Consider the following 128,620-nt stretch of genomic DNA (forward strand, 5'->3'; position numbering starts at 1 on the left):
CAGTTCAAAGGTTAGCATAAAATAGGCCCGTAGGCAGCTTTCATCTTTAAAATTGCTATATATATCCCGACCTTAACTCTTAATGCTCTGCAGTGTAAATAGTCCCTGAACGAGGCTTAATATTTGACAAATAAGCTGTGTAATAAGAAAATTATACATTTTTGATTCTTCATAGTTGATAGCTAATCTACTGTTATTGCTACTAAATTGTCCTAAAACTCGTACTAGAAATACAAAAAAAGCGAAGCATGCACCAGTTTAAAGAATTTGTTTTTTAAGTTTTTTTTTAGATTTTTTTTTAATTTCTTTGAATAGCTGGTTAAAACCTGCCCGATAGGGCTCCACAAAATATTGAAGTTGAAGGTTTAATTTTCATCAAGATTGATTTAGTTCCAGATCTCCCCTTAGTATGGACAAGACTGGCTCTTCACCTACTACCAGTTAAAAGAAAGAAATTTTGTGTTAATAGATCCGTATCCAGAATTTTTATTCGAGGGGAGGGGATGGTTTACAAAAAAATTTAAATAACGTACCAAAAATTTGTTTATATACATTTTTGTTAGGTTTTTACGAATCGGACAAATGTTTTGGGAAGGGGGGACTCAAACTTCCTTATCCCCCTCTGGGTAAGGCCTTGTGTGTGAGTTAGTCTTATCTTTGATAAAAGGGTTTTCATTCGAAAAACTGAATAAAACAACAAAATTGCCTCCTCCCCCTCCTACATTTTAAAATACGTCCCCCATTACAATTCCGCGAATTGACGCTACCGTGTAGTTGGATTAGTTTCAGTGTCATTGTTTAAATACTAACCTGATTTACTTGGTTTAGTGAGGTTTATTTTAGTTCCCGGTGATATTCAGGGAAGACACTGACTGTGTTTTTTAATACCAACTGTAAATTACAAAAAATGAAAATATATGCAAATCGTGGTTCATTTTATGCTGCTGTACCTTCTTTAAGACGTAAATAAAACTTTATTTGAAACTTCACATTCTGTCAAATTTAAGAGCAAACAAAACTATTAAAAAAAATTACTTAATTAATCCAATGTAATTTAGTTATTCATCAGTCTGAAATCACGAAAAGGCAGTGCTCCTTCCTAATAAGCAAATAAAACCATCTACAGAAACGTTTATAGCTTAAACTAACTCGAATCTTAAGGTCCCTTCACATTTCCAGCAGTATAAGAAACTGGTGCCATGTTGCAGTTGCACACGCCAGCTGGTCCAGGCTCTCCGGGAATACCTCTCACACCGGGCATTCCTCTTCTACCGGGCTCTCCTCGGAGGCCTTGTTTACCAGGCTGACCAATGCCTGGTGGACCTGGAGGACCTAAAAATTTAAACGAGTTTAATTTTAAAAGTTTTTTAACAGATACCAAAATTGTGACTGTATCACAAATAAAAGAAAAATCCTTTGGGTATCATTTCCACAGTCTCAAGTCACAATCACCTAGGATCATGTGATCTATGTTCTGCTTAAATCTGTATGTCTCAGCATGACCAGAGTAACCTATTAGACTCGTATCCCAAGTTCATCGTTTCGAAAGAAAGGAAGAACCACTAACCCACAAATAAATAGAAATAGGCATCATATTCTTTTTAAATAAGATTATTTTAATGACTTCCAGATTTATCAAGATACTTTTAATATTCAAATTAGCTTCAAAATATTTCTTGTACCCAATCCTTCTGGTAAAAATTTGAATTCCAAAATTTTATAACTTGCATAATTATATCATGTGTTTAGGTGCAGTTTGGTATGAACTTTTCGAGTTGCTTAAATGGTAGAGTTTTTCTACGTAGTAGGCTGGTCAAAGAGTTAGTAGTGCAGTAATAGCTGGAAGAATAGACAATTGTATAGCGATATTATATACGATAATAATATTATCTACTTGATGTCACTGGTATGTCCAAAATCTTGGTATGGGTATTAGCATCGTATGTTGGGTGTGTCAGTACCTTAAGCTGGGTGTGTAAAACAGAAGTCCTTACACCAGCCAGTCACTCAAGAATTTTCGGTTTGCGTGATTTGAGACCTAAAGTGGACCACCCATCGAACCTACTGCCAATTTTATAGCTGATAGATATGCTGATTGCACCTTGTTTTAACAGTAATCATGAGAAAGATGTTCAATCTGTTTGATTAGAGGACCAACTTAGTAGTATCCCCTTTTTGGATTCCACAACACACATCCATGCATTCCACAACACACATATCCATGGATTTCACAGCACACATATCCCGTCACTTACGACAGCCCTGCTTTTAAACAAATCCCTATCCCATCATTCAGACGACAGCTAGTAGGTGTTTGTTACATCATAGAGAATGTTTTTCTAAGAGATACAGGTGTCTTATTGGCAACAACACGGGAATAAGGTTTAATTTGATTTTTACCTAATAGTGAGGGTTTAATTTGGTTACTACGTAACAGGGTGTGGGGTGTTACGTAATAAGACGTGTTAGAGTCCACTAATCAAGCAGGGAAGTTTTTTTAAAGACTTTTTTTCTTCCAGACATTTCAAGATATCCCGAGGCGTTTTTAAAGATATTTCTCTTCAAGACGTTCTAGACGTTTTTCAATGCGTTTCAAGACATCCCAAGAGGTGTTCTAAGGCGTTTTTCTTCATGAATTCTTTAGTTCTTACGTAATAGGGAATGTTTACTATTGTTAATGATGACGCATTCACACGTGACTTGTTTCTTCATGCCCCTGTGGAGGATCCCCGCTTGTAACTGAGGAAGACATACATGTGGGTGTTACATAATGAGGGTACACACATCGTTGATACATAATACTTTAAGAGTTTTTTTTCTTCGGGATTTCTTTTTATTTCAAGACGTTTTATTTTCAGGGAACCTTTAAATTCTAATGATTTTTGTCCCTATTAGGATTCAAAAGGACCATTTCCATCCAATGGAAATGCGCCTTAGACAGCTGTACCAACAATCTATTTCTAATATTATGGTTCAGAAAATAGATTCTATGAAATGACCTATTCCACACGTGGAGAATTCCCATGTCCCGCTTACTAGAATGATTAAGCTATTGATTGTGTGTTTCCTATGACTGCAATAACTGAGATGCTGAGAGGGAAAATCGATTAGTAGAAATTTCTTATGCTTGGTATGCACCTGCTTTCTAAGTAATGCTTTAGAAGGGTATTATAAACCCAGACAAAGCGGTTCTTCGCTTCTTAGCAAAATGATCCTAGAATTATGGAGGGTCCTTCTTAGAGAATTTCTAGAGATATTTTCGTAGAGAATGATGTAAACTTGTTCAAAACCTAGAAAGTACTCCTTCTTAGAGAATTTTGAAAGATTTTTTCTTAGAGAATGATCTAAGTTTGCTTAAAATATAAGAAAAGGGGGGCAGCTCTCTGATTGTTATTTTAACCTGAGACACGGCTCCACACCTGTTCCTGAAACTCTTCTCGTACTCCAAATGGTGCAGATAACACCACTGTCGTATTTTTGTCAAAATCGTGGGGGAGGGGGCAATGACAGTGAAAACTGAAAAATGAAACTGGAAAACTGAATCAAATAACGCCCCGGGATAAAACACTTCAGGAAACGCTGCTTAAGAGTTTCAAGGTATTGTCTCATGAGAATAATGATTATTGATAATTAAATTTTAGTACAAGCCCTTTCTCTCTTGTACGAGAATCGTAATGCTAAACTTTGTTTCATTTACCTGGCTTTCCTTCTGCACCCATTGGACCTTCATAGCCTTCGCCTTGAGCACCACGATCACCCTTTAATCCCATTGGTCCTTGAGGTCCTGAAAAAGAGAAACGAAATTCTAAAACATACCGAAAAAAATAATATTTTTCATAATGATTAAAGTGGAAAAGCGAATAAAAAATATATAAGGGATTCGACCCCTTTTTAATATCAAAATTCAGTAGACTCAATGAAAATCCATTTAAAGAAATTGATTCTTAGAGTTTAAACTGGAACTAATAAGACCCGCAAAATGAGTAAGAATAAATTGGATATATAATAAGTAGTACAGTATTTTTTTTTAAGAATAACTGAAGTAAAAGAACAAATTTAGTATACAACGTTGTTAATGCACTCTTAGTGTCAGAGGATCAGATACAAGAATATAGCAGAGAAGCTCAAGGAATCTGATGAATAAGCCCTTAAGAATAGTCTATTCTTAAAGTCTTAACTTGGGCAATACACAAGACCCACAAATAAACAAAATAGAGCAGTGGTAACCCATCCTAGCAAGAAACGCAGTAGTATTTTTAGGAGTAATCAAAGCAGAAAAAGTAAGTAAAATCACAGAAACTCAATAGACCTGATTCATCTAGCAATAAACTCATTGAAAAATTAGTTCTCACTAAAACCCGGTCTTCAATAACCGGACAGGTGCTCTTTGAGCTCTAAAATGGAGGAAGCAGCCTACTAATCTAGTCCCAGTACCCTAGGAAATCCTATAAATTATATTGTCTTTTTTTGACATCTTTTTTAATTGGGCTCCGAGGGGTGAGGCTAAATTTCTCCTCTTTTAGAATAAACAAAGATACTTTGTTGAACATATAATTATTATGTTCTTATGGCTTTGGATTTTTGGGAGTAGGAGGAATGAGGTATTACAAAAACAGATATTTGTCCCCTATTTCATTTTTCCTACTGGAATCAGCAAGTTTCTGCTCTGACTTTAGACCCATTAGAAAGAGTCTACCCGGGTACTGAACAACCGAATTAGTTTATCGTGAATTTTTTTTTTGCTGCAACCGAACGCTTTAGTCCAGGAAACATGCCCCAACGCAAACGATGTTGAAGGATAGTACTGTTTAGCACATACTGAAGGCAATATAATCTTTCCAGAAGGATTGTTTCAAATTGTAAATTTTTTTGCAGAAACAAATAGTTTTTTTTTGCCAAATAGACAGTTCTATTCGAAGATGGAAGAGTGTGAGAACTACAGTTCATGCTTGAGCGTATGTCGGAGTTTCCGGTCTGTGTTCTTTGTGATAGTAGCTTACCTCTAAAACAATAAATCACGGGTCAGTGATTTGCCATTCTTCGGCAGAACAGAGGATACTTTGTATCTTCATTATGATGTCAGTTATTTCCTTTTTCCAAAGTGCAAACATTTGCTTCTTTTCGCCCATATAATTTAGGGTTTTCAAAACAATCGGCTTAGCTTTATTCACCTTCACCTGTCATTCGTGATAATGTTTGTTGGATAATTTGCTAAATGGCGAAAGTAGACAGCTTCTTCAACATCTTTGGAGTCATTTCACAGAGAAAAGGCTGCAAAAGTTCCAAAGCTGACACCGATTTAATTTAGGTCACAGCGTTATTCTCCTAGCTATACACCGATTTATGTTACTTTTTTTTAACAATTCGTAACTTCAACGTTTCGATAAATGTTCTCGTAACTGATGTACTCTTTAACAAATTTTTTTGTGGTGACCGAATTTTGATTTTTGTCGTGGGCCTTTGGGCCATACCTATGACACTGTTCTCTGTTTACGATGAATGACCACGCCGATGACATTGGTACGTAGAGGATCTCATACAGACAATAATAGCTACTGTAACTCGCTCACCGAGTGTCTATGCGTCACACTTTCACTGTTTTGAAGGGGCGGATCAGCGCTTTCTGTATCAGCGAGCTAAACAGTAAAAACGAACAGTTCACTGAATGCCCATGGAAAGCATTTGATATATTCTTTCGTACCTTTTCGTCCTTTGACAGCCAGAAGTTTCATCCTATGTATTTTCACTCTTTATAAAAAAAACATCCGACACGTGAAGCTGAAATCATGGACAGCCATAGTCTAGAAAACCTACCTATGCCTCCTTTTTGCCTCTATGCATACCCGAATCTTTCCAGCATTATTAAAAAGGAAGAATAATCCCGAGACAATATTAGCCAGGAGGAAACACTTCTTGATTTGCAGATACTCGTAACGTTTCAGAAGCTAAACTTTTGACTAACCTTGAATTTGATTCCGGGTACACCCCCCCCTCCTCAAACCTAAATTCAAGCTCCTGAAATTTTCTAATTTTTGGATATATGATAGTCCCATTCCTTACGTCATTACCTGTTATGGAAATAGGTTTCAGCACAGAAGTTTTTATATTAGAATATCTGCTACTTATTTAAACCACAAGAAACTCTGGTTCGGGAAAGATTTGAGGTCGTTCGATCAAACAGTTCGTGGTAACGAACTGTAGTAAGGAGCGACCCGGCTCAATAGTAACCAAAACTCTAAAAAACTGAATTTTGATATCAATAGCTACATCAAAAGAATCGCATTTTAATGCTGATTTTAAATATATAAGTTTAATCAAGTTTAGTCTTACCCATCACAAGTTACGAGCCTGAAAAAATTTGCCTTATTTAAGAAAATAGGGGGAAACACCCCCTAAAAGTCGTAGAATCTTAACGAAAATGACACCATCAGATTCAGCGTGTCAGAAAACCCTACTGTAGAAGTTTCAAGCTCCAATCTACAAAAATGTGGAATTTCGTATTTTTTGCCAGAAGACAAATCACGGGTGCGTGTTTATTTGTTTGTTGTTTTTTTTTCTTTTTTCTTTTTCCCAGGGGTCATCGTATCGACCAAGTGGTCCTAGAATGTCGCAAGAGGGCTCATTCTAACGGAAATGAAAAGTTCTATTGCCCTTTTAAGTGACCAAAAAAATTGGAGGGCATCTAGGCCCCCTCCCACGCTCATTTTTTTCCTAAAGTCAACAAATCAAAATTTTGAGATAGCCATTTTGTTCAGCATAGTCGAAAACCATAATAACTATGTCTTTGGAGATGACTTACTCCCCCACAATCCCTGTGGGAGGGGCTACAAGTTACAAACTTTGACCAGTGTTTACATATAGTAATGGTTATTGGGAAGTGTACAGACGTTTTCAGGGGGATTTTATTTTGTTTGGGGGTGGGGGCTATGTTGGAAGATATTTCCTTGGAGGAATCTGTCATGGGGGAAGAAAAATTCAATAAAAAGGGCACAGGATTTTCTAGCATTACTATAAGAAAACAATGAAAAATAAATATGAAAACGTTTTTTCAAATGAAAGGAAGGGGGTAGCATTGAAACTTAAAACGAACAGAGATTATTACGCAAATGAGGGGTTCTAAAAATACTTTAGCATAAAGGGCGAGGTATTTAGGAGGAGATAAATACCTCGCTCTTTATGCTAAAGTATTTTTAGTAATTTAAACTATTTATTCTACGGCCTTTCTGATTCAGGGGTCATTCTTAAAGAATTGGGACAAAACTTACGATTTAGTGTAAAGAGCGAGGTATTAACGAGGGTACAAACCCCCTCGTATACATAATAAAAATATAAGATTATGAAAGTTTGTTACGTAAGTTAATTCTTAAGTTACGTATATTTTTATGGCACTTGGTATTAACCAAGTGACATATAGCAGTCGCCAATTCTGTCGGTCTGTCGGTCTGTCTGTCGGTCCCGGTTTTGCTACTTTAGGCACTTCCAGGTAAGCTAGGACGATGAAATTTGGCAAGCGTATCAGGGACCGGACCAGATTAAATTAGAAATAGTCGTTTTCCCGTTTTGACCATCTGGGGGGGGGAGTGGGGGCCCGGTTAATTCGCAAAAAATAGAAAAAATGAAGTATTTTGAACTTATTAGCGGGTGATTGGATCTTAATGAAATTTGATGTTTGGAATGATATTGTGTCTCAGAGCTTTTATTTTAAATTCCGACCGGATCTGATGACACTGGGGGGGAGTTGGAGGGGGAAAACCTAAAGTCCCGGTTTTTCTACTTTAGGCACTTCCAGGTAAGCTAGGACGATGAAATTTTGCAAGCGTATCAGGGACCGGACCAGATTAAATTAGAAATAGTCGTTTTCCCGATTTGACCATCTGGGGGGGGGGGAGTGGGGGCCGGTTAATCCGGAAAAAATAGAAAAAAGTAAGTATTTTTAACTTATGAGCGGGTGATTGGATCTTAATGAAATTTGATGTTTGGAATGATATTTTGTCTCAGAGCTCTTATTTTAAATCCCGACTGGGTCTGATGACATTGGGGGGAGTTGGGGGGGGGAACCTAAAATCTTGGAAAACACTTATAGTGGAGGGATCGGGATGAAACTTGATGGGAAAAATAAGCGCAAGTCCCAGATACATGATTGACATAATCGGAACTGATTTGCTCTCTTTGGGGTAGTTGGGGGGGGGGAGTAATTCTTAAAAATTAGAAAAATTAGGTATTTTCAACTTACGAACGGGTTATCGGATCTCAATGAAATTTGATGTTTAGAAGGATATCGTGTCTTAGAGCTCTTATTTTAAAACCCAACCGGATCTGGTGATGGGGGCGGGGAGTTGATAGGGGGAAATCTAAAGCTTGGAAAACACTTAGAGTGGAGGGATCGGGATTAAACTTGGGCGGGGAGTTGATAGGGGGAAATCTAAAGCTTGGAAAACACTTAGAGTGGAGGGATCGGGATTAAACTTGGTGGGAAAAAAACACGAGTCCTAGATACATGATTGACATAACCAGAATGGATCCGCTCTCTTTGGGGTAGTTGGGGGGGGGGGGGGGGTTAATTCTGAAAAATTAGAAAAAATGAGGTATTTTTAACTTACGAACGGGTGATTGGATCTCCATGAAATTTGATTTTTAGAAGGATATCGTGTCTCAAAGCTCTTATTTTAAATCCTAACCGGATCTGGTGACATTGGGGGAAGTTTGGGGTGGGGAAACCTAAAATGATGGGAAACGCTTAGATTGGAGGGATTGGGATGAAACTTGGTTGGAAAAATAAGCAGAAGTCTTGCATACGTGATTTACATAATTGGAACGGATCCACTCAATTGCGGAGGGGGTAATTCTGAAAAATAAGAAAAATGACGTATTTTTAACTTACGAAGGAGTGATCGGATCTTCATGAAACTTCATATTTAGAAGGACCTCGTAACTCCAATATCTTATTTTAAATCTCAACCGGATCAGGCGTAATTGGGGGGGGGCAGTTGGGGGGACCGAAAATCTTAGAAAATACTTATAGCGGTGAGATCAGGATGAAACTGGATGGGAAGAGTAGAAACCTGTCTAAGATACGTGACTGACATAACTGGACCAGATCTGCTCTCTTTGGTGGAATTGGGGGGGGGGGGGGGTAATATTGAAAATTGAGGTATTTGTAACTTACGAAAGGGTGACCAGATCTTAATGAAATTTGATATTTAGAAGGATCTTGTGCTTTAAAGTTCTAATTTCAAATTCCGACCAGATCCTTTGACATTCGGGGGAGTTGGAGGGGGGAACCGGAATTCTTGGAAAACATGAAAATTGGAGTATAGACCATCTGGGGGGGGGAGTGGGGGCCCGGTTAATTCGCAAAAAATAGAAAAAATGAAGTATTTTTAACTTATCAGCGGGTGATTGGATCTTAATGAAATTTGATGTTTGGAATGATATTGTGTCTCAGAGCTTTTATTTTAAATTCCGACCGGATCTGATGACACTGGGGGGGAGTTGGAGGGGGAAAACCTAAAGTCCCGGTTTTTCTACTTTAGGCACTTCCAGGTAAGCTAGGACGATGAAATTTTGCAAGCGTATCAGGGACCGGACCAGATTAAATTAGAAATAGTCGTTTTCCCGATTTGACCATCTGGGGGGGGGGGGAGTGGGGGCCGGTTAATCCGGAAAAATAGAAAAAATGAAGTATTTTTAACTTATGAGCGGGTGATTGGATCTTAATGAAATTTGATGTTTGGAATGATATTGTGTCTCAGAGCTCTTATTTTAAATCCCGACTGGGTCTGATGACATTGGGGGGAGTTGGGGGGGGGAACCTAAAATCTTGGAAAACACTTATAGTGGAGGGATCGGGATGAAACTTGATGGGAAAAATAAGCGCAAGTCCCAGATACATGATTGACATAATCGGAACTGATTTGCTCTCTTTGGGGTAGTTGGGGGGGGGGAGTAATTCTTAAAAATTAGAAAAATTAGGTATTTTCAACTTACGAACGGGTTATCGGATCTCAATGAAATTTGATGTTTAGAAGGATATCGTGTCTTAGAGCTCTTATTTTAAAACCCAACCGGATCTGGTGATGGGGGCGGGGAGTTGATAGGGGGAAATCTAAAGCTTGGAAAACACTTAGAGTGGAGGGATCGGGATTAAACTTGGGCGGGGAGTTGATAGGGGGAAATCTAAAGCTTGGAAAACACTTAGAGTGGAGGGATCGGGATTAAACTTGGTGGGAAAAAAACACGAGTCCTAGATACATGATTGACATAACCAGAATGGATCCGCTCTCTTTGGAGTAGTTGGGGGGGGGGGGGGGTTAATTCTGAAAAATTAGAAAAAATGAGGTATTTTTAACTTACGAACGGGTGATTGGATCTCCATGAAATTTGATTTTTAGAAGGATATCGTGTCTCAAAGCTCTTATTTTAAATCCTAACCGGATCTGGTGACATTGGGGGAAGTTTGGGGTGGGGAAACCTAAAATGATGGGAAACGCTTAGATTGGAGGGATTGGGATGAAACTTGGTTGGAAAAATAAGCAGAAGTCTTGCATACGTGATTTACATAATTGGAACGGATCCACTCAATTGCGGAGGGGGGTAATTCTGAAAAATAAGAAAAATGACGTATTTTTAACTTACGAAGGAGTGATCGGATCTTCATGAAACTTCATATTTAGAAGGACCTCGTAACTCCAATATCTTATTTTAAATCTCAGCCGGATCAGGCGTAATTGGGGGGGGGGGCAGTTGGGGGGACCGAAAATCTTAGAAAATACTTATAGCGGTGAGATCAGGATGAAACTGGATGGGAAGAGTAGAAACCTGTCTAAGATACGTGACTGACATAACTGGACCAGATCTGCTCTCTTTGGTGGAATTGGGGGGGGGGGGGTAATATTGAAAATTGAGGTATTTGTAACTTACGAAAGGGTGACCAGATCTTAATGAAATTTGATATTTAGAAGGATCTTGTGCTTTAAAGTTCTAATTTCAAATTCCGACCAGATCCTTTGACATTCGGGGGAGTTGGAGGGGGGAACCGGAATTCTTGGAAAACATGAAAATTGGAGTATTTATATCTTACGAATAGATGATCGGATCGTAATGAAATTTGATTTTTAGAAGGAATTCATGTCTCAGAGCTCTTATTTCAAATCCCGACCAGATCTTTTGACATTGTGGGGATTTGGAGGGGGAAATCTTGGAAAAACACTTGGAGTGTAGGAATCGGGATGAAGCTTGGTGGATAGAATAAACAAATGTCCTTGATACGTGATTGACAGAATCGTACTGGATTCGCTCTCTTTGGGGGAGTTGGGGGGAGGGGTTCAGTGATTTGGCGAGTTCGGTGCTTCTGGACGTGATAGGGCGATGAAAATTGGTTGGCGTGTCAGGGAGCTGCACAATTTGACTTGATAAAGTCGTTTTCCCAGATTCGACCATCTGGGGGGCAAAGGGGAGAGGAAAAATTAGAAAAAATTAGGTATTTATAACTTACGAGTGGGTGATCGGATCTTAATGATTTTGATATTTAGAAGGACTTTGTGACTCAGAGCTCTTATTTTAAATGTTGACCGGCATTAAGCCTCTTATTTTCCTTTTTAAATCAATCTATTGATTCATAGAATTTTGCTAGAGCTCATACCATATGATCTCTTGGCTCTTAGCTCTTCTCGCCTTGTCACAAGTGCCATATGAGCTCTTAGCTCTTGTTTACTAATAAAAACATTCGTTAAAAATTAAAAGTTCTAGTTGCATTCTTAAGTAACCGAAAAATTGGAGGGCAACTAGACCTCCTTCTCCACCCTTTATTTCTCAAAATCGTCTGATCGAAACTAAGAGAAAGCCATTTAGCCAAAAAAAGAATTAATATACAAATTTCATTTTAATAATTTATGTGAGGAGAGCCAAAACCAAACATGCATTAATTCAAAAACGTTCAGAAATTAAATAAAAAAAAACTAATTTTTTTAGCTGAAAGTAAGGAGTGACATTAAAACTTAAAACGAACAGAAATTACTCCGTATATGAAATGGGTTGTCCCCTCCGCAATCCCTCGCTCTTTACGCTAAAGTTTGATTCTTTGCCACAATTCTATTTTTTAAAACAATTAAAAGCTTTAGCGTAAAGCGTATTGTTATGCAGCAGAGGAAAAACAAAATTCAGTTATTGCGTGAAACTCAGTCGTGCGGGTTCTGGATTCTGTTTTAATTATTTCCATTCTTGATGGTTTTTCTTGTCATATATACACATATAGTTATCGCTTTTCTTTATAATTTATTACAATTAATTTTAGATTTACTTCCAACTTTGAATATGCGTTAAGTGTTTAACTGGATTGTTAAAGCCTTAAAGCTTATAGTTCGATGCTTTCTTTAAAATAAATTTGTTTGCTTCATCTTCTTCCTTTTATTTGCTCTGCAGTTGGAATTTTTTAGCATAGAGGTAAGATTTAAGTATCTTAAAAGATACTAAATTGTAGTTACCATTCGTAAGCTTTTAATTTGTCAATTTTTGTTGGAGTAATAAATCTTGGAAGACTTACCTTCAGGGCCAGGAGGTCCTGGCTCACCCGGAACACCAGTTAGTCCTCTTTCACCAGGGAATCCTCTAGGACCAGCAGGGCCAACTGGTCCTGTCACACCTTGTGGTCCTGGATGACCTCGTAAACCTCGTCCCGGTCGTCCTGGAGGCCCTTGTAACTGAGCTGTCAATTCAACGATTTGCTCTATAAAAGAAGTTGATGATGGATATATGGCAGAAAAAAAAAGTTAGATCATCAATATATGTAGTGAAAGCAAAACTTTTCAAATGGGAAGCTCTTTGGCACCTATAGTCTACAGTAAAGCAAAGGCCAGTTAAGGACTCCAATGAGGCTTAAGTTTGGTGTTGGGCTTTTTTCAACGTGAGAAATTCATTTATGGAAGATTTCAAGCTAAAATACAGTATAAAGAATTAGCAGCGCTTCAAATGTCACTTTTTGTGAGTATAAACAGTATAAACAGTGGAGTTCTAAAAGGGAGGGATAGAAAAAGGACCTGCAAAGACGTGTTTTACTCCAGAGGGTTTTGTGCTGGGAGTTGAGTAGTCAGCAGAAAAAGGATTGCTTGCGAGGATGTGCAACTAAACACGAAAACCAGAATGATAACTGAAGAAATTTAAGAACTGGTGGGTGAAACCAGGCTCTGAGAAAAAAAAATAATATACTCAATACACAATTAATAGTGATCTATTTGCTGCGAATTTCGCAAAGAGTCATGTGGGGAGGCAGTGGGTTTGATTTCAGCTTAATAATACGGGACACAGAGTTGGGACCCATCTATAAATGGGTTCCAACAAGAAAGGATGATGAGCAGGACTCTGTGTCAGAGCGTTTGTCGCAGCTCACCTCCAGCGGGCCGAAGCAGTATCCGGAGCCAAAGAATGTGATCAGTTCAAAACAAACCGTCAAAAAGGACGCATCAAAAGTAAAAAAAAATGATGACACTAAGGATTTAAAATGTGCAAAAATGCCGAACAAAATTTAAGATAAGTTATGGCTAAGAGTGATGAAACTGTGAAGAAGCCAGTTGATGTAAATTTGAAAAGTAGGAAAGTGAAATCTAAAAAGGCAATAAAAAATACTACAAAGGTAGATTTGAAAGCGTTTGATGCAGAGAAGAAATCGAAATCGCCTCAAAGGGTGCCAAATGCTCCAATTCAGTCAAAACAGGGTATTAAGAAACTACTAGAATCTACGATCCGTTTCAAACTTTTAGCAACAACCGGATGGCTGGCACCAACCTCCATTACACTTCCTGGCTAAAAATGCATGAAACACAGATGAGGACCGCCGGTTTGGATTGTGGAGGCTAATGCCTCTTTTTTCTATTTCCTTTTTTTGCAGAAAAACATAATATATTAATATTTTTTACGCATCTATGAATTCTTTTTAGCCACCAAACAGGCACAAAATGTGTATTTCTAATGGTCTCTGTCGAGCGGGTTTCTAACCAGGATTCCAAAATCTTTTTCTAAAGCCTGTGACTACTATATTTCCAGAAAATTACCAGTCCCACAATGTGACAAGTCGATACTAAGATAATGAAACTCATTTTAAGCATTGGTGTATGACATAATCGAGCGGATAATATTTATTTGGGATTGGTTTATTTCATAACAGATTATTTCATTATTTCTAATATAAATGAACTTTTCATCTTGGATGTTAATACACGGTGTCGTTCTATTTCCAAGAAACTATTAGAATTCGCCTTTTCGTCCATGTCACAAAAAATGAATAGATTATTTTTAGGCTAGATATCATGAAAAGAGAAATCACCAATGCAACAGCACAAACACACACAAAAAAAAAGAAAAAAGAGAGAGACAGAAGGAGAAAAGGAAGTAAGGTTACCCATGAGCAAATCCATTCATTTCTAAAAGAATGAGAATCATACACATAGGTCTTTAGGTTTCTTCTATATGAACAGCAAAGCGTCCCTGGTGATAAAAAAAAAAAAACAAAAAAAAACAAAAAAAAAAAAAAAAAAAAAACAACGAAGACTTGAAATAAGTATAAAAGTTAGAATAAAAAGAAAAGCAGGTGAAAAACAAAGAAAAAAACGAAATGACTTAAGAATTAAATAAAAGTAGAACAAAAAAATCAAAACTCAAATATACACTTTAGCTAACTATCTCAAAATCAAAACGTGACTAAAATTTAACCATCCAGTTAGCAAAAGTAGAAAGCCCAAATAATTACTTTGTTGAAAAGTGTTTTTTTTCTCATTAGCATCAATAGTAGCTTTATTTCCCCCTTGCTTTTTAAGCTTTTGGACTTAGCATAAAGCCACGTTTATTCCTTGTTTTTCTGCTTACTTTATTCCTTATTTTTCGTCATTGTAGGGTTTTTAGCTTAAGGATTTTATCCATATATTTGTCATCCGGGGCGAGTTATTTTTAGCTTTACGTCGAATGGTGTTATGTTAGTTGAAATTTTAACCGTTTGATTTTTCGCTCTTTAATTTCTATGGTTTTCAGTACAACATTAGCCAAAAATGCCTTATTCTACAGGAATCTTTTAGAAGATGTATGGAATTCTAAAATATAAATGACATTCAAAGGTAATTTCAATTTTAAATCCAAGGAACATTTCTATGATAGGATATAGTACAGTTACAGATTTAGTAAGACTGCAGGTGTTGACTTTACCCTTAGGTTTTGGTTTATTCACTTCATGTGTACAAATATGCTCCTTATTTTACCTGTTTCCACCCTGGGTAAGAAATATTCTATACCATTTTTTTTAATTGTTCTGCTGCTATAACGATTAGTAAATTAACGATTCAGGGTGTAAATTAACAATTGAAAAAAAAATGTTTTAATTAAAAGACGATGTAACTAGATGCAATCCATTTAAAGCTGACTTAGCTATGGAATTTATTCCATCCTCCAATTATTAGCTAATAATTTTAGTAAACAATTATGTTGGGACTGTAGAAACAGAATTGTTAGTTACAGAAGCTGTTTGCTAGCATTTCGCAGAAACGTAAAAGTTGGACAGGAAATTTAGAACTACTAGCTCAGAAACAAACTTGAAAATTTCAAGGTTTTTTTTTGGGGGGGCAAGAGAACTTCAAGGCAGAGAAAAAAAAAATTTAATGCAAAAGCTCGCGGACCATAGCGAAACATGAAATACAACAACAAAAAAGCTAAAAAAAACACAACTTCAAATAACACAAAGAAAAAAAGATAGAAAAAAGCACAATAAGGTTAAAATAAAATTGAATGTCTACAAACCTTAACAAATTATCTGCTAAAGCATAATTTCCTATGTTTAACCCCTGTATGAACGACACAACAGTTTAATAGCACACGCGTTCCTCTCAGACATCTGCTCGATTAACCGACACTCGCTCCCGAAACTCTTCCGAAACATTCATTCCGCAACTCAGACAGCTTGTCACACTCGCAAACAAATGAAAGATATTCTCATTTACACATCCATACATTTGGCAAAAGTAGGGACCGGCCGCCAACCTAAACATTCCCATAATTTTTCTCTCCCTAAATCCAAAATATCCCTCTCACCAACAACAACTTTCTAAAATCCTTTCCATTCAACCCAAGTCTAAAATAAACCTCCTCCTCCAACACTCTATAACACATCCCTTTAATGTTATCCCTCTATTTTATCCCTTTAATCTCACGGCGTCAATAAAGTTGATAAAGCTGTCCACAAAGTTAATAAACCGTTTTCCTCGCATACATTTGTTGACTTTATTGCTTTCGGAAAAAAGATAGAGCTTTCAAGAAAGTCTGCGAATTTCAGTCAATAGCAGAAGTCTTGTGGAAAGTTTCAAATGAACCACACATCAAGAAGTGTCCACATATTTTGGGATTTTGGATTCGTGTGGAATGTTGGGTGAATAGAATATAGGGTATGGTAGGGGTAGGCAAGTAGTGGAGGTGTCTAAACGGGCATATTCTATTGTAGCTGACCAGGGAATTCAGAAGTGAGGGTGCCAGATCAGAACACCTGACTTTCTTGGTTTGTATTCTAGTGTAAGCTGGGCTATCTAGAGAGGATATTAAGTGAGTAGTATTTGTAGAAGTAATTTTAAGTCACTTGGGGGAATAAGTTGGTTTGATGGAAGAGATGATGGAGAATGGGACGGAAATTTTTTGCGTTTTCTGAGGAAGTGTGATGGGTAATTTTGGATTGGATGAGGGGGATGAGCCTTGGGTAGGATAATTGTTTGGCAAATGGGTGTTTTATTGTTACTAGAAATATGACGCGGTTTATTTGTGTGGGTATAGCCCATTGTGAGGGTATTATGTGATGACTTTCTTTGTTTGTTTGTATTAGTGTTTTTGAATGGGTTTCTGTGTTTTAATTGTTTTGATCAAAAGTTTAAATTGAAGCCTTTAATTGTATTGGTATATTTTTAATTTTTTTGTATGTTTTTTTGTGGCCTTGGCCCTGTGGTATTTTTTTTGTGTCAAGCATACTATACTATATAATGGCATATTGTGTATGCTTGTTTAAATATTTTAGTGAATTCCAGTTCTTTGCTATGAAAAATTCTTCTAAAGTTAAAAAGGTGAAACTCTTATGAGAGTAGGACAAACTTTTTGGTGCGCAATTTCACGATAAACTTTATTAGCTTTGATAACGCCGTGGGAGCCTAAACTCATTTTTCTTCATATCTCATAATTAATCTCGCCAAATTGTTTGAGTGTTAATGAAGAAGCAGTAGGAGGCGTTATTGAAATGTCCACTGTATATATTAGAATTTTTGAACCATAGTTGGTATTAGTAGTCTGTGTATGTGGGTTTTTTTGTGTGTGTGTCTCTTTGTCCAAAATTATATTTATTTTTTCTTATTTGTTCGGTTTGTTTTGGTAGTTTATAGCTAATTTATTTTGGCAAAATACTCGTTTTGTGAGTTTAATTACTCAAAGCTCATTCAAAATTGGCTTAAAGATTATGGAAAATGATTTCTATGAGGCTTTACTGAAAAAAATACAAACGAATGTGCATTGTCAATTTAATATACATATGCTCATATTTATTCTTTAAATATTAATTAATTTTAGATATATTAAAGTTGTAAAAGTGAAGACATTAGAAAGCATAGGGGTTTTGTAAAATGGTACTAGAATTTCTGATTACCAATCCGATGAGTCCCTCTGAACTATTTATGACCACCTTTTCAATAAAAACCTTATATTTCCCCAGGGCATAACTTACAACTTCTGCCCTGAGGGCTGTGGAGGAGGTCATTCTCAAAGACATGGCTTCCAAACCCTTTAACTCTGCCAAACAAAGCTGATATCTCAAAATTTGGATTGGAGGTGTTTGGGGAAGTGATGGGCGGTGAGGGGGCGGTTGCTCTCAAATCATTTTGACTCTTGATAGGGGTAGAATAACTTCCAAATCAAAAGAGTCCTATCTGAAGTTTATACGACCACGCACCCAATGAAAAACCTTTTATACCTCCATGGCATAACTTATAACCCTTGCCCCAGGGCTCTGGGGGTTGTGTCAACCCTGGAAACATTGTTATATGCTCTTTAGACTATTTTGAACAAAATAAATATCTCACAATTTCAAGCAGATGCTTTTCGTAAAAAGAGGGATAGTCGGGGTGTGGGAGCTAGTTGCACTCCATCACTTTTGACTCTTAAAAAGAACCAAAAATCTGAACAGGGGCACTATAACTTCCAATTTCAAATCAAATGAGTCCCATCTGAGGTTTGTATGACCACCCGTTCCATAAAAACCAAACATACCCCCAGAGCAAAAGAGAGGTCGTCGTGGGCGGGGGACTGGTTATCCTCCATCACTTTTGACCCTTAAAAGGGAACTGGAACTTCCAATTTTCAACCAAATGAGTCTTCTCTAAAGTTTATACAACCATCCCTTCCATAAAAACCTTAAATGCCCCCGGGACATAACTTACAGCCCTTGGTTTGGCTCTGGGGTTATTTTTCAACCCCAAAAGCCTTGTTATGTGATATTTGGACTATTTTGAATAAAATAGCTATTTAAAATTTCTATTGGATGTATTTCGAGAAAATACAGAATGCGTGTGGGGGGGGGGAGGCAGCTGCCCTCAGATTACTTTGACTATTAAAGAGGGACTAGAAATTCAAATTACCAATCCAATGAGCCCCCTCCGAAGTTTATATAACCACCTTTTTATAAAAACTTTATATACCCCCAGGGCATAAATTACAACCCTTACCCTGAGGGCCATGGGGGAGATTTCATCCTCAAAGACATAATTTTTGGACTTTCCCACCATGTTGAACATGGTGGGCTATCTAAAATTTTGATTGGATGTGTTTGGGTTAATGATGGGCGTTGGACGAGGAGGGGGGCTATTCACCGTCCAATCACTTTCGACTATTAAAAAGGGCGCTATCCCTCTTAATTTGCAATCGAACAAGCCTTTTTTAAGTTTCTACGACAACTCCTTCTATACGAAATACCATGGTTTAAAAAAAAAAATTGCATTGTTGATTGAGTGGGAACATTGTTCTTTACTTTGGCAGCGTTATTTTGCTGCCTATGATTTACAAATCTTATCTTAATAAAGGAGAACTTTTTGCGTACTTTTCTTTATTTTATTTTTTTTTTTACTTTATTTGCGTACTTTCTAAATTTTTGCGTACTAAACAATTAGAAACACATTTTCATGTACAATAAAATAAAGAGATTCTGTCTATTATGGGAAAATTTTTAGCTTGGATCGAAATATATTTAAACCGTTAATTGCGACTGAAAATTCAAATAAAATTAAATTGTGTTTACCTTTTTTTTCTCTTTTTTATTCTGCTGGATAGTAGTTTTTAGTATCAGTATTTAATTCCTAGTAAACCCACATTGAAGCATCAAAGTATTCTGTCTTATCGGTTTTCTAAACCCCTTGGCTTGGGTATGATCTGTGACATCATTTAGCATCGCGCACATTGCTAGCAGCCTCTTTTTTGGTAATTCTAAAAATTATTGGAATTCGAACTAATTCGGAGGAAAAAGAGAGACCCTCCTCCAGAGAATGGTTAGGTACCCCCATTCATCATATTTTGTTTTGTGACGTCATACCCCAAGTACAAAAGCTACCTTCAGTCATTAAAGATATATGAACCTATAACTTCGTAATCAAAACCCTGTAATATAAGATTTCAAGTTTTTAAACTGTAACTCACCTCTTGTTGACTTTAGCACCAAAAATCACTGTGTAGCAAGCAACTTTGGGAAATTACACCACTTTAGAAATTGACCGTAATGGTAAACCTGACCTTAAGTTCTTAAAGATTTAAAGGTCCTTGGGGTGCACCCAATTAACAAGTATGAATAAAAGATTTCCAATTTTTAAACTGTAACTCACCTCTTGTTAGCTGTAGCACCAAAAATCATTGTGTAGCACGCAACTTTGGGAAATTGCAGTACTTGAAATTGACCGTAATGGCAACCCTGACATTAAGTCCTTAAAGATATATCGAACCTATAACTTTGTAAGCACTCACCTCTGAGAACGGCTGCACATATATCTTTCAAGTCAGCCTCACTATAAGTTTTTCCAGGCATACCTGGAGATCCTGGTATTCCAGGGTTGCCTCTTGGACCAGGTACACCTTGAGTGCCTGGAGGTCCTGATGATCCAGATATTCCAGGAACTCCTGGCCGACCTGTCATCCCACGCATTCCTCTTGCTCCTCTCTCACCAGGCTGAAAAATAGTGTTTGCTAGACATAAGTTCATCAGGTGTCATCTAAAGAAACTTAAGTGATCTAAGTATTCCCTAGAATTCTTAATTACTTTAAACTTATTAACAGCATTCAAATTTGTTTAATGAACACTATTGTGGCATGGAATTATCTAACTGTTCAATTAGACGATAGTAATATGGAATTTAATTATTTAAATTTGATTCAAATTTAATTATTTAAAGTTGAAATTCAAATTTTTTATCTATTGGATTTCCACTTTGGGGTTTCAATAAATCCAAACGACATTTGTAAGCGTATTTTTCATCGGATTTATCATAGAAGGGTGCTTTTAAAAATAGTGTCAGTGAAATCTGATGTATACTATTCCAGAAACTTTTCTAATGTGTCTTTCGGATTTGAATCTATTGTCATCAACAGGTGCCGTTTAGGGAAGATTAGTTACCACTGTGAAACTATTTACCCTATTCCCCATCAAAATATCACTAACAGTTAGTAATTAAGTATATAGATTAAGTCAAAGATCGCTTCAATTGAAACAATCAATATTTCAGTCTATGTCACTTGCTTGTTTATGAGGAGCTCCCGAAGAACCTATTTTATTATACACCTGGTGCGTGATATCTGTTGAGAACATCCATATCCACAGTTGCGAGAGTAATATATGGACAAAATTTCAAATACAATATACAAGTTTCAAGTTCGTACCATGACCCATTTATTGCGCTTTAATGAGCTTATCTGCGTCACGATTGTTTACTCAGTCTCTATCCGATTGCAAAGTGAGGGCCAACACTAACAATAAAAACGATAATCTATTTGTTTTTGTTGTTAGGTGATGCGGAGATCGCTTGTCTTCGTGTGAGTACTACTTCTTATTTATTTTAGCCTAGACCTAGCTCAGTAATCTCTAAAGGATACACATATAGTGTTAATTTCTGTTTTCCCAGTTAACGGTCCTCTGGCCCTTTTGTAGAGTTGTAGAGTTTTTTTATATTTATTCAATAAAAAAACTTAAAAAGGTATTAAATTACGAAATCCTTTATTATTTGAACAATTTCTTTTCCAGCGTTTTTTTTTGTAGTGTAACGAGAGAGGGATAGAGGGGGCAGCTCTTACACACGGAATGACCTTTGTTCGTTTTTAGTTTCAACGCGACTCCATACTTTCAGTTGAAAACTTGTTTTTGTATTCCATAATTTCTTAATGCCCCCACCCGTGTAGAATTTTTATAGGAGAATTTCCCTCACATAAAAATTCCTCCCGTTAAAGATTATGCGGACAATGAAATGCACTCTGTTAGGCATTTAACTGCAACAGCAGTTAGATATCAGTTGGAGTTGAAGCAGACGCATCAGATATAATCACTTATTTTACTCAGGCAAGGATAATGTTCGAAGAAGTAAGTATATATCATCATGTAGTTTTTAGGGTCTTTAGCCTTAGAGATTTTATGTCTCTTAGCTAAGGACTAAGGGGCAAATTGTGCTAATGGCAGGAAAATCTGAAAGAAGGATTTTTTAACGTATATGCATACAAAAATGTAGTTTTTCCGATGTTTCTAAATATGTAAAAGTTTAAAGCTGCCCTTCAAAAGCAAAGAGCCTGAGAAAGTTGACCAGGGTCGTAATTTGCTATGGGACAGACCCCAGTTTGCCCCCCCCCCCCCCAGCTGGAATTTAGTTTCTCTAAAATTTGGTCAAAACTAAAATAAGCCTGCACAATCCAAGTATCCACAGAAGCAGGTCAGTTTTCTTTAGTATATCTTTACTTTTATGGTACTATATGGCTCATTTTTCAGTTTTCACTGTCATTTACACTTGATTTGGGAAAATTGGCTCCAACTTTGCCCCATCCGAACAGTTTATAAGTTATCTCTAGATATCAGACTATATCAGCTTTGAGCCAAAGCTGAGCCAAAAGATAAAAGTCCGAACTCTACAGAGGAATCTGTGTAAGAGAAATTCTGGTATAGGAAATGCGCCCAGCACCAACTTTTGTGTTCTAATGGCTCTATAGATAGCAGCTACTATATGGCTCATTTTTCAGTTTTCACTGTCATTTACACTTGATTTGGGAAAATTGGCTCCAACTTTGCCCCATCCGAACAGTTTATAAGTTATCTCTAGATACCAGACTATATCAGCTTTGAGCCAAAGCTGAGCCAAAAGATAAAAGTCCAAACTCTGCAGAGGAATCTGTGTAAGAGAAATTCTGGTATAGGAAATGCGCCCAGCCCCAACTTTTGTGTTCAGCAGAACTATTGCTGAATAATGAAGATCCTATAAGACCATTTCTGCAAGATTTACTTAAACGCCACTATGCAAGAAAGGCGCGAACACTGAGAAAATCAAAGACTTGTTTGATTCGGGTTCTGAAAATGAAGAACAAGATGATGATGCAGGCTCTAGCATTACAAACACCCTGATTTTTAATTGACGTTATTTTCGAAACCAAGTAGTGTCTCTGTTGGATATTTGCTAGAATTATTAAACAAGGATCTGAAGCAAAACACAAAACGCCTTACAGAACATGAACACTGAGAACACACACTCAAAAAAAAACTACCCTTCATTTCTCTAACAAAAGAAGCCTTATTAAGATGCTTAGGATTTACCTCAACAGCAAATCGGACTGCTCATACTCCTGACTACAAGAATATAAACAATTTTAGATATGTTATAAGGAAACATAATATACTTCTAAACAAAATATGGACATCCATCACTAGAATTAGTTTACTTCTTAAGTTGTCAACCCGCTGCTTCTTAAGGCGCAAGGAATAGGACAAAATTTTGTATAAACTATATGCTCCGAGGTTATTCTTCAAAATACACATGGAAGGATTTCCTTGTTGAAGAAAATGTTACTTCCAAAAAATCGTTTGGTTAATCGTGTTCAAGTTAATTGTGCTCAGGTTAATCGTCAAGCTTCGATATAATTTATTAAAATTTTAGAAAGTCACATACAAAAAGTCTAACTGGCCTTAGTAACAAGGAAAAGCGAGAGTCCAATAGAATGACTATAGAAAAAGGACTCAGTAGTAATGTATGCTACCCAAGCGATATCCCCCTTGCCTTTAAAAGTAAAAATATGAACCACTAATAAGGGAAAAGTATGTCTGTCGGGAAATTTTGACTTCCAAGTGGAAGTGTGATATCTATGGAATATAATCGAAAGTTTTAGTTTTTGATGCGTCTCAGATAATGTTCCGAGCATCACGACGATACCAGTCTCTTAAAAATAAACTGAAATCACTTTAGGGTTTTTTTTTCCAATCATATCAGGGCGTAAGATCCAGATCTATGGACAGCAATATGGAGCAATTATGGAGCATTAAAACAGTAATCAGTAGTACAATGAGTGATAAGTTACGTTAATTTCCAGATCACCTTGTAAAAAAAAATCTGAGAAACTTGCTAATATCTAGTTAGGACAAAACCTCAAAAAATGTTCAAACAATTCAAGAATACTCAGAGGATTTGTTGGAAGGTAGATTACACCTTTTGTTGTGGAGGGCATCAAAGAAATTTATTTCGTATATGATAAAAAAAATTTTGCCACTGGAGCAAAAAAACTTGTGCAAAGCATGGTACAGTCGCCTACAAATGTCTCATGTTCTGCAGACACCGGGTTATCTGGACACCGCAAGAGTATAAACTGGACACTAGATTTTACTTCCGAATAATTTTTGTTAAGGTTTCACAAACCCTTCTTGTAGGTGTGCAAATAGCAAGATTACGGAAACCCCCACCCTCCCTCACAAGCTATGAGTCACACCTGCACTTATGCCAGTCCTATTCTGGGCTGAATCTGTACCTGCTGCTACTACTTCTAACAACTACCTGTAGCACCAATCCGCCTAAGGTCAACACAGATGCGCACTTCTCCTCCATCCCAATCTATTCAAAGCCCTCCTCTTTCACCCTTCCAAGGAGTTCCCATTTCCCTTAAATCTGTCCCTACGAAATCCTCCCACCCTATTTGGGGGCTACCTGCTTTTCATTTGGCCCTGGATGGATGGCCGACAAGGACTATCTTCGGCAATCTGTTATCCTTAATCCGCAGAGCCTGTCGTTGGTGGGCAAAAAAGAAGTCGTTTGTTTGGATCTTCTCCGGTGACGTACGGTGGCCGGCCTTTACTTAGATGGTAGGTAGGTAGGTAGGTAAATTTTATTTTATCCACAATACAAACATAAATAAAAATGACAACACTAATAAATTATTGCAGCAAAAAGAAAGTCCTAAGGACTTGTGCTGCAATTTCATATTATGATTTACATCTTATAAATAAATATCTAAACATAACATCTCATGATTAACCACCTAGCCTATCTTATATATAAAAAACAACAACACATACACATGCACAAAATGCAACAAAATAATCCTATTAAATATTATTTACCGGTATTCAGCCCCTACCCCACACCAAGAAACTGCAAAAAAGACATCAAAAACCTCCTGCCCTTCAAAATCTATTACTTAAATAAAATGTTTTCAATTTATTTTTAAACTCATATAAAGTGACAGACTCCCTGATGCCAGCCGGCAGACTATTCCAAACAGAAGGCCCCAGATTACGAACCACATATGATGATCTAACTGTTTTTCTTTGTTCATGGCTTAAAAGTTGTGAATTTCTTGTATCATAATTATGGTACTCCTGATTCATGGGAAAATAATCATGAAAATACTCAGGGCATGTATGTTTCATGCTCTGGAACATAAAAATTGGTGCCTGGTAGTCACGAATCTGACCAACATTTAAAACATTACACCGGGAAAAGCTAGCAATAGTTTTGTATTCAACCTGCTCTTTTATGTCCCCAATCAATCGAATGCTTTTATTTTGTAAAATCTGGATCCTTTTATAATTAGAAAAGAAATTGCTAGCCAAATGAACACAACCATAATCTATATAAGGATGAACAAGGGAAAAATAAATGATTTTTGAAATCTTGAATGGAAAAGTTTTCTTTTTACACGTCTCAAAATTCCTAGACTCCTAGCCATTTTAGCACCAATGCTAAAAGCACCAATGCTTTTTTCCGACTAATATTATTATCTAAATAAAACCCCAAATACCTAATTTCAAAAACTTGTTTAATGGGTAAATGTCCAAAAAAATGTTATTATTATCATTAAGTAGTAACCTACCTGTTCTACTAAAGATAATGTAATTTGTTTTAGATGCGTTAACTGCTAGGGAACTACCTACTGTAAAACTGCGCAAACGTGCAAGTGCTAAATTAGCCTTATTTACAACCTGCACCAAACAACTACCAATTACTGTTATCGCAGTGTCCTCCGCGAAAGAGGTCAGCGCTTCAACTCCAACATGTGAAGCCAACGAATTAACATAAATAAGATAAAGTAAAGGTTCCAGCACGGAACCTTGAGGCACTCCAAACTTAACACCGAACTCTCTGCTTAATATATCTGATAAAGCAACTTTGATAGTCCGGCTATGCAAATACGACGAAAACCGCTTTACACAAGTACTACCTAACCCAAGCCCACTTAGTCTACTTAAAAGAGTATTAAAATCAACAGTGTCAAAAGCCTTACGGAAATCTACAAAAACAGTTAAAGGAACCATATTATTTTCAAACGCATTATCAACAAAACTTAAAAGATGGTGTACTGCATGACTAGTGGAATGTTTACTTCTGAAACCAAACTGTCCATTATACAAAATTTTCTTCGAATCCAAAAAATCATACAATCGTTTATAAATAACTTTTTCATAAATTTTACTAAATAAAGGTAAAATGGAAATTGGTCGCCAATTACAGGGATCTGAGGGGTCCCCACCTTTACATAAAGGTATGATTTTAGACCGTTTCAGTTCCGACGGGAAATGTCCTTTAACCATTGAGAGATTAATTAAATGCAGTGCACGTTGTGTCCTCAGTGAAAACAAGCAGTTCTTTCGTCTCTACAATTTATCTGAAGGTGATTCACTGGTGAGTAAGCTTACAGAGTGCAAAACAATCCTAACCGCTCATTTCTTTCTTTTTGCGTTCGAAGTCGTTGGCCCTATTTCAAGGTATCTCCGAACAGAAGCATTGGACTTTTTGACGGCCTGGAAAATGGTTTATAAAGCAAGAAAGAATCTAGAGAGCATTTCCTTCGAAAGCGTCAAAGAAAACGCCCTCAAGTTCGTGTCAGAGATTCAGGGCCTTCTAGAGACCACTTCATTGGACCTTAAAATCAGCTCAGAACTACCAGCTTGTCGTGCTGCCAAGAAAAAGTGCGTTCCGAGAGAAACGGCAAAAGATTCTCAACTTGGAGATCCGAAGCAGCGATTTCAAGTCGAAGCGTTCAGGTTAGTAATTGATCAAATAACAAACATTTTGAAAGAAAGATTTTCAGACAACAAACAGCCTTTTTCCAAGGTATATTTCTTGCAGCCCATTACGTTCAGCCTCGTGCGTCAAGGTGAAATGCCAGAGTCGGCCTTTCGAAACACTTCAGAGATGGCAAAGGTTTCTCATGACGAGCTGAGGTCAGAGCTGAAAAGCTCTGCCTCAGTTTACGACAAACTTGTTAGCACGGGTCATAAAAACAGCCGGGATAGGTCCCGGTCTGATGAACTTGGATCTGAATGTGGAGAGGCTGATGTGTGAGACTCAAATTCTTGCGGTTCGTGCAACAACCGCATAATTTGCATGTATCGGCTGTTATTAAGGCTCAATGTGTACCCAACAGCTTACACTTTGGTTTTTCTGGCCTACGAATATCTGCTGACACTTCCATTTTCTTAAGTCAGCTGAGAAACATCCTTTAGAAAACTGAAGCTCTTTAAGACGAGATTCAGAACCACAATATCAGATGATCTCTCGGAAGCATTTCTGTTGTTGTTACATGAGCTGGAGCAGCTTGATTCGGTACAGTTTGAAGATGATTTAGAAGACGTGAAAAGTAATTCGAAGACTCTAACAATCCTTTTGTCAGTGGAGTAGTTTTTTTCCTCTTTTAGTCCAGTTATTTTGTTCTTTATCTGATCAAAATATATATCTTGTGTTCTGATGGAAATTCGAAAAACTCTCAGCGGTGTTAAGCATCCTTCTGAAGATGACTAATAACATGAATGTTCTTTGGCCAAAATTTAAATGATGAAAGTGAAAATCTGAAAATTTTATACAACTGAAAATACGACGCCGCTCTCCCTTTGTGTGAAAACCTGAGCAACAACGAGTCCACCCGAACATCAGGGAGATCGTCAGGGGGTCAGGGATCGTCATCCCGATGTCAGGGAGAATGTCAGGGCACAAAAATGATTAGTGGTATCAGTCTTCTTCCTACTTTAAGCCTACTTCTTACTTAGAAGGCAGTACTAATTTGCTTGGCAGTGGAAATTTCGGCGGCAATGAAGTCGATCCCAATTTTCACTCATTATTCGAGGTCTTTTCTGATTTAAGGAGTTTTTCTACCGTCCAAAAAAAAACTATTAGCTAACAATTTTCCCAACAATAGTGTTTCCGCCGTCCAACTAAAACTGTTTGCTAACATTGTTAGAAAACATCTGTAACAAATCAAATACTTGTTGGATAATTTATTTCTGTTAGTTAACCATTGTGTTTCCGCCGTCCAAACAAAAACCAGTCAGCTAACATTTTTAGCAAAGAGTTTGACAGCACAAAAAACCCCTTAAACATGAAAAACAACAAAACGAATTCCTTTTATAAGGAGGGTTATAGGTAGGGCCACCTAACACAAATGCCCTCTTAACTATTCGCTCCCAGTCCACCTCTGATGTTATTTAACTTTATGCAAAATGCTATATTTCCCCAATAAAATCTGGTAATGCATGGCAGTTTTTTGAAAATATTTTGCAAATTTATGTGGTCACACAAAGATAACTTGCTAAGTAGAACAATTTTTCTATGTGAAATATGTGAATAGGAATCACTTTACTCTTAACCACTTGAATATTTCTTTGCATATTAACCCCCCTAAAAATTGTCTGCCCCCTAGAAATTGCCAACGGAGGCACCATTAGGATAGACTACTGCTTCAGTATGTCATTTTACCATGAAGCAGCTAAAAAATTTAAGTATTTTATACGATGAAATATCATTTATGAAAATAAATGCTTTTTGTATGAATAACAAGCCTTAAATATAATACTGTTTAAAAAATATATTATTATTCTATTCTTTTTAGGATTTAAGAGCTTTTTATAAAAAGGAAAAAAAACTCACAATTCCTGGTGGACCTGGTACTCCTTGAGCTCCTGTGGCACCAGTAGCACCATCACCTCCACCGCCTCCACCTCTGACAAAAATAGCTTCTCCAGGAGGTCCAGGTGGCCCAGCTGGGCCAGGAGCACCCTGTTTGCCAGGGAAACCCATGTTGCCTTGTGGCCCAGGTGGTCCAGCAATACCTGGACTTCCCTACAAAAAAAGAAAATGATCTTATAATTTATAAATTATAAGAAATATTTATCAGTTGTGAAAATACTTGAAATAACAGAATAGGTTATGAAAGACAATACGAACAGAGAAAGAAGTATAGAATACGATATCAATAAGAAAACACAACATTAAAGGTACTAGAGTACTAGAATTTTGTAAAAGGTCGTTGTGATAAGGAAACATACAAAGGAGGCAGAATGCCCCCATCTATAATTTAAAAGAAAATCACCACAAAAAGGAAATGAGAAAGATGAAAAGGAAAACAAAAACAGAAAATAATTATGAACTATAAAAAATATTGATCGGGTGGCAACATACGTGAAAAATTGGAATTAAAAGAAAGTCGACCATGGACCTCAATACGAACAGAGAAAAAAGCATAAAATATGCAATCAACGGGTTAAAAAAAAAATACTATATCTAAAAGATGAAAATTATTAATTTAGAATTTTACAAATACAGAAGAGAGAATAATTAGGACTTATTCCCATTATTACTTAGGACATCCTCATTAGTACTTATAATCTTCTGTATTTGTATTATGGAAAGGCAGTGTGATCTTCATCATAATTTAGAATTTCCTTAACAAATCATTTTTAGGGATTAAATGAAAATCATTGCGAAAGGAAATAAGAAATAAGAAAAAAAGATAAAAAAAGAAAATCACTTTAAACTATGAAAAATGCTAAAAATGCGTTTACATATGTGAAAAACTAGAATAAAAAGAAAGTCCAACATAGGAGAAAATAGAAAAGACCAAAAACCGAGACGAAAACAAGGAAAATGCAATCAACGGGTTACAACATATACGACATATAAAGGTAGAAAACTATCAATATAGAATTTTGTATAAAAAAAAATTGAGACCGGAAAATATATAGGGAGCGGAATCCCAACCCTTTTATAATTTAAAAGAAAAGCGTTACAAAAGCAAATAACGAAGAAAGAAAAATACAAAAAAGGAAAAACAAAAGTGAAAATCATTATAAAATATAACAAATTTTGATCAGTTGTCAATATAAGTGAAAAATTAGAATAATAAAAGAAAGTCAAACTTGAAAGTCAAAAAAAAAATCTTATTTTCAATTATTATTCTGCGTAAAGATAAACAATTGTAAGACTGATTTGCAAACAAAATAATACAACTGAGTCACTATTTGACAGTTGCCAAGAATCAGAATTAGAACTTTTTCTAAGACCAATTAAGGTCAGTTTTCTAAGTCGTCATATAGTTTGCAATTCAAAACACAAAAAGTGAATTTTTCGGACACCATTTTTAGTTCTGGGGTGAATTGTTTTTGATCAAAATCAGAAGGATTGATTTGAACATTTTTTAATCAATGAAATGTTTTCCACACGGTCTGTTATGGGCTAAACAACCAATTACATTTAAGTTAAATTGTAATTTTTTTCAATTTTTCGTTTTTAGTAATATGGATTTTGATTTTTTTTTTTGAAAAAAAATAACGTTTTATTCACATCCCAGGAACTGTAGAAAAAAGTAAGAATGATAAATTACCTCCCAGTAGACCTGCAATTTAAATCACCAATGAAAAGAATAAACTTAATTCTACCATTTCGAATATTATTTTCAAATAATGCATCACCATAGTTTATAGCACTTTGTATAGATTATACATTTGCCACTTTATTTATTACAAAAATCCACTCATTTCACAAAATATTTCATATTTTGATCTTACTCATTTTTTAAACCTATTCCTGCCATAGCAGGAATTAAAAGCTACCAGCCTTCCCCTCATAAAAGTCAAAACTAACCTGAGGACCAGGAAGTCCACGGACACCTTCTGATCCTGTTAATCCTTGGTCACCTCGATCTCCTTTAACACCAGGGTTTCCTGTTGCGCCTCTTGCACCTGGTCGACCATCTCTACCCTGAAAAAAGGTCAATGATGAATTACTAAAGAATAAACATAGAGAGCAGTAGCAAAATTAATTTTGGCATAAAATAATGACATATGGCATGAAATTACAACGTAGAATAGTGTTATAAGCTGTCGGAAATCCACTTTTGAACCAAATCTTTAGAAAACTGATGAACTCGACAGGGTTTGTGAAATAAATACGCCACCTCAATATTTAGAATAAATTAATTGTAGAACAACCCCTTTAAAGGCTGTAAACTACAAAAATATAAATTACACATTTTTAAAAAATATTAGATCACCACTTCTAATTCCAACATCACCACTTCTAATAATGATATACTTAATTCAATTATGATATTGATGAGTTCAATATCCCAAAAATACATAAGGGGAACATCCTCGATTTTAAACAACAACCCTCACGACTTCTGTTTAGTTTCTAACTGAAATACAATAAATGTTTTAATTCTTTTTCAAACAACCCCCTTAAGCAAAGAACTGACAGCTCTGAAAATAGGCGGAGTTTTGTCAGTGATTACGGCATAGTGTTTCAAACCGTTAATTCCTCTGAATGGAATCATTAATCTTGATACGGCATAAACAAAGTTTTCTTGTATTGCAGGTACAAAAATTTTAAATTCATTAATTTTAATGTTACCTATGAAATGCTATTAGAATAAACTTACCTAATTTCAGAAAAACGAGGGAAACATCCTCTAAAAAGGGGAGTGATTTCATTGAAAATTATACCATTGAATTCAGCACGTCCAAAAAGTTTAGACGGGAGGTTTCAAGCCCTATATACAAAAATACAAAATGTATTCACTTTTTATTTCAGGAGCGTGGACCACATCAAGCGGCTATAGAATTTTAGAGGGATCCTTCATGGAGATATTTAGATTTTTTTTAGCCATTTTTAAGCAGCAAAAGATATTGTTTTACAGTGTTTACTGAAATTTGGGATTTTGGGGACAACATCACACTTTCCCGTAATATTTAAAATAATCATGACTGTGATGCTAAACGCCCACAAAAACTAAGTAATGAAATTGAATGCAAACAATGAGAGACGTTTCACACTTAAAATGCATAGAAATAAATGAGGAGACTGTCTGCACCCCCGGCCGAAGGTAGAAAATCGGGAGATTGGTACTTGCACCAAATCAAAGAAATTATTAGTTATGATAATTTTTCAGTATTGATTGATGAATCCTGCGCTATCAGTAAAGATGAAGAGACACTCAAATCCGTATCTACTTAGTGTTATCCCATGAGATAAAATTATTGGACATTCAACTATGCTGAACAAAATTGGTACCTCAATTTTTACCGGATTATCTATAAATATTTAATATATTAGCTTTTACCAGATAATTAACGGAAACAAAACTTTGATTCCGCCAGAAGCTGTGTTTTTTTTAGCCTAGGTCCCAGGCTTTAGCCATGGAGACCAAAGGCCTATTGGTTCCATCTTTTCTAATACCAAAGGATCTCTATCTTTTCTAATTCCAAGGGATCTCCATCTTTTCTAATATCAAAGGATCATCATATTTTCTAATACAAAAGGTCCTTTATCTCTTCTAATACCAAATAATCTCCATCTTTTCTAACATAAAAGGAACTCCATCTTTCAAATACCAAAGGATCCTACAGAAAGTCACAAATTAAAAGTTAGTTTAGAGCTTTGATACTAGATCCTCGTATAAAAATTAGTCTCAATTGATTTGGCCTCAGAAAATTCATTTTGAAATGTTTTGTACTTACAGGCGGTCCTTCTTGTCCTTGAGGTCCAGATTCTCCTTTCATTCCAGGCTGGCCCTGGAAAGTAAAATAGTTTGATTATCACTCATAATTTTTTTTTCCGCCAAGTAAGAATACAAGCAAAATAAACTTGGATGTGCTATTTGGTCATCTACGAGTCTTTGCAGTTAAAAATTACTATTGATTTTAAATAGTTACCATCTTTAAAATTTGGTAGGCTAGTACTACTTAAAAGCTAGAATATTCAACAGGGAATTTATATCCAACAGGTAAAAAATATCTTACATATGTATCTGTTACTTTTTCTTCCATTATGACACCCTGGTCACCTTGACACCCGGTTCCAGGACTGGGGATATTTTATATGAGCAAATTAATAATTCATTCACAACAATGTCCTTATCTTATGATTATCTTACTGAGTTATCCTAATGATTTTTCATTATGATATTTATGTATCATTTAATATCACATTATTGATTACATTATATTTTTTTATTATATAACTAATGATTTATTTCTTTGATTTATCTTGTCTTGATGGTTTGCCACTAGTCTTAGAAATTCAATGATTACTCTTACTTCTCAATAAATGGTAAGTATAAATTTGGGTATATCAAAAATATAGACCATACGAGAGGGTACCAAACAGAATTTACTTACTGTACTCCAGCTTTGGGTAGGCGGTAAAGCTACATTAAACTGGGTTGATTTCCAATCAGGAATAGTGACATTAACAAGTTCCATCAGATATATTTTAATTCTTTCGAAAACAGTTTTTAGAGTTAATTTAATTTACGTGTTGATACGCCCGTGTTCAATTTATATGCTGATTTAATTACATATGTTTAGGTTATACGCATGTTTAATTTGAATGTTGCCTTAGATAAAAGCCTTAGAAATTTGAAATTTTAATACAGGAGATTCTTACCGGCTCACCATCGGGTCCAGGCTTTCCACGATCACCTTTTAGTCCAGGGAAGCCAGCTGGACCAGGAGGGCCAACAGGCCCAATTGGTCCCATCTCTCCTCTTGGCCCTGGCTCTCCCATCGGACCACGGTCACCAAGCGGTCCTGAAGGACCTTGTTCACCAGGTTTTCCTGGGGTACCTGCCGGACCAGTAGAGCCTATTGCTCCAGCATCTCCCTTTTCGCCTTTCTCGCCAGCTGGTCCTAGAGGACCCGGCTCTCCCTGGAAAAAGACATAAATAAAAAATTAGTTAAAAGTATGAGTTTTTCAGTATTTTATACTCTTCTAACCAGACAATATTTCTAACAGTGAAAGAATACATCATGTGGAACAACAGACTGGAGCTTAATTCCTTTATATCTATCCTAAAAAGTATCTTGGGGAGTAGATGGCGACCAATCTTTATATTAAATAAAACATTTATCAGAAATAGGATTTCACAACAAGCAGGAGTGCCATTCCATAAAAGTTTACCTGAGACCTTGGAATTTTAGTACTTAGCTCGGGAGTGTTGAGGAAGTATATATATATTAAACGTATATTTTCAGACACGAAGTATTTACATTATTGTTATTAAATGTTTTGATATTTTAGGCAATTGAAGATATTTTAAATTCTCTGTGGCAATGCTGACGACAAAAAATAAAATTAACTGCGAATTCTTATTGGGTTAAAATTTTTTGTTTAGACTATAAAAAGCCTGTGATAAATTGTCCCTGGTAAATTGAAGGCTTTATTGTTTTTATATTTGGATTTGTTATGCTTTTATTTTGTAGTCCTTTTCACCTGTTCATAGTTCAAATTGCTTTTGAATTTTCGCTATTATTGTTCTGTTTTGTGTTTTCCACGTTCGCTAACGACACCTTGTAGCTTAAACAAACATATTAATACTGAATTTTTCTTCTTTGAATTGCGCTTGCCTAAAGTCATACTTGTTATTTTCTGATTTATATTGGCAACTTCTTGGGGGGTGTAATCTCTTTTGCAATTTAAAATGGGCGTTTGATCTTTAAACGTTCTTTAAATGAATACTTTTTCAATAATCTACTGCTATGGACTATGAATGGTGATACAAGTTACCATTCTTCTCTGGAAGAAAAGTGAAAAATGTCATATTTGTTGATGCTAACTTTACGGTTCTCATGTAACTAAATTGTTGTTTTTTTTCGTATAGGTTACTATACTTACATGCTGTTAAAGTTTTTTTTATTAATATAAAAAACTATGCCTTTTTTCCTCATCGCTTCGAATTTTTTATGTTATTGGAGAAGTGTCTTCAAATATACAAATAGATAAATATTATCTTAACACAACCACTGAAATGTTTCTGCTCAAGCTTTTCAATTGCTTAAACAAAATTATCTTGAATAAAAATTAGAAGCTTACCTGCGGACCCATTGAGCCCTGTGCACCTGGCAACCCAGTTATGCCAGCAGGTCCGGTATCGCCTCTATCACCTTTTACGCCTGATACTCCTTGCAATCCCATTGGTCCTCGAGGACCATCAGCTCCCAAATCTCCTTTGGCTCCTCTGTCACCTATTATAAAATTCAATTATTTATTCATATCACTCAATACAACTGGGCCTATTTCTTTCAAATATTGAAAAAATAACCATAAAAATATGAAAAATGTTTTTTTCTCCACAACCCCCAGTCTTTTTTCATTAACTTAAAAATTAAACTGGGATTGAATTATTGCTGACTTACCTGCGTTAAGTTGGATTCTCGTATTAGCACAAAAAAAATAATAACCATTATGATAAGAAATTACCACACTGAGATAATAATAGTAACATTATGACCTAATAAGTTTAAAAACGAAACAGGATATAGAGTAAACCAAACAAGGAATATATAGTAAGCAGTTGGTGGTCTATCGTCAAATTATAAGGCCAGGTTACAGCTTTTAAGCTGATCTAAGCATAGTGCATTCCTTTATATATATATAGATAGATAAGTGTATTTCATATAAAATAATAAATAACATTTATAAATAATAGTTATTTATAAATAAATAACAAACAAGCAAGGAAATTAACAACAGTACGAATTACAAATTCACAGAAAAAACAAGGAACTTTTCCGGATTCATTTAAGAAAGCAAAGGTGATACCACTGTATAAAAGCTCTGACCGGAGTGATTGCACGAATTACAGACCAACATCTATTCTTTCAGGCTTTTCTAAATTAATGGAGCGATGTTTTTATAATCGAGTGTATAATTTTCTTATTTCGAATGATTATTTTTCAAAAAACCAGTATGGGCTTAGAAAGGGACATAGTACGCAGGACGCTATCCTGACAATGGTCCAATTTATTCAAGAATGTCTTAATAAAAAAAAAATGATTCCGGCAAGGATTTTTTTTGGATCTTGAGAAGGCATTTGATACGATTTGTCACGAAATATTGTTATTTAAATTGAGCCATGGCGGGATACGAGGACAAGCGCATGATTTTATCGCATCTTACCTAGCAGGTCGATCCCAAGTAACAATTATCAATAAAACAGTTTCGGATCCATGCTTATTGCCCAATATTGGTGTTCCTCAGGGTTCAATTCTGGGACCACTGCTCTTCCTAATATAAGTAAATGACCTTCCATCAGCAACAGAAACCGACAGCCTGAATGTCCTTTTCGCCAATGATACTGCATCAACACTTGCTGGGAAGTCGGAAGATGATGTCAAAGAGAAGCTGTAAATTATGTTTTCCCAGCTGATTGTATGGCTAAAAGCTAATTTTTTGTCATTGAATGCCACCAAAACGAAATTCATCATTATAGAAGACTTGGACACAAAGCAAAAGGAATTTCGATTATAAGTGATCAGGCTACAGATATTCGAATTCAAAGGGTAACTTCACTCCGGTATCTTGGTATAACTATTGATGAAAATCTATCTTATAAAGAACATTGTAATAGATCACACGTTAAAATCGCCCAAGGAGTTGGCGTAATGAGGAGGCCTCAGCATTTGTTCCCCTATGAAGTTCTACGACTCATTTACTTTGCCTTGGTGCATTCCCATCTTACGTATTGTCCCCTGATTTATTTAGCAACATTCAAATATCATATAGAACCGTTACAGACTCTTCAAAACCGGGCTCTTCGAATTTTTCAAAGATATTTACCGTCACCTTCTTCCTATCCAAATAAACCTAAAACTGAAACTATATATTTATTAACTAATATTTTGCCTGTTTCAGAATTATTCAGTCTTCATTCGTTTTTATTCAAGGTAAAATATGACCGCTCAGAACTCCCTTCGTACTTTCGTACGAGAAATTTTTTCCCTGAGCAGCCTGACCATGTTTATGAAACCCGTAATAAATAGAGAATGCAACACCTGAAATTAACCACTGAGAGATCACGGTTCTCGCCATATTCCTCGATCATAGGTTCATGGCATCTTTATCTACCATATATTGACTACAGTAAATCTCTCCCAAATATAAAAAAGCAAATTCATTCTATCCTTATTAATAAATTCAAGAATCAGTGATAAAAAAAATCTTAAAGTGAATACTTGTTTGTTTGATCTTGATAAGGTGGGCTCATTTTTTTTTTCCAAATTAGTTGCGTCATCGGTCACCCTCGGTCACCTCGCTTGCACACTGTTTTGTTTTGTTTTTCGGATTGATATTTGCCGAGTGTCAGTTGTTTTGTGGGTGGGTTCCCGTCTAGTGGTGAGTCGTGTATTTATTGATATTTATTTTATGCATTTGTTTTTGTTTCTTTTTTCTGTCAAATAGGTGTGCTATATTATTTTACCGGGTCTTTGTCAATCGACCTTGTGTCTCCGGCTTGACCCTTTTTTATAGTGTGTGTTTTTTACAGAAGTTTAAATAAAAATCTTGAATCTTCAAAAGGAAAACCGCCAAGCTGCGGTTCACAACGAAATAATAATGAAATAAGGAAATAAAGAAGGAAATAAATAATAAGAAGGAAATAAAAGGAAAGGAATAAAAAGGAAAAGGAAACAATATTTCAAAAGGAAAAGGATGGCTGGTCCCCAGCCCTCCATTGCACTTCCTGGATGAAGGGCCATGAAATGAAGATCATCATCGCTGATAGGGATTGTAGAGTCCAATGCTATATTCATTACCTGACATTTATTACTGTTCTTAGTAGTTCATAATATAGTCCATAATAAATAGTCCATAATGTCCATAATAGTTTTTTTTTTTACAGTAAAGCATTGTTGAGAACAAGAAGAAAAACAACTATATCACATATATTCACATCTGAAAAAGTTTAACAGATCTCAGCAAAATCCCAGTAAATCGTACCTTTTTCCCCTGGAGCTCCACGATCTCCTCTTTCTCCTCTCTCCCCAGGAACACCACGTGATCCAGGAGACCCTGGCATTCCAGGATCACCTGGTGGACCTTGTAAACCTTGTGGTCCTGGAGCAGTCATACCAGCACCAATGCTGACACCTGGTGGTCCTGGAGGGCCCTAAAATATTGAAAAATTAAATTTCAAAATATTTCAATTAAAATCCTGGTTTTTTATCTTTAACATATTGAGTACGAATACTAACGGCAATTGGGGGAGGGCAACTGGTGGGGTATACGAGTGTTTGAGCTATAAGTGCAGAAGGTGTTTTGGTTGTCGGTATGTTAATTAGAAATGTATTTGAAATATGCTTGTTTTTCTCAACACATAAGGCATTTTCTGCTCTCACAGCAGTTTTCACCCTTTTGTGGATTCAAAGAATCGTAACTTTTACTATTAAATACTTAAAATACTTGTTACCAACTATTTGTCAAAGCAGCTTAAAGAAAGTGAAATTAAAAAATATAGGTCTAAACTATAAACAGAAAACAGTAATTGAAAGAGTTAAACAGCATTTAAAGGTTAAAAAGGCATAATATAGGTATTATTTCTTAAGCTAAAAAATTAATAAAAACACATCTTTATTTTAATTGAAAATAAGGAGCGACATTAAAACTTAAAACGAACAGAAATTATTCCATATATGAAAGGGGCTGTCCGCTCCTCAATGCGTCCCTCTTTACGTTAAGTCTTTTATTGTTTTATAAAGTAGAATTGTGGCAAAGAGTCAAACTTTAGCGTGTGAAAAAAAGTCAAAATTTAGCGCAAAGAGTGGGGCGTTGAGGAGGGGACAGCCCTTTTCATATACGGAATAATTTATGTTCGTTTAAATTTTAAGTCGCTCCTTACTTTCAGTTTAAAAAATTTGTTTTTTTATATTTAATTTCTGAACGTTTTTTGAATCAATGCAGGTTTTGAAGATTGCTCACTGTACATAAATAATTAAAACGAAATTTGCATATTAGTTTTACTTTTTTCAACCCACTAATAACCTGACAATAACCTAAGCTTGATTTGGTTTTTTAAATAATGCTGGGAAATCTGGCGCCTCCTTCATGGAAAATTCCCTTCCCCCATAAAAATTCCTCCGTAAAAAGATCTTCCCACGTAACCTTCTCCCCCCAACCCCTCACCAGAAAAAAACCCTGAAAACGTCTGTATACAATGGGCAAAGTTCACAACTTTCACCCCATCCGCCGAGGACTGTAGGGGATTAAGTCATCCTCATAGACATAGTTGTTAGATTTTTCGACTATGCTGAACAAAATATCCATCTCAAATTTTGATCCTTGATTTTGGGAAAAGATTAGCGTGGGAGGGGGCCAAGTTACTCTCAAATTTTCTTAGTTACTTAAAAAGGGCACTAGAACTTTTAATTTCTCTTCGAGTGAGCCCTCTAGCAGTATTCTAGGACCCCTGGTTCGATACAACCAAACTTGGGAAGAAGAAGAAAAAAAACAATAAACACGCATCTGTGATCATTCTTCTAGCAAAAAAAAATACAAAATTCCACATTATTGCAGATAGGAGCTTGAAAACTCAAAAGTTCTATTCTCTGATGCGCTGAATCTGATGGTGTGATTTTCCTTAAGATTCTATGACTTGTAGGGGTCCCCCCTTTTTCCGAGGCAAATATTCTCAGGCTCGTAACTTTTGATAAGTAGGATTAAAAGTTACTATTTCATACTGATTTTAAATATACGAAACTTATCTATTTGAAATCAGCATAATAATCTGATTCTTTTGATGTATCTATTGGTATCTAATTCCGCTTCAGTTACTGCTAAGCCGGGTCGCTCCTTACTTACATTTACCACGTACGTTACCACAGTTATGTACGTTACCATGAACTGTTTGATAAAGGAGTTTAATCTCATACTCTGAATGTTTGTTAGATCTTGCGTAACAAATTTCATCAGCATTCATTTTCCGAAAGCTTTGCAACTGCTAAATTATATTCGCAAACAATTGTTGGTGGAAATGAATTTGTACAATTTTTGTAAAAAAAAAATTGCACAGGGATGACGGAGAACCACCTACAGAACACGGATTTCAGAAGGTGTTTTTTTTTTTTTTTTTTTTTTTTTTTTTTTTTTTTTTTTTTTTTTACAAATCTCAATTTTTATAACTAAGTTTTTTTCTTTTTCTTCGTTCATTTTTTTATTTTATCGTAATTTTGATTTTGCTTTACTCATTTTCAACTTACTTTTTTTGAGTAATCTCAGTTCTTATGGGGATTTTATTGATGTTCTGGCAAATAAAAACAACACTATTCAGAACAAAAACACTTCTCCATGACATTTAAGATACTATATTAGCAGTAAACTAATAAGTAGCCCCACTATATTAACTTGTTTCTCTTTTTTGTATTATTAAAATTAAAGTCAGTTTACCTGGGGACCTGGAGGTCCACGAGATCCAGTACTTCCCTTTTCACCAAGTTCTCCTTTGGGGCCAAACCCTCCAGTTGCACCATCTTTTCCTGGAGGGCCGGGTCTTCCTTCATCTCCAGGAGTTCCTCTTGGGCCCATTGGACCTTCAGGCCCTTGTACACCCTGTGTGAAAAGAAAGATAGTTTGTGGGCTTGTATTTACGATTCCATAAAATGAAAAATCAACTTATTGTCACAATAATTAGTAATTGCATGATACTGACTCTGTATTCCTATATTCTTTGGTAGATAATTAAATAGACACAAAACTGATTTTTCATCAGATAAAGTTGGGTTTTATAAATCTCTCATTATTCTCAAAAAGTAAACGTCTACTTACGATTGGTTTCGAAGCTTCGGATTTTTGCAAGTGAACCTTGAAATATTGATAAAATACCAAGGGCATTAAAATGAAAACACTTCATAAATGAATAACTTCTATTCATAAAAATACGGACATACAAGTAACAGATGGATAATGCTATGTTGCCATTATAAAGAAGCTATGTAACATTGGCCTGAATCATTTTCAAAACAGCTATCATGTCTGTGTCTGTATTTCCTATACAGTTTTTTTCTTTTCCTTCTTCATTTTCTTACTTCCAGCATTGTTCATCTTTTATTTTTTTTTGTATCTCTTAGTCGTTAGTCTAGTTTGCTCTTTTCATTTTTGCTGTTGATAAATATTTCCAAACTTACAAGCCAAAATACCCAAACATTTTTGAAGTTTACTTTGTACTGTCCTGTTTATACTTTGTACTGTTTAGAGTTTTAAGTGTCGCTTGCTCTTACATTCCCATAGACTCATTTTAATTACAACAATATTAAGCATATTAGACATTTAAGTATAATTCAAAGTGAAGAAAGTTTTACAAGAATAAGGGGCTTGTAGAATATCTTTCATTTGGGGTCAAATTTTCAAATCTGGTAACACAAGATGCGTAAGTACATAAAAACCCTGCGTTTCCAAGGACACTTGATTATCTTTTGCCAATAACAAGTTACCAATTACCAGTAATCAGTAGTTATTTAAATTTCCCCATAGCAAAATATAAACCTTTTCCAAATATACTTGTAGTTTTTATCTTTCTAAAAAGTCCCTAAGAGTTTCAGCTGTTGTTAATGATTCATATGTTCGGTAAATAAAGAATAAATAAATAAAAAGCCTCTTGAACTAAAAATTCAATAGTAACTGTAGTAAAAAATACTTTATTTACTTTAATAAAGCAATTTAATGGTATAATAAAATAAAAAAGGTTGAGAAATTAAAAAAAAACAGTGTATAAGTTTGAATGTTCTTTGTATAACACCATTTAAGATTGTTTTTTGCCAATAACCTGGAATCAGTTACCATTAGCGATTTAAATCTACCGAATGTTTGCCAGTTGATGATTTGTTTTTCCCACTGACTGGCAAGTAAAAAACGCCTTGTCGTCAATACTTTGTACAATTTTTACCCTGAATAGTAACAACTGCGACCGAGTTGTGACTAAAATGTTTTTTTTTTGAAAAATTAAGAAAACAGTATATAAGTTTGAATGCTATTTATATAGAACTATTTAAGATTGATTTTTTTGCCATTAACCTAGAATCAGTTACTATTAGTCATATAAATCTACCGAATGATTGCCAGTTGGTGATATGTTGTTCCTACTGACTGGCAAGTAAAAAAATCCTTATCGTCAATACTTTGTACAATTTTAACCCTGAATAGTAACAACTGTGATCGAGCTGTGACTAAATATTTTTTTTTTCAAAAATTAAAAAACAGTATATATGTTTGAATGTTCTTTATATAGCACTATTTAAGATTGTTTTTTTTTTGTCATTAACCTAGAATCAGTTACCATTCGTCATATAAATCTACCGAATGTTTGCCAATTGGTGATTTGTTGTTCCCACTGACTGGCAAGTAAAAAACGCCTTATCGTCAATACTTTGTACAATTTTAACCCTGAATAGTAACAACTGTGATCGAGCTGTGACTAAATATTTTTTTTTTCAAAAATTAAAAAACAGTATATATGTTTGAATGTTCTTTATATAGCACTATTTAAGATTGTTTTTTTTTGTCATTAACCTAGAATCAGTTACCATTCGTCATATAAATCTACCGAATGTTTGCCAATTGGTGATTTGTTGTTCCCACTGACTGACAAGTAAAAAAATCCTTATCGTCAATACTTTGTACAATTTTAACCCTGAATAGTAACAACTGTGATCGAGCTGTGACTAAATATTTTTTTTTTCAAAAATTAAAAAACAGTATATATGTTTGAATGTTCTTTATATAGCACTATTTAAGATTGTTTTTTTTGTCATTAACCTAGAATCAGTTACCATTCGTCATATAAATCTACCGAATGTTTGCCAATTGGTGATTTGTTGTTCCCACTGACTGGCAAGTAAAAAACGCCTTATCGTCAATACTTTGTACAATTTTAACCCTGAATAGTAACAACTGTGATCGAGCTGTGACTAAATATTTTTTTTTTTCAAAAATTAAAAAACAGTATATATGTTTGAATGTTCTTTATATAGCACTATTTAAGATTGTTTTTTTTTGTCATTAACCTAGAATCAGTTACCATTCGTCATATAAATCTACCGAATGTTTGCCAATTGGTGATTTGTTGTTCCCACTGACTGGCAAGTAAAAAAAATCCTTATCGTCAATACTTTGTACAATTTTAACCCTGAATAGTAACAACTGTGATCGAGCTGTGACTAAATATTTTTTTTTTCAAAAATTAAAAAACAGTATATATGTTAGAATGTTCTTTATATAGCACTATTTAAGATTGTTTTTTTTTTTTCATTAACCTAGAATCAGTTACCATTCGTCATATAAATCTACCGAATGTTTGCCAATTGGTGATGTGTTGTTCCCACTGACTGGCAAGTAAAAAAATCCTTATCGTCAATACTTTGTACAATTTTAACCCTGAATAGTAACAACTGTGATCGAGCTGTGACTAAATATTTTTTTTTTTCAAAAATTAAAAAACAGTATAACAGAACAGTAGTTCTTGTGATGGCTAAACTTTTTTTCATCTGGAGTGGAGCTGTGTGTGGAGATTTATGTGCGATCTATGTGATGTTAATTTGCATGTAGGCATCATTGTTAAGGCGAGGACCTTTAGTTTGATTTGATTGGAGCCGCTACCAAATCAGACATCTCTGTTAGCATTTTAGGTCTGGGTTCGTTATCTGAATTTTCTAGTAGAAAAAGGGAGAAAAAAACCTAAATCGTAATTTCTGTTCATATTTATAATTCAACGTATTTTAACTTACCGGCTCTCCTCTTTGTCCAGGAAGGCCTACAGGTCCAGGAGGACCTTGAACAGTTGCTACATTTCCTGGTGGTCCTTGTTGTCCTCTCGTCCCTGGTTGTCCAGGAATACCGGGACTGCCTCTTTCTCCTTTTAGACCTGGCTGTCCAGGCTCACCCTATAATTTAGACAAAATAGTATAACAGATATTTTATAAGTAGCCAAAAGAAAAAAAAAGATTAGAACCCATTAAATTAACCATTTCATATCCACTGCTATAGAAAAGTTCAGCTAAAACTTAGCAGGTGGTCTGCAAAGTATGCTTTAAAATTCAGCAGAATCTTGAAACTTGAACTATGAACAGAGAACTATGAACTTGAAACAGAACTATGAAGATAGTGAGGAACACTAATTTTGCTGACTTAGATCTGTGATTTGTTTTGACTAATTCTATGCCTCTGGGTACAAAAAACGTTAGTCTTTACCTATATTACGAAATTTTAAGCTACCAGATACCCGACGAATATCTATAAAAAAAACCTAAATGTATATTTAAACAAAAGTAAAGAGAAACTTACCAAACAAAGTGTTTACAAAAAATAGCTTTATTCGTATGAAAGGTTATATATATAGTCACTGCATACTAAATTTCAATTACACTAATAGTAAAGTTCTGTTTTGCCAAACGGTATGCAAACATATTAAGGTAAATATTTTGGCTTGTTTTATTCTATCAATCGTATGCAAACATACTAAACATATTAAGGTATTAAGATATAAACATATTAAGGTAAATATTTTGGCTTATATTCTTGAGTTTTTAATCTATAAAATTTTTGATTCATGCCCCAACAATAGTCCTTCGATTTCACCACAGCCGAGATTGACCATAAATATAAATTTCAGTTTTAACCAAAATATTAGTTTAAGAATTAAAATATTAACTAATATAAAAATATTAACTAGTATTTGAATTAATTAATGAGCTATAATTACTAAGCAAGTTATAAATTAGCCCCTATTTGTAGACAAGTTATCTTAGACCTTCAGTCTTTCAAAGACTTTGTAAGACCTTAGATTCGGTATTAGGGGCAGTTGCCCACAATAATTTGGAGAAAATAACTTAAATAGCCCATACCTCTAGACTATCCGGATATGGACCCCTCTTGCCCCCCCCCCTACCCAGTAAAAATGCTGGAGCAAGAATTCATTGAAAATTCTTGCTTCATGCTCAAACAATAGTCGGTTACACCTCGTCACCCATTACCTTTAACAAATTAAGTTCTATACGTACTAACCGTTTCTAGAATTCCTTTGTAACAAAATAACTTATTCAATAAAATTTCTTTTATGTGAATTTTCTCTTTGTTTCTTTCTTTCCTTTTAAAAAAATGAAGGATACGGTATTTTCAAACACTTTTTTTTCAGTTTCTGAGTAACAAAACAGATATTGCAAAAACTGTGTGTGGGTGGTTGTTTTAGCATTGCTTTCCTGTTGCGTCCTGTCACAACTTAGATACCAATACAGTTATGAAAACAGTCATGAAAACTATTTCTAAAACACAGTGCGCGGTAGCAATGCTAGCGGCTGGAGACAGGAAACAGGCAGCACAGCTGAGATAACCAATATTGGTATCTAAGCTGGGTAAGCAACAAAACGAAATTGTGCTTCCACCTATGGTTTTGTAGTATGATCTACGCGTCGGAGCGCGGGCATGGAGGAGGCACCAAGTTCAGAGCTCTCTACCAAAGCTTCTCATGGGCAAGATAGGGGTTTTCATAACTGTATGTTGGTATCTAAGCTGTGCATCCTATTACTCTTGATATTGTAACTCCATAACCTTCAAATCTTTTACTCACCTTTTTGTCACTGATTGCACCAAAAATTTCTGAAAGTTAACAGGATGGTTTTGTAAAAAAAAAAATGATGTTTGACATTTTTTCATATATTTTCCGCAATAAACCTTTTTTTTTTAATTTACCACCATCAAGTAAAAATTTCAGGATAACAGATTGGTAATCTGTGATAACTTTCCTAGAGAGGGGAGTTTAAGGTTCGGAAAGTTTGTTTTTGTCTGTGAGGAGCCATATTTTACCGAATGTTGCAAAACAGTCTCACTAATTGTCAATTTTGGGTCTTGCACCTAGTATGGATGGGGCGGGGGGATTGAGAACTCAGCCTCATAAACTCTCTGATAGGCTGTTTTACTGCTAGCTATACTTTTCATCGGGATATTTTTATGGATATATTGCAATGTATTTATATTCTTTTACAAACGAAATGAATTGAATATGGCAAATATTCTTTCTTTTTTCTTTCTTAATCGTTCGCAATTTCAAAAGTCCCCTTTAAGGTTAGAAAAAAATCAAACTGGATAGAAGGTCGCAAAAAATTCTTAAAGCCTTAAAGCTGAATATTTTACCTATAAAATAAGAAAACAAACCTATTTTTGTTTTGATTAATCAAGCATCAAAATATATTGAACTGGATGTTATTTATAAGAGTGTTCTATGAAGATTAAAAGGGGCATGGGACTTGGTACACACGCATGAGTTTCTGTCATAGACAAAGGTGAATTTCCAGAGGGAATTAAAATTAGATTAAAAAAAATAAGAAAACAGGTAAATTACTTGAAAATAATAGGCTAGATATCCTTGGAAGCAAGGCATCAATGAGCCTCCTCCTCCTGCGTGCGTTGAGAAACAGCACAAAGTTATAAGATACGTATTTTAGTCGTAATTAATATCAAATAGCAATTATATTTTCACCTTCTAGTATATAGTAAGTGATCCCACTTATAGCACTTAAGTACCGTATATGGTACTTCAAATGGGTCATAGCAAATGACAAAAGAAAAAAAAATGAAAGTTGAAAGAAAAAGAGCAAAAAGTAAAAGGAAAAAAAGAAAAACTTTCCGATTAATCTTCAGGATCAGCATGATCGTGGCACCATTTTGGGTAAAAATTCTAGATCACTCTATGCCAACAAATTACAATCATACTTACATTTTCTCCTGAATTTCCTTTCGATCCTGGTTCGCCTCTAACGCCTTGTGGGCCGGTGGCACCAACTGGTCCCCGGGCACCTTGCAGACCTGGAAGCCCTTGAAGGCCCTGTAAATATTTTTTTTTTAGAAACAGCTTTTAAAATATCATAAATGGTCGCTAAATCATGTTCGTAACAGAGTCATGACACCACTTTCAAACATACAAGGTCAAGTTCCATATGTGTCACAACAATCGAAACAAATGCTGATACACCCAAAGCACATATTTTAAGCCAAAAATTGGTCTCAATGACTATGTAAAATTTAAAAACATCTCCATTTTTAGTCCATCAAAAAGTTGCGCTGCGAAAACATCTCCATTTTTAGGTCATCAAAAAGTTGTGCTTTGAAAACATCTCATTTTTAGTCGATCGGAATATTGCGCTGTGAAAACATCTCCATTTTTAGTTCATCAAAAAGTTGTGCTTTGAAAACATCTCCATTTTTAGTCCATCAAAAAGTCGCGCTTTGAAAACATTTCCATTTTTAGTCCATCAAAAAGTTGCGCTGTGAAAACATCTCCATTTCCACTCCATTAAAATAGTTGGCTATAACAAATATTTCCATAATTCCCAAAAACTTAAGCAACGGAGGAAAACATATTCAAGAATTTTTAATTTCAAACGCATTTTGGCGGCGGTCCGGTTCCATCAGATTTTGACAGGGCCATAAAATGGTTTGTGGATATTGTCTATTTGCAAACTTTGCTGAGCAAAACGAGCATGTCGCTCTGCCACTTATTTTTATATTTAGTATGTTAGGCATGTATGATTGAAAAATAAATTGCTGTCGCTTTAAAAATGTTCAAGATTTGTATCAGCAAAATAAGCAAGGTTTTTTTAGCTGGAAGTTCAGAAGAAGCAACATTAAAACCAAAACAAAAATAAATTATTCCGCAAAGGAGGGAATCTTATCCCTCACTCTTTACGCTTCTCATTCAAATGGGACAGGCCTTGTGTTTCAGGAGTCTTTCTTAAGAAATTAGGACAAAAAAACAACTTTAACGAGCAAGGGACGAGAGAGGGGAAACACCCCTCATATACAGAATAATTCCTGTTCATTTTAAGTTCTAATATTGTTTTTTACTTTTGGTTGAAAAAAAAACTTATTTAATTTCTGACTGTTTTGAATCATCGAAATTAAACATACATTCATGATCTTTTGACAAAAAGAAAATACAAAACGTTCCATTTCAAACAGTTAGTGGAAACAAAATTTTTAAGGAAATGAAACTATCAAACAGTTCGTGGTAACGAACTGTAGTAAGGAGCGATCCGGCTCAATAGTAATCAAAACTCTAAAAAATTGAATTTTGATATCAATAGCTACATCAAAAGAATCGCATTTTAATGCTGATTTTAAATATATAAGTTTCATCAAGTTTAGTCTTACTCATCAAAAGTTACGAGCCTGGGAAAATTTTTCTTATTTAGGAAAATAGGGGGAAATACCCCCTAAAAGTCGCAGGATCTTAACGAAAATGACACCTTCAGATTCAGCGTATCAGAGAACCCTACTGTAGAAGTTTCAAGCTCCTATCTTCAAAAAATGTGGAATTTTGTATTTTTTGCCAGAAGACAAATCACGGGTGCGTGTTTATTTGTTTTTTTTTTGTTTTTGTTTTTTTTTTTTCCCAGGGGTCATCGTATCGACCAAGTGGTCCTAGAATGTCGCAAGAGGGCTCATTATAACGGAAATAAAAAGTTCTAGTGCTCTTTTTAAGTGACCAAAAAAATTGGAGGGCACCTAGGCCCCCTCCCACGCTCATTTTTTTCCCAAAGTCAACGGATCAAAATTTTGAGATAGCCATTTAGTTCAGCATAGTCGAAACCATAATAACTATGTCTTTGGGGATGACTTACTCCCCCACAGACTCTGGGGGAGGGGCTGCAAGTTACAAACTTCGACCAGTGTTTACATATAATAATGGTTATTGGGAAGTGTACAGACGTTTTCAGGGGGATTTTTTTGGTTTTGGGGGTAGGGTTGAGGGGAGGGGGCTATGTGGGAGGATCTTTCCTTGGAGAAATATGTCATGGTGGAAGAAAAATTCAATGAAAAGGGCGCAGGACGAATCTGGTCACGTTAGAAAAAAAAAACGTCAAATTCAGAGCTTAATATACAATGCTGGGTGTTTGGAGCCTCTCTATTATGGAGTATAATTTGAAAATAACACAACTATACGAGCGATAAAACATATATACCACAACCATAACTCGAAACTGCTAACACGAAAGAACTGCTAAGAGATAACACAACTATAAAGCGAAAACAGGTGAAAACTAACGGGAAAATAAACGAACTAAGAGGTGGAAGGGGCCCAGAGAAAAAATATAATCCTTTTCCAATTTTGAGCCTAACTTCCGCAAAGGAGTAATAATGTCAGAAGCCCCGAAATACCGAATTATTTTCTTTTTCCTATAAGACCGGGGTAAATGAAACAGAAACTTACAATAGCGGAAATATAATATACACAATTCAGCCAGATCTTGTCTTTTTTTCAGGATAGGTGAAATACCAGATAGGAAAAGTATTGAATGGTCGCAAAATCTGGTGTATAGCAATGCAAGCGCTTTTCGATAATAATGACCACGATTAGCTACTATTTTACCATAACCCGCTTTAAGTTTTCTTTAATATGCCGTACAATATTGATCCTAGAAGCTAGTAGATTCCAATAAATATGAATGCTTGACCGCCGCAAATCAGAGACACAATGGATGGAGAAGTTAGAACGCGGATTTCAAATGGGCATAGACTTTGCATTAAAGACTAGGTACTCACACTTATCAATATTCAATGACAGACCAACAGTTTTGAAATAGATGATACGGAATTCGAGAGGCTAGATCTAGAAGTATATCATCCGCATATGCAATACAAGAGACATTTACCAAATTACAAAAAAGAAAGGGCATAATTTTGTATAACACACTGCGGATACAAATACTGAAAAGATACGGTGAAAGAACACCACCTTGACGCACTTCCAAGCGGGTTGGAATATTCCCATAACAACTAGAGTGAAATTTAACCGAATATGGGAATCAAACAGTTTGTGGTAACGAACTGTAGTAAGGAGCGACCCGGCTCAATAATAAACGGAACTCTAAAAAACGGAATTTCGATGCTAAGAGATATATCAAAAGAACCAGATTTTTATTCTGATTTTAAATATATACGTTTCATCAAATTTAGTCTTTGTTATCAAAAGTTACGAGCCTGAGAAAATTTGCCTTATTTTGGAAAATAGGGGGTAACACCCCCCAAAAAGTCATAGGATCTTAACGAAAATCGCACCATCGCATTCAGCGTATCAGAGAACCCTATAGAAATAATTTCAAGGTCCAATCTACAAAAATATGGAATTTCGTATTTTTTGCCATAAGACAAATCACGGGTGCGTGTTTATTTGTTTTTGTTTTTTGTTTTTTTCCCCAGGGTCATCGTATCGACCAAGTGGTCCTAAAGTATTGTAAGAGGGCTCATTTTAACGGAAATAAAAAGTTCTAGTGCCCTTTTTAAGTGACAAACAAAATAGGAGGGCACTTAGGCCCCCTCCCACGCTCATTTTTTTTCCCAAAGTCAACGGATCAAAATTGAGATAGCCATTTTGTTCCGCATAGTCGAAAACCATAATAACTATGTCTTTGGGGATGACTTACCCCCCACAGTCCCTGGGGGAGGGGCTGCAAGTTACAAACTTTGACCAATGTTTACATACAGTAATAGTTACTGGGAATTGTACCGATGTTATCAAGGGGATTTTTTTGGTTTGGGGGTGGGGTTCAGGGGAGGGGGCTATATGGGAGGATCTTTCCTTGGAGGAATATTTCATGGGGGAAGAGGAAATCAATGAAAAGGGCGCAGGACTTTCTAGCATTACTATAAAAAAAACAATGAAAATATAAACATGAAAAAGTTTTTTCAATTGAAAGTAAGGAGAAGCATTAAAACTTAAAACAAACAGAGATTATTACGCATATGAGGGGTTCTAAAAATACTTTAGCATAAAGAGCGAGGTATTTAGGAGGAGATAAATACTTCGCTCTTTATGCTAAAAAATTTTTAAGTAATTTCAACTATATATTCTACGGCCTTTCTGATTCAGGGGTCATTCTTAAAGGATTGGGACAAAACAAAATTTAGTGTGAAGAGCAAGGTATTAACGAGGGGACCAACCCTCTCATATATATAATCAAAAATATAAGAATATAAAAGTTTGTTACGTAAGTTAATTCTTAAGTTACGTATTTTGTTTACTAATAAAAACGTTCGTTAAAAATTAAAAGGTCTAGTTGCCTTTTTAAGTAACCGAAAAATTGGAGGGCAACTAGGCCTCCTTCCCCACCCCTTTTTTATTAAAATCGTCTCATCAAAACTAAGAGAAAGCCATTTAGCCAAAAAAAGAATTAATATGCAAATTTCATTTTAATAATTTATGTACGGAGAGCCAAAATCAGACACGCATTAATTCAAAAACTTTCAGAAATTAAATAAAAAAAACAAGTTTTTTGAAATGAAAGTAAGGAGCGACCTTAAAACTTAAAACGAACAGAAATTACTCCGTATATGAAAGGGGCTTTTCCTCCTCGACACCCCGCTCCTTGCGCTAAAGTTTGATTCTTTCTCGCAACTCTACTTTTTAAAACAATAAAAAACTTTAGCATAAGGAGCGGGGTGTCGAGGAGGAAAAGCCCCTTTCGTATACGGAGTAGTTTCTGTTCGTTTTAAGTTTTAATGTCGCTCCTTACTTTCATTTCAAAAAACTTGTTTTTTTATTCAATTTTACAGGGACAGGTTTAAGGAACAGAAACAAACTACTATGGAGCAATTAGGCCCAATAGTAGTTCAAAACTCTAAAAAACATAATTCTGTTAACAATAATACATCAAAAGAATTGATTTTAAATGCTGATTAAATGAAAAAAAAATTAACTGAAAGTGCATGAAAGGTGCTATCCCCTCCTCAACGTCCCACTCTTTACACTAAAGCTTTTTATTATTTCAAAAAGTAGAATTGTGAGAAAAAGTCAAACTTCTTAAAGGCACGTTGAGGAGGGGACAGCCCCTTTCAAATACGAAATAATTTCAGTTCGTTTTAAGTTCTAAAGTCACTCCTCAGTTTAATTTTTTTTATCTCATTTCTGAACATTTTTAAATCAATGCAGGTTTTGATTTTGGCTCACTCTACGTGAATAATTAAAAGGAAATTTACATTTTAATTTCACATTTTTTTGGCTAAATGAGTTTCTCAAAATTTTGATCGGAAGATTTTCAAAAAAAAGGGGTGAGGGAGGGGGCCTATTTGCCCTCCAATTTTTTGACTACTTAAAAAGGCCCTAGAACCTTTAATTTTGTTTACGCAGGTTTTTATTAGTAATAAATATACGTAACTTACGAATTAATTTATGTTCTGAAACTACTAAAAATACTTTAGCGTAAGGAGCGAGGTATTGAGAAGGAAACAAACCATTTCATATACTTAGTAACTTCTGTTCGTTTTAAATTTTAATGTTTCTCCTTACTATCAGTTGAAAAAACTTGTTTTTTATTTAATTTCTCATTGTTTATTTAAATAATGCTGGAAAATCCAGCACCCTCTTCATGGAAATAATTTTCCACATGATAAACTCCTTCATGGAAAGATCCTCCCCCGTAAACTTTTCATGGGTAAGACTAAACTTGATGAAACTTATCCATATAAAATCGGCATTATAATCCGATTCTTTGATCTATCTATTGGTATCAAAATTCCGTAACCACAAGAACAGTTAGATTCCAAATATATATAACTCATCAAGTCTTACTCGTCAAAAGCTAGAGCCTGAAAAAATTTGCCTGTTTCCGAATAAGCGGGGAACATCCCCAGAAGGTCAAGCATTCTTAGTGAAAATCACATCGTTATAAGTGACTCTATTTTAAGGGTATTCACAAATTCCTGTGTTTTCCCTTTGCTTCAGTATTATCGGTGGAAGTTTTTCCATTCCCTCCAAAATTTCACAATGGTGCAGACTTGCCTTTCTTTGTTCACAAGTCTTTGTTTAACAAAAAGACTGACAAAAAAGCAAAAAATTTCAACACTTATCTAAAATAGATAACTCACCGTAAGTCCTTGGTCACCTTTCTGTCCCGGTGGGCCTGAAAGACCAGCTGACCCAGGAATTCCGGGATCTCCCTTTTGTCCTGGAAGTCCTCTTTCACCAGGATACCCCCTTGGACCATCGTTTCCAGGAGCTCCCTGAGGGCAAGCCACGGTACACGGAGGCTGAATTTGCTCCTGAGCAGGCTGAAATATTATTGAATAAGTAAAGTAAAGTATTATTGAATAAGTATAAGTGGTACTAATGAAACATGAAAAATGACTGCTGAAAAACTGGCGAAAAACTGACATTTGTTGGCTATTGAAAATTACAAAGTGGAAAATATAGCATGATCATATTGTGTGAGTTTGCCTATCGACTTCTCACAAATTTTGACACGTAATTAATTCCCTAGATTGTAATAATCTTGCTAAAACAGAATTGTTTTTCTTTGAATCCAGTACGATTCTAATTGTAAAATATTAAAAAGCAAAATATGGTCTTGGCTAGAATTATGCCAGGGGCATCAATTGAAGGGTGGGGGGGGTGACAGGGAAGTTATTTGCCCTTCTAATTTTTTTTGTACCTTCCCCATAAATTTTTGAAAAACACCTTTTTGGGAGTATTTTCATTGACGCCGCTTAATTATTATTGCTCATTTTGAAATCAATGACACTTTTCGAAACATGCTTATAAAGATCTAGAGCAGCATGGAATAGGAATTGTAACTTTCATTTTATCCCAGATTATGAAGAAAACCCTTTATTGCCTATTTCCTTCAACTTTCTAGGAAAAGACTTTTTGTTGGTAAAATATAGAATTACTATAGTTTCTTTTTCCTTTATCATGATTAAAAAGTTGGAATTAATTAATTTCATTGAAACTTAATTGGATTAATTAAATTAGTTTCGAAAGTAAAAAAGTTCAAAATAGGGATAATATCTTTTTATTGACAGTGAATAGATATAAAATTATTTAACTTGATATTTCGAACACATATACAGTGTTCATCATCAGCAGTAAAACTTTTACTGCTGATGATGAACACTGTATATGTGTTCGAAATATCCAGTTAAATAATTTTATATCTATTCATTGTCAATAAAAAGGTATCATCCCTATTTTGAACTGTTTTACTTTCGTCATGGAAAGGCAGTGTGGTCTTCGAAGTTATTTAAATTAGTTTCTTAATTTAATTTAAAAATAAGCGATATCTAAATTAGATATTAAATTAGACAAACAGTTAAATAATTAATTTCTCAGTTAATAGATTAAATTAGACTGTTTTCAAAGATCTTACCGGCAGCTCCTCACAGGTCTCACGTTCAGGTCTAGTGGGGTCACAACTCATCACCATCCATTGGAGTTCTATTGGTATTGTTCTTGGTTGTCCGGCCACTTTAGCAATTGATATTTCTCCATTGGTGTCAATAGGGCCTCTTATATCCAGCTGAACTTCGCTAGCAAATTCGCAGTCGGTAAATAAGACAACGCGCTCTCTGTGCACGCCAAAGTGTATTTTATGCCATCTATCATCAAATATCTATAAAATAATACATCTTAGTGCATATCCGTAACACTCAAACAATGACTAATTTGAAAAAAATTACTTAATGCTATACAACAGTTACCAGTTTCCTGTAGTACTTTAACAATTAGAGTCAGTAGGGTTTTAAATACTCACAAGAGAGCATATGTTTTTTACGCCAGTAAGCGAGTATTCCTAGTTATGGAGATTGCACACTGACAGTTTATTTTATAAAGAGGTGATTACTTTTAATGAATATTTCAGCAATGACTGGGGGATTTATTTGTCTTTCGGTTAGGGGATTGAAATGAGACTTTTAGGAAACGTTTTTCTTTGGGCGGGGGTGAAACTCCACATCCTATTTTAGGGGAAGGGTGTTAAGAAACTTAACAACCTATTGTTTTCAGTCCTCCCAAATGAGCAGACGCCATGGGCTTCTTATCTTTTCCTTATGTATGGGCAAACAGTCTCTTCTGCCAGATAGGAAATTATAATTGGGCAATAGCCGGCTCAAAAGTTGACTGACTTGAATCAAATGTTGCCATTAATCTTCCGTATCTCATCAGACGCTTTTCTCTTTTAAGATAAAATTAAATTAAAAAAAAAACAAGTTTTTAAACTGAAAGTAAGGAGCGACATTAAAACTTAAAACGAACAGAAATTATTCCGTATATCAAAGGGGCTGTCCCATCCTCAACGCTAAAGTTTGACTCTTTCTCACAATTCTACTTTATAGGACAACAAAAAACTTTAGCGTAAAGACCGGGGCGTTGAGAGGGGGACAGTCCCTTTCTAAAACGGAATAATTTCTGTTTTAATGTCGCTCCTTATTTTCAGTTAAAAAAAAATGCTTTTTCTCTTATTTAATTTCTGAACCTTTTTGAATTAATGCAGTTTTGAATTTGGCTCACCGTACATGAATAATCAAAACGAAATTTGCATATCAGTTTTACTTTTTGTAAACTAATAATAACCTTACAATAAACTAAGTTTGATTTTTGTTTGAGTTGTTGAAGAATGATTCCCGAATCACAAAGTCTATTTAATTAGAATAATAACCTCTTTTAAAAGTTAAAAAAAAGAATCTATAGCGTTAGAACGAGATACTGAGGAGAGGGAACCCATCTCATATACTTAATATTTTCTGGTCGTTTTAAGTTTTAATGTTGCTTTGTACTTTCAGTTGAAAAAAAACTTGTTTTTCATTTAATTACTTATGGTTTTTTAAATAATGCCGGGCAATCCAGCTCCTCCTCCATGGAAAATTCCCTTCCCCCACGAGAAATGTCTCAATGGAAAGATTCTCCCACGTCACTTAAATTAGTGATATTTGCGAAACTAATTTTGTAAGGCATAGTAACAAAACGGCCAAATAGGTCGAAACTATTTTTATGAAAATGAGAGTCACAAGCTGAGGAATTCTCAAATGTTTGAAATGAATGAAAGAAAAGATCTTTAAAAGATATACGTTATAATTTATTTTCGTCTTAAGTTTAAATGTTATTCCTTACTCTCAGTTGGCAAAAAAAAATTGTTTTTTTATTTAATTACAACCACAAATCGAAGACAGACAATATCTTTGGGTATCACATAAAAATCATAGTTATGCAGCTGCTTTAGATAAAATTAAATAAAAAAAAACTAATTTTTTTAGCTGAAAGTAAGGAGCGACATTAAAACTTAAAACGAACAGAAATTACTCCGTATGTAAAATGGGTTGTCCCCTCCGCAATCCCTCGCTCTTTACGCTAAAGCTTTTAATTGTTTTAAAAAGTAGAATTGTGGCAAAGAGTCAAACTTTAGCGTAAAGAGCGAGGGATTGCGGAGGGGACAACCCATTTTATATACGGAGTAATTTCTGTTCGTTTTAAGTTTTAATGTCGCTCCTTACTTTCAGCTAAAAAAAATAGTTTTTTTTATTTAATTTCTGAACATTTTTGAATTAATGCATGTTTGGTTTTGGCTCTCCGCACATAAATTATTAAAATAAAAAATTTGTATATTAATTCTTTTTTGGGCTAAATAGCTTTCTCTTAGTTTTAATCAGACGATTTTGAGAAATAAGGGGTGGAGAAGGAGGCCTAGTTGCCCTCCAATTTTTCGGTTGCTTAAAAAGGCAACTAGAACTTTTAATTTTTAACGAACGTTTTTATTAGTAAAAAATATACGTAACTTATAAATTAGCAAATTACGTAACAAACTTTCATAATCTTATATTTTTATTATGTATACAAGGGGGTTTGTATCCTCGTTAATACCTCGCTCTTTACACTAAATCTTAAGCTTTGTCCCAATTCTTTAAGAATGACCCCTGAATCAGAAAGGCCGTAGAATAAATAGTTGAAATTACTAAAAATACTTTAGCATAAAGAGCGAGGTATTTATCTCCTCCTAAATACCTCGCTCTTTATGCTAAAGTATTTTTAGAACCCCTCATATGCGTAATAATCTCTGTTCGTTTTAAGTTTCAATGCTACTCCTTCCTTTCGTTTGAAAAAACGTTTTCATGTTTATTTTTCATTGTTTTCTTATAATAATGCTAGAAAATCATGCGCCCTTTTCCTTGAATTTTTCTTCCCCCATGACAGATTCCTCCAAGGAAAGATCCTCAAACATAGCCCCCTCCCCTCAGCCCCACCCCCAAAGAAAATAAAATCCCCCTGAAAACGTCTGTACACTTCCCAATAACCATTACTATATGTAAACACTGGTCAAAGTTTGTAACTTGCAGCCCCTCCCCCAGGGATTGTGGGGGAGTAAATCATCCCCAAATACATAGTTATTATGGTTTTCGACTATGCTGAACAAAATGGCTATCTCAAAATTTTGATCCGTTGACTTTGGGAAAAAATGAGCGTGGGAGGGGGCCTAGATGCCCTCCAATTTTTTTGGTCACTTAAAAAGGGCACTAGAACTTTTCATTTCCGTTAGAATGAGCCCTCTTGCGACATTCTAGGACCACTTGGTCGATACGATGACCCCTGGGAAAAAGAAAAAAAAACAAAAAACAAACAAATAAACACGCACCCGTGATTTGTCTTCTGGCAAAAAATACAAAATTCCACATTTTTGTAGATAGAAGCTTGAAACTTCTACAGTAGGGTTCTCTGATACGCTGAATCTGATGGTGTGATTTTTAGGGGGTGTTTTCCCCTATTTTCATAAATAAGGCAAATTTTTTCAGGCTCGTAACTTTTGATGGGTAAGACTAAACTTGATGAAACTTGTATATTTAAAATCAGAATTAAAATGCGATTCTTTTGATGTAGCTATTGATATCAAAATTCAATTTTTTAGAGTTTTGGTTGCTATTGAGCCGGGTCGCTCCTTACTACAGTTCGTTACCACGAACTGTTTGATTAAATGCTAAGATTAGCCGGAAAATAACACAAACAAATTATTGCTTATATCGGCCATTATTTTACAAAATTCGAACTTTAGTGTAAAGAGCTAGGTACTGACGAGGGGGTGAACTTCCACATATCGTAATATGAGGGAGTTTGCCCCCTCGTCAATACCTCGCTCTTCACGCTAAAGTTCGAATTGTGTTCCATCTCTTTAAGAACGACCCCTGAATCACAAATGCCATTTAATTAGAATAAATAGCTCTTTTGAAATTGTTAAAATACTTTAGCGTAAACAGTGATATGTTGAAGAGGGGGCGAACCCCCTCATATACGTAACAATTTCTGTTTGTTTTAAGTTTTAATGTTACTCCTTACTATCAGTGTAAAAAACATGTTTTTTTAAATTTAATTTCTGATATCCCTTCATAGAAATTATCTTCTTTCATGAAACATTCCTCCATGGAGAGATCCTTTCATGTAACCCAATCCCCCCAACTTCCCCCACCAGAAAAAATCCCCCTGAAAACGTATGTATACTTATCAATAACCAATATTACATGTAAACAATGGGCAAAGTTCATAACTTGCAGTCCTTCCCCCTGGGATTGTGAGGATTAAGTCGTCCTCAAAGACATATTTATTAGATATTTCGACTATGCTGAACAAAAAGGCTATCTCAAAATTTTGATCCGGTGACTTCGGGAAAAAATTAGCGTGGGAGGGGGTCTAGTTGTCCTCCAGTCTTTTTGTCACTTAAAACTGGAACTAGAACTGTTAATTTTTATTTAATGAGTCCTCTCACGAAATTCCAGGACCACTGGGTTGAAGCGATCACCCCTGGGAGAAAAAAGGAAAAAACTAATAAACACGCATCCATGATGGTCTGGCAAAAAATACCAAATTCCACATTTGTGCAGATAGGAATTTAAAACCAGTACAGTAGGGTTCTCTGACACGCTGAATCCGATGGTGTGATTTTCATTAAGATTCTACTTTTAGGGGAGTATTTCTCCCTCTTTTTGAAAATAAGGCAAATTTTCTCAGGCTCGTAACTTTTGATGGGTATGACTAAACTTGATGAAACTTATATATTTAAAATTAGCATAACAATCCAATACTTTTGATGTATCTATTGGTATCAAAATTCCGTTTTTTTTAGAAAATCTGTTAGCATTGAGCCGGGTGGCTCCTTACTTACAGTTCGTTACCACAATCTGTTTGATTAATATTAACAATGCATAGCTTTATTCTTTCCTACGCTTTGTAATACAGTGTACTTAAACACCTTCGTCACTGTAGCCTTAAATAAACCTGATTTTTTTTCTTTGGTTTTAGGAATTCCAAACCAGGCTGGAAGATTTTAACTTCGGACTAATGAAAGCAGAACCAAAATTCCAGACATGCAAGAAACAACAAAGGGAGAAACTTCAACAATAAAGAAACAGACGGGACTACGGCCAGTAGACAGAAATGATAAAAACTAAAACGGCACGGATATTTCGCCTGTATGAAACCAGGTGTCTTCAACGCTGATAAAACAAAGATAAAAACTAAAGTAGCCTAAAACAAATAAAATCCAAAACCAAGAAATAAAAACAACCTATAATTGTCGCTACTATGACTGAGGGTTTTAGAAGCTAATAGAGCTGCTAAAATGAGAACACCATACATGGACATACAAGGAAATTTAATTTCTGGAGACGCAAACGAATGAGTATACTTAAAACCTGGTTACTTTTTAGTAATACCTTGCAAGTAAAAATATAGAAGAGCTTTCTATTCATGACCCTTTTAAGAGTAAACGCTATGTTTATTTATTCTTCTATTTCTTTATTCTTTATTTACTTTCTTTATTTTCTGTATTTCATTTATTTATTCTTCATTTTTTATTCTTATATTTTCATTATTAATTTAACCCAAGAAAGTGATGTGTTATTTCTCTTAATCTGGCTGACAATTGTACAAAATTTTAAATAATGTCCATAGCAGATATTCCCCTTGATTTTACGATTTCCCCCATAGCTTACAAATTTCTTGTGTAGTTATTATTTTATTAGTCTTTATTAAATATTGGCCAGCAGGTCAGATGGTTTAGCAAATAAATGTTTAAGTGCATGCGTGATGAGAATTATCGTAAATATATTTTTCTGTTATTTTTTTAAAGCTTGAGCACTGAAATTGCATAGCTAATACTACTACTGCTAACAATTCATCGCAGCGCCAAGCCCCTTGAGGGCTTGAGAACACAGCTACACCCACTCCTTCCCTATCTCAATATTTTCGAAGCCTCCCTCTTTGCACCCTCTAAGGAAGTTCCCAATTCCTTTAAATCTTTGCTTACGATATCATCCCACCCCAACCAAGGACAACCTACTATCCGTTTAGCCCTAGATGGTTGGCCGAAAAGGACAATCTTAGCATCTGTCATCCTTCATCCGCAGAACCTGCCCTAGCCATCTCAACTTTTATCTCATTGTAGCTACGGAAAGCGGGATTAAACCGCAAATTTCGTACCGTCAACTGTTTGAAACACGGTCTGTCAGTCGGACCAAACAATCCATTGGCGATTACTCTGGAAAACATCTAGCGAATCTTCCTCCATTTTTTAGAGCACCCATGCTTTAAAATCATACTTGACGGCTGTCATCATTGTAGCTTCAAATATTCTAATCTTGGTTCGCAGACTTATCTTCCTATTCTTCTAAACTGTTTTCAACTGTGGAAATACACCTTGGGACTTATTTGTTCTACTTTTGGCATCTTCACCACACCCACCGTCATAACTAATAGTATTACTTAGGTAAGTGAAGCTGTCCACTTGATCGATCTTTTCGTTATCCAAGGTCACCTCTTCATCTTCACTTATTTCTACCCATAGCGACTTAGTCTTATGAACATTAGTTTTTAAACTTATTTTAGCTCCTTGAACTCGCAAAACCTCTAAAACTTTAACCATTTTGCTCACACATTCATCTAAGATGCTCAAATTATCAGCATAATCTGTGTCAAGGAAAGATTACTTCCCCATTTCATTCCATGTTCTCCCATTGCCTTTCTTGTGTTCCCTAGGGCGTAATAAAATTAATCCCACATTAGAACTTTACAAGATAAAGGTTATTGAGTACATTCAAAGTACAAATCAAAAAAGAAACGATAGTTGTATTTTATTCTTCGAGCTAAAATCTAACGCTAGGGCCACATTATAGTCACACTTATCAACAAAATAAAAATTAGATGCGACTACAACGCCAAACATGCGTGCCGTTCCTAATTTCTCGAGTGGAACATTGTTCTGCTTTCAAGCATAAAATTTTAGCCTGACCAATCAGAGTCAAGAGTTAAGGTGTAATTTTTGAAACTTGAAAAGATGGAATCTTGAAATAGTTGCTTTTCTATATAATAATAATAATAATAATAATAATAATAATAATAATAATAATAATAATAATAATAATAATAATAATAATAATAATAATAATAGTAACAATAATAATAATAATAATAATAATAATAATAATAATAATAATAATAATAATAATAACAATGATAATAATAATAATAATAATAATAATAATAATAATAATAATAATAATAATAATAATAATAATAATAATAATAATAATAATAATAATAATAATAATAATAATAATAATAATAATAATAATAATAATAATAATAATAATAATAATAATAATAATAATAATAATAATAATAATAATAATAATAATAATAATAATAATAATAATAATAATAATAATAATAATAATAATAATAATAATAATAATAATAATAATAATAATAATAATAATAATAATAATAATAATAATAATAATAATAATAATAATAATAATAATAATGTTTTGCCCTTTTTCGATTCATTACAAAAATGCACTAGAGGAGTACAAACAAGGAAAATAAAACACACAAATAATTAACGATTATACATACTAAAGTGGGATACCATCTAAAGCACAAAATCCTTCTAAGTATCAAATTTCAGTAAGATCTGACCACTCGTTCGTAAGATTTCCGGTCCCCCCCCCCCCAACGACACTGGATCCAGTGGGGATTTAAAATGAGAGATATAAGTTACGAGGTCCTTCTAAATATGAAATTTCATTAAGATACAATCACTCCTTCAAAGTTAAAAATACTACTACTACTACTAATAATAACTCACTGCAGCACCAAGCCGCCTGAGGCCAACACAGCTACGCACGCTCCTCCTCCAACCTAATCTATTTAAAGCCTCCCTCTTTACACCCTCCCAGGAAGTTCCCATTTCCTTTAAATCTTTATTTATGACATCCTCCCAACCCAGACAAGGACGACCTGCTTTCCGTGTAGCCCCAGACGGTTGGCCAAAAAGGACAATCTTCGGTAATCTGTCATCCTTCATCCGTAGAACGTGGCCTAGCCATCTCAACCTTTCTTTCATTATAGCCCCAGAAAGCGGGATTGAACCACACTTTTCGTACAACCTACTGTTTGAAATACGGTCAGTCAGCCGGGTACCCCCCGGGTACCCGGGTACCCAAAAGTTAAAAATACTTCATTTTTTCTAATTTTTCAGAATTAATCCTCCCCCCAGCTCCCCCTAAGAGAGCGGATCCGTCCCAGCTATGTAAATCATGTATCTAAGACTTTTGATTATTTTTCAAACCAAGTTTCATACCAATCACTCCAGTCTAAACGTTTACCAACATTTTAGGTTCCCCCTCAACTCCTCCCAATGTCACCAGATCTGGTCGGGGTTTCATATAAGAGCTCTGACACACGGTATCCTTCCAAACATCAAATCTCATTAAGATCCGATCACTCCTTCGCAAATTAAAAATAACTCATTTTTTTGTATTTTTTCAGAATTAACCCTCCCCCTCCCCAACTCCCCAAAGAAAGTGAATCCGTTCCGGTTATGTCAATCACGTATCCAGGACTTGTGCTTATTTTTCCCTACAAGTTTCTTCCCGATCCCTCCACTCTAAGCGTTTTCCAAGATTTTTGGTCCCCCCCCCCAACTCCTCCCAATGTCAGTATATCCGGTCGGGATTTAAAATGATACTTCTGCGACAAGATATCCTTCCAAACATCAAATTTCATTAAGATCTGTTCGTAAGTTAAAAATACCTCATTTTTTCTAATTTTTCCGGTTTAACTGTCCCCCCACCCCCCTCAGATGGTTGAATCGAGGAAACGACAATTTTTTAATTTAATCTGGTCTCGTTCCTGATGCGCCTTCCAAATTTCACCGTCCTAACTTACTGGGAAGTGACCTAAAGTAGCAAAACCAGGCCAGACAGACAGACCGACAGAATTTGCAATCGCTATATGTCACTTGGTAGATACCAAGTTCCATAAAAAACACAAAACTTGACGTTTTCATCGACAGAAGCGACCTGGGCGTAAGATAGAAAAGATCTAAATAAAATCTAATTTGAACTACCTGTGGGGCTTCAAAAGGTAAAACTTGAAGATTGTTTGAATAATCCAAAATTCCAAATTCGACAACCTTCCTGGTTGGATCCAAATTTACCTATAATATAACACATGAATTAATTTAAAGCATATCGTTTGTATTATTATTTATTTATTTTTCACCCACACTATATACTAGTATAACAAATGGAGTAGCTGATGGAAAAAAAACACAAAAATACAAATGAAAATTAAAACAGATACACATAAAAAACACTTCTAGAGTAACACATAAAAATAAAAATAATAAAGATCAAAAAGGAGAAAAAAGAGAGAAAAGAAATATGAAAGGAAGGAGGAAAATAGAAGAAAAAACTCATAGCTGAAAGAGCTTACTCTTATATTCAATAGAATTTATATTTAATAAAAATATATAACTTGCATATAATAAAGCAAGTTTATCGTACCGAGAGTAAAGTTAAAAAAAAAGATAGGAAAATCCTGTAATTACGACTGTATTTTTAATATAACAAAATATTATGGTAAACACACATCTATAATTGTTTAGTTCATTCAGGTTTTTTGCAATGTGTTAATATATGTGATTTGGTAAAATTTATCATATTTAGTTTACCTATTGTTGCTAAAAAGAGGGATATATTAACAGGATAAGCTTGTTTTGGTGTTACTTGGTTGTTTTACATTTGCTTTTTTTTTCTTTCATAGGCATGTATTTTGGGGGTGATACCTGACACGGGGATGCCATGGATATTCTGTGGTAGCCACAACACTTGGCTGGGTAGAGAATTTAATGTGGCGAAACCCTATAGACAAGTGTATTCTCCTGATGAGCCCTTGTGTTGGGTTGTTGCCTCTGAATTATTTGTCTTTATTGTTTCTATTGTTTGGTAAATGACGACTTATACTTATTGACGACATGACTGCCTGGCCATGGATTATTCTTTATGGTTGATTGTGTATGGCTATGCTGTTTGACCTATGTGATTGTATGGATGAGTAGGGTTAAGGCCTCATTCAAGTGCTGGTCTATATTAATCACTAATTTAGGAAAACAGTCTTCCTTTTCTCCTTCTGTCTCTCTCTTTTTTTTTTTTTTTTTTTTTTTTTTTTTTTTTTTTTTTTTTTTTTTTTTTTTTTTTTTGTGCTGTTGCATTGGTGATTTCTCTTTTCATGATATATATATATATATATATATATATATATATATATATATATATATAATATATATGTGTATATATGTATATATATATATGTATATATATATATATATATATATATATATATATATATATATATATATATATATATATACATTTGTTGCTAAATTTGTTGCACTCATAAACGCTTTCAGCATTACAGCATGAAAAATTTCCGTTAATGAGGGGGCAGTCGTCCCATATACACAATAATATATGTTCGTTTTAAGTTTTAATATAGCTCCTTACTTTCAATTGGAAACTATTTCGTCTTATTTGATTAGAACAAAAAATTTGAAACCTAGATAAAAAACGAAATTGCAAGCTTCTCTGAAGTGCGTTGTTAAAGTCAACACATGTAAAGTGAATTTCAGTAAAAAGCAACTGCAACCACTTTATGTACACAGAAGATTTAGGAAGAAATTTTTTGGGGGACAGCTCGTTCTTATAAAGGCTCCCTTGTGTTTTCCATTGGACCATGGTTTCAAGGCTTTCAAGGTTCAATCGGGTTTAATTAAAAAAAGGAAATAACTAAACTTAAAGTATACTGCTCTGTGACAAAACTCACGTTGAAACCCATAAACATAAAAGATTCTTCACTAACACACAGTACGACTCCCACTTCACTCTTCGACACAACCACACGCCTCCTCATTCTATAATTTTTTTTAATCTTAACCATAGGGTTCCCCTCCCTCCTCGGACGTACAACCACCTCACCTGAATATACTAAAAAAACTAAACTTCATCTAATTTAATTTATCTTTCTTTTTTTATCTTTCACTTATTCACCTTTAACTAAATATTTATCTAAATTATTTTTGAAAGATCCGAGGGAGCTCCTACATCTCAGCTCTTTTGGAAGCATGTTCCACACTTTAGCACATGCTACATCCAGGGAAAAATCTGAACGTACTGTAGTAGTTCGTCTCACTTGAAGGTCAAAGGCAGAGCACGTGTTTCGATTATGTTGTTCAGACATTTCGATAATTTGTCAAGTCTATTTTCTTGATCAACTCATCGATCTTACAACTGCATATTTTAAATAAGGCAGAATACCAGATACCAGTAGACAAAAGTGCGGTTTTGACTTTAAGTACGGATAGTTGGAGTTATGGCCTACTAGCCATCAATTTATACTTGCTCTTGGAAAGTGAACGCGTTGAAGATTCTGGAAAATTTCCATTTTTATATAAAAAGTGTTGCCAATTAGTTCCTAATTGCCCCAAAGTAGAGGTTGCCAGTGTACCAACCTGCGGCCACTCAAGGAAATATTGAAAACTGCTACAAATTAATACCAAAGGGAGCCATTATTTTTAGTTTCCAAAGTAAATTTTAATATTGATACCTAGTATTTAAAGATTTTTATCTATGCTGTCAGAAAATACCGCCCACATTTCTTGAAAGAACTTAATTAAACTTTGAAAGTAAAGAAAAACCTTAAAAAAAGAAGTAGATAAAAAAGATACTAAAAAATGGCTCGCAAACTACCAACAAGATAATGGCTAGTGAAATAGTAGCCTGCGTGCAAAAGGTCCATCAATACTTACTCAATCCATTACTAAAAGGATATTGCTTAAAACCTAATTCTCCACTATTTCTGGGTGGAGATTCAGCTTACCTGAAACTGGGGTCTTTGAAGAATATCATTAATCCTGATGATACTCCATGGCACTGGGGGAACTTCCTGCGTTCTGAATGTACAAATAAATGAGAACTGCTGAGGCAAACCTTGTGGAAATATTGATCTATAAAAAAAGATAAAACATATGTACATATTACAGTTAGTGAATAATAAGCAAAGAGAATTAAGATACTTCTAAGAGTTGAATCAGCAGTAGAGGCGTAGAGAGGGTTTTCACAGTCCGGAGACTGTGCCGATTCCCCCCCTCCCATCACTTGCATAATATAAGTAGACCAGAGCATTGACACAATCAGTTTGACGCCACTTCAGAGGCAGCACCCGGGACACTCGTACCCACATTGCGGCCCCTAGCAGGGGCACTGATCTTCAGCGGTTTAACATGGAAAAAACGATTGAAAACTACAAGCCCATTTCATAATGTCGTGCCTTACGACTTCATTAAACAAGTCAAGAGTTGAAAATTTGGCATAACGAATGCGTAATACTATATATCTCTGTAGGTGATGGTTAAGCATGTTCGTCTTCAAGGATTATTTGATGTTGAAATTCAATTCAAACAAAGTAGACCTAGGCTAGCAAGGAAAATCTTGACAGCAGTTTAGTGACAAACAAAGTTGGCCAAACCCTAGATGGTGTTGGTGATTTGTTTTCGACACTAGTCTCAATTTCTACCCTTATAAGTCTCCCATGCTGTTTGGAGCCAACTACAAACGAGAATACACAATATTTATCCAACTATCTGTTACTGCCCACCTAAATCATCACACTCATAAGTTTGTCTGAATGGTAAACAGTGAGAAAATTGTTCAATTTGGATTACATTGATTTTCTTGGATTGACTGATAGAGTGTATCTGTGGATGCTTAAGTGGGCTAGGTTAAACCTACCTTACTAAGATTCATCCATAAATTTGCCTGAAGCTATCTATTGAAACAACTAGCTCATTTTCCTGGCATTGACATTATTAGATTCTTACTATTTTCAGCTATTATAGATGGCGCTCATTTAGTTGTATAGGTGCTGCTGTTTACTATTTAAAAACGTATGGTTTGCTTACAGTTTTTGGCATGTAAATAGCCAAGCGCGAATCTGTCTAACTTAAAGTTCGGAGGTATGACTGAACAGAAGATTATCTTGAACCTAGTTTTGAACTCAGTAAAGACAATTGTCGGAAAGGCAGTGAGTTTTTCGCCCAAGGTACTCTTTTAAAAGCTAAAGAGGTATTATAAGGTGAGCTTGCGATCAGTTCTAGATTAACCTAATGTCAAAAGGACGATGATAAGGTTTTAGATTTATGTAAATGGTTTGCTACAGTGGCTAAAGAGAAACGAGTCATGCCAATATTTGTAATATATTCGCCGAGTGACATACCTGTTATTGGTGATGCTGTTGCTGCTTCTAGGGTCTCGGAAGTTAATGAATTCAATCGAAAACTTGACAGGCTTATCTAGGAGAAGGCGAACAAACAGAAAAGTATCTGGCTTTACTAACCCCCACGCACTTCCCAATCAACTCCAGCGTAAAGCAAAATCACTTATTTATGCTGTAGTCTTGAAGAACTGTTCCAAGTTGTGTTCGCCAGAACAGAGGAAGCAATTTGTAGACCGTCTATGTCTTGTTGCTTCTAAAGATATTGAAACAAAGATATAATTGATAACGAATGAAAAATTGTCATGTGAAGCCAAAATGCTCCTAATTCTATCGCTGAAAGTATGAAAGTTCAAAGCAAAATATAACAGCGTCAGTGAAGTCTCCAGCTTTCATTGCAATTGTTAAGTGTTCCACCAGAAAATGACGTGCCCGAGGTCATAACACGTATTCTTAACTGCTTTAAAGTAGTTCAGTGTGGTAGATCTATGGCATTTAAATTTTACTTTGAACAGCAACTTCATTTGCAGACATTCTTGAGTGAATCTGTCAAAATAGGTTACGAAAGACTGCCTTCTCAACAGTTCAATTACATGCCAAAAAAGTGTTTTATTTGTCATCAAGTAGGTCACAAAGCAGCGGAGTGTAAAAATGTGACTCTGTGTTCAAGGTGCGGTTCTACCGAGCCCATCTCATCCCGTGAGAAATCGTGCTCTAGTCAATGTTTAGTATTACTTGTAAGGTTTCTGGTCGCACCAGATACAGCGTAAAGTGTCCGTCCAATCTAGTTAGAGAAAAAAAATTTGAAATGCACCCACCAGGGATCTCTACTATACAGAACCAGGATATGAGATTTGTTTCGTGGATCGTAAATGGTAATTTCTTGAATTAAATATTAGCAATGGAAGGTATATTGCTGAATAATGATTTATTTTTTATTCAGGAATATTCGTTACAAGTTATTGGACGAATATTAGTTTATTGGATATGAGACTTTTGTACTTTTTCTGTTCCCCCAAAGCATGTTCATTCCCGAGGTCGCCCGTCTAGTTACAAGTCCTAGTCTTAGTTTATTGGATATGAGACTTTTGTACTTTTTCTGTTCCCCCAAAGCATGTTCATTCTCGAGGTCGCCCGTCTAGAGGCCTATGCAATAAAATCCAGCATGATAGATAGTCTAACCTCACCCGATACTTAAATTTCGTTCACAAGTTCTTATGATTTTCGAATAAATTCTCTTAATTTCGTTCCTTTTACAAATTTGGAATACAAATAAAATCAGACAGCAATAACTAAACCCAGTACGAGAAAACAAATGCTGGATTTTGTCGCATCAATCCTCGGCATACAGTATTTAAATTTACCTAAAAATATGTGCAGTTGTTATCAAACTGGTAACGCCAGAGTGGCATGAATCTTGCTTTAAAAAAGAAAACTACGCTTGACTCAGACTTGAATTCAATTTGAATTTCAATCTCCGAACGGGTCACGCCATTATTCAAGTTTTAAATCAAATTTTACACTACAATTTTAAACTACAAGCCCATTTCATAATGTCGTGCCTTACGACTTCATTAAACAAGTCAAGAGTTGAAAATTTGGCATAACGAATGCGTAATACTATATATCTCTGTAGGTGATGGTTAAGCATGTTCGTCCTTAAGGATTATTTGATGTTGAAATTCAATTCAAACAAAGTAGACCTAGGCTAGCAAGGAAAATCTTGACAGCAATTTAGTGACAAACAAAGTTGGCCAAGCCCTAGATGGTGTTGGTGAGTTGTTTTCGACACTAGTCTCAATTTCTACCCTTATAAGTCTCCCATGCTGTTTGAAGCCAGTGAAAACAGTGAGAAAATTGTTCAATTTGGATTACATTGATTTTCTTTGATTGACTGATAGAGTGTATCTGTGGATGCTTGAGTGGGCTAGGTTAAACCTACCTTACTAAGATTCACCCATAAAGTTGACATTTGCCTGAAGTTATCTATTGAAACAACTAGCTCATTTTCCTGGCATTGACATAATTAGATTCTTACTATTTTCAGCTATTATAGATGGCGCTCATTTAGTTGTATAGGTGCTGCTGTTTACTATTTAAAAACGTATGGTTTGCTTACAGTTTTTGGCATGTAAATAGCCAAGCGCGAATCTGTCTAAATTAAAGTTCGGAGGTATGACTGAACAGAAGATTATCTTGAACCTAGTTTTGAACTCAGTAAAGACAATTGTCGGAAAGGCAGTGAGTTTTTCGCCCAAGGTACTCTTTTAAAAGCTAAAGAGGTATTATAAGGTGAGCTTGCGATCAGTTCTAGATTAACCTAATGTCAAAAGGACGATAATAATGTTTTAGATTTATGTAAATGGTTTGCTACAGTGGCTAAAGAGAAACGAGTCATGCCATTATTTGTAATATATTCGCCGAGTGACATACCTGTTATTGGTGATGCTGTTGCTGCTTCTAGGGTCTCGGAAGTTAATGAATTCAATCGAAAACTTGACAGGCTTATCTAGGAGAAGGCGAACAAACAGAAAAGTATCTAGCTTTACTAACCCCCACGCACTTCCCAATCAACTCCAGCGTAAAGCAAAATCACTTATTTATGCTGTAGTCTTGAAGAACTGTTCCAAGTTGTGTTCGCCAGAACAGAGGAAGCAATTTGTAGACCGTCTATGTCTTGTTGCTTCTAAAGATATTGAAACAAAGATATAATTGATAACGAATGAAAAATTGTCATGTGAAGCCAAAATGCTCCTAATTCTATCGCTGAAAGTATGAAAGTTCAAAGCAAAATATAACAGCGTCAGTGAAGTCTCCAGCTTTCATTGCAATTGTTAAGTGTTCCACCAGAAAAAGACGTGCCCGAGGTCATGACACGTATTCTTAACTGCTTTAAAGTAGTTCAGTGTGGTAAATCTATGGCATTTAAATTTTACTTTGAAAAGCAACTTCATTTGCAGACATTCTTGAGTGAATCTGTCAAAATAGGTTACGAAAGACTGCCTTCTCAACACTTCAATTTCATGCCAAAAAAGTGTTTTAATTGTCATCAAGTCGGTCACAAAGCAGTGAAGTGTAAAAATGTGACTCTGTGTTCAAGATGCGGTTCTACCGAGCCCATCTCATCCCGTGAGAAATCGTGCTCTAGTCAATGTTCAGTATTACTTGTAAGGTTTCTGGTCGCACCAGATACAGCGTAAAGTGTCCGTCCAATCTAGTTAGAGAAAAAAGAATTTGAAATGCACCCACCAGGGATCTCTACTATACAAAACCAGGATATGAGATTTGTTTCGTGGATCGTAAATGGTAATTTCTTGAATTAAATATTAGAAATGGAAGGTATATTGCTGAAAAATGATTTATTTTTTATTCAGGAATATTCGTTACAAGTCCTAGTCTTAGTTTATTGGATATGAGACTTTTGTACTTTTTCTGTTCCCCCAAAGCATGTTCATTCCCGAGGTCGCCCGTCTAGAGGCCTATGCAATAAAATCCAGCATGATAGATAGTCTAACCTCACCCGATACTTAAATTTCGTTCACAAGTTCTTATGATTTTCGTATAAATTCTCTTAATTTCGTTCCTTTTACAAATTTGGAATACAAATAAAATCAGACAGCAATAACTAAACCCAGTACGAGAAAACAAATGCTGGATTTTGTCGCATCAATCCTCGGCATACAGTATTTAAATTTACCTAAGAATATGTGCAGTTGTTATCAAACTGGTAACGCCAGAGTGGCATGAATCTTGCTTTAAAAAAAAAACTACGCTTGACTCAGACTTGAATTCAATTTGAATTTCAATCTCCGAACGGGTCACGCCATTATTCAAGTTTTAAATCAAATTTTACAAAGTAAAACATCATTTTTGCACTAATAAGGGAAATGTTGCATGACTTTCCTGTGGTACTATCCCTTTTGTTACTAAAAAGGGCACTAGACTTTTAATTGTTTGTTCGGATGAGCCCTCTTTCAACAATCTTGAAGTATTTGCTTTGGCTTGATACGATCATCCCTGGGGAGAAAAAAACACGCATGCGTGAGCAAACTTCTCTGGAAAATTGAGAAACGTCATGTTTCGGAGATTTCTTTTGGCTTCTCATATATGTTAAACTTAATGTCCTTCCAATATCTATCTTCCATAATAATGAATTTGTAGTCATATAACACCGTACGTAATTTTACCAAGCCTCAAATGAGTCAACTCCGATAGAAGAAGCTGTAAAATAATTTTTACTCTTAACCGTTTATTTTGTATAGACTACGTACATCCTTAAGAACGAATGCGCCACCGCATGGCACAACCTTTTCTGAAACTGGGAAAAGTTTAATATATTTTTTCAACAATTTTAGATTCTGTGGTCATCTCAGAGTTTTCGCTCAATAGCTTTTTGACCCTGTTTGGGGCAAAATTGATGTTGTGTGCCACAAAACTTTAGGAAATGCTGCTTTCTTGAGATGCAATCACTTTTGTTACTTAGAAAGGGGTATAAAACTTTCTTTTTTTTCAAATATGCGCTGTTCTAACTTAATAAGACCACTGGCTCCATATGATAATCTCTGGAAAAAAGAATAGACAAACAAATAAAAAAAATATTTATGATAACCCATCTCAGAAAAAAATTAGCATTTTTGTAGATAGAGGCTTGAAACCTTCGCAGTAGGGCTCTCTGATATGCTGAATTTTACATTGTGATTTGATCAATCTCAATGTTCAGGGTACTATTCAAACAATTTTATGTTCTCGGTTTTTCAAGCATAATTATAAACTTTATGGATTTTACACATCTAGAATTGCCATTAAAGTGGATTCTTTTGGTGTAAAAATTATTATCAAAACTTTTTTATAGTTCGAATAAATACAAACGCAAGTCACTTATTACTTATGGCTCTAAAAGAGATGCGGTTGGGGGATTGATCTCCAAGTATTTTCTAGGGTGGCATCGCCCTTCCATTTTGGATAAAAAAATCTTTGTGTTCAGTTTTGACGTCACTTTTGACTTTCATTTGAAAACCACTTCTTTTATATGTTTTTTTCTAGTTCAATTGGAACTGTTAGCATACCTGACTTACCTACTTTTCTTGGTTCATATTGAGAGGCAGGCCTGATGATGACAATGCATAGTTTACTGAAGAAGAAGAGAGGAGGCCGGCCTTTGAAATATAAAAAGACTAGCCATTCAGTTCTTGGAAGCCTGCATGAGTGGGTGGATGAAAACCGAGGACAACTCTACGTTAAAATCAGCCCATAGTTTAAAAACTATCAGGAAAAAAAAACCAAAATCAATGACAGAAAACAAAAAACTAACAAAAAATTACACTTTCTGCGAACATACGTCCTAGCCGATTGGTTGGCACACTGGACATACAATCCTATTTCCTTTGGCTATGTGATCAAGTCCCTGATGTAGCAGATTATTTGGCTTGGAACAGCGGTCAGCAATGTAACTCTGCAAGCACAAACAGAGTAGACCCAGTACCTAATAGGTGCCCTAGGAAATCAGGGGGCAAAATAGGGGAAAGCGTAGCGCAGCTTGCCCCCAACCACGCATAGCAATCTCATCTGAAGTCAGTGCGTCAGGGGATTGGTACTTGCACTATGCGGTACAATGATTTGGCTTGCAAAAAAACTAGAAAATAAAAAGGTTTCTAACATACTAGTCTAACAAATTTGTATACATGCACGCAAACAATTCAAACTATGACCACCCCAACTAAAGAGCTGGAAGGCAATTATAGGGGAAACACAGTGCAACCTTCCTTCGCTTTCTTTAAATGTCAGTTTTTAAATGACTCTTAATTTTTTTTTTTTTAATCTCGATCCCCATTCTATGAACAATTAAAAGACCTTATACACAGTTTTCTTGGGAGCTATAGAGGTTTTTTCTATTTATTGTCTCTTCAAAAATCATTTCATGTATGGACAAAAATATATGCCAACACGGTTTCTGATCAATTCCAAAATTTGATTCCGGTGATGAGATTGCGCGAAAGCGTCTCTATAACAATCCATACATCTCTATAGCAATCCATACAAGAAGAATAAAAATAAAAGGATGGCTGGCCCTAAACCCCCCATTGTACTTCCTGGCTGAAGGGCTAAGAAACGGAGATCAGCACCGCTGGTACAGACTGTAAAGTCTAATGTCATACCCTTTTTTTTACCATGAATATTTGGCCCAAATTATGGCAGAATACAGTTAAAAAAAAATTCAAAAACTTGTGAGACGAAGTTTAGATTTTTGCCAACCCAAAAAAGAGAAGAAAAAGTATAGCGTGTAACTTGTCATACCCCCGTTTTGTTTTCTAACTTTATGGGCTGGATTAATGGTACTAACCTGGTTGGTATAACTATATCAGCTGTGCGGTCTAATTTATAAGCCTTTTGGATAGCACTGGATCCTTCAACGCTTGTCACCCCAGGCATTCCTCCCTGAAGTAGTCCCATATCAAGCCTGAACTGACGAATAAAATCAAAAGCTTGTAGGTCATCTTCCCCTGGCCTGTAGTCTGCACAAGGACCATTGAAGTCATATACATTGGGGTCTGGTATTCTTGGAGGTACTGCTGAAAACCGTGGTCTTTCAGTTACAGGTGCTGGGGTGGGCCGAGAAGTTGTTGGTAGAGGAGGGGGCTCTAAAATAGAAGCAAGTCGTCAATGGAATCTAAAGCCGAAACGCATAAACACATTTAAAATACATTACAGTTGAAGTTTGATTAGGCTTCAACTAAGTTAGAATATAAAATAATTTTTATTATGATTTATGGGATTGTTTTCTTAGTGATATTGTGTTTTTCAGTTTTTCTGCTATGGAATTTATGCTGTATATTCAATTTATTAAACAGCTTTTCGAACCGTCTTAATATTAAACACCCTGTTGAACGAACTTTCGGTCTTTGATTCAATGCTATTTCAACTTTTTACGAAATATAAAGTACTATACTCACTACCTGTTATATTTCCTGCTCGAGCCCCACCACCACAAATCATCTTGTTATTTAGAAAATATAATCCTTTTTTTTACTTCCGTTAAATACTTCTCTATGTTCCTGAACCTACTATTTCTAGAAAGTAAGCCTTTTGTAATTACTATTTAAAACGAAAAACCGATAAGAGGCTAAGTTTCGTGTCTGAGAAAAGAAAATACAAAAAACACCATCTAACTTTACTCAACAACATTTATGAAGGTGAGCTTTAAAACGCTAACTGTATTTTCTCTCTCTCTCTCTCTGTCTCTCTGTCTCTCTCTCTAGATCTCTTTTTTTTAAAGTGTTTTACATCTAGCTAGAGATAAAAGAACAATTTTTGCTAAAAAGTGAAAATACGTGTATTTAGCTGCTAAATTAGCATAATCACTACAAAAGTGCTGTAAGCACTACACTTGAAATCATCCGAAAAACACTGAAACACAAAAGTGCTGTAAGCACTACACTTTAAATCATCCGAAAAACACTCAAACACAAAAGTGCTGTAAGCACTACACTTTAAATCATCCGAAAAACACTGAAACACAAAAGTGCTGTAAGCACTACACTTTAATTCATCCGAATAACACTGTACGCATTACACTTGAATTCATCCGAAAAACACTGAAACACAAAAGTGCTGTAAGCACTACACTTTAAATCATCCAAAAAACACTGAAACACAAAATTGCTGTAAGCACTACACTTGAATTCATCCGAAAAACACTGAAACACAAAAGTGCTGTAAGCACTACACTTTAAATCATCCAAAAAACACTGAAACACAAAATTGCTGTAAGAACTACACTTTAATTCATCCGAAAAACACTGAAACACAAAAGTGCTGTAAGCACTACACTTGAATTCATCCGAAAAACACTGAAACACAAAAGTGCTGTAAGCACTACACTTTAAATCATCCAAAAAACACTGAAACACAAAATTGCTGTAAGAACTACACTTTAATTCATCCGAAAAACACTGAAACACAAAAGTGCTGTAAGCACTACACTTTAATTCATCCGAAAAACACTGAAACACAAAATTGCTGTAAGAACTACCCTTTAATTCATCCGAAAAACACTGAAACACAAAAGTGCTGTAAGCACTACACTTGAATTCATCCGAAAAACACTGAAACACAAAAGTGCTATAAGCACTACACTTTAAATCATCCAAAAAACACTGAAACACAAAATTGCTGTAAGAACTACACTTTAATTCATCCGAAAAACACTGAAACACAAAAGTGCTGTAAGCACTACACTTTAAATCATCCGAAAAACACTGAAACACAAAAGTGCCGTAAGCACTACACTTTAATTCATCCGAAAAACACTGAAACACAAAAGTGCTGTAAGCACTACACTTTAAATCATCCGAAAAACACTGAAACACAAAATTGCTGTAAATACTACGCATTATATATCATCTTAAGCCTCCCCCCTGAAATGTTTATCCAACCTGTAAAAATGTAACAAAAACGAAAAAAATTGACGCGTTTTTAATTTTTTTTAATCCTTTTGTACCCCCCCCCCCCCCCCAAAAAAAAAAAAAAAATATGGATACAGTCGCGGATATGGACACCCCTGTTTATAGGTACTGTACCTTTAAATGTTTTGGGAACTGAAATTAGCAAGCTGCTTTTCTGATTTATATACACAGAGAAGGACGACCCGGGTACGAGAGAAACAACTTTAGTTTAACCCACTCTTGAGTTAGAGAAAAAAGAAAAGTACACTTTTTGATGTTTTGATAAGCAGTGCTATTGTGCTAATTAAATTAAAACGCAATATGTACTAACTGCATCAAGTTAAAATTTTCAGGGCATGTAGAGGGGAACGTTGAACTAAATCAAAAGAAACTATGCGCATCCATGTCGTCAATAGGGCGTATCTGCAATATCTATGAACGACTAAAGGTTTTAATTTGAAACTTTTAGGGCATATTGAGGGGATATTGAACTAAATCAAAAGGCATGATGTGTGTCCAGGTTTTCAAAAGAGCGTACTTGAAATATCTCGGGAATGGCTATGGGCATTGAGTTTATGCTTGCAGAGTATGTTGAAAACTAAATCAAAAGGTACTATGCAGTGACGTAATTTCGTCAAAATCCTGGAGGGGGGGCGTACTTGGAGCCGAATTTCCAAATCCAGTGAAAATGATAGTTAAAACTGAAAAATGAGCCATGTAGTACCGTAAAAGTAAAGGAATACTTAAAAAAACGACCAATTTCTGTGGATGCTTGAATTATGCAGACTTATCTTAGTTTTGAAAAGATTTTTGGAGAAACTAAACCATAGTAAATTACGCCCCTGACATTATGTGCATACAGGTTATGATAAGAGCTGCAATATCTTAAGAACAGCTAAAGATATTAAATTAAAACTTTCAGAGCATGTTGAGGAAGATGTTGAACCCAATCAAAAGACAACATCTTATGTTGTCAAAAAGGCATATCTTCATTTTCTTAAGAACGGCTATTGCCCTTATCAAAAGACACAACATGTATCCTGGTTGTAAAAACAGCGTTTATGCAATATTCGTCGAAGGGCTAAGGGTTTCAAGTAAAAAATTTCACGAAATGTTAGAACAAGTCAAAAAGAAACTTCGTGCATCTAGTTTTTCGAAAGGGAATGTCTAAAGTTCCTCAGGAGCAGCAACGGGCTTTATTTAAACTTTAAAGGAATACTGAGGAATTTTGAGCTAAACCGAGAGACAATATTTGCGTCCAAGTTGTCATAAAGGCGCTTCTTCAATGTCTCAGAAATGGCTAAGAGTATAATGTAGAAACTTTCATTTTATAAAAAGTTAGTTAAAAGGCACTACTTGCATTCAGGTTGTCAAAAAATGCGTCTGTAATACCTCAGGAGCGGCTTAAACTATTAAGTCTAAAATGTCAAAACATGTTGAAATAAATCAAAGATGTGACGCTATATGCATCCAGATTTTTAAAAGGACGTCTCTACAATGAAAAATATATAATTATCCGCAAGAATCATCATCGATATTCTCCAGACCTGCAACAAACATGGAATCCAGTTGGATACCAAGAGACTCAGAGATGTTGATTTCTAAAGTCGGAGACGCTGCCGAACCTTTTGACCTTTAGATAAATACCAGCAGAACAAAAACCGCATGGCGAACATTAGATCTCCACTAGACCTACGTTGCAATAACCACACAACAGAGCAATTCGTGGAGTTCAAGTACTTAGGAAGTACCATTGACAATTCGGGATCATGTCAGCAACAAGAATCAGCCAGGCTATTAAATCCTTAAAAAAATTTTCTCTAACTTGGCGCAGGCAGATGTACTCTCTCCGACCTAAGCTAAGGACTGTTCAACAGCAACATCTTCTCAACCGTTTGCTATGGTTTTTAAATTTGGCACCTAGATATAGAGCTTGAAAAGAAACTCCTCGCGTTCAAAAACATTTCTGTAAGGTGCATTTTAAATATCTGCTTGTCCCAAAGGTCAAAGAAAGCCACTGAACGACAGAACACATTTCAACCCCTGATAACTGAAGTAATCAAATATAGGAAGTGGAGATACCTCGGTCGTATGATCTGCATGCCCGAAACTCAACTATCGAAGGTCGTCCTTCTGTTGTATCCACGTGGTACCAGAAGAAGAGGATGCTCCATGAACACCCTACGACGCAGCTATAGGGCTGAACACACAAATCTCAATGTCTCTATCTAAACCGAATGGAAAGATGTCTGAGCGGTTGTAGCGATGAGAGATGACTGGTGACTCTTCTTGGATGCTCTAAGAGCCTCTGGATGCATAGGAGGATCTAAGGTCTAAATTAAGGTGTCTGCAATGTCTCAGACACGGCCAAGGGCACAAATTAATGGCTTACAGGACCAAGGGGGGAAATTTGAGGGAATACAGGACTGTAGGATGAAGTAGGCTTAAAATGTTTATTTAGTGACAAGAACAACTTACCAGCCTAGCTTACAAGGAACAATAAATATTAGAAGAATAATTCGAGATTGTGACAGGATGTGGGTCTGGATGGCTTCAGTCTTACAGAAGGACGAAAATTATGTAGATTTTCAATACACTCATTTAAATAACAGTTCCCCTACCAGTCCATCGAAAGCTCTATAGTAAAAACTATGATTAAAATCTATTTCAAATTTTTGTTCAATATAAAAATAGCAAGCTTAAGTAATATTTCTTAAAATTTAAGCAAAAAGTTGAGGTTGAGTTGCTTGGGGGTTGGATTAAATGTGGTTAAGTTATACGGGGTTGAGTTAAACCTGGGTTGATTTAAACGAAGGTTAAGTTGAAGCGAGTTTGAGCTGACCCAAGGTTGATTTAAATGGGGTGCAATTGCACAGGACCTTGAAAAACTATAATAATTGGGCTGTATCCTGAACTTATAGATAATGTTTTTTGCTATAGATGCATTTGAATGGCAATGGATGATAGTTCAGAAATGAATGTATTTTCTTAGTGCAGTAGCTCGAGAACTTTACTCCCACCTTGATGAAAACGATGACAGAGAAAATTCATAGCTAGTGTATCTGAGAGAAGCAGTTGAGAGCTTTTTGAGAAAAAAAAAACTTTACGTTCAGTCAACAGAGGGAGAAAGGGGCATGGAGTGATTCATACTTTATTGAAAAAGCTACTGTTTACGTCATTGAGCCAGCTCCAATTCAAGGTCGATGCATAGTCTGCCAGAACAATGCTTGTCTGTAATGTCGGAACTGCGATGTGAGACTCTTTCTCCAAACTTGTTTTTAATTATTTTTGATAAAGTTGGAATTCTTCAAAGTTTCTGATGCTTGTTGTTACTTATTTTGTATTAAATTTGAAGTGGGTTGATGGATATCAAAGTCAGGCTTGTTCATTATTCTCAAATAGGAACATGCGTAGAGCCAATGGCAGAGGCGCAGAATCTCTTCTTTTTTTTTAAATAAGAAATGCTAAATCCGAACCGAGTAATTTGAAAATGTCTCTATTTTAAGCGAGAATTCTCATCTAGATCTGGTGTTGGAAATTAATCGGCCAAGCTAATGGTCCAATGTCTCGTACTTTTTGTTTTTCTTTCTGTGTACTGAAGCTATCTTGTTTAATACAGGGATTGGTCAATTTGGCAACCGTACAGAGTGGCCGAGTCCCTGTATACCATTACCTCTTTAAGGGAGTAAATCAAATTTTATAATTCTTACCTGTAATTTCTTCTTCAATATCTTCTTCGATCACTCCTGAAGGACTTAAGTCCCCCCTTCTTGGACCTCCATCTACAAAGTACAATTAGTCAATCAGGATTAAAAAAGTCAAAGGATCTTAGTTTCAAATGCATTTCGAGGAATCTCACTGGATATAGAAACTTGTTTAGTGTGACTCTCAAAGATACCATATCATTTTCATTGGATGGGGGGATATCAAGGCTTTAGTCAACTTTTGTTTTTCTCAACCTTTGATTATTATTTCGGTCTCTGGCTGGTATTTCGTGAACTTCTTAATCCTAGATGATCACTCTTATAACTATCCTACAGGTCGCGCCATGAAGATTCTTTGTTTGAATTATTCTTAATTGAGCCGTTTAAGCTTTTTTCTGTTCCTATAAAGATTTCCCCATGTAAATCAATTTTAAAATTCAGTCTATACTTAATTAAAGTCAACATCATCTTTTAATCAGGCAGTAACTTTGGCCAAAGAGCTATTAAGGGGAATAGTATAGTGTATTATCGGATGTGTATTACATCATGAATTAATCTCATCTTAACTGCTACATTAACTTGTATTTTCTTTATTCTTCCACGCATTGTATTTTATAACAAAGAAACATTGTATTTCAACTTTTTTAACTTTTCTTATGTGCAAGAAAAGTATTTTAGCTTTTGTTATTTTAACTTTTTTAATTAAAAATAATTAATTTTTTATTTTAATTTAACTAAATGTCGTATTTTGACTTTTCTTTTCAATTTTTAGGCTTCTAGAAACATAAAGAAAAAGTCAGAAAATGCCTTGTATGAAACATTGCAAAGGATGGCAAAACAAAAGACAAAATCGTGTGAGTAGCATCCGCTCAATGAATTCCGTGACGTCCCTATCCCTGGACTCCGTGATATCCCTATCCCTGCTTTTAATGGGGACTCTATTCCTTCATTCCATGAGAGCCAGCAGGTGTCTGTTACGTCATAGTGAATGTTTTCTAAGAGATACAGGTGTTAATTACATAATTGCAGTTGAGGGTCATGCAATCTTGCGTGACTTGATAGATTTATTGAGGGTGACACAATCTAGCGTAACATGCTAGACTTCAGGAGTCTGTGCGGAGCCTTGTAACTGAGCACGGTATAAACGCGGGTGTTACGTAATGACTGGGTGGCACACAGGGTGTTACGTAATGACAGCACAAACTTGGGTGTTGCGTAATGACGGTGCACACACGGATGTTACGTAATGGCAACGCGCACGTGATATGGCACGAAATGGCAACACACACATGGGATGTGACGCAATCTTGCACCTGAATGTTACATAATGACGGGGGTGGACGAGGGCACTACTTAATGATAGTGCAAAGATGATTGTTAAATAACGACAGCGCACACGTGGGATATTATGTAATGACGCGGGTACACGTGGGTGCTATGTAATGACGAAGGGACATAGGTGGGTGTTACGTAATGTCAGCACATACATGGGATCTTATGTAACGAAAGCGCACACGTGGTAAGTTACGTAATGACGGACCACACATCAATTTTAAATAGTACTTTAAGAGATTTTTCTTCATGATTTCTTTTCTTTTTCAAGGTGTTTTTTCTTCTTTCTAAGCATTTTTTCTTTCTAGGCGTTTTTTCTTCATGATTTCTTTTTCTTTCAAGGTTTTTTTTAGATTTTATTTTCTTTCGATACGTTTTTCTCAAGATTTCTTTATATTCTAAAAAAATTTGCCCATATTAGGATTTGAAAAGACATTTCCCTCCAATGGAACTGTGCCTTGGACATCTGGACCGACAAGTCTTTCCAATATTTTGATTCAGCAAATACATTCTACATGATAACCTATTGCACGCAAGGAGAATCTTTTGTTCGTGCTTACTAGAATGATTAAATTGATAGCATGTTTCCAACCCTTTCCACATGAGAGCACAAACATCCCAGTCCTTTTGAATTTTGCTTCATTAGATACACCTGCCCATTACCATGCTATTAATTTTCTAACTTGAGTTAGACAGCTTGAGTTATATAGCAGATGTTACACAGCATGGGTTTTCGATATTTCATTATGTAAATGATTACATATTGAAGATTCGTCCTGGAACAAGTAATACATAGAATTATGGTTATTATTTTACGTACAAATTTTATTAATAAGAACAAATTCACAAGCATAAATAAAACACAGAAAAGGCAATTAAAACGCAACAAACGAAAAAACGTAAACATAGCTTATAAAGGATAAAATATAAGAAAAAAGAACCATGAATTAAAGAAAGGTAGGAACCCTAGCAACCAATTCGAAGTAGGGGGACCATAGTATTCAATCGCATTGAGGAGCCCCTAACATTCAATTCCACCGGGACCCTAGCAACCAATTCATCAAGGTGGCGGGAAATTTTAGCACCAGTGCATATCTAGAATTATTCGTTTCCCTTTTTGAGGCACCTGGAAAGGATGATATAAAGGGATATTTATTCTATCCAGAATTGAATCTACCGACGCGGTAGAAGGCGCTTAATCGACTCTAGACCGATCATAATGGTGTAGAGGTGCTGAAGGACCAAGAGATATACCTTGATGACCAAAAAATGGTAAAGTGATTGAACATGCTATGGGACTATGATCCGATAATTGATAATCAAACACGAACTTTACTGTATTGGCTTACAAATCACTCAATTCTACAGCATGAAACAAGTTGGAACCACTCGAAAAACACCGCTTTGCTGGGGGACAGACTTTTTGGTTAAAATAAATGTCTATGTTAACTGTTATTTTATAGGATTACTGGCACCTTCAGAAACCAATGCGCCGTCGTATAGCATTAATGCCTCTGAAGCTAGAGGCTCAATATGCGTATAGATTTTCGATAATTCTAAATCAATTCACTATATCTGAATTTTCACACATTTTTGGCCTTCTTTTGGCTAGCATCGTGGATTTGCACCACGAAATAACTAAAAACACCGCTTTGCTGTGGGACAGTCTTTTTAGCTAAAATAAATGTCTATATTAACCATCATTTTGTAGGACTACCTGCACCCTTAGAAACCGATGCGTCACTGTGCAGCATTAATACGTTTGAAACTGAAGATTCAATATGTGTTTGTATGTTCGATAATTCTAAATCAATTGACTATTTCAGGATTTTGACAGGATAGCTTTTTGATCTTCTTTTGGCTAGAATTGTTATTTTGCACCACGAAATGACTGAAAACGACACTTTGCTCTGGCTTTTTGGTTAAAATAAATACCCATGTTAACCGTTTTTTGTAGGACTACCTGCATCTATAGGAGCGAATGCGCCTCCGTACGTCATTACTGCCACTCTGGCAGCTCTCATCAGTCCTAAGACATTTTTAGATTTTACTAATAAAGTGATATCCAATTTTGCTTGCCCCGCTTCTAAATCTCTGTTACAACAGTTCCACTTTCGATCCTGCTGAGACCCAAAGTTCTGAATATCAAATTAAAAATATCAAATTAGGCATTTTTTGTTGTTTTCATATATATGAAAGTCAAATATACAACCAATATAATTCAAAATAAACAAAATTTATTTTGAAAATCAGTTCGAGTTAGGTTTGGTGTATTGGAGGGGAGCTGAGACCCAAGGTTCTGAATTTAAGCCCCTTAACCATATAAACTGAAAGCCTATGTACCACTAAAATTCGAACATTTTTTCCGCTCTGTGATAAGAAAAATAAAAAAATTAGCAAATATTCGAGTAATATTTGCCAGAGAAGGGGAAGATTGTTTTACTTATTAAACATGCTGAATAAATTGTTTTAATAAAACATGTAATCAAGTCAAACTTAAGACGCAGATAATATTCAAGAAATAAGAATTGGCCTGTCACACACTCAGTCACCTACAATGGAAGGGGGATCTTTCTAAGGGGGATATTGGGCCTCAGCTCCCTCCAATACACCAAACCTAACTCGAGCTGATTTTCAAAATAAATTTTGCTGATTTTGAGTTATAATGGTTTTATATTTGACTTTGATATACATGAAATTATGAATTAGTATAGGAAACCTTAAACAACGGTAATTTAACTAAACTCAAAGTAAAAAATAACACGTATGTCCCTGCATAAATAAATGACTCGGAAACAAACGAAAGCTAAAATTAATAATCAAGTCAAAAATAAAACAAACAATAGTTACTAGATATTTGATCAATATTTGATAGGTTTTGATTGTACGTGTTATCATTTGTTTTTTGTTTTTTTTCTTTATCTTATATTTTAGTGTACTCCTCATTTTGTGAGGGAAATAAAGAAAATAAATAAAAAATATAGGAATGGGACACTCAAGAGAATCTTACGGTTTTACAAGACAAAAAATGGAAAAAAAAAACAGTAGCATAGGAATATAATGCAAATTAATAACTACAAAAATGGTTTTGTAATCTTCTAGATATTTTACTTTGACAAAAAATAATGAAAGGTTTATATTAATCTTTACAAATAGCTAATTTTGAATGCCATGGTTTATTCTGATTCTTTTCCATTTGTTGGCCAGTGTGTCTCCTGACTTTAATATTTTAATTGGCTAGAAATTAACATTTATTCTTCAGAACTCACCTATTTCAAAATACTGAACCTAAGTTCAGTATTTAACAAAATTATTTAACAAAAGTATTTAAATAGTAACAAAATCATGAAAGCATGTTCCGCACTTAAACTTACTCAAAACTATTTTCGTCTACTTACGATATGCAATGGTCTGCCTAGCGCAGATACTGATCTCCTGATTCTCTGCCTTTGGCCGGGAGTGCAATGCCTGGTTGTGAGCAAATCATCCGACGCGTCCCGTGTCTCCCCCCCCCCATGTCATCAGGTACCAAATTGAAGCCGGGTTGATTCTTGGCTGAGCTTACAGAGTCGCGCCACTGACCCTCCTTCCAAGCCAAATAGCCTGAGCCACCAGGACTCGAACCTTCGTCCTCTCAAAGAAAGGACTTCAAGTCTAGCGCGCAGCTAACCATTCGGCTAGGATTTGCCGAACTGGGACGGTCAATATTCCGCAGGCTTTAACCATACCATATTCATACCCTATTCATGCGGCTTTGCTGTTCCGTTTGATTCAGTAGGTCAATCATCCTCTTTTGTCAACAAAGGATTTGCTGCTGTTCCATTGTGTTGTTGCTGAAAATTCTCTCTCGATTTGCCTCGAAGTTATAGAGCGTGTCCGAACGCTTATTTCACGGAAAATGCTGCATCCGGATGTAGGGTTAATTCTGAATACTCAGTCCGAAAGCTGTTTTCGTCATTTGTTCTTTGAACCTCAAAAACAGTCGTAATTTCGTTTGTCGCAACTCAACAGCAACTCAACAGTAGCGGGGGAAGAAACAGAAATTGACCTGGAGATGGAAAACAGCTTCCATGTAGCTCCTGATCACTTTACTACTACTGCAAATTTAATGGAGGTACTGGACATTCTTTTGCTCTGTCTGATGGAGGAGAAGATGGGAAAAAAAGATATAAGAACTTTCTGTGGATCCAGTATAATGTGTCTTCAGGTCTCTCTTTTACCTTTATTGTGAAAAAGCCATTGATTTTTGTAGCTTAAAATTTATTGCTATTGTATTAAAAATATCCTTTTTTTTTCTTTTCGAATGAACTCTCTTTGGTCAGAAGCCAGTCAGGTTTCTGGTAACAATAGGAACTAAAGAACAAAATTAGGCTGGGTCAATCTTATTCACCTGCTATATACAGGTTAAATACAATTTGATTATCCAAACTAACTTGAGAAAAGGTAAATTGTAAGCTGATCGTAAGCTTTTCAGATCTTGGGTTAAATACATTTAAACTAGTTTGATTTTTTTTTTTGCTAATAGAAAACTAGTGCTCTTGTAGGATATTGGCTAGTGCTGCCAACTCAGAAGTGGTAGTTCTAGGGGTTAATGCATCTTGATGCCACCAATGCAAGGAACTGTGTTGTCAGAGGATTTGTTAATTTCAACTAACCAACCACGAAAGGATAATAAATCATCAATTTCTTTCTTTCTTTTTGTTCTTGCGTATGATACACAGTATCAATCTACTTAACTACACTAAATTCCCATGGCTTGATGGCCCATTCACTATGCTTTGGATATGGATCGCCAATGTCTTCCTGAGTTTCTTCTGAGAAACCTCTGAGATAAATGCTGCAATTCGTAGAATCCTTTCGTAGGGTTTTCTGACGTCATAACCCTGCGATAATCACAAATGAAATTCTAGTCTGAACTGAGAATTCTTCGAAAAAATTCTAGACGGATGCGAAGTTAATTCTGCATACTTGAGTTTTCGGACACGCTCATAATAGCTGGAACAGCTGATACTGCTTTCATTTGAGATGCCCTCGGATAAGCTGTCAAATAATGCTTACTCTCAAATAGTTCGTGATAACGAACTGTAGTAAGGAGCGACCCGGCTCAATAGTAAACGAAACTCTAGAAAACGAAATTTTGATGCTAAAAGATACATCAAAAGAATCGAATTTTCATGGTGATTCTAAATACATAAGTTCATCAAATTTAGTCTTTGTCATCAAAAGTTACGAGCCTGAGAAAATTTGCCTTATTTTGGAAAATAGGGGAAGATACCTCTTAAAAGTCATAGAATCACACCATCGCATTCAGCGTATCTGAGAACAATATAGCAAAAATTTCAAGCTCCTATCTACAAAAATGTGGAATTTCGTATTTTTTGCCAGAAGACAAATCACGGGTGCGTGTTTATTTGTTTGTTGTTTTTTTTTTCCCAGGGGTCATCGTATCGACCAAGCAGTCCTAGAATTTCGGAAGAGGGCTCATTCTAACGGAAATGAAAAGTTCTAGTGTCCATTTTAAGTGACAAAAAAATTGGAGGGCACCTAGGCCCCCTCCCACGCTCATTTTTTCCCAAAGTCAACGGATCAAAATTTTGAGATATCCATTTTGTTCGGCATAGTCGAAAACCATAATAACTGTGTCTTTGGGAATGACTTAATCCCCCAAAATCCCTGGGGGAGGGGCTGCAAGTTACAAACTTTCACCAGTGTTTACATATAGTAATGGTTATTGTATCTAATTACTTCGTATACGAAAGGGGCTGCTTCCTCATCAACGCCCCGCTCTTTACGCTAAAGTTTTTTACTGTTTTAAAAAGAAGAGTTGAGAGAAAGAGTCAAACTTTAGCGTAAAAAGCGGGGCGATGACGAGGAAGCAGCCCTTTTCATATGCGAAGTAATTTCCGTTCGTTTTAAGTTTTAATGTCGCTCCTTACTTTCAGTTGAAAAAAACTTTTTTTTTTTATTTAATCCATCTAAAGAATCAAATTTTTATGCTGAAGCTGTTATAATTACCTGAAGTATCATATAACTTATAATATATATAATATAATATATATATATATATATAATAATAATAATAATATAATAATATAACATAACATATAATATAATATAATATATATAATATAATAATGTAATATATAATATAATATAATATATATGTAACTTATCTGAAGCTGTTATAATTTTGAAGTTTAAAGCTGTTTATCAAAAGTTGTATTTTTTTTAAGAAAATTTCAATAGCCATAAAAAATAGGAGAAACCTCTTCAAAAAGACATGAGAAAAACCATCAAAAAGACATGAGATACTAATGAAATTACATAGTCAAATGTGACAGGTCTGAGGATCCTTGAGCTTTTTATCTAGGAAAAAAAAGAAGGTCATGTATTTCTGGTGACAGTCACAGTGTTAAGAAATTTTGAACTGTTCAGTGGTAAGCGTCATCCCCCCGGAAAGTTCCCTGTGCCAATTTTCCTCAGAAAAATCCCCCCTCCAAGAAAACTTCCCTCCCATGCAAAATTGAGCAGCAAATGAGAAAAATGGTAAGTATATTTTTACATTATATATTATTTAAATTAATTTTACATTTCTTTTTTCGTGCTTTTGGGCTATAATTTATGAAAGCAGGAAAGGGTAGAGGTTAAAGAAAATAATCTGAAAAAATGTAACCACTGGCAACTGTAGAAGAATTGCCCTACGATGAAAGTTCACAGAGATAAGAGGCTGGCACTAAGAAGTACGAGTAAATACTTCCCATAGACTTGGCCTGGTGCCAACCAGAGTCGTCACTAGCCAAAATGTTTAGGAAGATGCAACGGATTAAAAAATTTTACAGACTGATTTGAGTGATATTGCTATTAGAATTTACCTCATAAAAGAAACAAATAAACACGCATGTATGATCATTTTTCAGGGAGAAATATAAAATTCCACATTTTTGCAAATAGGAGCTTTAAACCTCCACAGTAGGGTTCTCTAATATACTCAATTTAACGGTGTGATTGTCATTACTATCACTTGTCTTTTGGAGGTATTTTACCCAATTCTTAGAAATCAGGCCAATTTTCTCAGGCTCGCGGTGTTTGACGTGTAACATTAAACTTAATGAACATTATGTATTTAAAGCAGTAAAAGAACGAATTCTTTTGCTATATTAATTTTTACCAAGTTCCTTTTTTGATACAGTGGTTACTACCAGTCCTAGTCGTTCTCTACATTTCGTTACCATAAACTGTTTGATTCTAAACCATATATTTTATATTTATTTTGGAATTCAGATAGAATTTGCACAATACTTTCTTTTCTTCATTCTTTTTATTTGTCTGAATATCCCTTTCGCTGCTCGATTTTACATCTGGGGAGAATTTTCCAGGGGAGGATTTTCCAGGAGAGGGGGTGAATTTTCCAGGGGAGATGGTGGAGGGGGGTATTAACCGTGGGGGAATTTTTCAGGAAAATTTTCAGCGGTTGGTGATTTTCCACGAAAGGGAGGGGGAGTTTTCCACGGGGGGAAACTTTCAGGAAGTATTGTCTGGGGAAATTTTCTGCATTGGGGGATATTCCAAGGAATTTTTTGGGTGGACTACACCGGACCACAAACTGTTCATGGTAACGAATATTAAGACAGAAACTAAGCAAAGGTCGGTTATCAGTAGTAACTGAAACTCTAAAAAAAAAGGTTTAAAAGTAATATAACAATCTAGAGATTCACATTTTTAAACAAATTCCAAAATTTAAAAATACTGAAATTTGAAGCGTTGAAGTTTTAAAATTTTAAAAATTGTGAAGTTGGCTAAATGTCAAAAGTTATTTTTATTGCGAGAAATTGTAGAATTTTAAAAATAAGAAATAATTAAAAAGAAATTTCCTTATTATTATTTTTTTTTTTTTTTTTTTGATTAAGTGGCTTTTGGTTAAGTGACACGAACAGTCTTACAAATGATACATGATTTCATGCCATAGGTGGCAAACCTGATGCTGAGCGACCAATGTATCTCGTCTAGACTAACGAAGAAATTCAGTTTCTCGGGAAACAGATCACTCTGCCTTCGTTTTGCTTCTGAGTCTGGCAAAATTATGTTTAAACAAACAATAGCTTGTTGTTTAAGTCTATACTTACTTCGGGAAAGTATTTTTGTCCCAGGAGTATCACTTTACTTACAAACAAATATACAAAAAGTAAAAACGTGAGAACCTTTCAAATTTAGTTATTAGTAATAAAATTTGAATTCGATTTTAAAGCTTGAAATTCAAATATTGTTTCTGAAACAAACATTAATACATCTAGGCGAAACTTAATTTTTCAAAAAGAAAATATACCTAGTTTTCGGTATTAAAATGCTTTCTGTTAAAGTTTCCTCTTTTTTCATTCATAAAGAGGCGATTTTGGGAAAAAGGGCGGGGGAGGGGGCCTAGTTGCTCTCCAATTTTTTTGGTTACTTAACATGGTCACTAGAAATTTAATTTTATTTACGAACGTTTTTATTAGTAATAGATATATGTAACTTACAATTTGCTGGAAAAGATGACGTAGTCTTTAAAATAAAATAAGCAAAAGGTTCAAGACAATAAAAAAAAATTGACAAGCCTTTCTCAGATGACTCTAAGGCGGTCAAGATAAAAGAAAAATGATGCAAGACAGTAAAGAGTTCTTCGTAATTGGGTACGGTCTAAGCAGGGGCGTAAAGTGTTATTTTTGAGACATTATTTTAAGATTACTCTAATAACGTCCGTTTAAATCTAGGGGTCCAATTCCGTCAAAATCCAGGGGGGATAAAGTTAGAGTCGAGTTGGAGCAGATTTTCCAAGTTATGTGAAAATGACCAATTGATTTCATATTTCTATACTTTTGAATGCCTTTCTTATCCTAGTTTTGAATGAATAAATTATGATCTTACCCTATAAATATTATTCATAAGGTTTCCTCTTTTTTTATGTCAAAAGCTAGTAAGAGTTAAGACAGTTTTTAAAGTGTCATTTTTGAGACATTATTTTAAGATTTCTCTAATAACGACCATTTAAATCCAGGGGTCCGATTCCATCAAAATTCAGGGGGGGGACAAAGTTAGAGCGGATTTTCCAAGTCATGTGAAAATGACCAAATGAAAGACGCGAAATGTGCCATACACTACCATAAAGGCAAAGACTACGAAAGAAAGCTAATCTGTTGCTGTGGATGCTTGGATTACGTATGCCCATCTTAGTTTCAACAAGGTCTTCTAAAGACACTAAATTTCATCTGAGGAGGGGGGGGCAAACTGGGGTCTGGGGGACAGCTGCCCCCTTTCCCATAGCAAATTACGCCCCTGGTTAGACCGTATCCAATTACAAAGAACTTCTTTATCGCCTTGAATCATTTTTCTTTTATCTTCACTGCCTTAAGGTCATTTGAGAAAGCCTTGTCAATTTTTTTTATTGCCTTGAAGCTTTTGCTTATTTTGATTTAAAGACAACATCATCTTTTCCAGAGCGAGACATGAAATTAGTATGACTCGCAGACTAATGACTTTAGCACATGCTTTGAATGTTTCTTGGCAAAAGACCTGTTAAAACCGCCCCTCAAAAACTTGTCGTTCTAAGGTATATACACTCTTGTTGAAACTCTCAAGATCAATTTTCAGCCTTTTCATCCTTTTTGAAAAATAAGTTGGCAGTTTCGGTGCCACTGGAATTAGGTTTCATTGCCGAGGAAGGATGCCTCAGGAAAGGAGAGTCCTAAGTTTTACGTGGTTGTGGTGTGGTAGAATAATGTTAATCAAGTTATTCTGGCTAAATTGGTTTTGTCATCAAAGTGAATTTCGGACTAAATTGAATTGGTAATGAATTAGACTGAGTCTCAGAATGGCTATTTCATATTTCTATACTTTGAATGCCTTTTTTATCCTAGTTTTAAAAGAATAAATTATGATCTTACACTAAAATGTTATTATAATTATAAATTTATGTAATGTATTCAATGAGTACCATCAATTTGACAGATCCAAAATGAAAACCCAAAAACAAGCAGAACGAAATAGTAAAAAAAAAACTATAAAATTATATTAAAATCGATTCGGGAGTCGGGTAGACATTGGATCATAATAATTGTATAATTGTTCGGGATAGGGCTGCTACCAACAAAAATTGTAATATCTCGAAATTCTAAAAATCCCGAGTTCAAAACCAATCTAAGATACTATTTAATAGTCTGAAATGTAATTAAAAAAAACTTTTGAAATAGAAACAAACTTACTTAAGATCCTTAGAGCAATGCTTAATACAATTTCCCTAGAACCCAACAGTATAGCTAATATTCGAAAATCTTGGGAGAATTCCAAAGGAATTGTATCTTTGGTTCAGAATTTGACACTCGCTACCCTAAATTGGTATATTGGATGCTGATTTTAAAACAAAATAAAAAGTGCGATCTGCCCACAACTTATGTGTCTATCCAATTCCCAACCCCTTCTCGATGTTATCCTGCCAGAAAGGGTTACACACATAATAAGCGCTTAAGACTAAGCAAGATTTATTGCAACAACCCTCCACCCTTATCCTTGATCTTTTTCCATTATAGAGGGTTACATGTGCCAAGGTTCACCCCAATTGGTCCACGTGTTTGGGAATGCGTAGCAAACACACACACAAGTATCGTAAGCACAGTAGTCAATAGACAAGCAGTGAAGCCCGTCGGACAGGTATCAAACAGTCCGTGGTAACGAACTGTAGTAAGGAGCGACCCGGCTCAATAGTAACCAAAAGTCTAAAAAATGAAATTTTGGTACCAATAGCTACATCAAAAGAATCGCATTTTAATGCTGATTTTAAATATATAAGTTTCATCAAGTTTAGTCTTACCCATCTAAAGTTAAGAGCCTGAGAAAATTTGCGTTATTTTAGATAATAGGGGGAAACACACACTAAAAGTCATAGAATCTTAACGAAAATCACACCATCAGATTCAGCGTATTAGAGAACCTTACTGTAGAAGTTTCAAGCTTCTATCTACAAAAATGTGGAATTTTATATTTTTTGCCAGAAGGCAGATCACGGATGCGTGTTTATTTGTTTGTTTGTTTGTTTGTTTTTTTCCCCAGGGGTCATCGTATCGACCCAGTTGTCCTAGAATGTTGCAATAGGGCTCATTCTATTGGAAATAAAAAGTTCTAGTGCCCTTTTTAAGTGACCAAAAAACTTGGGGGGCACCTAGGCCCCCTCCCACGCTAATTATTTTCCCAAAGTCAACGGATCAAAATTCTGAGATAGCCATTTTATTCAGCGTAGTCGAAAAACCTTATAACTATGTCTTTGGGGACGACTTAATCCCCCACAGTCCCCGTGGGAGGGGTTACAAGTTCAAAACTTTGACCAGTGCTTACATATAGTAATGGTTATTGGGAAGTGTACAGGCGTTTTCAGGAGGATTTTTTGGTTGGAGGCAGGGGTTGAGAAGAGGGGTATATGCTGGGGGAACTTTCCATCGAGGAATTTGTCATGGGGGAAGAAATTTTCCGTAAAGGGAGCGCAGGATTTACTAGCATTACTTAAAAAAAACAATGAAAAAGTTTTTTTTCAGCTGGAAGTAAGCAGCGGCATTAAAACTTAAAACGAACAGAAATTATTACCCATATGAGGGGCTCACCTCCTCCTATTACCTCGCTCTTTACGCTAAAGTATTTTTAGTAATTTCAACTATTTATTCTGCGGCTTTTGTGATTCAGGGGTCATTCTTAATGAATTGGGACAAAATTTAAGGTTTAGTGTAAAGAGCGAGGTACTGACGAGGGGGCGAACCCCCGCATATATGTAATAAAAACATAAGAATACAAAAGTTCTTTACGTAAGCCAATTTATAAGTTACTTATATCTTTTACTTATAAAAAGGCTCGTAAAAAATTAAAAGTTCTAGTTGCCTTTTTAATTAACCGAAAATCGGAGGGCAGCTAGGCTTCCTCCCCCGCTCTTTTTTTCTCAAAATCACTCGATCAAAATTATGAGAAAGCTATTTAGCCAAAAGAAATAAATATACAAATTTCGTTTTAATTATTCCTCTGCGGAGAGCCAAAATAAAAAAATGCATTGATTCAAAAACGTTCAGAAATTAAATAAATAAAACAAGTTTTTTAAATTAAAGTAAGGAGCGACATTAGAACTTAAAACGAACAGAAATTACTCCGTATATGAAAGGGGCTTTTCCTTCTCAACGCCCCGCTCTTTACGCTAAAGTTTTTTTACTGTTTTAAAATGTAGAGTTAAGAGAAAGAATCAAACTTTAGCGTAAAGAGCGGGGCGTTGAGAAGGAATCCCCCCTTTCATATACGGAGTAATTTCTGTTCGTTTTAAGTTTTAATGTCGTTCCTTACTTTCATTTAAAAAACTTGTTTTTTTATTTAATATAAAAGAAGAGGTGATAGTATCTAGTCTTTGTGAGGATCGGACAAAAACCAGAGACAAACCTAATTACCTATCATCTCAGCTAGTCGTGCTGTACAGTTGGTTTCACACTTTTGGTTACTAATATATTATTATTTATACTAATATTATATTATATTATTTATTACAAATATTATATTATTATTATTAATATACATGTTACCGTCCGAAATTGGTGCAAGTTCGCATTCATCGGTGAATGTCCGAAATACCTATTATTCTCCTTGGATTCAGTCAGCGTTGTCAGTCAACTTTTTTATTTGATTGTAAGGTTTGATGATGATACCAGTGGCATAATTTTCTATGGGGCAGGGGGAGAACTACCCCTCCCATAGTTTATTTTCTCCTCCAAGCACCCCAGTTTCCCTCCACCCTAGCTGAAATTTAGTTTCTTCAAAAATCCTATTGAAACTAAGATAAGCTCGCATAATTCAAGCATCAATAGAAACGAATCAGTTTTCTTGGGTTTATTGCACCTTTATAGTACCTTTATGGTACCAAATGGCTCATTTTTCAGTTTTTACAGTTATTTTCCCGTGATTTGGGAAAACTACGTAAGTTAATTTGTAAGTTACGAACATCTATTACAAATAAAAACGTTCCTAAAAAATGAAAATTTTTAGTGACCTTTTTAGGTAACCAAAAAAATTGGAGCCCAATTTAGGACCGCCCATCTTCCACAATCGTCCGATCAAAAGTTTGAGAAAGCAATTTAGCGAAAAAAATTAAAATTTATATGCAAATTTCGTTTTAATTATTCATGTAAGGTGAGCCAAAATCAAAACCTACATTAATTCAAAAACGTTCAGCAATTAAATAAAAAAAAACTTTTCAACTGAAAGTAAGGAGCAACATTAAAAGATAAAGCGAACAGAATATATTACGTACATGAGGAGGTTCGTCCCCTCTTCAATACCTCGCTCTTTACGCTAAATTATTTTTAGTAATTTCAAAAGAGTTATTAATTCTAATTAAACGGACTTTGTGATTCAGGGGTCATTCTTAAAGAATAGGAACAAATTTCGAACTTCTAATTTGAGGGGGCCGAACCCCCTTACATACGCAATAAAAATATACGAATACAGAAGTTCGCTAAGTAATTTAATTTGTAAGTTACGTATAATTATTACTAATAAAAATATTCGTAAATAAATTTAGAATTTCTAGTAGCCTTTTAAAGCAATAACAAAATTTGAGGGCAACTAGGCCCCTCCCCCAAACCTTTTTCTCAAAATTGTCCATTCAAAACTTTGAGAAAGCCATTTAGCCAAAAAAAGTAGAATTAATATGCAAATTTTATTTTAATTATTCAGGTACGGTGAGCCAAAATCATAACTTGCATTAATTCAAAAACGTTCAGAAACTAAGTAAAAAATAAGTTTATTTTAACTGAAAGTAAGGAGCAACAATAAAGCTTAAAACGAACAGAAATTATTCCGTATATGAAAGGGACTGTCCTCTCCTCAACGCCCCGCTCTTTACGCTAAAGTTTGACTCTCTCTCACAACTCTACTTCTTAAAACAATAAAAACTTTTGCGTAAAGAGCGAAGCGTTGAGAAGGAAACATCCCCTTTCAAATACGGAATAATTTTTGTATGTTTTAAGTTTTAATATCGCTCCTTACTTTCAGCTAAAAAAGAACTTGTTTTTTTTTTATTTAATTTACATGGAAAGCTCAAAGATTAAAACAAAGTCTTACGCTTACTTTTTTCTTCATAGTCACCGTTATATATTACTATTCTCCCTTTTTGTAGAGGGATATATTACAAGTTCTCCCTCTTTACACCCTCCTAGGGAGTTCTCATCTCCCTTAAATCTTTCCTAACGGCATCTTCCCATCCCAACCGAGGACGACCTACTTTTCATTTAGCCACTTTTCTTTCATCTCTCTCATCGTCATCATCAATTGTTTGCTGAGCTATGTTCAAAGGAAGAGCCATCAGGGCAATATATATGTTATATCACACTTCGATCCTATAAATCAAACAAATGTAAATGCAGAAAATAGGGTATAATATTTTTCTAGGCACTTTATAATATCTGGGGATATTATAAGATTATAAGGGATATTATAAGACTAAACAAGATAAAACAAAATAAGAAAACAAAATAAACAAGATAAGATAAAACAAGACTAAACAAGACTAAAACACTCAAACACTAAAAAAAAGTCTTTCACTTACTTTCTTCTTCATAGTCACCATTATATATATCATCATAGTCATCTTCTCCTTCTAGGTAGTAATCATCATCTGAGAATAAAAATGAGAATATATATATATGTATATCATGAAAAGAGAAATCACCAATGCAACAGCACAAACATACACACAAAAAAAAAGAGACAGAAGGAGAAAAGGAAGACTGTTTTCCTAAATTAGTGATTAAAATAGACCAGCACTTGAATGAGGCCTTAACCCTACTCATCCATACAATCACATAGGTCAAACAGCTTAGCCATACACAATCAACCATAAAGAATAATCCATGGACTGGCAGTCATGTCGTCAATAAGTATAAGTCGTCATTTACCAAACAATATAAAAAATTCAACACAAGAACCCAACACAAGGGCTCATCAGGAGAATACACTGGCCTATAGGGTTTCGCCACTTTAAATTCTCTACCCAGCCAAGTGTTGTGGCTTCCACAGAATATCCATGGCATCCCCGTGTCAGGTATCACCCCCAAAATACATACCTATGAAAGAAAAAAAACAACAGCAAATGTAAAACAACCAAGTAACACCAAAACAAACTTATCCTGTTAATATATCCCTCTTTTTAGCAACAATAGGTAAACTAAATATAATAAATTTTACCAAATCACAAATATTAACACATTGCAAAAAACTTGAATGAACTAAACAATTATAGAATTCATCTTTACCATGTGGCTAATTTTTAAAAAAATCCGCTAAATTAGAAACACAATTCAAAATAAATGGCGCTGCAACATCATTTCTCGAACCTCCGAAATTAGTTGAAAATTTCTTTAAGTATTTCTAGATAATTCTTTTGATATTTATTTAAAAGTTCGTTATAATGAAAACTAAATTTTTTAAATTGCCAAGTTAATTTATTTGCAGAAAAACCTCTTGATATCAATATTTGGCTTAAGATTTTACATCTATTTTTAAAATCAATAAAATTACTACAAATCCTTGCATAACGAAGTAACTGTGAGAAAAACGCTGAATATGTGATATTTGAGTGTATATTACTTTCAGGGAATAGGAAACTAATCACTTCAAAATCAAAATCATCCGTTTTATTATACATTTTAAAACTTAATTTATTATTATCACAAATATTAATATTTAAATCTAAGAAATTATCTTCATGACCAGCGCCATGACTAGGTTCCAGAATAAGCTCTGATGGATATATATTTTTAGAAATATCAATGAAATCCTTACAATTTAAGACCAAAATATCATCTAAATATCTTTTATTATTTGACAAAACATGTTTTAAATTATTTGGATTATTCTTATCCATCATATATTTATATTCTAGTTGACTTAAAAACAAGTCAGCTATAAATGGGCTGGCATTCCCCCCCCCCATGGGAATTCCCACAATTTGCTTGTAATATATATATATATATATATATATATATCTATATATATATAATTTTGAGTATATATAAAATTTGAAATTTATAAATTATGAAATTATTACAAATTTGAAATATTATTTGAAAATTTGAAATTAATATAAAATTTGAGTATAGGCCTATAGCATGAATTTAAATGAAATATGAGAATATATATATATATATATATATATATATATATATATATATATATATATATATATATAATTTTATATATATATATATATATATTTTGAATATATATAAAATGTATAAATTATGAAATTAATACAAATTTGAAATATTCTTTGAAAATTTGAAATTAATATAAAATTTGAGTATACAGTATGAATTTAAATAGAATATATAAAATATGAGAATATATATCATTATAGTCATCTTCTCCTTCTAGGTAGTAATCATCATCTGAGAATAAAAATGAGAATATAAATATATATATATATATATATATATATATATATATATATATATATATATATATATATATATATATATATATATATATATATATATATATATATATATATATATATAAACATGAATATATAGTATGAATTTAAATAAAATTTATAAAATATGAGAATATATATAATCATAGTAATGTTCTCCTTTTAGGTAGTAATCATCATCTGAGAATAAAAATGAAATAAAGGAGTCTTTTTTACCGAAATAAAGAGGTGTGAAACGGCAATTGGTGTGGAATGGACATTTTGAATTTTAGAAACTCCTATCACAGTTAGCATGTTAAATAACATTATTAAGAGACAATAGTTCTCTTCGATATTTTTATTTGATTTTGATATATTATATTTATTAACATTTGCAAATAAATGGTTCCTTATAAATAGATTGTGTTTCAACACCCTGATTCTCCCAACGCCATTATATATATCACTATAGTCATCTTCTCCTTCTAGGTAGTAATCATCATCTGAGAATAAAAATGAAATAAAGGAGTGTCATAAGAAAATCGTAGGTTTCAGTTTTTTACGGAAGTAAAGAGCAAAACGGAAACTTAAAATGAACAAACATTATTACTTCACAGATTGTGTAATATATAGGGTGCATATTGCGTCAGGATCCTAAATAATTTTGATTGATTTTTTGGATGAAATTTGTTCCAAGTTCGCAAATTTAAAATATTAGGTCTCCAAATCAGTAATCTGTGTTCCACGTTTTTAAAATAAAAAGATATTTTTAATTCTAATTGGGAGTTGGATTAAAAATGGGCGGGAGATGATATATCTCAACCTAACTGAAAGTTGACAGTATTATGTGCATTTCAAACAATTAAGAATCTTGAGACTATTAAGAAAGAATATATTTTGTCATAGACTTTTTTTCATCTTTCTTACTTTTTTTATATTTTTATACTTTTATTTATTTTTTATTTTTACTTTTTATTTTTATTTTTCTGATAGATAATCAGAAATTTATACTTTTATAGGGATATCTGCAGTGCAAACCATACTAATTGACTAAAATATATTTTAAGCGTACCTTAACCAAAATTTTTTGACTTCTGATATTAGCTAACTTTTGACAATTTTGAATGAACTAAAAGTATCTTTTAATTTTTTTAGGATGCTCATTTATAATATTTTGGACAAGGGGCTCTTTACTAGGTTTAGGCATGTGCTGGAAAGAAGAATTTGAGTAAGGGACTATGGCTATACGTTAAGCCTAATATGGTAAATTTTGAGCTTTTGCATTACTTGACATGTCTCTGCTATACTATTAGTCAGCGCACGATTTATGTAACTTACGAAGAGAATAGGAGGGAAAATGTACAAGAAGGGGGTTATAAGCCTCAAATTTAGATTTTTCGAAAAAAGGGGATAAGGATAAACGCTCTAGCGTTGTCTATAGTAAAGAGCCATAAGGATTCAATGTTTTCTTATTTTTATTTATTGTTTTATCCACAGATCCAGTTAATATGGAAGGGGTGGTCGTATAAACTTCAAAAGTGGCTATTTCGATCGAAAATTTAAAGTTCTAGCAGTATTTTTAGAGCCAAAAGTGATGAGAGAATGACAAGCCCCACTCTCACTCCCTTTTTACTTTAAATACATCCGATCAAAATTTTGAGACAGCTATTATGTTCGAAAAAGTACAAAGGTCAAATAACTATGCATCCGGCGTTGACATGACCTCCCTCTCCCCACAATCCACGGGTAACAGCTGTAAGTTATGCAAGTTTCCCATCGTAAACATATAAGATTTTTGTATTGGGAAAAGGGAGCATGTTTGATCCTGAATCTTCAAAAAGGCTTAAAACATTAATGTGAAAATGTTAATTAAGTTAATTAATTAATGTTAAAATTAAGAGAAAATTTTGAGAGGGATGCCAAGTACAATCAAAAAGCACTAATTGAAGGCTGGTTTTCAAAATAGCCATTTTGTTCAAAACAGTCAAAAGATCTAATAACTATTTCTCTGGGGATGCCATGTCCCGCAACAATGGGGAATTCCAATGGGGGTTTTCCCGTTTTTCTAAGCCCTATCCCACCCGAAATGCTAGTGAAACATGTTAAACTCCTTGGTGTCACAATTTCAAATTAAGTGAGGAATGCATGTTTCAAATATTGTTAAACAAGCAACTGTTTCAGTATCCATATTAAAACATTTAAATAAATTTCGCAACTTTCAAGTGAACTTAGCGACAAAATCCAGTCGGTTCGAAAGCCTTTGCTCAGGATCATCTACAAAGAAAGCAAAATTCCATACTCCTTTCTACTTAAATCCGCACGCATTACTACATTAAAAGAAAGGAGGGAACAAATTTGTTTACGTTTTGCTAAATCCGCAATTTCTAATCCCCGTACTGAGGACATCTTCCTGGATTTTCACGACCCCATTTGATCCTGACTCCCATACTTAACCTCCTTGGCAATCCCAAAGTATTCTCGGATCCATGCCGTTACTGAGAGGTTGGAAAAGTTTTACCCCTTTATTCTAGAGCGCCTTATTAATCCCTTATCTGTGTCCTGAACCAAAATTAACTCCGTCCCTTATTTTAGTTAATGACGTATGGTTGCACTAATCATGCGCACTTTTTTGGTATCTTTGGTCACTTTTATTTTGCCCATATGTGATATTTATATATTCTCTATTGCCTTTTTAACGTAGTCTTCGGCACAATCCTTTCTTTAATATTAAATATTTCATTTTGACAGTTAATTTGACATTAGTTTAAGTTTTTTTTTTAATTTACAGTATTAGACTTAGAATACGAATCCGGCAATTTTTTCTTTTCGCATTTGATGTCATTTTATCGCCCACAATTTCTGTTCTTGTCATCAATTGTATAAAGTTAATTTTAGTTCTTGGACTTAATTTTTTTGCATAAGATTTTTATTGACCATTTGTATGCCAGATTAATGTTTCTTTTACTTTTGTCTTGCTGTATTGTTTGTTTCTTAATTTTGATTTCTCTTTTTGGACATATGAAGCGAATTCGGCTCTATTAGAGCTTGTGATAGCCTTTTGAAAACATACAAAATCTTATTTTATACTAAAATAAATGCCTCAAAAAAGAGAAACAAGCAAGGTAAGTTAGCTAAAACCCTACTTACCTCCTTGAGGTTTTCCTCTTGCAGGAGTGACTAGGAAGGAGGCAAGCAGTCCAACTAGGAGCAAGCCGTGTACTGTTGTCCACCTCCTATGGAAAATAGTACGTATAAGTCCACAAACTCAAGCTACGAACCAAGCTAATTACAACCAGGGATACCTCACCCACCCACCCCCACCCCCAAAAAAGGGGAAGGAAGATTTGCATACTATGGTTTAACAATACTAGCATCAACTGTTTCTTTAAAACTAGAAATGTTTGACAGCCCCTTGGGTGGTACGTTATTGACTTGTACCATAAGCACCAACAGAGAGGAGAGCATAAGTGGTTAGAGCCAGTCCTTAAAATAGACTTTGGCTGTTCAACCCTCCACCCCTTCTAAAAAAAAGAAACACTAACAATCACCAGCGTCGTTTGAGGAGGGGGCAAGGGGGGAAGTTGTCCACCCTGAATAATTATAGAAAAAATTATTACATACCCCTTCCCCTTTGACTCTCCGGATGCCGACCCCTCTTTCCCCTTCCCCCATAAAAATACTGGAGCTACGCCCCTGATAAAATATTTTAGAAGTATTCAAGAGAAGTAATAAAACGATGCTGTTAAATATAGGCAGTTGAGTGATTTGAAAAAAAGAATGAAAAGTTATCTGCTTAGGCCCATTAGTAAGTTCAGAATCATTAGCTCCCCTCCACCCCTGGATTTGTCCCGTTTCTTGATAATAAACCCTTTGCCAAGCATTTCTGCTTAAAGAGGCGGAAATAGTTTCGGCTTGCTTCCAGCTCAAAAGAGGTTGCTACTTATAACATATATAAGAGGCTGGTGAAATCAATCGAGCCAGCGCTGAGGAGTTCTTTTGGTCTATTGCATGCATTTTAAATTTCTAGGTCATAGGCCTAATGCTTTAAAGGGAACTCTCAAAACCGTAGGGATACTCATACACACCTTAGTATGCTGTTATTTTACTTATGAAATCTGGCAAACTCGTTCAAATATTCGATTATACTTCATTCATGAACAAACTGGGTGAAGCATATTTTTGAAACCTATTCAGATCTATGTTAATTTCAGATCTATATTTCAGATCTACGTTAATTTCTATTTGTTGATAAATCCAAGGAGAAACGGAATTAAGACTGGAAATTTAAACTTCCCAGAAACTTCGATCTATCAAATTATTTCTCTGAACCTTCATTAAGATTGTATCTCATTCTGCCCTGTAACTCCTGAGGCTTCCATTAGAAAACAAACAGCGATTGCCCTATTCATAATCAGATACCACCCTTTTAATCCCACCTGATTAAGAACCTCCCTTCTTGACTCGAGTGTTTTTTTTTGTTTTTGTCTTTTTTCGCAGTTTTCCCTTACAATTACACAAATTTATCAAAGGAAAAGTAACAGAAATTATATTTAACCTAGAGAAAGGTCATTGAAATTCTGGCCTATAAGCAAGTAGAGTAAAAAAAATGAAAAAATAAAATGGTTATCAAAATTCTACCCAGCTATCGAAACACTATTACCCAAAATGCCTTCAGTGATCCTTTAAAACGTTTAATAAAAACAGTTTCTTCTCAAAGAAAACTAAAGAGCGGCATTGAACTTAAAACGACCAGAAATTATTCCATATTTTAGGGGGGGGCTGTCCGCTCCTCAAACTCTCACTCGTTGCGCTAATGTCTGACTTGTTGCACCAATTTTTTATGAACGACTGCTTAAACACAAGGGCTGTTGAATTGGAATAAGAAATATTTTTAAAGTGCTACAAATATTTAGTGAAAACTTTAGGTGAGAGAGGGACAAGTTTCAAAGACGAATTCTTCGAACAAACATGCTTTATAGATATGTTTCTTATGGACGTCAGTGAGGGAGCGACACCCCCGGGGAACAAAATGACATTACTCGTTTTATATAAACAGGAAGTGAGTAATATTACCATTAAAACTTACTGGAAACAAAGCTCCTGGTAGCAATAACCACCTCCCAAGCCCTACCTTCGCTTTTACACCATTGTGCCGATAGACATGTCAATGACACTACGACGAGAGTTTGAGGAGCGGACAGCCCCCCCTCCCCTAATATACGGAATAATTTCTGGTCGTTTTAAGTTCAATGCCGCTCTTTAGTTTTCTTTGAGAAGAAACTGTTTTTTTAAATGTTTTAAAGGATCACTGAAGGCATTTTGGGTAATAGTGTTTCGATAGCTGGGTAGAATTTTGATAACCATTTTATTTTTTATTTTTGTTTTACTCTACTTGCTTATAGGCCAGAATTTCAATGACCTTTTTCTAGGTTAAATATAATTTATGTTACTTTTCCTTCGATAAATTCGTGTAATTGTAAGGGAAAACTGCGAATAAAAAAATAAACACTCGAGTCAAGAAGGGAGGTTCTTAATCAGGTGGATTAAAAGGGCTGTATCCGATTATGAATAGGGCAATCGCTGTTTGTTTTCTAATAGAAGCCTCAGGAGTTACAGGGCAGAATGAGATATATCTCCTCGTTCTGAGTTTGACATTTTTGGCTCGTTTTGGCAGTATCAAGTTTATTTTTATTTTCTATGTTCAGGGACAGATTCCCCACTGGGCGGCAGTATGTCATTTAAAACTGAATGGCTAGTCAAAAGCTGTTTGACAATCCCCCACCCATTGGCTGTCTGGTGATTTTTGCTCGATTGTATTTTAGCCCTAGTCAGGTCAAAATTATTTTCTTGGCAAATAAATGGGCAGAAAATGGTCATTTGCTGCGATTGGATCCTTCTTGCTTAAAAGGGATTTCAAATCTAAATTCCAGCACGATTCTAAATTATCACCATAAAATTGCGATGACAGACACTACTCCGTCAGGAGTTTTTTTTTTTTTTATATTTTACAGAGTGGAATGCAAGTCCCTGATCTAGGGTTCAAATGTTTGAGGGGGCAATGTTTATGAAAATTGTTACATTTTTTTGGGACATTTCCCCCTTTCTCTGAGTGAGTAAAATTTTATTATATTATTAACTTTTGATCGATAGCTTTATTACGTATTTCTGATCAATGGCTACAGATAGTTTTATCGACAGTTTTATAAAATATATAAGATTTAACAAAACGTTGTTCGATATTGAAAGTTTTTTTGAAAAAAATCGATAATACGATTTGAAAATCGAAAAACCGATATTTGAAAAGTGAAAGTTCGATTGAAAAATCGTATGATCTCGATATATTGAAAGTTTCAATATATAAATAGCTTTATCGACTGCTCTGAATCGACATAATCCTATATACGCTTCGCCTAGTTTGGCTTCCGTCTAAAGCTTTTGAGTAAAAAAAAATTCCGTGAGAAGAAAAAAATAAATTTAAAGCTTAAAGGTTCACAAAAAAATATTCTGGGTCTCTTATAACTAGAAACCATAAGCACTAAAAGCTATATTCCTACTGAAATGTTTTTCTCTGTGATTCCTTAGAAATTACCACTAAAACTACACGACCAGGAAATGTATAGCCGTCTAGCAGCATGGCCTTTGAAACTAGGAGGCTGTGCAAATAGCTTTTTGATAGTTCTAAAGCGTTAGCCATATGACAACCTTTACATGGTAGCATCTTAAGCCTGGTTGAGCGGGCCAAAATTAGCATTGTATAGAACCACAAACACAAACCACAAAACTGTAACAAATTTGTGTAGCACAACACAAAATGTAGGAATAGACACTTTGCTGTAACGCGATACACTGTCATTCAAAATGAGATTAAATAGTTTATTTCCAGTTCGACCGAGTCCTCTTCGGATAATTCACAACCTGATTTTATGCAATCATCCTTTGAGGATAAAACAAGTGATTATAATCACTCCCCTAAGAGCATCCTTTTCAGGAAAAAGAATTATTTTTTTATTTACAATTATTCACATTTTCTTACACTAGTAACATTGCATTAATAGTCTTGCAATTTAGGATTTTACATATTTGGAAACACCAATTAGGTTTTCATTTGTCTCTTTACTTTATTTGAAAAATCTTTTCGGGGAACGTTTTATAAATTAATTTCTTTTTGTTTTTTACTCGACATAGTCTTATTATCGGTTAATTGTCGGAACATTTACAAATATTAGTCAGCTTTTTCTTTCTTAAGAACTGAAATGTAGGAAAGCCATTGGATGTTTGGGCAAAATCTGGATATTCAGTCGAAATATTTGATCATCCGCAGTTGTTTGCAGTGAAAACATTTCAGCAAGAAATTTGGAATGTATATATGCTACTCTCACAATACAATGTCCTCTGATTTATACCTGCCCCTCTACAAAACCCAAATTGATGATCCATTTGGCCCTGAACAATCCAAGAAAGCTTCAAATCGATCGCCCATATTGGGTAGCAAAACACATTCTTTTGATGCATCATCATTACCTCTTATGTTTACCCTATAGTCTATCAATATTACCCTAATTTGGTTGCTATTGACATTACTCGTTCTTTACTTATAGTTAGCTTCCATGAGCTGCTTGATAGATTTCCCTTGCTAAGATTATTCAAAACTATAAAAAAAAGGTTTGTTTTTCCTTTTTAAATAACATCTCATGGCCATGAAATTATCCTAATTAATTTTGTTTCAATTGTAGTATGACACAAGTTAAATATGAAGTGAAACTGAGGTCCTAAATTAAATCTAAAACAAATTTATGAACAAATTACTTATAAGCAGAAGCCTTGCATACAGTGGCGTCAATTCACGAAAATGAAGGAGAGGGACAGAATGTATTTTTTTAATTTAGGGAGGGGGTAACTTTTTTCTCCTTTTTTCAATGAAGATGCAGACAAAGGCGCTTTTCAATGAAAATAAAAAAAGGATATTTTCACAATTTAGAGAGGGTAAAGCCCCAGCCCCCCCTCTACTGGCACCGTTATTTGTATAAGAAAAACGCCATGCTTCAGAGTAATGATAGATGGTAATAAGCTTACCTAAGCTATGGATGTCAGGTGATTGATTTTTTATAACGATAATTTTGACAAAACCTGTGCCTGTCATCATCAGGTTTAATTCAAATTTCTTCATTATCATTACTATGATAATCTATCATTACTATACCATCTATCATTACTATAAACTGTGAATACCCTCTATCATTACTATGTATAAGAGTCAGGATGGCCTCAGAGACCATGATATGCCATGCTTCAGAACCCTAAGAGACTGACTGCTACTTTATCAGTAAGGAAAAGAATCATTAGGCTATATTTCTCACTTGATTCTTTAGGTTTTTTACAGCCAGAATCATTGATCATTACAGCCATTACAGCCATTTCTACAGCCAGAATCATTGATGCCTCACATTTTTACAGAATTTTCGTTCCTCCTACCGACGGCCTCACCCAGATTAACATAGCTATGCATTTTAGTATCATGGCTTTTTTCCACAATTGTTACTGGATCTCCGAAATCTAACATTGTCATTTATCTATTCTATCTGCATTATCCAGCAACATATATTAAAATACAAATTGTACCAAAAATATTAAATGCAAAAACATTAAATACATTAAAATACAGAATGTCTATTCATGTAAATACAAGATTCCCAAGTAACATATGAATACCAAATGCCAGGTGAGGGTGAAAGCACCTGGTTTAGCTGCAAGATTAAGACGAAGAATAGAAGATTCTTTATCTTATTACCTCCCGAAGTTCATCCTGATGTATGTAATATCCTCTACTAATGAAACATGAACAAAATATTCCGAGGCTTTTTATTATTCCTTTATATCATATCCTAATCAATCACTGTATATAAATCTTCAGGAAATAATAAGTGTCTCTTAATTCCAGCTGGAAATGCTGAAGGTGACACAGAAACTGAAGAGACCAGAATGTCCCTGATTCAAACCCATCACTTCTGTCTCCAAGATCTTCTAATTATTCGGGGCTTGGCATTCTGGGTTTGGCACGATTCCCGTGTCACCAAAAAAAAAGATAATAATGGCAAAGGTGACAGATCCGTTCACTCAGGGGCCTTCAGTTTGAAAATAGCTCGGATGAGACGAATGTATTTTGATTCACTTTTGCCAAACAGTACGTGATAATGAATTGTAAGTAAGGAGCGACTCGTAATAACAGCAACCGAAACTCTAAAAAAGGAGTTTTGGTAATAATATATACACCTAAATAGATAAATACCAAGCTTAAAGATATCCAACAAAAGTTACGAGCTTGACAAACATTTGTCTGGTTTTCGAAAAAAGGACAAAAGATTCTGAAAAGAGGAGTGATCACAAATACCACCACCAAGTATGAAAATTACACCACGAAATAGCATATTGGAAAATACTACTGTAGATGTTTGTAACCTCTAAGGGGCATAATTTCATCGAAGTTCTGGAGGCGGGGGAGGAGTCAAAGTTGAAGCTTATTTTATCAAGTCAAGTGAAAAATGAAAAATGAGTCATGTAGTACCATAAAGGCAAAGGCATACTGAAGAAAACGTATCTGTTTCTGTGGATGCTCAATTACGTAGGCCTATCTTAGTTTTGACAAAATTTTCAAGACGCTAAATTTCAGCTGGGGCCGCGCAAATTGGGATCTGGTGGAACAGTTGGCTCTCCTGCCCCATAGCAAATTACGCCCCTGGCCTCTATCTACGAAAAGGCGGAATTTGACGCTTTTTTGGAGAAGAATGATCGCGAATATATATATATATATATATATATATATATATATATATATATATATATATATATATATATATATATATCCTCAACGCAGTCCCCTCCTCAACGCCTCGCTCTTTACGCTAAAGCTTGACTCTTTGTCACTACTCTACTTTTAAAACAATAAAAAACTTTAGCGTAAAGAGCGAGGCGTTGAGGAGGGGACAACCCCTTTCATATACGGAATAATTTCTGTTAATTTTGAGTTTCAATGTCGCCCCTTACTTGCAGTTAAATTGCAGTAAAAGAATTGTTTTTTATTTAATTTCCGAACGTTTTTGAATTAATTCATGTTTTGATTTTGGCTCACCGCACATGAACAATTAAAACGGAAGTTTGCATATTAATTTATTATTTTGTCTGAATGGCTTTCTCGTAGTTTTTGAAAAAAAGGGTGGGAGAGGAGGCTTAGTTGCCCTCCAATTTTTGGTTACTTAAAAATACAACTAGAACTTAATTTTTACGAACTTTTTTATGAGTAATATATATAAGAAACTTACAAATTAACTTACCTAACGAGCTTCTGTATTTGTATATTTTTATTACGTATATGAGGGGGTTTTCCCCCTCGTCAATACCTAGCTCTTTACACTAAAACTTGAATTTTGTCCCAATTCTGCAAGAATGACCCCTGAATCACAAAGGCAGTAGAATAAATAGTTGAAATTACTAAAAATACTTTAGCGCAAAGAGCAAGGTACTATGGAGGAGACGAACCCCCTTGCATATGTATTATTGTGTGTTCGTTTTAAGTTTCAATGCTGCTCCTTACTTTCAGTTGAAAAACTTTTCTTTATTTATTTTCTCAGTGTTTTTTGTTTAAATAATGTTAGAAAATCCTGCGCCCCCTTCTTGTAAGTTCTCTTCCCTCATGATAAATTCCTCCATCGAAAGATCTTCCCGCGTAGCCCCCTCCCCCCGACGCGAAAAAGTCCCCCTGAAAATGTCAGTACACTTCTAAATAACCATCACTATATATAAACAATGGTCAAAGTTTATAACTTGCAGCCCCTCCCCCGGGGACTGTGGGGGATCAAGTCATCCCTAAAGACTTAGTTATTAGGTTTTTTCGACTATTCTGAACAAAATGGCTAACTCAAAATTTTGATCCGGTGACTTAGGGAAAAATGAGCGTGGGAGGGGGCCTAGGTGCCCTCAAATTTTTTGGTCACTTAAAAAGGGCACTAAAACTTCTAATTTCCGTTAAAATGAGCCCTCTAGCGGCATTCTAGGACCGCTGGGTCGATACAATCACCCCTGGAAAAAAAAATAAAAAAATAAACACGCACCCGTGATCGGTCTTCTGGCAAAAAAATACATAATTCCACATTTTTCTAGAAAGGAGCTTGGAACTTCTACAGTAGGGTTCTCTGATACGCTAAATGTGGTGGTGATTTTTGTTAGTGTTCTACGACTTTTAGCGGGTGTTACCCCCTATTTTCTAAAATAAGGCAAATATTCTCAGGCTCGTAACTTTTGATGGCTAATACTACACTTGATAGAACTTATATATTTAAAATCAGCATTAAAATGCAATTCTTTTGATGTAGCTATTGGTATCAAAATTCCGTTTTCTAGAGTTTTGGTTATTATTGAGCTGGGTTGCTCCTTACTACAGTTCATTACCACGAACTGTTTGAAAAAATACATGGACCTTACAAATTAACTTACATAACGAACTTCTATATTTGGATATTTTTATTATGTGTATGAGGGGGTTTGTCCGCTTGTTAATACCTCACTCTTTACACTAAAGCTTAAGTTTTGTCCCAATTCTTTAAGGTTACTCCAGAATCACAAAGGCCGTAGAATAAATAGTCGGCGAAACTTTAGCGTAAAGAGCGAGGTAGTTAGGAGGATATGGCCCCTCATATGCGTAATAATTTCTGTTTGTTTTAAGTTTTAATGCTGCTCCTTACTTTCAGTTGAAAAAAACTTTTTCATATTTATTTTTTCTTTTTTAAGATAATGCTAGAAAATCCTGCACCCCTTTCACGGAATTTCTCTTCTCCCATGACAAATTCCTCCAAAGAAAGATCCTCCCATGTCGCTCCCTCCCCTCAAACCAACTAAAAAAGATCTTCCTGAAAACGTATGTACACTTCCCAATAACCAATACTGTATGCAAACACTAGTCAAAATTTGTAACATGCAGCCCTTCACTCGGGGACTGTGAGGCAGTAAGTCGTCCCCAAAGAGATAGTTATTATGTTTTTCGACTATGCTAAGCAAAATGGCTATCTCAAAATTTTGATTCGTTGACTTTGAGAAAAATGAGCGTGGGAGGGGGCCTAGGTGCCCTCCAATTTTTGGGTCACTTAAAAAGGGCACTAGAACTATTAATTTCCGTTAGAATGTGCCCTCTCGCAGCATTCTACGACCACTGGGTCAATACAATCACCCCTGAAAAAAAAAAAAACACTCACCCGTGATCGGTCTTCTGGCAAAAAATACGACAGTTTCACATTTCTTTAGATAGGAGCATATATATATATATATATATATATATATATATATATATATATATATATATATATATATATATATATATATATATATATGGGTTCATAAATATGAACTCATATGCGACCTGTCTAGATCGTTCTTTCAGGCCAAAAATTCCAAGATAATAATTTTCCCAAAAAACATATGGAGCTGCTTTCATAAAACAATTTAAACATACATACATGCATAAATAAAGAACAATTTATTGAATATAAATTTACATAACCAAATTTGAATACATGAAGTTACATATTTCTAAATTTTGTTCTGTAAATTCTTCTAAAACTGTCAGAAAATCTAATTCTCCTGTGTCTTCACTTTCAATCGGTAGAACTGCTGAACTATTTAATCTATTACTGATTCATTATTGATATTAGATAGTTTTTATTAGTTTTAGCCTGAAAAAATATTCCCTCTCCAGGAGAAACACTTACAGGAATTATTGATAATATTTCACAATTTCGAGGAATGGTGTCCATTTTGATGGCAGCGCGGGGCCCTTTCAAATTGTGGGCTCGATTGGATCGAATCACTCCAATCACTCTTTATCTGGTCCTGCATTTAATATGGACCCTTTTTTAGGGTATGGGGGATTGATAGCACTCCTCTTGCTGCACGAACATTTGTTAAGTGTAGCGTAAAAGATTACATTCATATGCTTACTGGCACAAAAGGCGGAGAAGTAGGGAAGCATAGTTCTTACAAAAATTTCAATGGGAACACTCTCATTTCCCAGTTACATGATCCTAGTTTGTATTTTTTTGTCTTTTTTTGGAAGTAAATAAAACGACAAACACCTTTTATATAGCCCTGAACCGAGTCATGAAGCAAGTACTATGGTAGATGGCTCCAGTGATTAGATAAGCTAAAGAATGGCAGAATGGAATAGAAACTACCAACTGGGGGGGGGGGGATTGTAGAATACTGGTTTAAAATTAAACTGTTTGAGACTCATTTTCAAAGGCGCCATTTCTAGGGTGATAGGAAATGGTGAATCGACCAAAAATAATTAAAATATTTAGTTAATATAGGTCAATTTTCACAACTGTTTTAGGTAAGATTTAATAAAAACACAAGTATTTTCAACTGAAAGTAAGGAGCAGCATTAAGACTTAAAACGAACTGAAATTATTACGTATATGAGGGGTTTCCCCCTTGTCAATGCCTCACTCTTTACACTAAAGTTTGAATTTTGTTTCAAATCCTTAAGAATGACCGCTGAATCACAAAGGCCGTTTAATTAGAATAAATAGCTCTTTTGGAAGTACTAAATAAAAATTTTAGCGTAAAGAGTGAGCTATTGACCAAATGTCGTAGGGGATAACCCCCCCCCCATATAAGTAATAATTTTCGTTCGTTTTAAGTTTTAATGCAGCTCCTTACTTTCAGTTGAAAAGATTTGTTTTTATTTAATTTTTGATTTTTTTTTAAATAATGGTGGGAAATCCGATACTCCCTTCATGGAAAACTCCCTTCTCCCATGAAAAATGCCTCCATGGAAAGATCCTTCCACGTACCCCGTGCCCGAGTACCCCTCCTACCAAAAAATTCCCCTAAATACGTCTGTATACTTCCCAATAACCACTACTATGTGTAAACAATGTGCAAAGTTAGTATTTTTTTTTTTTATTAAACTTAAGACCAACTAGAGCCACTTACAAAAAAAAACAAAGAAAAGAAAAAAAGAACAAAAACAGATAAATCAATAACACACAAAAAACAATCAGCAACAAAAAAAAATTCATTCAAGTAACAATGGTACATTTAAACATGTCAAAATTGTTGTGTGTAAATCACACTTGACCAAGTCAGACAAAGTAGCAGAGAGAGGCGAAAAAGCGGCTCAGAAAGCACCAAAATGAGGGGAATATCCGAAGCAAGTATCCTTGTCTGGATAGAAAGAGAAGGTTTTCTACGCAGCTCCGGAAAAGATGGGAGGCCACCACCGATAAACATTCCAGACGCACTACAATTCAAAGGAAAATTTAGAAGCCACCTTAAAGAATTGTTATAAAGATTCCGAAGAGAATTCTCACACTTAGGAGACAGAGATTGTACAAAAGCTAGACACTGTACTAATGCACAATGGAGTGCATTGAGCTCTGAAAATAAAGCATCTTACAGAAGGGTCGCAACTCCCAAACTTACGAATGAGTAAGTTAGCCCTGCAGCACAGCGAACGTGAAAGTGCCTTAACTTGAAGCTCATCACTCAGAATTGAAGCCACCTTGAATCCAAAATATTTGTAGGATCCAAGAAAAGATAATAACACTCAAGAAAGCCAAGCCGTAGGGATATGTTTCAAAGGAGTTCCCCGGGGAATAGACACCATACTCATGGTCTTAGCCGTGTTGAATACGATATCATTGGCTGACGTAAACTCATCACATATTGAAGGTAAATGGTTAAGTGCAGCCACTGTAGGAGCTAAAATAACCAGGTCATCAGTATGACTCAGGTTATTGAAGCAAACACCGCCAATGAAACAGCCAACCCCGGTTTGTGCCAAACACAGGTTAAGACGAACCAAATAAAGGTTATACAGCAATGGCGAGAGGACCCCACCTTGCCGCACACCATTCAAAACAGGGAAAGACTCACTGAAATAACCACTCCATTTGATTTAGAAACGCTGCAATTCAAACCAGTATTGAAGAGTTCCAATGATACGACGGTCAACTCCTTTAGTGTCTATTTTGTCAAGGAGCTTCTCAAGGTTCACTTGGTTGAAAGCCACCTTTGCATCAACGAAGCATGCAAACACTAGACTAGAAAAAAGCCAAAAGTACTGCACTACAGATTTAAGGATAAACACACAGAACTCCGTCTAATATCCTTCTTTGAACCCAAATTGATAATGTGATGAATGAATCTGGGGTGATATCAAAGAGTATAGACATTTTTCCAAAAGTTTTGAGATAGCGGCCGCTTGAGCAGTCGGTCAGTAATTGCTTAACAGTGCCATATCACCGGCATTCGACTTTGGAATAGGAACCAGGCAAACATCAGTAAGGGAATCCGGGACATAGCAGTGGTTAAGGAAACCATTGAAGAGCAGTGTCAACAAACAAATCAGGGATGGGCCACCATGCTTAATATGATTTGCCGTGACTCCATCAAGTCCGCCAGACTTGCTGCCCGAAAGCCCATACAACGATCGCTCCACAGACTCTGCCGTTATAAACTGCTTAACAGGATCAGTCCAAGGTTTGGAGAAGGACCTTGTCCTTGCTGCTTTGGGATCCGAAGCCACTGACGAGGGGGTGTTAACTAATGTCTGGGGGCCAAACTTGGGTCTGGAGGGGGCATTTGAAGGGAACAAAAAATGACAAAAATAAAGAAAAAACTTATCACAAGGATGAAGAAAATCAAGAAGAACAAGTAAAAAATGAACAAGAAACACAATCAAAAATCAAGAAGAACAAGTAAAAATGAACAAGAAACACAATTATCCAGGCCAGGGCTGGAACAGGAAGAAGCAAATATTGGAATAAAAACAGAATCACAAAATATAACTGATGATCCCGCATATTTGCCCGAGACTATTAATCAACAAATAAAAAATTATCTAGATACTCAATTATGCAAAACTAACCTTAAATGAATTTCAGCGCAAAGAGGATGGCATGCATTCTTCAAAAGTGCATCTGCATAGAAATCTTAGGAATGGTAAATTGCACGAGCCACTGAAGCAGAATTTTGTTGAAGCAAGAAGAAATTCGTTTGAACAAGATATTTGAAAGATTATTTTCTGTAGTTCAGTTTCTAGCAGAACGTAATGTTGCGTTTAGAGAAACCATCGAAAACCTAGGCTATGCATGAAATGAGAATATTTAGGTATACTTGAATTACTAAAAAAATTTGATCCAGTAATGTAGAAACATTTGCAAAGAATTGCCACAAAACAAATACACCAAATTATTAAAGCAAAACAATACAAAATGGAATCAAACTCAATAGGCAACAAAGCAAAAACCAAAATTATTAATGTAGAATAATTCTAGTTTTACTGCTGATAACTGATGAATTATTGATGATAATCCATCATCAGCAGTTTTACAGCTGATGATGACCGCTCTGAAGCTATATATACATTTTGAAAATATTCTCTGTAGTTAATGTTTGAAAGGCATAAAATTACCGTTATGTAATAGGTGTCAACACTGCATTCATAGATTTAGTGAGCTTTGAGGCATGACTGGAGGGGAAGATCAAGGTATTAAACTACTTGTTATAGACGAGGGGGTTTCAAAGCTCATGTGATTATATATTTCATTGCTTTAGGCATTTTTATCTTAAATACTTAACGGTTGCCACTTTTACAGCCCCCCTCCCACGCTTAAAAAACTTACAACTACGCATAAGTTCATATTCAATTACCATTGAGTAAGTCCATGGACACATATACAGTATCCACCAACAGCAGTAAAACTCATCAGCAGTTTTACTGCTGATGGTGTACACTGTATATGTGTTCGAAATATCCAGTTAAAAAATTTTATACTTGTTTCACTGTCAATTAAAAGGTTTTATCCCTATTTTGAGCTGTTATATTTTCAAAATTATTGATAGAATAAAATATGAAAAATATTTTGCCGTAATTCTTGATTGTACTCCAGATGTCAGTCATCAGGAACAAATGTTCCTTAGGACCAGATATGTTTCGGATGGGACATTATCTGGCTCGAATATTGCTATATATGAGCAGTTCATCAATTTTATACATGTAGAGAGCAGCACAAGAAAAAATCTATTTTACGTATTAAAAAAGGAAACACAAAATTTAGGACTTGACACCAAGAGCATAAAAGGGCAAAGCTAATGGTTCGAATATGAAGGAAAAGTCTCCGGGGTGCAAGCTAGACTCTTAAAAGAAAATCCTGGAGCAACTTTTACTGCTTACGTTTGTCACAATTATAACCTAGCATGAGATGTGGCAAAAATTTGCCCAAAGCTTTGACCTTCTTTGGTATTCTCCGACGCCTATATGTTTTGTTTTTGGCATCTTCAAAAATATGATTAGTACTTAAAGATGGTTAGTTTCAAAAAGATAGTTAGTACAAAAAGATTTCTGAGCATTTTTGAATTAATACATGTTTTGATTTTGACCCACCATACAGGAATAATTAAAAGGAAATTTGTATATTAGTTTTACTCTTTTTGGCTAAATAGCTTTCTCAAAGCTTTAATCAGATGATTTTGGGAAAAAAAAAGAGGTGGGGGAGGGAGCCTAGTTGCCCTTCAATTTTTTGGGTTACTTAAAAAGGCCACTAGAACTTTAAATTTTATTTACAAAAGTTATTTTAGTAATAAGCATACGTAACTTACAAATTAATTTGCGTAACGAACTTCTGTATTCGTATATTTTTATTATGTATATTTGGGGGTTCGCTTCCTCGCCAATATCTCGCTCTTTACACTAAAGTTCGAAATTTATTCCAATTCTCTAAGAATGACCCTTGAATCACAAAGGCCGTTTAATTAGAATAAATAACGTTTTTGAAATTGCTAAAAATAACTTGGCGTAAAGAGCGAGGTATTGAGGAGTGGACATGCCACCTCATATACATAATAAAATCTTTTCGTTTTCCTCTTTACTTACAGTTAAAAAAAACTTATTTTTTTATTTAATTTCTCACTTTTTTTTAAATAATGCTAGAAAATCTATCGGCCATTTTATGGAAATTATCTCCCCCATGATACATTCCTCCATGGAAAGATCTTCTCACATAATCTTATTTATTAAACCTAGAGGAAACAAAGGATGGCAAATTTTCTCAGGCTCGTAACAATCAGAAAATGTCAGACTACGACATTTTATTTCTTCAAAAGCATCATCACCTTACTGTCAGAGTCAATTCGCTGCAACGGAGCAGTGTACATGTTATGTTCACTATCAACACTCGCCACACCAGAGGGAGGCCCTCTGCTGGTCTAGCTTGCATCGTCAAGCAAAGTTTGTCAGATCTTCCAGCTTCTCTCTATAAACCTAGTGATAATTTCATTATATTAAAAATTGCTGAATATGTGCTTATCAATGTTAACCTGCCACATAACCTAAAATGCATTGCTTCCTTCACTCAGTTTTCCAGTGCGTGTTCCTCTGTTAGGGATCTTGTCACAGACATATGAAAGCGTGGCTACAGATGGCTTTTTATCGGTCATTTCTACTGCGATTTGCTTAACCAGTCTATGTGTACTGATCTAGTCTTAGATTCACTCCCAAATAATTATCAAGTCGTAAAAAGAGACCTTAATTAGATTTACATTCATAATAATGGGGGTTTATCTAATACTGATCATTGCATCTCCTATACTGCTATATCTTGTTTGACAGTGCACGTAGATGAACGTGATTATGACCACTTACCCTAGCTATTTCCCATTTTGTGAATCAGACGAGCCATAATTTGGTAAGCACAAGTGCAAAGAAGTGGTTTTACAAAAGGGATTGATCGAATGCTAATAATGTTTTATATATTACTACTCTAGCTGGACTCCTCGCTAATGTCTGAGTCCTATTCTACCTGGTAAGTACTGGTGCTTTCTTATCTCTAGCTCGTCTGGATTTGAATGTCTATTATTACCGCATCATTGAATGCTTAAAACTTGCTGAAGAAGTTGCTGTTCTTCACTCAGTAGAAAATTTCTAATAAATAAATGATGCTCATGCTGTATGACGGAGTTCCTGCATAATATCTCCAGAACCTTCTTTTTTCATAACTGTGAATATGATTATTTATTGAACAAAAAATTACAAATGAAGAAGGCAATATGTTTTTTTTAGTTTATAGACAAAAATGCTTATTTGGTAATCTCATGTTTAACAACACCAAAGAGTTTATTTGGAAAAATAGATTCCGATACTGACGATTTTTAACATCCTTATGAAAAATAAGTTTTTGCTACTTTGTTCTGAAGGATTTGAATACTTCTAGCGGGGTATAAAGTCCCTTGCAAACAGTGAGCAACTGTAATTTTAAGCCTAGTGAATGTTGAAACCTTGCTAAATTGTGGCTGAGGATCACCGGCGGCTGACCAAGAAGATGGCAGTTAATTGATTTGATTAAAACGGTCTAAGCTGAATTTTTAAGAATTTACAGTGCACGTAGATGAATTTGATTATGACCACTTACCCTAGCCATTACCCATTTCGTGAATCAGACTAGCCATAAGCCTAGCAAACCATGCTGTTCATTAATGTCTGAGTCCTATTCTACCTGGTAAGTACTGGTACTTTCTTATCTCTAGCTCGTCTGGATTTAAATGTCTATTATTGCCGCATCACTGAATACTTAAAACTTGCTGTGCCTCTAATCCGAGTGCGTTCTAATACCCGACGTTTTATCTGAAACGAAGATCCAGAATTAAAACCGTGCTAAATTGTGGCTGAGGATCACTTGCGGCCGACCAAAGAGAGGACAAGTATTTGATTTGACTTAAAACTGTCTAAGCTGAATTTTTAACGGTATTTACGCAATGTTGACTATAACGACTCTAAGTTTCCTAAGATCGCAGCTCATTGGTTGATTATTGGTTGATTGGTTGATTATTATTGGTTGATTATCATTGGTTGATTATCAATTCAACCAAGCTGAATTAATCTGCTGACAGTGGTGTTTGTATTTCTAGTGACACTTGGCTGAATCCTTATAAAGGGATTTTTGACATAATAATTATAATGTGCATAATTTTTTCCACAAGTGACCAACAGAATCGTATTATTCCTGTTTTCCTTGTGACTGTTCTAAATGATGTAAAGAAAATTAAATCAAAAAGCGTCGATTCTGATGGTATTTACGTGAGTAACTTGGATTTAAAATCAGTTGCGTTGATTTCCCATTTGCAATTATTTTTCCATCTTGGAAAAATGTGTTTTTCATCTTCTCTTGTTCCTTCTTGATGTGTTTTTCATCTTCTCTTGTTCTAGATTTATTTTTATGCAGAACTCCCTTCTATTTTGAAACGCGGAAAAGACCCCTTGAATTGCAATTCTTACGGACCAGTTACAGTTGCCTGCAATCTAAGTAAGGTATTTAAATATTCTTCAGTGACCTATCAATACAAACTGTGAACTTGATGTGAATCAGTTCGGATTTCAAATCACGTGTTGGTTGTTAATATGCTCATCGCGCACTAGCTGCTCTATTACAGGATGCCCAGACCAACAATCATGAACTTCACATTTGTACACTTGACTTAGCTAATGCATTTGATTAGGTTTGCCATGCCCAGTTCTGGCATTCTCTCGATGTACCAGGAGTTAATTTGTCAATTATTTTGTTGTTACGATTCTGGTATGGTGATTCTTGTTAGATTGAAGATACAGCCACGTGTTTCTGGAAATATCCGTTAGATCAGGCGTTCGCCAAGGTGGAGTTTTATCCCAAATTTATTCAAAACGTGCATTAATAATGTATTCACCACGTAGTTTTTGGACCACCATGTGGATCTTCTTCAACTCGAAGTACGAATGTTATTAAGCGGCTTAGTATCCATATTTGCAGTACGCTCTCTGAACTCCGTGCAAAAGCTTTAGTCGACATTAAAAAAAACTTCAGATAGAATAAAAGATCGTTGATAATCGTGGTCATTACTTACGTCGAGCACTCGCCTGTCTTTATAGCACGTTTTCTGACCACTCCGTTGTATTTATATCTGGTATGTATCTTCTGCTCAAGAGGAAGCAACTAAAATCAATTCAAGTGATGTGCTTTCGGTATCTGAAGTACCTACTTTATTTGCCTCGTTCTTACCGCAATCATACCATTGTTAGTAAATATTGTGCTACGGATATTTCTGAGTCATCCGAAAGATCTGTTGTAGCTGATAATGTTGTCTTTTCTCTGGGTTATTTCCATCCGTTAATTAGATTGTTTTGCCGTTAGTGATTGTGCATTACATTTATGTATATTGAAGTTTCTTTACGTTTTTTTTTTCCTATTACTCCGCTTGAGTTTTCTAATGGGGTAAAAATAAATTACTATTATTATATGCCCTAATATCTTGAATTGGTCTGGCCAGTCTTCGGTTTAGAATAGCATAATCAAAAGATTAGTTGTTTCATCATCGTTTAAATACATTTTTAACTTATGGGTCACTTTATGACCAAATATTATATTGGTCATAACTAGATAGACACGCTTAGAAAATTACAGCAGTCTGTAGCTACTACTATTTTCTTTTCTTATACCAAATTTCCCTAGGCTAGGATACCATCTATCCCAATTTCTACTGATCTGGGCGTTAAAATCTCCTAATAAAATAGCTTATTTCTACCTGGGATACTGTCTTTTTTTTCCTATAACTGTAAGTGAAATTTATCTGAGTCACTACTATCTCCGTCCGTCGGTTCTACAGGGGCATATACTACTACAACTGACACCCTTCACTTTTTAATGATAAAATGAGCAATCAGTATTCTATTATTAATACCTTCCCAGTCTAAACAAGACTGAGCAGCTTCCATATTCGTAAGGAGTTGATTCCCTGCATTTGTACCACCCTTCCGGCCTGATTAAATAAATTCTGTATCACCCAATTTCACGTTTCCTATGATTATATGAAGAAAGACTAATGCTTATGAATATCAGATATATGTTTGTAGTTATAATAAAGGCAATTAAGGAACGTTTTTTAAAAGACTATAATTAGTAATACAATTTCGAAATTACATTTTTCTTTAAGTGGTCTGGAAGGTACAGGTCAAACACCAGGAGAAAAGCTAGAAACTCCTTGTGGTAAACAAAAAAAAAAGCCAAGAGTGGGAGATTATGCTTAGACAAAATTATAGGTGTACATGGGTCCAAAGCCTGAACCAATCTGCTTTGACCAATAGACCCACAGAGTGAAGAAGAGAACAAAATCGACAAGTTTTTTTTAATAGCCCTTTTGTCTAAAATCTAATAATAAGGTGAACAATCCCACTATAATGAAAGAAAGGATAAGATAACTGGCTCAAATTTTACGGAAGACTGGTACAGTAGGCAACTGTTTTTTTACAATAGGCAACTGTTTTTTAAGTCTATACAAGACTTAGCAGCTTCCATATTCATTTATAAGTCGCACTCCCTGCATTTATAACCCAACCTTCTTGCTTGAGTAAATAAATTCTCTAACACCCAATTTCACGTTTCCTACGGCTATATCAAGAACGACTAAAGCTTACGAATACCAGAGATATGTTTAAAATACCAGAATACCAGAATTACCAGAACTACCAGAATACGAATACCAGAGATATGTTTAAAATACCAGAATACCAGAATTACCAGAACTACCAGAATACGAATACCAGAGATATGTTTAAAATACCAGAATACCAGAATTACCAGAACTACCAGAATACGAATACCAGAGAGATACTTAAAATAAAGACAATTACGGAACGTTTGTTTTTAAGACTATAATAAGTTATACCAATTTCAGAACTATATTTTTCTTTCACTGGTCTGGAAGGTATAGGTCAAACATCAGGAGAAGGGTTAGAAACTCCTTGGTGGTAAAAAACAAAACAAATATAAATTACATGGATCCAAAGCCTAAAACAATCTGCAATGACCGATAGCCCTAGACCCCGTTAGGAGCCCCGTGGGAGAGAACAAACATTGACACTTTGAAAACTCGGAGGAAGAGCATTCACAGCTACATTTGTGTATGGTGACTGTTGTGAGTTTTGTGGTAAGTTTTCAGCTCAGGTATAAGACAAGTGTAAGTGGCACAAGGCCCATTATCTTTAATGTTTCCATTTACACGTTTTTGCAGATGTAACTTATAGAAACCTTAGTACATCTCCATTTGCCAGAACCAGAGTCTGGACTAAAGATTGAAATCAGAAATAATTTTGGCACCATCTCATCCCTGCTAGAAATATACTCCAAAAGTGAAATACTACCATTGTTTACATCAACAGCCCTATTAGATATCAGTAAACAAAACTACAATTGAATGAATATAAGGATTTAATAAACATCATTTCTAATCATAAAAAAACGAAGTGTTTACGAATTAATGAAGTTCTGTTTCTGTGAGTCATACCAGAATCAAGACAATTCAAGAAAAAATCAAGTTTACAAAAACAATTTCTTTGTCCTTTACAGCCCAGTTCTTATGGAAATATACTAGCAAATAGGACACTGAGGCCTTTTAAAAATGAATAAACACAAGAGAACCAAATAATATCGCTTAAAATGTTGAATTTCCCCACCAAATAGAACGAATTCAATCCAAAACCCTGTTTGGTTAATTGTCTGTCACTCCTGATACAAAGGAATAAAACCATTTTTGATCTAAGCCATAGATATTTAATAATCCATCAAATAATTGGATTTCAGGATTGCTCAGGATAGATAGAACATAAAATATTCTCCCTTTCTCAAACCCTCTCTTGTCGGTGTGCACCATTAAACCTTCCGGTATTGGTATTGGTAAAACTGTATTCTGACCCATCAACATAATAAGAGGGGACGGAGATTGATCAGCATTTTATACAAAAGAGTAAAAATTGTTCCGAACTTTTGTTTTCTTGAGGTAATGAGCCTCATAATAAGATCAGAACAGTTTTGACTTAATTTTCCTCGAGGCAGTAATAGTAGAGACCAAAACAGAATAGAACTGCTTATAGGATAATAAATAGGTTATTTCTTTCTTTTTAAAGAAGTGATTCAATACCAGGGTACCTACTCACAATTTTCGGATAAAATATTAGGACAAGATACAAGATTTTAATCTCCATCTTTCCAAAAAAACAACAATTTATAAAGGGGGTACCCAAAATGTCGAAGATATTTTGAGCACATGTAAATATAATATTTGACAGAAAAGAATTCTTTTACCACAAAACAAATCCATCAACTGAATAGGGCTTTATCATAAGGATAGGGTAGAGTATCATAAGGATAAGGATATGTCTTGACAAACAAAACTGCTTTCAGGATAATTTCTTGTTTCATTTCTGGTATGGCAATCCAAACAAGAGTGGCTAGCTACTCATAATTTTTGGAAACAAAAAATATTAAAAGAAAATGGGTTTTTCCCTTCTTTTTCTGCAGCAAAAATACTGGTAGTAAATAAATATTTAGAAAATATAATATTTTACCTTGTGAGCTTAGTTAATTGAAGGAATATAAACAAATAGACTTATCCACTGATTTAACATAAAAATCAGACTATAATAGTTCAATTACCCATTTTTCGTCATGTTTCCCCTCAGTGCATGGATGAGGCAAGACAACACATTTAATAAAAAAAAGTTTATAGCAGCAGCCAAAAAGGATTAAGAAATGGTTATGCTAATTTTCATCTTATGAGTCACATAAACAGAAACATCTTTAGAAACAAAGGACAAAAAAGAAACAAGTTCGTTACCACGAACTGTTTGATCAGGAAAATACTTGTTACAGTATTTTGCAGCTTACATAAAACAATGAGAATTTTTTTTATTTTTCTTCGAAAAAAAATAGTTGTTTGTGATTTAGATGTGCGCTTTGTGTTACTTACACGAAGTAATAATAAAAGTTGTGTAATAAGTAACGACAGCGCTAAAAAGAAGGATTAATGGGAAATAATCGAAGGCTTATAACTCGATGTCGATTGGTGTCCAAAATATGGTGTTCTAATCACTTTTATGTCCAAAAAATGAATCATTTCCTTCATCCATTACATGATTAGTTTCTGCAGCCAACTTTGTATTTTGGACAACAAAATTTCAGCTGTGCCGTTAAGAGCTTGGAAAAATGGAGAAAAATACAAAAAGATGTTTTCTTTTAAACCAGTCAATTCCTAGTGGGACTTCAATGTCCTAAAGAGTGGAATTCCTTATAAAATTCGTATCCAGTTTCCAGGACCGTTCCTAAGGTTGGTGACAACCGGGCAAAATTAATAATGGCACCCCTCCTGACTCAAATATAAATAAAAAAAAAATCCAAGAACCCCCATAAACGGTATACCACCCCTTTTGAACAGCCCCAACAGTTTTATAGTTCTATTGTCTAGTCTAGTCCCTTACACCTGATTTGACCGTCCCTGAAGTACAGTAAGTCATATCTTTCGGCGTGTAAAAGAAGCTCATTATCTTGATGAATTTCAAAACAGATGAATATCTTCGGAAATCGATTTGTCTTTTGAATTTTCTATTTCAATTCCTTGATGGTAGGCTAAACTTGATTTAAAAAGCTTCCAAATTTACGATGTTTTTAAATCATTGTTTAAATAGTAATCAAATTTTAAGATAATTTGCTCGCGCTATTCGCCTAGAATCGTTAATCTAGAGAGCGTTAATTTCGCCTAGAATCAGAGGCAAACAAGCGTCTAAAGCCAAAATGGGGCGTTTCTGCATTGAGCGTCAGGCAAGACGAATTTAAAACGAATATAAAGCAACACAAGCAGGAGCAGGGATGATAACTTATAAGAGTAGGAACTGGGACTATTGTTGACAAAAAAAACAAAAAAACTATCAACGCTTTATAGCTTTTGGCGACACTTCACATTCTTTTCAGTTTAATGATACGAACAGCTGATTTCAAAAGAGCTATAGGTCTTAAAAGGTTAGTAATAAGTTTCTTATCTCAGCTCCCGATCGAAAAAATGAATAAAAAGACTTTACAATTGTTAATTATCACTGAATATTAGATGGCGTTGGTAGTTTTTTTTTGTCTACACTAGTGTCTGTTTCCAAACTCGAAAAATACCCATTCTCTTTGTCCCGTGCTATAATAAACACTTTTAACTTCTGTTAGACCAATAATTCTTGAAGAATTGATGAAAGAAAATAATATTGTTTTTTTTCAAAAAAACTTGTTAATGAAACATGATATTTCTAAGTTTTGAGAGGCTGAAAGCCATAGGTGTTACGTGAGAGGCATCAAATACTGTTGGTGACTTGGTAAAAAAGAAATTGAATTGGTAGATCACGATCAAACATTTACTGGTTTAATAAAATTTAATGAAATAAGATAATGAAGACAAGATATGATGATAAAGTAAGATGAATAGATTAAGATGAAAATGTAGATTTGACAGCCACTGAAATTCCAATCTGCCGGAATTACGTAGTTGGTCGGTAAATTCAGTTATTTCACTGGCTTGCTTTCTAAGTTAGGTAAAAAGACGAATTAGAATAAATAATATTATAATATTAACAAAAACAGAGAAAAACGCTAGCAGAATACCTACTGCTAACTAGATCTTGTTCAATGACAGAAGTTGTTTTCAAGCTAGAAAAAAAACAGATGATTCAAGAAAAAACTTTAGCATTTGCTGGCTAAAGTTCCTTGACGTAGCGTTTGGAAACCTGTTTGGTAAACTGTTGACTAGTGTAATATCAAGGGACAGTTTAGTGATGGATTTTAAGAGCAAAAAAAAATTAGTAAAATGAAATCTCAGGGGCCGGAGCTTCGCTCAGTGAAAAGAGATACTTCTTTAACAGCTTGAATTTCATTTTATTTTATTCAGAGTTGTGAAAAATACTCAAGAGAGTTGTAAGTGACTCATAAGACACCAGACATCAGCGTCCATTGGCAATTGATCTCACAGCCAGCGCTACTAATAGAACATATCTCTTCGACCTAGGAATTTTCAAGGGATCCTTTCTTGCGTCATTGTCTGTGGTTCACATATGCAGCAGGGGCGTGACTTGCTATGGGGCAGGAGAGCACTTTTAGTTCACCTCCCTCATATTGTTTTTATTTTTGTTCCATACTTTATTTATTTCTTGAGTCAATAAAATACAAATAACTTTACTTAAACGAGATATTTATTAATGCAACCTTAATACTTTCAAAGAACAAGGAAAAAAGATAAAGACATAAAATATACAGCAAACTTGAAAACGAAACAACAATAAAACAAAGGTATTCTTATTTCATTTTCGTTTTACGTCCTGATTTTGAAAAATAAAACAGAAAACAAAACATAAAATATGAAACAACAAGAGTGAGTAGTCGCTTTTTTTTTTACAAACAGTCAAATGTTTAAAATTAATTAAATTTTTTATATCTAAAAGGTAAAAACCAGTAAACAGTGTACAAAAGATTTTGAGATATAAAACAGAACTGAGATATTTTATAAATACATACATATATATATTATTCAAAATTTTGCCTCCCGAGTCTTCGACCAGAAGGGGTTATGAACGGTTGGACAATACATACTTTTTTTACCCGTCGAGACGGAGACATAAGTAAACAGGGTAAAAGGGGTCACTCATACCCACGGGTACCCCGATCAACAAGAATATTGCTGGGTGGAGATAATTTTCAAGGTTCATTCCTTGAATGCAAACCAAAAATTTCATAAAATCGAAGCATTAAAATCGAAGTAATTTTTTAACTTCATTTTGATTTCTTGACACAGCTTCGATTAAAACAGATACTCGCTCACTTGCTTTGACCTTGAGCTGTTCCAGCTGTAAAAATCAAAAGCATCAGGACGCACAAGCAAAATGCTAGGGCGCTTGCAGAAAGTTCTCCGGGAGAGGGGGGGGGGGGGTGAAGACGCCAAAATAGCAGTGATGGCAGAGGTTAATAAATTTAACATCTGCCATCACCATATGTTAACCTCTTAATCTACAATTTATCACAAATTAGACACATTTTTATCACAATTATCACATTTTATTGAACACTACAGCTACACTACAACACTACACACTGAACACTAATGGGGTAACTCTTACCCCATTATTGGGTAACCTTGGTGTGAACTCTTTGGTGCACAATAAAACGATTTTTACGTGTATATTTTTTTTTTTTACAAATTGGACATTCATATGGTTTTCCCCCAGAGTGAGACAATTCATGGGATTTTAAATTGGAAGAACTAGAAAAATTTTTCATACATGTTGGACATTCGAAGGGTTTTTCCCCGGCGTGAAATCTTTGATGCTGTTTGAAACTGTAAGCACGAGTGAATGTTGTCGGGCAAATTTCACACTCATAGCGTTTTCCTTGGTCTAAAATAGTGCCTGTTTCCCAGCTCAAAAGTTACCCATTCTCTTTGTCCCGTACTATAATAAACACTTTCAACTTCTGTTAGAGCAATAATTCTTGAAGAATTGATGAAAGAAAATAATATCGTTTTTTTTGCAAAAAAACTTGTTAACGAAACATGACATTTCTAAGTTTTGAGAGGCTGAAAGCCATAGGTGTTACGTGAGAGGCATCAAATACTGCTGGTGACTTGGGAAACAAGAAATTGAATTGGTAGATCACGATCAAACATTTACTGGTTTAATAAAATTTAATGAAATAAGATAATGAAGATAAGATATGATGATAAAGTAAGATGAATAGATGAAGATGAAAATGTAGATTTGACAGCCACTGAAATTCCGATCTGCCGGAATTGCGTTGTTGGTCGGTAAATTCAGTTATTTCACTGGCTTGCTTTCTAAGTTAGGTAAAAAGACGAATTAGAATAAATAATATTATAATATTAACGAAAACAGAGAAAAACACTAGCAGAATACCTACTGCTAACTAGATCTTGTTCAATGACAGGAGTTGTTTTCAAGCTAGAAAAAAACAGATGATTCAAGAAAAAACTTTAGCATTTGCTGGCTTAAGTTCCTTAACGTAGCGTTTGGAAACTGTTGACTAGTGTAATATCAAGGGCCAGTTTAGTGATGGATTTTAAGAGCAAAAAAAAATTAGTAAAATGAAATCTCAGGGGCCGGAGCTTCGCTCAGTGAAAAGAGATACTTCTTTAACTGCTTGAATTTCATTTTATTTTATTCAGAGTTGTGAAAAATACTTAAGAGAGTAGTAAGTGACTCATAAGACACCAGACATCAGCGTCCATTGGCAACTGATCTCACAGCCAGCGCTACTAATAGAACATATCTCTCCGACCTAGGAATTTTCAGGGGATCCTTTCTTGCGTCACTGTCTGTGGTTCACATATGCAGCAGGGGCGTTTGCCCATACTGCCCGATTGCTGCCGACTGCTGCCGGCGAAATTTGCCCGACAACATTCACTCGTGCTTACAGTTTCAAACAGCATCAAAGATTTCACGCCGGGGAAAAACCCTTCGAATGTCCAACATGTATGAAAAATTTTTCTAGTTCTTCCAATTTAAAATCCCATGAATTGTCTCATTCTGGGGGACACCATATGAATGTCCAATTTGTAAAAAAAAAAAAAATATACACGTAAAAATCGTTTTATTGTGCACCAAAGACTTCACACCAAGGTTACCCAATAATGGGGTTAGAGTTACCCCATTAGTGTTCAATGTGTAGTGTAGCTGTAGTGTTCAATAAAATGTGATAATTGTGATAAAAATGTGTCTAATTTGTGATAAATTGTAGATTAAGAGGTTAACATATGGTGATGGCAGATGTTAAATTTATTAACCTCTGCCATCACTGCTATTGGCGTCGTCACCCCGCCCCCCCTCTCCCGGAGAACTTTCTGCAAGCGCCCTAGCATTTTGCTTGTGCGTCCTGATGCTTTTGATTTTTACAGCTGGAACAGCTCAAGGTCAAAGCAAGTGAGCGAGTATCTGTTTTAATCGAAGCTGTGTCAAGAAATCAAAATGAAGTTAAAAAATTACTTCGATTTTAATGCTTCGATTTTATGAAATTTTTGGTTTGCATTCAAGGAATGAACCTTGAAAATTATCTCCGCCCAGCAATATTCTTGTTGATCGGGGTACCCGTGGGTATGAGTGACCCCTTTTACCCTGTTTACTTATGTCTCCGTCTCGACGGGCAAAAAAAGTATGTATTGTCCAACCGTTCATAACCCCTTCTGGTCGAAGACTCGGGTGGCAAAATTTTGCATAATATATATATATATGTATTTATAAAATATCTCAGTTCTGTTTTATATCTCAAAATCTTTTGTACACTGTTTACTGGTTTTTACCTTTTAGATATAAAAAAATTAATTAATTTTAAACATTTGATTGTTTGTAAAAAAAAAAAGCGACTACTCACTCTTGTTGTTTCATATTTTATGTTTTGTTTTCTGTTTTATTTTTCAAAATCAGGACGTAAAACGAAAATGAAATAAGAATACCTTTGTTTTATTGTTGTTTCGTTTTCAAGTTTGCTGTATATTTTATGTCTTTATCTTTTTTCCTTGTTCTTTGAAAGTATTAAGGTTGCATTAATAAATATCTCGTTTAAGTAAAGTTATTTGTATTTTATTGACTCAAGAAATAAATAAAGTATGGAACAAAAATAAAAACAATATGAGGGAGGTGAACTAAAAGTGCTAGTAATGCTCTATAAGCTAAGCAGCCAGCCAACTCCGACGAAAAGGGAGATGGATAAATCACAGTGAATTTTGTGTCTGGGTTGAAGAAACAAGATTTTGGAAGGAACTGAATTTTAGCTGGGTGGGGTAGTTGCCCTCCTGCCCCATAGCAAGTCACGCCCCTGCTGCATATGTGAACCAAAGACAATGACGCAAGAAAGGACCCTTGAAAATTCCTAGGTCGGAGAGATATGTTCTATTAGTAGCGCTGGCTGTGAGATCAATTGCCAATGGACGCTGATGTCTGGTGTCTTATGAGTCACTTACAACTCTCTTAAGTATTTTTCACAACTCTGAATAAAATAAAATGAAATTCAAGCATTTAAAGAAGTATCTCTTTTCACTGAGCGAAGCTCTGGCCCCTGAGATTTCATTTTACTAATTTTTTTGTTGATCTTAAAATCCATCACTAAACTGGCCCTTGATATTACACTAGTCAACAGTTTACCAAACAGTTTACAAACGCTACGTCAAGGAACTTTAGCCAGCAAATGCTAAAGTTTTTTCTTGAATCATCTGTTTTTTTCTAGCTTGAAAACAACTCCTGTCATTGAACAAGATCTAGTTAGCAGTAGGTATTCTGCTAGCGTTTTTCTCTGTTTTCGTTAATATTATAATATTATTTATTCTAATTCGTCTTTTTACCTAACTTAGAAAGCAAGCCAGTGAAATAACTGAATTTACCGACCAACAACGCAATTCCGGCAGATCGGAATTTCAGTGGCTGTCAAATCTACATTTTCATTTTCATCTATTCATCTTACTTTATCATCATATCTTATCTTCATTATCTTATTTCATTAAATTTTATTAAACCAGTAAATGTTTGATCGTGATCTACCAATTCAATTTCTTGTTTACCAAGTCACCAGCAGTATTTGATGCCTCTCACGTAACACCTATGGCTTTCAGCCTCTCAAAACTTAGAAATGTCATGTTTCATTAACAAGTTTTTTTGCAAAAAAAAACGATATTATTTTCTTTCATCAATTCTTCAAGAATTATTGGTCTAACAGAAGTTAAAAGTGTTTATTATAGTACGGGACAAAGAGAATGGGTAACTTATGAGCTTGGAAACAGGCACTATTTTAGACCAAGGAAAACGCTATGAGTGTGAAATTTGCCCGACAACATTCACTCGTGCTTACAGTTTC

At 35.0% G+C, this 128,620-nt stretch overlaps 1 protein-coding gene across 1 annotated transcript; it reads right to left on the reverse strand.

Annotated features, from left to right (window-relative positions):
• Positions 1 to 951: 951 nt before the first annotated feature.
• Positions 952 to 105,877, reverse strand: LOC136034504 (collagen alpha-1(I) chain-like). The gene is made up of 22 exons (XM_065715723.1): positions 105,676 to 105,877; positions 100,035 to 100,120; positions 95,025 to 95,093; positions 79,100 to 79,171; positions 73,289 to 73,586; positions 65,557 to 65,683; positions 62,747 to 62,836; positions 53,729 to 53,971; positions 52,452 to 52,634; positions 46,306 to 46,413; positions 43,322 to 43,477; positions 39,990 to 40,151; positions 37,548 to 37,716; positions 34,644 to 34,795; positions 33,219 to 33,479; positions 32,291 to 32,344; positions 30,417 to 30,533; positions 28,425 to 28,616; positions 20,014 to 20,215; positions 12,542 to 12,724; positions 3,698 to 3,784; positions 952 to 1,332 (listed from the first exon to the last, which is right to left on the reverse strand). Exons 1-22 carry the CDS (start codon positions 105,687 to 105,689, stop codon positions 1,157 to 1,159), a joined length of 3,201 nt encoding a protein of 1,066 aa, XP_065571795.1. The 5' UTR covers positions 105,690 to 105,877; the 3' UTR covers positions 952 to 1,156.
• Positions 105,878 to 128,620: the final 22,743 nt, after the last annotated feature.

This window comes from Artemia franciscana, chromosome 13, assembly GCF_032884065.1.
Source record: "Artemia franciscana chromosome 13, ASM3288406v1, whole genome shotgun sequence".
NCBI classification, from domain to species: Eukaryota; Metazoa; Arthropoda; class Branchiopoda; order Anostraca; family Artemiidae; genus Artemia; species Artemia franciscana.

Coding starts and splice junctions, on each gene's coding strand:
- LOC136034504 (XM_065715723.1), bottom strand. Junction 34,796..37,547: donor TGGAGCTCCAGGGGAAAAAG/GTACGATTTACT, acceptor ATTTTATAATAG/GTGACAGAGGAGCCAAAGGA. Junction 20,216..28,424: donor TACCAGGTCCACCAGGAATT/GTGAGTTTTTTT, acceptor ACTATTTTTCAG/CCTGGTGAGAGAGGAGCAAG.